The sequence below is a fragment of the Solanum pennellii genome, chromosome 10 (genome assembly GCF_001406875.1).
Source record: "Solanum pennellii chromosome 10, SPENNV200".
In the NCBI taxonomy this organism is placed as follows: Eukaryota; Viridiplantae; Streptophyta; class Magnoliopsida; order Solanales; family Solanaceae; genus Solanum; species Solanum pennellii.
In genome coordinates, this window is record NC_028646.1 from 78,499,024 (window position 1) to 78,642,496 (window position 143,473).

General features: G+C 31.8%; 16 protein-coding genes across 23 annotated transcripts in view; 6 read left to right on the forward strand and 10 right to left on the reverse strand.

Moving 5' to 3' along the window:
* LOC107002336 (DNA-directed RNA polymerase I subunit 1) overlaps positions 1-8,455 on the forward strand; it is a 25,468-nt gene extending 17,013 nt beyond the window's left edge. Inside the window, exons 16-21 of the mRNA XM_015200318.2 lie at positions 1,326-1,528; positions 2,488-2,686; positions 3,533-3,831; positions 6,323-6,463; positions 6,675-7,443; positions 7,771-8,455. Coding sequence (XP_015055804.1) covers positions 1,326-1,528; positions 2,488-2,686; positions 3,533-3,831; positions 6,323-6,463; positions 6,675-7,443; positions 7,771-8,364 — 2,205 coding nt within the window. The 3' untranslated portion in view covers positions 8,365-8,455. The remainder of the gene's footprint in view (positions 1-1,325; positions 1,529-2,487; positions 2,687-3,532; positions 3,832-6,322; positions 6,464-6,674; positions 7,444-7,770) is intronic.
* Positions 8,456-22,485: 14,030 nt separating this feature from the next.
* LOC107002457 (serine/threonine-protein kinase Nek6-like) lies at positions 22,486-30,312 on the reverse strand. 3 transcript variants are annotated; one of them, XM_027912423.1, is made up of 15 exons: positions 30,161-30,312; positions 30,016-30,062; positions 29,428-29,547; positions 28,782-28,848; positions 27,358-27,423; positions 26,070-26,116; positions 25,633-25,678; positions 25,446-25,526; positions 25,323-25,365; positions 25,190-25,239; positions 24,810-24,891; positions 24,676-24,725; positions 24,469-24,542; positions 24,343-24,394; positions 22,486-24,044 (listed from the first exon to the last, which is right to left on the reverse strand). In XM_027912423.1, the coding sequence occupies exons 3-15, from the start codon at positions 29,544-29,546 to the stop codon at positions 22,707-22,709; spliced, it is 2,115 nt and encodes a 704-aa protein (XP_027768224.1). In that variant the 5' UTR covers position 29,547; positions 30,016-30,062; positions 30,161-30,312; the 3' UTR covers positions 22,486-22,706. The 3 variants fall into 3 exon arrangements, with proteins under 3 accessions (XP_027768224.1, XP_015055981.1, XP_015055982.1); XM_015200495.2 differs by having other exon boundaries at positions 29,428-29,553; XM_015200496.2 differs by having other exon boundaries at positions 29,428-29,553; positions 29,923-30,062.
* An 8,728-nt stretch (positions 30,313-39,040) lies between these two features.
* LOC107032183 (protein POLYCHOME) lies at positions 39,041-43,568 on the forward strand. The gene is made up of 3 exons (XM_015233769.2): positions 39,041-39,167; positions 40,666-41,059; positions 42,828-43,568. The coding sequence occupies exons 2-3, from the start codon at positions 40,682-40,684 to the stop codon at positions 43,215-43,217; spliced, it is 768 nt and encodes a 255-aa protein (XP_015089255.1). The 5' UTR covers positions 39,041-39,167; positions 40,666-40,681; the 3' UTR covers positions 43,218-43,568.
* Positions 43,569-44,365: 797 nt separating this feature from the next.
* Positions 44,366-51,090, reverse strand: LOC107032558 (bZIP transcription factor TGA10-like). Of its 2 annotated transcripts, none has more exons than XM_015234164.2 (11): positions 50,745-51,090; positions 50,135-50,244; positions 49,669-49,748; positions 48,891-48,986; positions 48,608-48,676; positions 48,373-48,432; positions 48,162-48,239; positions 47,745-47,823; positions 47,238-47,512; positions 45,495-45,737; positions 44,366-44,606 (listed from the first exon to the last, which is right to left on the reverse strand). In XM_015234164.2, the coding sequence occupies exons 1-11, from the start codon at positions 50,894-50,896 to the stop codon at positions 44,457-44,459; spliced, it is 1,392 nt and encodes a 463-aa protein (XP_015089650.1). In that variant the 5' UTR covers positions 50,897-51,090; the 3' UTR covers positions 44,366-44,456. The 2 variants fall into 2 exon arrangements, with proteins under 2 accessions (XP_015089650.1, XP_015089651.1); XM_015234165.2 differs by lacking the exon at positions 44,366-44,606 and adding an exon at positions 44,847-45,327.
* An 8,483-nt stretch (positions 51,091-59,573) lies between these two features.
* Positions 59,574-62,944, forward strand: LOC107002242 (FT-interacting protein 7-like). The gene is made up of 2 exons (XM_015200182.2): positions 59,574-59,832; positions 60,105-62,944. The coding sequence occupies exon 2, from the start codon at positions 60,335-60,337 to the stop codon at positions 62,660-62,662; it is 2,328 nt and encodes a 775-aa protein (XP_015055668.1). The 5' UTR covers positions 59,574-59,832; positions 60,105-60,334; the 3' UTR covers positions 62,663-62,944.
* A 1,526-nt stretch (positions 62,945-64,470) lies between these two features.
* Positions 64,471-67,659, reverse strand: LOC107032343 (FT-interacting protein 7-like). The gene is made up of 2 exons (XM_015233940.2): positions 67,518-67,659; positions 64,471-67,184 (listed from the first exon to the last, which is right to left on the reverse strand). Exon 2 carries the CDS (start codon positions 67,040-67,042, stop codon positions 64,718-64,720), a length of 2,325 nt encoding a protein of 774 aa, XP_015089426.1. The 5' UTR covers positions 67,043-67,184; positions 67,518-67,659; the 3' UTR covers positions 64,471-64,717.
* A 4,349-nt stretch (positions 67,660-72,008) lies between these two features.
* LOC107002447 (TBCC domain-containing protein 1) lies at positions 72,009-82,896 on the forward strand. Its single transcript, XM_027912387.1, has 10 exons — positions 72,009-72,524; positions 74,187-74,327; positions 74,663-75,043; positions 79,048-79,152; positions 80,228-80,368; positions 81,187-81,390; positions 81,773-81,865; positions 82,031-82,142; positions 82,228-82,314; positions 82,603-82,896. Exons 1-9 carry the CDS (start codon positions 72,036-72,038, stop codon positions 82,269-82,271), a joined length of 1,710 nt encoding a protein of 569 aa, XP_027768188.1. The 5' UTR covers positions 72,009-72,035; the 3' UTR covers positions 82,272-82,314; positions 82,603-82,896.
* Positions 82,897-84,851: 1,955 nt separating this feature from the next.
* LOC107032016 lies at positions 84,852-86,847 on the reverse strand. Of its 2 annotated transcripts, none has more exons than XM_015233569.2 (2): positions 86,450-86,847; positions 84,852-85,674 (listed from the first exon to the last, which is right to left on the reverse strand). In XM_015233569.2, the coding sequence occupies exon 2, from the start codon at positions 85,574-85,576 to the stop codon at positions 85,157-85,159; it is 420 nt and encodes a 139-aa protein (XP_015089055.1). In that variant the 5' UTR covers positions 85,577-85,674; positions 86,450-86,847; the 3' UTR covers positions 84,852-85,156. The 2 variants fall into 2 exon arrangements, with proteins under 2 accessions (XP_015089055.1, XP_015089054.1); XM_015233568.2 differs by having other exon boundaries at positions 84,852-85,607; positions 86,450-86,830.
* Positions 86,848-88,400: 1,553 nt separating this feature from the next.
* LOC107001828 lies at positions 88,401-90,770 on the reverse strand. Its single transcript, XM_015199789.2, has 6 exons — positions 90,033-90,770; positions 89,452-89,638; positions 89,298-89,374; positions 89,128-89,216; positions 88,812-88,881; positions 88,401-88,726 (listed from the first exon to the last, which is right to left on the reverse strand). The coding sequence occupies exons 1-6, from the start codon at positions 90,570-90,572 to the stop codon at positions 88,565-88,567; spliced, it is 1,125 nt and encodes a 374-aa protein (XP_015055275.1). The 5' UTR covers positions 90,573-90,770; the 3' UTR covers positions 88,401-88,564.
* A 3,247-nt stretch (positions 90,771-94,017) lies between these two features.
* Positions 94,018-95,467, reverse strand: LOC107032049. Its single transcript, XM_015233608.2, has one exon. It carries the CDS (start codon positions 95,288-95,290, stop codon positions 94,235-94,237), a length of 1,056 nt encoding a protein of 351 aa, XP_015089094.1. The 5' UTR covers positions 95,291-95,467; the 3' UTR covers positions 94,018-94,234.
* A 1,781-nt stretch (positions 95,468-97,248) lies between these two features.
* LOC107031937 (zinc finger CCCH domain-containing protein 14-like) lies at positions 97,249-101,324 on the forward strand. Its single transcript, XM_015233451.1, has 3 exons — positions 97,249-97,540; positions 98,704-98,764; positions 100,258-101,324. Exons 1-3 carry the CDS (start codon positions 97,468-97,470, stop codon positions 100,991-100,993), a joined length of 870 nt encoding a protein of 289 aa, XP_015088937.1. The 5' UTR covers positions 97,249-97,467; the 3' UTR covers positions 100,994-101,324.
* Positions 101,325-108,956: 7,632 nt separating this feature from the next.
* On the reverse strand, positions 108,957-112,901 carry LOC107031950 (probable plastid-lipid-associated protein 13, chloroplastic). 2 transcript variants are annotated; one of them, XM_015233473.2, is made up of 7 exons: positions 112,578-112,899; positions 111,712-111,833; positions 111,546-111,629; positions 111,253-111,349; positions 109,870-110,086; positions 109,533-109,585; positions 108,957-109,245 (listed from the first exon to the last, which is right to left on the reverse strand). In XM_015233473.2, the coding sequence occupies exons 1-7, from the start codon at positions 112,803-112,805 to the stop codon at positions 109,156-109,158; spliced, it is 891 nt and encodes a 296-aa protein (XP_015088959.1). In that variant the 5' UTR covers positions 112,806-112,899; the 3' UTR covers positions 108,957-109,155. The 2 variants fall into 2 exon arrangements, with proteins under 2 accessions (XP_015088959.1, XP_015088960.1); XM_015233474.2 differs by having other exon boundaries at positions 109,138-109,278; positions 112,578-112,901.
* An 8,148-nt stretch (positions 112,902-121,049) lies between these two features.
* LOC107002272 (actin-66) lies at positions 121,050-124,774 on the forward strand. Its single transcript, XM_015200224.2, has 5 exons — positions 121,050-121,214; positions 122,728-122,799; positions 122,909-123,302; positions 123,521-124,134; positions 124,409-124,774. The coding sequence occupies exons 2-5, from the start codon at positions 122,740-122,742 to the stop codon at positions 124,472-124,474; spliced, it is 1,134 nt and encodes a 377-aa protein (XP_015055710.1). The 5' UTR covers positions 121,050-121,214; positions 122,728-122,739; the 3' UTR covers positions 124,475-124,774.
* Positions 124,775-125,764: 990 nt separating this feature from the next.
* LOC107002271 (probable L-type lectin-domain containing receptor kinase S.5) lies at positions 125,765-128,881 on the reverse strand. Its single transcript, XM_015200223.2, has one exon. The coding sequence runs from the start codon at positions 127,988-127,990 to the stop codon at positions 125,978-125,980; it is 2,013 nt and encodes a 670-aa protein (XP_015055709.1). The 5' UTR covers positions 127,991-128,881; the 3' UTR covers positions 125,765-125,977.
* A 104-nt stretch (positions 128,882-128,985) lies between these two features.
* Positions 128,986-134,962, reverse strand: LOC107002385 (protein NCA1). 2 transcript variants are annotated; one of them, XM_015200386.2, is made up of 9 exons: positions 134,789-134,960; positions 134,520-134,567; positions 131,839-132,378; positions 131,481-131,703; positions 131,170-131,315; positions 130,925-131,012; positions 130,600-130,743; positions 129,482-129,631; positions 128,986-129,385 (listed from the first exon to the last, which is right to left on the reverse strand). In XM_015200386.2, exons 3-9 carry the CDS (start codon positions 132,363-132,365, stop codon positions 129,332-129,334), a joined length of 1,332 nt encoding a protein of 443 aa, XP_015055872.1. In that variant the 5' UTR covers positions 132,366-132,378; positions 134,520-134,567; positions 134,789-134,960; the 3' UTR covers positions 128,986-129,331. The 2 variants fall into 2 exon arrangements, with proteins under 2 accessions (XP_015055872.1, XP_015055871.1); XM_015200385.1 differs by lacking the exon at positions 134,520-134,567 and having other exon boundaries at positions 134,789-134,962.
* A 3,131-nt stretch (positions 134,963-138,093) lies between these two features.
* Positions 138,094-141,768, reverse strand: LOC107002759 (putative uncharacterized protein DDB_G0268338). 2 transcript variants are annotated; one of them, XM_015200921.2, is made up of 5 exons: positions 141,338-141,768; positions 140,992-141,068; positions 140,549-140,622; positions 139,461-139,890; positions 138,094-138,512 (listed from the first exon to the last, which is right to left on the reverse strand). In XM_015200921.2, the coding sequence occupies exons 1-5, from the start codon at positions 141,533-141,535 to the stop codon at positions 138,308-138,310; spliced, it is 984 nt and encodes a 327-aa protein (XP_015056407.1). In that variant the 5' UTR covers positions 141,536-141,768; the 3' UTR covers positions 138,094-138,307. The 2 variants fall into 2 exon arrangements, with proteins under 2 accessions (XP_015056407.1, XP_027768348.1); XM_027912547.1 differs by lacking the exon at positions 138,094-138,512 and having other exon boundaries at positions 139,104-139,890.
* Between the last annotated feature and the right edge of the window lie 1,705 nt (positions 141,769-143,473).

Genomic DNA, 143,473 nt, shown 5'->3' on the forward strand with positions numbered 1-143,473 from the left:
TGTTACTGTCTCATTCATGTGTCTTGGAAGTTTCAGTTAAAAGAAAAGGTTTCAGTAAGTTTTCACTTTACTTCAAGGCACACGGTTTGCTATGACTAATCATAGGTTATAAACCTTGGCATATTTTGCTTCTTCTGAACTTTTTTCTACATTGTATCTGTACATCCTGCTTATGCGTTTGGTAAGTTTGGGAGTGAAAGAGTTTGTACGAGGTTAATAAATTTCATATGTGGTAGTACTTTATAATGAGGTAGAAACTGTTGAAACATGATTTTGTATTGTGCTTCTGTAAGTTTCTGTAATCATCATCTATGGAGCATGATCTTGAACCAAAAACAAATGTTTGGGAAAGTAAAGGCTAACAACCTATTAACATATCTAAAAAGGGTAAAGGTACTATCATATAATAGTTGCTTGTTATGCTTAACTAAGTTATGGCTTTCATAAAATGTTACATTAACATGATCCGTAATCTTGGAAGAAGATTGCGTCTTCGCTGTTGCTGAATTCCTTATTAGATTTAGGAGCTCATGTAAAAAACTGAATGTTTGCCCCTGTTGTGCAATCGAAAAGTTTATAAGGTCACATAAGAAATTGTTAATATCATAGAACTAAGAATGAACTACCCTGCACATTCAAAATTTGAATTTTGATAAAAAATAATTTGAGAAAATCTATTGTTCGTGATCTTCCTGATTGCTTTCCAGTGATAATGTTTGTGAATTACTTGGGTTTACATGTTAATGTACTGTAATGTGTAATGATCTGCATGAGTTCTCTGATACAAGAATAAAAGGCTCTTTTAATAAGGAAAGAGTGGCATGTTAAGCATGACCTACGAAGTTTGTAACAGGAAGCACTCTATTGAAGCTTAAATCAAATGGTTAAAACTATCATTTTTTAAATGCTTTTGTATCTATCTACTTTCATGTAGGTTTTGATGTTATAGTCTTTTTTTTCTACTAAATTTGTTAGCACCGATGATACTTGTTATGTTTTGGGTAAAGTGATATGCTAGACTGTGTGATTGTACATGTGTAAGAGGTGACTCTTATTTTGAGAGAGTTTGTGCAGCATGCCATAGCACAGGAAAGCATGCAGTTATAGATTTTTGGATCCGTGTCTGGTGTACCTTTTAGACGTATATACTTGTTTAGTATTTGTAGAGTTTGTTCTTTGATGATCTGCATGATTTTGCAGGACTTCTCGATTGCTGATCAGAAATTTTTTATTTCCATATCATTTTGCCTACACTTCAGCTTTGTCATAACTGTCATTATTTTGTTGTCTCAGTGCCGACTGATGGGTATGTATCATTTATTTAGGTTAATTTTCAACAAATTTCCTCATATCTGGGCCAACAAGAGTTGGAAGGAAAACGAGTGCCACGAATGGTTTCTGGGAAGACTTTACCCTGTTTTCCAGCATGGGATTGTGCTTCTAGGGCAGGAGGTTATGTCAGTGATCGCTTTCTTTCTGGACTTCGTCCCCAGGAGTACTATTTTCATTGCATGGCTGGTCGTGAAGGGTAAATATATGATTTGTTCTCTCTTCGTTTTGTCATTGTGTCTAATTACTACTCACTTTGATCCGGAAAAATGTAGCTATTTTGAGCTCAGGTTCTCATTTGAGAGAAGCCTATCCTTGGACATGCAATTAAGAAAATGAAGCCAGTCTTTTCTGTACAGATTGCAAGGAGAGTCAGGATGAGGGCCCCACATATCCCTCTGCTAAAACAAGCCACTAAAATCCAACGGGAAGATCCTTCTTTAAAAAAAAAAAACTCAAAATATCAATGGGAAGATCACAATGAAGATCAGCTAAATTAAACTGAAAATAGTGCCTTGTAAACGGACCGTACATAAAATGTGTGAAACTCCGGTATATGGTGACAGTATATGTTTATATATATCTGTACTCACATACAAACATGAAGCGACACTCACACACATGCGTTCTCTCAAAACAAGAGTCCAGCCTTTTCAAAACTGCAAAGTGTTCTTCAAAATCATTTTTAAGCCTTCAACTTTATGATTTATAGTGCTTTTGTTTTTTGTTATGGATTTTGGTCAGGGTTTCTGCCAGATCTAACTTCCACCTTCTGGCCGTCCTCTAGTTTTTTTCTATGAATTTTGGTGGTCTGTGTGCCACATCTTTTGCCATCCTTAGGGTTTGTGCGTTTCAGACTGGAGGTGCAATTCTGTTGAACTAGTTGAGTAGATTATTTTTTATTGAAACAAACTTCAAGGTTTTGTTGAAGCATAAGCTAGCTACTAAAATGGTGGCTTGACTTCTTATTAAATAACACCCATAGTTTAGAATACATCTTCATTACGTTCTCTTTCTGCTGGTGAGGAAAGGGTTGGAGACTACCTATATCTCTTTATCTAGTGTTTGTGAATTATCATTATCATGTACTCCGTCTATCACGTTTTCTGTTGGTCACATTTGCATGTAGTCGCCTGACTTTTGGCCCCTTGTCTACAGATTGGTTGATACTGCTGTCAAAACATCTCGCAGTGGTTATCTGCAAAGGTGCTTGATAAAAAACCTGGAATCTCTTAAAGTCTGTTATGATTATACTGTCCGTGACGCAGATGGTTCGATTATCCAATTTTATTATGGAGAAGATGGTGTTGATGTGCATCGGACTAGTTTTCTCAAAAACTTCAAAGCACTGAAAAATGTAAGAACTGGAATCCGAATTCCTTCATTGATTATGAACTACCTTGATAAAATGCATAGATGATCCAATTTTTTGTCCATTATATAAATTATTAACTTGATTAGAGATGCATCTTACTTTGATTTTGTTGTTGAGTTGATGTAAAAATTCATATCAACTGCTATTTATTATACATCATTTACTAAAAGTCAAATTTGCTCTAGTATATTGACATTATGAGTTCTAATGCTGTTTTCAAGTTAGAATTTTTACTTCATGTTACAGTTGATTTACATATAGAACTGGATGGAAATAAAACTATTTTGAGGAGGGACTTAGAGCCTGTCTGGATTGGCGTTTAGCTTTTGGCTTTTAAGCCGAAAGTCATAAGTTAGAAATTTCTACCTTATGCCCTTTGGCTTATTTTTTTAAAAATCATTTTAGCTTAAAATCAAGTGCTTGTAAGCACTTTTCTTAATTTACCCAAACGCTAACAAAATGCTTATAAGTCATTTTGTCTTAAAAGCACTTCAAATAAGCCGATCCAAGCAGGCTCTACTTCTGTTGCTCTCTTTTATTGAACAAAGTTGGATTTTGTGGATGTTATTTTGTTATTGGTTGTGTAAGGAAATGATATATAACTAAATAATGTGTTTATTATCTTGTAATTTCTTTAATCTTTGTGTTATTAATGAATTGATTGCTTGGCATTTTTCATTTTTTGGTATGAACTGATTGCTTGGCATTTTTCAAATTTTTGGTATTTTTGTAATTACTTCTTTGATGCTCATAAGGATTATTCTTGTACATGTATATAAACTGTATCCTCTGTGCCTTGACTCATTTATCCATTTTTTTAATGTTTAGAATCAAGAAACCATTTGCCAAAAGTTGCGTCACGGACGCAAGCTCAATTCATATATTGAGAAATTGCCTGATGGCCTGGGAGAAAAAGTGAAGCACTTCTGGGAGAGCAAGACAAAAAAGTTAGAGAAGAAATTAGGGAAGCTAGTGAAAAAGGAAGAGATGGTGAAGCAACTGAAAGAGGAGGAGGCGGACTTTCTAGAACTAGTGGGGCAAAAATACTTCTCAAGTCTCGCAGATTCAGGAGAGCCAGTTGGTGTCCTTGCTGGTCAGTCAGTAGGTGAACCTTCAACCCAAATGACGTAAGACAATATACTTCTCGTTTCTTCTCTAAGTATGTCATTTACTCTGTTGTGTTAAGTACTTTTGGACCACATTGAGATGGAAATACAGACGGATTTGTATCTCCTAATGAAAATGCTAATCTGTGATGCCAAAGAAAAAATGAAATTAAGGTCTTCAGATCAAAATGTCATGTTACTGTAACAATCATTCCTTGAGTTTTAAGCATTTTGCTCCAGTATTGTGCTCTTGTAGAAAACAGGTCTATGAAATAAGTAACTATGGCCATACTTCAACTTTGAGTACCTAGAGTGCAAGTTCAGTGACATAGCATGTGAGGCGGTGATGGAAGTGAAGATTGATACACAAGATATACTCGGGAGAAGCAGTTTCAAGTATCTTGGGCCCGTTATTCAAGGTAACGGGGAGAAAGATGAGTATGTCACACACCGTATTAGACCTGTTTTTGTTGCATGGGGTTGAGTATTGGGCAGTCAAGAATACACAGGTTCAGAAGATGAAGGTAGCGGAGATGAGGATGCAGATGGATATGTGGGCATACTAGGAGGGGCTAGGTGGGAGTGACTGCCATGGAGGATAAGATGAGGGAAGTGAGGTTGAGATGGTTCAGGCACGTGACGAGTAGGTATGTGGATGCACCGTGAGGAGGTAGAGGTATGCCAAAGAAAGACAAGGTGGGATGGGAGTAGGTGATTCAGATATGACACACTGTGGACATGACCCTAGATATGAAGGTTGGAGGTGCAGGATTAGGGTAAAAGGCTAATAGGTTGAGGAGCGTTATAGCACATTTATGTGAGAGAGACAAGGGCTAATCTTCTTTTTCCCTTCTCCTTACTAGCAGTATTCCTTGTTTAGTACTTGCATATTATGTTCTACTTTGTCCATTGTTACATGTGTTTTGGCCGTCCTTCTTGCCTCTTTGCTGCCATAATTTCTTTTTAGTTTTTTCCTCTGGTCTGTCTTGGTCTCCTATTTAGTGCTTTTGTATCTTGCTAGTTGTATTGTCATATTTTCTTGAAACATGCTTCGTTTATTCATCCTTTTGAGCCAATGGTCTATTGGAAACAACTTCTCTACCCCACAAAGGTAGAGGTAAGGTCTGCGTACATCCTACCCTCCCGAGATTCCACTTATGGGATTATATGGGTATGTTGTTATTGGTTTACTTCAACTTCGATTTACTGAGATGAAATATGGTGTAGTCCAATCATTAAGCACTCCCATATTCAATGCATCGATGCACAAAAGAAATTGAAAGTAATGAGAAGCAAAAGAGGGAAACCAGGTAGCAGCCTTATAAACCACCAGTACAAATATGTATGTTGCTCGTAGGTCGTAACCTATATGAACTTGAAAATATAGTTGGATTTAACTAAGACAATACCATTTGCTGGCTTTAGTCCTTCCATTGACTTTATAAGCTACAGGATTTTAATGTAAAAAAGTGAATAATTTGTTTTTACTTCTCCAAAAAATAAACTGCAGAGCTGCAGGAATTTATATGGATATGTGGTAGTTCACTGTTACAAGTCTTTTTTTCTTATCCGTATTTCTCCTGAATGTCCAACTTGACTAGCCGTGTAATTGTTATCTTGATGCATGTTAATACCTTGCATGCTCGCTTTGTGTCTATGACTCTGCTTTATCTTACTAATCACAGAAAATGAATGTCTTTGTTATTTTCTCGTTGTTTGGATCTGACACTCTGCAGGAATTTATATGGATATGTGGTAGTTCACTGTTACAAATCTTTTTTTCTTATCCGTATTTCTCCTGAATGTCCAACTTGACTGGCCGTGTAATTGTTATCTTGATGCATGTTAATACCTTGCATGCTCGCTTTGTGTCTATGACTCTGCTTTATCTTACTAATCACAGAAAATGAATGTCTTTGTTATTTTCTCGTGGTTTGGATCTCTGACACTCTGCAGGTCCAATTTTTAAGGTTTTCTGGGACCTTGTCTATGTCAGTTAAATTGATGCATTTCAGATACACTTGCTTGAATTATTGTGGCTTGCTAAGATCCAAGCTAGTCTAATATTAAAATAAATTGTTATGATTGAGGATTTTGTACATCAGTATTGATGCATTTCAGTCTTGAAGCTTACTCGTTCAAAAAGTCTTGAAGCTTGGTCTTTCAACTTTTTGCGAATTCCGCCGAGCCAGCCTAATTCTTTTGCTTACTTGCCAATCACTGTCACAGTAAAAATGTGTTCAAAAGTACTGCTGTTGTTAATGATTTCTGGTGAAAATTAGTTAAAATTGATATTGAAAGGCAAAGCGAGATGGAAAAAAGATACTGAATGCACCGAGTCATAAATGAAACTTCTTGAATATTGTGCTTACAGCTTAAGGAATAATGTATCTTGTTGGAACATGTGTTTTGCCTAAATATTGAAGATCAGGCTAGATTTTTCAGATACACAATGTCTTGAAATCCACTCATTCAAATGCAAACTCAAAGTATTAAATGTTCTCATTTTCAGACTGAACACTTTTCATCTTGCTGGCCGTGGAGAAATGAATGTGACTCTTGGAATTCCACGTCTTCAGGAGATTCTAATGACTGCCTCTGAGGCTATTAAGACTCCCATCATGACGTGCCCCTTCCTCGGCTGGAAATCAAAGTAAGTTGAACTCTCAAACAATCTCTTCATTGTTTCGAGATGGGGAAAGTATTGTTCATTTGAATCTGTTTGAGCTAAAAAGGTCTTTACTCCACATTGACAATATAATGACTTCTTGCTTTTTCTCATGGATAATGGTTCTATCTGGTCTTTCTTAACGACACTTTCTTGAAATCTGTTGCAAAACCTTAAAGTTTCAAATGATCTTCAGGAATGATGCCCAGTCTCTTTTGGCAAAAGTGAAGAAGATCACCGTGGCAGATATGATTGAGAGTATGGAGGTCAAGCTTTTGCCATTATCAATCTACAACCATCAAGTTTCTCAACTATACAAGCTCACGGTGAAGCTCAAGAAGCATGATTTTGTGTCATCAGAAGATTGCGAGTATACCCTAAAATTTGTGTTCTTAAGGGAGTTGGAGGATGCAATAGAAAGTCATTTGTCCTTGCTCTCTAAAATTAATGGCATACAGAACTTCAAGACAAGCTCGGAATCAGTGGATTCAGATGAGACTGAAGAAAATGCTTCTAGCACCAGACGTGAAGAAGAGATGCTGGATGATGATGATGAGGATGAGGATGAAAGAACTGAAGATCTCAGTTCAGACGCACAAAAAAGGAAACAGCAAACCACAGATGAGATGGATTATGATGATGATGAAGATGAAGATGAAGCTGAGGCCACTGCAGAAATTGAAGATGAGAAAAGTGAACAGACAGATGAGATTGATAATGGTGACGAAGAAGACAATGGAGACCGTGGCAATGAAGAGCATACGTCTAAGTTACAGTCTACGGAAGAGGACATATCAAATACCAAAACTAGCAAGTCAAAGACCAAAACAACTGTCAAACAGAAGAAAAAGAAAGAAAGACGTAGCAAAAAGGATTCAGATAGGTGTGTCTTTGTTGATGTGGAGGGACTGCATTTTGAGGTCCACTTTAGATTCGTCAATGAACCTCATATCCTGTTAGCTCAGGTAATCTTCAATCAATTTTGTTCCTCTTCCAGTAATTACCTAAAGAAAGTCGTAGAACTACCCTCCTTTTATGTTCTTACATGCTTTTCTTTATTGAGCACTTCTATGCACTACACACCATTTTAGTTATCCTTCAGCTAGCCTATTTCGAGTAGACTATGAGTTGATCAACTGACTTTATTGTACAATGTTATTATCTTTCTGATCTCTATGCACCACTGGCAAATCGTTTGCTTTGAAATCCGTTGGTCCATAATACTCCTTGTTTTACCAAGTGTTCTACTTGGCACTACCCTGGCATATCATCTAAATGTCTGACTCATGCAGGTTGCCCAAAAGACTGCAAAGAAAGTGTATGTTAAGAACTCTGGTAAAATCGACCAATGCAGAATGGTCAAGTATGAAGTAACTGAAAATACTGTGATGTGGGATGAAAATCAAACAAAGCAGCAAAGCCAAGATTCTGATTCTGCTTATTGGGCCCTGAAAGCAGCTGGAGTGGATTTTGGTACCTTCTGGGAAATGCAAGATGACCTTGATGTTACCCGTATATACACGAATAATATTCGTGCTATGCTGAACACCTATGGAGTCGAAGCTGCCCGGGCATCAATCTTAAGAGAGGTCAAAACTGTTTTTGGTATCTATGGGGTGGAGATTGATTTTCGACATTTGAGTCTAATAGCCGACTTCATGACCCATACGGGTGGATACCAACCAATGAGCAGACATGGAAGCATATCAGAGTCTCTGTCACCGTTCCTTAAGATGTCGTTTGAAACAGCTTCAAAATTCATAGTCGAAGCAGCTGCTCATGGTTTAACTGACAACTTGGAGACACCATCCTCCAGAATTTGCTTAGGGTTGCCAGTAAAGATGGGTACTGGTTGTTTTGACATAATGCAGAAGCTAGATATTTGAATTTATTTTTTTAATGTATAACAACAGTATTAGCATATGATGAGTAGTATTATTTGCAAGTGTCTAATATAATTATTTATTGGTTGATTTATGTTCTCCCATTCTGTTCAATTATGCTGTTATCATTACTATGAAAAAAGATATTTAAGTTCTGCTCCCAGGACTTTGACTTGGATCAGGTCTCACATGTTTGAGTCTTGCGTCATGTGAACTTTACCTCGTAGTTAAGTAGAGAGGGATAAAAGGACGACTCACAGGGGTCTCAGATAGATTTCTCGATTTTTTTTTAAAAAAAAGAGATTAAATTCTCTACTTACAGACAATGCAATGTAGTGAAAATATGCATTGATTAATCAAATAATTAAATGATAGAACTTTGCACCATATGAATAGCTTTCAATTATTTCTTATGGCAGCATAAACCAAGAATCAAATGAACTGTTAATATATTGCCAAGTTTTGTGTTGATTATTTTATACCAAGTATTTAGGGATATATTCTTTTGTTTTCTTTATTATATAAAAAATGTTAGGTACAAAGAATACTGATTTTAGAAAAATGTTAATAAAATAACAATAAAGAAAAAGACAATAATATATATAGTGACACTTCACCTACCAAATAAAAAGAGTAAACAATATCTTACATACTGATATGTATATATACACAAAAATATACTTCATATATTAAGGAGAACCAGAAAGAAAAAAAAAAAATAAAAATCTTTTTCTTTATTTTTATTTTATTAACATTTTTCTAAAATCAGTATTCTTTGTACCTAACATTTTTTATATAAAAAATGTTAGGTACAAAGAATACTGATTTTAGAAAAATGTTAATAAAATAAAAATAAAGAAAAAGATTTTTATTTTTTTTTTTTCTTTCTGGTTCTCCTTAATATATGAAGTATATTTTTGTGTATATATACATATCAGTATGTAAGATATTGTTTACTCTTTTTATTTGGTAGGTGAAGTGTCACTATATATATTATTGTCTTTTTCTTTATTGTTATTTTATTAACATTTTTCTAAAATCAGTATTCTTTGTACCTAACATTTTTTATATAAAAAATGTTAGGTACAAAGAATACTGATTTTAGAAAAATGTTAATAAAATAAAAATAAAGAAAAAGATTTTTATTTTTTTTTTTTCTTTCTGGTTCTCCTTAATATATGAAGTATATTTTTGTGTATATATACATATCAGTATGTAAGATATTGTTTACTCTTTTTATTTGGTAGGTGAAGTGTCACTATATATATTATTGTCTTTTTCTTTATTGTTATTTTATTAACATTTTTCTAAAATCAGTATTCTTTGTACCTAACATTTTTTATATAAAAAATGTTAGGTACAAAGAATACTGATTTTAGAAAAATGTTAATAAAATAAAAATAAAGAAAAAGATTTTTATTTTTTTTTTTTCTTTCTGGTTCTCCTTAATATATGAAGTATATTTTTGTGTATATATACATATCAGTATGTAAGATATTGTTTACTCTTTTTATTTGGTAGGTGAAGTGTCACTATATATATTATTGTCTTTTTCTTTATTGTTATTTTATTAACATTTTTCTAAAATCAGTATTCTTTGTACCTAACATTTTTTATATAAAAAATGTTAGGTACAAAGAATACTGATTTTAGAAAAATGTTAATAAAATAAAAATAAAGAAAAAGATTTTTATTTTTTTTTTTTCTTTCTGGTTCTCCTTAATATATGAAGTATATTTTTGTGTATATATACATATCAGTATGTAAGATATTGTTTACTCTTTTTATTTGGTAGGTGAAGTGTCACTATATATATTATTGTCTTTTTCTTTATTGTTATTTTATTAACATTTTTCTAAAATCAGTATTCTTTGTACCTAACATTTTTTATATAAAAAATGTTAGGTACAAAGAATACTGATTTTAGAAAAATGTTAATAAAATAAAAATAAAGAAAAAGATTTTTATTTTTTTTTTTTCTTTCTGGTTCTCCTTAATATATGAAGTATATTTTTGTGTATATATACATATCAGTATGTAAGATATTGTTTACTCTTTTTATTTGGTAGGTGAAGTGTCACTATATATATTATTGTCTTTTTCTTTATTGTTATTTTATTAACATTTTTCTAAAATCAGTATTCTTTGTACCTAACATTTTTTATATAAAAAATGTTAGGTACAAAGAATACTGATTTTAGAAAAATGTTAATAAAATAAAAATAAAGAAAAAGATTTTTATTTTTTTTTTTTCTTTCTGGTTCTCCTTAATATATGAAGTATATTTTTGTGTATATATACATATCAGTATGTAAGATATTGTTTACTCTTTTTATTTGGTAGGTGAAGTGTCACTATATATATTATTGTCTTTTTCTTTATTGTTATTTTATTAACATTTTTCTAAAATCAGTATTCTTTGTACCTAACATTTTTTATATAAAAAATGTTAGGTACAAAGAATACTGATTTTAGAAAAATGTTAATAAAATAACAATAAAGAAAAAGACAATAATATATATAGTGACACTTCACCTACCAAATAAAAAGAGTAAACAATATCTTACATACTGATATGTATATATACACAAAAATATACTTCATATATTAAGGAGAACCAGAAAGAAAAAAAAAACATACAAATCTTTTTCTTTATTTTTAAATAAAATAAAAATGGAGAAGATTAATGAGAAAGGAATTTTATGTGTAACTGGTGGAACAGGTTATGTAACATCTTGGTTGGTAATGAGGATACCTCAATATGACTATTATGTTGTATATTATGTTTCTTGTTAGTAAATCATCTCTTATTAATTCTTCATTTTAAGTGAGAGAATATTGTGATAATGGTTTAAAAACACTTAAAATAATTATTTTCGTGTGTTTTATATTTTAGCTATTGGTATGTTGTTCTCTTTTTCTACTTAAACTATAATCATCTGTCTCATTTTATGTAACACTTTTTTAGTCTGTTTCAAAAAGAATGTTATCTTACTATTATTAGAAACAATTTAACATTTAAATTCTACTTTTACCCTTAATGAAATTATTCTTAATCACACAAAATCTAAGGATTGTTTTAAGCCATAAACTACAAAAACTTTTTTTTTTTAAACGCCGTATCAAGTCAAAGTGTGTCACACAAAATAAGACAGAGGAAATACCTAGTTGAGTAGATGTAAGATGATGATGGTTCACGTTGGAAAAAGAACATATTGATGATAATTGGCCTAGTCAGCTTTGACGGAGAAAAGTCTCGAACTCACAAAAAAAATTGATAGTTTGAATGTATATTTGACCATTAAATTTTGAATGTCACTTATTTTTTATGAGAATATTTTTCGTCGTACCAAACATGCCTAATTTTCTTCCATGTTATATGAACTAATTGGAACAAGTATTGCTATGCTATCAGAAGTAGCAAGTTTCCTGAAGAAATTAAATTACTAAATGCATCACAAAAACTTAAAATTTTCACAACAAATCATGCATGAAGATCATGAAAGCTTTTATCTAGCAATTGAAGGGTGCAATGGTGTTATTATTGGTTACTCTATCGATTTTGAGGATAAATACAACGAGCCATCATCGCGATTTTAGGCATTTTGAAGGCATTTTTGGATTCGAAAACAATAAAACAAGTTATATACACTTGTAGTGATGGTGCACTTTGTTTTAATGAAGAAAGTCCAGATATAGTTGATGAAAATTGATGGAGTGATACAAATTTTATCAAAAAATTGAAACTTTCATGAGTTTTTTATTGTATAATTAAGACTTTAATAGAAAAAGAAGCACTAAATTTTGCACAAAACATTTATTTGGATCTTGTATGTGTTAATCATGCTTGGGTTTTTGGCCCATTTATTACTCCTCATTGTCCAATACTAGTTCTTCAATACACGCCCATGATTTTTGTATTTACCTACGTTTTTATGTACTAGTCTTCAGAACGTGCGTTGCACGTTTATTTTAAACTATTTAATATAAATTTTGTACTACAATCAATAATTTGTAAATGGTACATATATAGTATTGTACATGTTCTACACCAATAATTTTATAATGTTCAAATAAGTAACATCTATTTAATTATTTAAACATAAACTTCTTTATATAAATAGAGAACATATTTAACTTAAAATGAATAAGAAGAGAAACATTATAAAAGAACATTTAAAACAATTATGAAAATAACTTTCAAAAACTGACATATTAACATACTTTAGTAAGAAGATCAGATGAGATTTATAAGTTAATTTTCATTTTTAGGTGACTTTAAATAGGAAAATTTTAGGTGAGGGGAGATGAAAGGAAAAAATAAAAGAGACCTATTAGTTTTCTAATTAATTTTGTAACCTTTAGTCTTCACCTTTAATTCATTGAACAATATCATTAGAAGTCTTTTTGTCTTCTTGATAATAATTGTTTCTAACAATTTAATATTAATTAACCATCAACATAAATAAATTGTAACCGGAAGAATTTGATAAATTTGATATTGCTTAATGTTTAATCCTCCCTTATAGTAATTAAAATTTACTATTTAATATTTAGTTAACAATTATTAGACGATTAATATTTTTATATGATATAGGGACAAAATGTAATCTAATTTTTGCCTAATATTCCTTCCACGTTTAGTATATTATTATTATTATTATATTATTATTATTATGATGCTTATTATATGATATGACGGAGATTAAATTAAATATACATATAGATAATAAATGATAAATATTATTAAATTAGATATTTTAATTAGAAATTAATCTAAGGAAGTACAAAAGTTATTAATATTTTTATTATTAAAATGAGACAATTTAATATTTAAATTAACTAATTAAATGTTATTAATCAAATTTCAATTTAGTACAAGGTCAAAATGGTAATTCAACTTTTCACTTTAGAGTTAAGCATATTTAATATTTAATTAATTAGATATTTTATTACTTTTTAATTTAGTATAGGGGCAAAATAGTAATTCAACTTTATACTTTAGAGCTTCATGCTTATAATAATATATGATTGTTAGTATGAATAACTTTTGAAATTTGTAATTACTTGGACAAATATCGAATATGATTTTGGATTCATTCCATTCATCCACGTGGATGATGTTGTTGTTAAAGAATGACAAAAGTCCCACATTGGTGGTTAATGAGATGGGTGGACTCTTTATAAGGCTTGGGCAATCCTCCTCCCTTTGAGCTAGCTTTTGGGGCGTGAATTAGGCGTAAGACCTAATTTTATATGGTATCAGAGCATGGCCCATCTCATCTGGGCGTGAGGTAGATGAGCGTGAGGTGGGGTGTTAAAGAATGACAAAAGTCCCACATCTGTGGTTAATGAGATGGATGGACTCCTTATAAGGCTTGGACATTCCTCCTCCCTTTTTGAACTAGCTTTTGGGGTGTGAGTTAGACATAAGACCTAATTTCACAGTTGCTAGAGCTCATATATTTCTTTTGGAATGTTTAAAAGTTAAAAAGGGAGGTAAATTTGTTCTTGGGTCGATCTTACACTAGATGAATTGTCTCAATTTTAAGAGCTAGGCAAATTGAAAGTTAAGCAGTGGGAATTCTACAGCAGGCAAGTCGATCAAACTCAGAACGGGGAGGGAAAGTTTATTTACAGTTATTGCAGTACGACTTTTCATTTCCTGTTTTCCTCTGGAGAACCAAATTTCAGCTTTTGAGTAAGTTTTTGTTCTTTTTTTATCTGTCGTTTAAGATTTTGATACACTTCTAAATTCCAATTACGTTACTATAAGTGTAATATTATTTATAATTATTGTTATATCAATTTAACAATAATAACAATAATAATAATAATAATAATAATAATAATAATAAATATGAATATCTATAAGCTACGATTTATTTAAATAAAAGTAGGAGTTGTTGATGGATAGTAACATGCTCTGAACATGGTGGTGGTTGGCCTATCTATATTATTATTGGTGAAATATCTTTGAACGTTGAATTTGGACAATACATGTGTGCCATGCTGTTTATGAAGAGAGATCTTTTTTTTATGGTCCATTACAAATATATTTTATTAATTATAACATGTGTCTTCTCAAAATTATTGACAAATATAATAACATAAAATAGAATATAAGTAAATAATACATACAAAAATCTTTATAGAATCTTTGTTCAATCTAAATACAAAAAGACTAAAAAACACTATTTTGGAGGTCTCTAACGAACTGATTGAATTATATCTGAGCAAATTAAATTGATCGAGTTCATAAATACCATCATCAATCAATATGTTAAAATCACTTGATTCTTGTAAATTGATCTTTAAAACCTAAATAAACACTTAAATATCTGCTCCCCTACCCATGCAGAGGTTTCGTAAAATTTTCGCAAAGAAATCATTCAGAAATCAATCACTAAATTATTTATGAATTAACGTACAAAAAATTAAAAATATATATATGTAAATTGACCCCTAAATATCTAAAAATGAACGGTGAAAATTGTGAGAGTAAGTGCTGCACTCCACCAATTCCCTATGGAGGGTTCTGTAGAGATTTTATTAAAAAAAAATGTATAGAAATATCATAAAAATATTTATGACTGTAATTCTTATAAATTGACCCCTAAATATCGTAAAATGACTCTACAAATTGTAAAACTATACATGCTTCTTTTTCAACTCGCTACAAAAGGTTTAATAAATGTTTCGCTATCATCAATAGCTCATATATCACAGAAAATATGTAAATTGCGACAAATCGATACGATAGCTTGAGTGAGAATTGTTGTATGGAATAGGATCAACAGATGCAATTAATAAAACTCACATTCATTTGCAAAATTTCTCAACGAAAATTACAAGGAAAGTAGAGATAGTTAATGAATCAATATATAAACACAAATGAATCAATCGAATAATAGCATTTCGATTACAATAAATCCCCAAATCCAATCACACCAAACATAAAATTGAAAGAAAAAAAATCAAAAATCCATAGCCTGTGGAGTTTCAATTCCTCAACAAAGCAAACATAGAGAAAAGCAGAGAGGTTCCGATCAATACACCGGAAACCGCCACAGAGCATCCAGCTCCGGCATCTGGAGACGGAGCTGGAGCTAAACCAACCTCCTGTGCTGAACTCGCAACGGCAAATAGAACAACAACGAGCACAAAAGCCTCAACGATGCTGCTGCTGAATAGCGCCATTTCAATGATTTTTTAATAATTGTGAAATCGAATTTAGCAGAGAGATGGATAGAAAGAAAGAGTGTGAGGTGAGTGATGAATGAAGTGAAAGAGAATGGGTTTATTTATAGTGAAAAAAAAAAGGGTTACAGCTGGCAAAAGAGGAATTGAGCCGTTGAATTTAACAGCTCAGACGGAGACATTATTATTGATGATGAACTGTCGTTTGGTCTGCCGTTAGAGAGACGTTTTGAATATTTTTCCCGTTGGATTCATAATTGTATGGGTCCACCATTTTTGTAGCTTTGCTTTTTGCTCTGTCTTTGCAGTAAATTCAGGAGGAAAAAGAGGGACCAAGGTAAAAGGAAATAATTACTTTATTACATCTCTTTATGTTTACTTTGAAAATAATAGTATATTTTTATTCTCTCTAAATTAGATAAAGTTTTATTGTGTATGTTATTATTCAGTTCGATTTATTTTATATTTAAGTGATATGTATAGATAATATATCAAATATGTTATTATTGTTAATTGAAAATATATATTTTATATTTAAGTGATATGTATAGAGAAATATGTTGTTATTGTTAATTGAAAAAATATCTAAAAAAGACCAATGGTGATATCAATATATTTAGACGTGTAATTATGGTGTGATATCACAGTTGAAAAGTTGTTAAGTTACACTTGAGGTATTAGAATAGTATTAATAGTGTGATAGTTCTTCTAAGTTACACTTGAGGTATTAGAATAGTATTAATAGTGTGATAGTTCTGGAAGATAATAGTTACTCTCTCCGTTTCAAAAAGAATGATCTTATTTCCTTTTTAATCTGTTTTAAAAAGAATGATCTTTTTTTTTTGGTAACAACTTTGTACGTGGTATGTTTAAGACCACAAGATTAAAGGATAATTTTGTACATTTGACATAATTGTTAATTTAGGACCACATGATCAAAAGTCTTCTATATTTTCTTAAATTCCGTGTCAAGTCAAACTAGATATTTTTTATAAAATGAAGTAAATAAAAGTGATTAGTATCATTTTCATTCTAAGCTGGATTAGCTCAACAACTAATATGAAAATTGATGATTTGTTTAGATGAGTATAAACATAACAAAGTAGTTTTAGTGTGAACCAGGTCAAGAAAAGAAGTGTTCAAACAAAAGTGTCCTAAAAGACTGACCCATTCAATACAACCTATTTGGTTGTAGGATTAGAAATATATTTTTTATAACTATTTGAATGCTAATTAGGAGTACCTCTTAGTTGCAAAATTAAACTTGAATATAACACTTCAAATTATCATAAAGTGGAAAATTTAACCAAAAAGAATTAGTAAAAAACAGAACAAAAACTAACTCAAGGTTCATGAGATACGATTAACCATCTAAATTCACAAAATTCAATAATCATTTTATTGATGCTTAAAAATATAATTGAACTCTATGAGATCGAATTTCAAACAATGAAATTGAATCTCAAGAAAGAAACGAGGTGAAAAGATTGGTTGCACATAGTGATCTTCTTCAAACACCGAGTTCGAAGGTAGAACCAGTGGCAGAGCCACCTTACAACCTCTTCGGCAGAAAAGTTATAGATATCAAATACCATTCAGCTATTTCATGTCTATATTTTTAGATTTCGAATATCGTCACTGAAAATTCTGACTCCGCTACAAGGTAGAAAAAGGGAAGGTGCAATCAATGATCAGAAGATTAGAATTACTAACAGTACCATAAGTTGAAACACTAAAATTTCCCAAAAAAACTTAAAGCTTTCACGGAAATGAGCACTAGTTTCATTTTTTGTTCTTCAAGCTCCAATTTCTCGAGTTATTTGTTATGTTTTTAAGCAAAATACACCAGACATTACAATAACACTGTAGAATTTAACAGCAGAAACACCAATGGAAGACGAAAAATGACAACAAGAGAATCAAGCTTTAATATTAATATATAAATTTATTTCTCATATATACCTCAAAAATAATAGTAGTAATAATACATAACAAACCAATAATCATAGCCAAACTTCCTAAATCCTCTATATAATCAAATCTCGAAAAATCAACGAACAGAAATAATCAACAATACATCAAAACTCAGTTCCTGAAGAGAGCAACAGCGGAAACAAGCAGAGAAGAAGCCACCAAAGCACCAGATTGAGCTAGAGAGAATCCAGCTCCGGCATCAGGTGCCGGTGCTGGAGCCAATCCAATCTCCTGAGCGGAACATGTTGCTGAAAAAACAACAACAATCACTGCAACCAAAACCGACTTGATAATGCTGATTTGTGCCATTTCTACTAGATTTGAACAAAGAAATTGAGAGAATTTTTTTTTGCTTTTTTTGCTTTGAGATGCAGAGTGAATTAGGGTTTGATGGAAATTGAAGAGGAGGAAGGGGGTGAATTTATAGGGAGGAGGAACCGCGTGAAGGGACAGCTGGCAAAAAGAGTTTTTTTTATTGGTCTGTTGATTATGGAAATTTCGGTGCGGGAACTAAACGAGGATTGCGATGGTGTGGTAATCGATAAATATTCTTTTATTTTTAGAGCCCGACTATAAGATTTTTTAAATAATATTTGGAAAAAAATTGGTAAATAATGTTTGTCCATATAATTTGTTATTATTTGATAAATATCTCAAATTTTTAAATATTAATTTTTTCTAGTATTTAGGCAAAATCTCATTATTTGGAATCTTTTGAAAATTAAATTTTTACCCCAAACTTTTATCTTTTACAAAAATATCCTCTATAGTAGTTGCTTGCGTTGTATTACATATTTTTTTTACGTGGAACACCAAAATAGTGATGAAATATTTACTGAATATTAAGTAATGATTTGATTGTTGATGAAAATGATAAAAAAACTGGCTCAAAGTCATGCACTTTGTATGCTTCACGATGTATGTAATGATGTTTGTTGCACTCATTCCAAATTATCACATTGCTCTAGTATCATTGACACTATATGTTATTGTCGTAATGAACATTCAAGTGACTTGTAATACAAACCTATAGTTAATTTTGGTAGTTCTAAAACTTATGGGTATAAATCATATTTTCCTAAAAAGGTAAAATACATTTTTCAAATCATATGGCCAAACAGATTGTGAAATTTCACTCAAATGATATTTGCCAAGAATATTTAGAAATCTATGACTAAACACTAGCTTAATCAAGATATTTTGAGTTTGAACCTTTATTAAGAAGCGTTTTATTCTAATACAAAAAATTTTGCTGTATATAAATTTAAAATTAATTAAATTATAATATAAATATCGAACACCGAATATTAAAAAAAAAATATTGGCGCATGTGAAAGGAGGAATTTGGTAGTGGTGGGTTGCGGCGCTGGAAAAAATAAGGTGGACACGTTGCATATATTATATTACTGGAAATGGCTTGCTTAGCGTTGGACTCTTTCTATATGTGAGTTGTCTTTCTTTTGCTTCCAAATTTAAAAAACAATACTACTCCTTTCGCGTTTTTAATTTTGAATATATACAAGTAGATATTTGATTCGTATAAAGTTGAATAATAAGATATATGAATTTTTATCCTATTTGACATAATATATATAGAACTCAAATTATCATGTAGAATGTTGCGTGAGATTTGTGTATTTATTTGTTTAATTTTATATAAGTTTGAGTGTTTATTTATATATATTTATAGCTAGAAAGTATAAAAGTGAATTGAGACCAAATTTAAGGATATATTTATGTGTTGTGTCTTTTATATAAGTTAGTTTGAAAGGCTTAGAGTTTAAGAGAAAGGAAAAAACTTTTGAAATTTGTGGAATAAAATAAGTGATAGAAGTTTGTGTGGATGTAAATAGTTTTATTAAGATACCCTTCGGAGTGGCCCAGTGGTTTGAGTTTGGGACTTTTATGTTGGAGGTCTCAAATTCGAAAACCCTGGCAAGGGGTTTACCTTCTGGGGTCGAATTCGTTGCACCAGGCTTTCCTAGTGCGGGTTACCTCTCCTATGTGATTTGCGAGCTATTGCATAGGAACGAGGTTTTACCTTGATCGCACCCAAAAAGGTAGCGGCTGCGAATTTTCTTTATCGTCAAAAATAAATAATTTTATTAAAATAAAATAGACATTTTAAAATCGACTAAAAAGAAAAGTGAATCATGTAAAATGAGATTAGGAAGAGTACTAGTATCTACATCCTAATTTATATGATACTTTCTTCTTTTGAGTTAACAAAATAGTAAAAAAATTATATTTGAAATATTAGGTTTTCGTGAATTATTAAGTTAAACTATTAGGTATTTGTATTATTTGGTGGTATTTGTATTATTTGGTGGTACATGATGTACACTCTCTTTTTATATTTAAAAATATAGACAAATAAAGAAATAATTAATAGGTATCATTTTTATTTTCGAGTTTGTACTTAAATTATCAGGTATTTATATATTTTGTATGAATTATCATTAGCTATTTGTAAAAACATACCTCGAAATCAATAAATAAACTTGTATGTCGCCAAAATTCTATGGAAAAATTAAGTTATCATATGCATGTTGACGATTGTGTTTAAACACTTGATCTAGTTAATTTCAAAGTGTATCTAAATACTTGATGATAACTCAAATAAAATTACAAACACTGAACAATAATCTGTTTGAATTATAAGGAATTTCAACTTACAACTCTTTTTAACTTATTTTTATTTATTTTGACTTTAAAATAAATAGTTAAAAACACTTTTTATTTAATTCGATTAAAAATACTTTTACAAGTACAAAATAAGTTAATCAAACGGATTCACATTTACTTTGAAATTCTACTGTTTTTTATTACTTTTTACAAATTTACAAACACAAAATTATAAACAAAAACGCCAATCAACTTATTTTTATACATTACATTAATAACACCAATACAAGCAAATATACTACCAAAAATAACACAACAAAATTACACAAAATTATAGTACTCTCTCAACACACACATATATATATATATATATATTCTCACCAACCATAATTCTCCTTCATAGTAATATTATTCACCATTAATTCCCCTCAAAATCTTCTTATTTTTATTTATTTTCAATGAAATAAAACAACCAACATTGAAAAAATAACTGAAAAACAAACCATTGCCTTAGAAACGGGCAACCCGAATCCGTTGTTGCCCGTTTCCATAGGCGGCGTTGGAGCCACTGCGGTGTCTTGAGCCACCGCAGTGGAAGAGAAAAATAAAATAACTATAATCATGGCTATGGCTAGCAAAAACTTACCATTTTGTGCCATTTTTTGCAAACTATGTTTTATATTGCTTTGTAGTTTTTAGAATAGAAAAGGATTAGTGGAATAATTGTTGTTAGAATAGCCACAATTTATACTATTTTTGCCAAAAGTAACCACTTTTATTTCATTTTGTTGTTTTTAAAAAATTTTGATTGGGTGAAATTTAAGGTATAGTCTTTTTACTCACGAAATGTGGGAACCACAAATGTGAAACCTCAGGTGAGCAATAGGCCTCTCATCTTACTAAAAAATAAAGAAAAAGTTTGATATCTGTATTAGAGTCTGATTAATTTAAATTTGTATCCCGTAAAGTTTGTTCCGGAGAAAACTTTCTAACGAATTAGAAAATCATAATCAAAGCTTGAAATTGAGATATATAATTAAAAAAAGAGAAGTCTCGTCCGCGGTTCTATATTATTTATTAGTCTCATAGTATAACAAATTGCACTCTCTTTTATGTATAGAAGTTCAACTTTCTATTGGAACTTGGTGAGAAGTGATTTTCTTGTAGTCCTCATCACAACAATAGAAATTGACATTTGAATTTCTTCCAATGCATCTGTCTAGAAAAATCTACATTATTTCTATTGTTAAAACAATATTTTTTTAAATTTTATTAAATATGAGCGAGTTAAATATTTCATTCTTGTTTATCTAATCCATGGATACACATATTCGATCTCATTCATCCATTTGCCAAACACTAATAGGGATACACACTCTTTTAGGCAGGCGAGAGTGAAAGAAAAATAATATAGTTATAATAACGAGTTGATTTCTCATACTGATCACTTAAGGGATAGTTATTATCTTAAAAAGTCACTCTGCTTGATTCACAGAAAGTGATTTATCTGAAAGGGAAAAGGGTCTATATACCCCTCAACTTTGTCATTTAGAGCTGATATACCCCTTGTTATGAAAGTGGTTCATATATACCCCTACTTGTAAACAAATGGCTCACATATACCCTTTTCCTCTAACGGAAATGAAAAAAAAATTTAATCTAAATTTTTATTTTTTTTTCTAAAAAATATAATCCCATATGAGTAAATTTAATCCTCGTCAAACATATTTTTTTGACTTTTTTTTAATGACTAATTTATAATTATTATTTTGATAATCAAATTTATTTATGTTTCACTAATATTCTTGTAAAACTTATTGTAGATGACCAAATTTTTTCTTCGAATACGAAATTAAATTACAATACACACAAAAAAAATAGTTTAATTTTTTATTCTTTAAACTAAGGAATGAAAGAAAAAAACAAAATAAGAATAAGAAATTCAAATAATTATAATAAAAAAAGTCAAAAAATAATTTATGTATGAAAAAAATTAAAATATACCTTGAACTTTGATAGAAGAATCATATATACCCCTAAATAATTTTAAAAAAAAATTTAGAAGTAATAAATATAAATTTAAAACTAATTTTTTAACTTCCGTTAAATGAAGGGTATATGTGCGCCATTTTGTAACGGCAGGGGTATATGTGAACCGTTTATATAATGGTAAGGGGATATATGAGCTACTTTTATAACGAGGGTATATCAGCTCCAAATGACAAAGTTGAGCGGTATATCAGACTCTTTTCCCTATCTGAAATAATAATTATTAGGTAAGTGACCGTCTAAGAAATCCAACTGCTATAATAACACAATCATGTCTAAGAAGCTGAGGAAATGTGGAAAATATCATAGAGTAGAAATCAACTAAGAAAGTACATTATAATCTTCACAACTTCATCAACTGTCCTACAACAATAGAATCAAAACTAAGGGAAGCTCGACTACGTCGAGCCTCTAGCATAATTTAGTTCAACAACACTTGCTAATTTACGTAAAATAGGAGCTCATTCGATAGGAAAAAAAACATATTTTGTGCAATATCATGACCCCTTGGACAATTTTTGTGCAGTCATGAGACTTTTAGTCAACCAGATTGCTGTCTCTCTAGATGACATTCCATCATCTCCGAATGGTTTCAACACACCAGCAAGCTCATCGATTTTTTCCTGCTTAAGTAGTCGTGCACAGACCTCCAAAAGAGACTCTAAAGCTTCAGCTCTTTGTAAAGTAGGATTCCCCCAATCGTCTTTGTCCTCCTTACTAGCTAACGCGGCTAGTGACTTGAGCTGTGACACCTTATCATCCAGTGCTCGAAGAGCATCTTTCTTGGACTGTTTGCTGTCACAAACCATGGTTGTTTTCTTTTCTAGCTCGTCTTTATGTAGAAGTGAACCATCACTTTCAGATGACATGCAGTCAATAGTAACTTCTATACACTCGCTACCATTTTCAGTTTCAGCAGCATAGCATCTTGGTGCTGCCTCTGTATCTGGTTTTGCTGGCTGTGAATTTGATGAAGTGCTTTCTTCATCATAGCATCGTGTTTTATCGTTGGATCTTCCATTAGACAATGTCATTCTGCTACACTTTTCGGAGATACATTCTACTATATCTGCTTCCTCATTGTCCAGTGGACTGCTCAACACCTCAAGTTCTTTTGTCTTGCTACTCTTCCTATCATCCTCTTCAAATCGTCTAACATGCTCCGGAGAAGCATGCTCTTGTTCCTCGGACCATATTTTTGCCCTTGAACTTGAAGAGCTTGGAGTGATAGTAGTTTCTGCTTGCGAGATGGTCTCCGGTTGATCATATCCATTGCAAACAGCTGCCTCACTCATCTCCCCACTTTTAGAATCCTCACTATCTTGAGAGATCCTAACTGAGTAGCTTGTTGGATCAACTCTCTTAGTCTCAATTTTAGCTCGGAACGTGTTATAATTATCTGACAAGTTTCTTGGCTGGACATTATCACTTTCATCAAAGTAAAGGACAGTTCTTTTCTCTTTTAACTTCAGCTGTCTGTCTCTGCTATCTCTCGGAGTGATGGATTTTCCAGGTGATGGTCGTGTTTTCTCTTTCGTGCTGCTTGGGGACTTCACAGGAAGAAACACAGATGAAGGGTTGTGACACGACAAGAGGTTATCTGATAAGTTTCTTGGCTGGATGTTATCACTTTCATTGAAGTAAAGGACAGTTCTTTTCTCTTTTAGCTTCAGCTGTCTGTCTTTGCTCTCTCTTGGACTGACAGATTTTCCAGGGGATGATCGTGTTTTCTCTTTCGTGCTGCTCGGTGACTTCACAGGAAGGAACACAGATGAAGGGTTGTGACATAAGAGGAGGTATGGTTGCAAATGTTGATGCCTTAACAACTCGGCAGCCTATAAATTGAGGTAAAAATCATATCAAGATGAATCTCAATTTAATACCAATTTGTTTGTAGAGTTTAAGAAAGTAAAAGAAGATTTTTGAATCTTGTGGTCTTAAACTAAAGATATGCAGAATGTACTAAAATGTCATTTTATCTTGTCGTCTTAAACTCGTAATGTGGAAAGTTAGATATAAAAAGTTGACAAAAAAGAAGAGGCATTCCTTTTTAAACGTACTTATAAGGAAAGAAAGAAAAACAAATTGAAAGGGAGGGAATAACACATTTGAACATATACAGCTTGCACTCACTGTAGGTCTGTGTTCTGGATTTTTCCTTAGCATGCTTTTGATTATCTGTTTCCTGCAAGATTAAATCCGCTTTGTCAATCGAATGATTTGTTATACTTGTAGCATGACGAGAAGAAAGGAACTTACAAGGTGGAGGAGTATATAATCGGAATTGGTGAGAACAAACCCCGGTTTATTTTGTTGATAAGTGCAGTCTTGTCCTGTTGGATTTATATCTTGTCAGCAGATCATATAGAAAACATCAGAATAAAGAATGTCTACATTTTTATCATAACAAGGATAACTTTTCGAGGTATTGTTTACAAAGTTCAGATAGCTGAAAATTCAACTTACAGCAGCTCTAAATGGTGGTTGATGTGCAGCAATCTCAAACATGCAGCATCCTAAAATCATGTAAACGTGTTATACCAGTATAGGTGACATTATGTGAAGAGTGGAAATACATTGCTTTATGTCAAATTTCTTACCAAGTGACCATATATCAGATTTGTAGCCATAGGGTATACCAGAAAGGAGCTCAGGGCACATGCCGTTCGGAGTGCCAGGTACCTGTTTGAGCCAACAAAGTTATTGCATGATACAAGTTCCAAAATTAAGGATCAGCTGTACAACTTGTCTTTTTTTCAAATGCGTTAAGCTAGCTGGTGTGGCGGCGGGAGCTTTGTAACATGATGCCTACCACAATTTTTTTTTTTTATGTAATGAAAGATGACTACCACAGCTTTTTGTCCCTACGACCGAAAATAAAAGCAACTTAGGTTTTCTCAGTCTTGGATCAATTGTTTATGTGATAATAGTTGGTTGGGAGTAAGTAAGAGATGCATTTTGCTACTAGAGAAACTCATACCACGGAAGCAAGGCCTTCTGCATCGAGCAATTTTGCTAAGCCAAAATCACCTGTTAAAATCAAGTGAATTTGATTATGGATAATAAAGAAGCAAAGACGCCCCACTCGAGCAATTTTGTCCGGGCATTCTTACCTAACCTGATGTCGTTATCCTTTGTGATGAATATGTTACATAACTGGATTCGAAATAGTTCATGTTAAAAACATTTCATACTAAGAAGGCTTTTCTATTTCACTGATTACAGCATGTTTATACCTTGAGGTCTCTATGCTGAACACGTTTGGAATGCAGATACTCCAAAGCTAACAATAGCTGAGTCAGCCATTTGCAGAGTTTCTACGGATGCAGGAAACAACACAAAACAAAAACACATTATCTTTAAGCTCCAGGAAGGCGCAAAGCAGCTTCGGAGTTATTGAGATTTGAGATTGCATTTAACTACCTCTTCAGGGAAAAATGCTCCTCTAGACTTCTTTATGATCTCTGCCCTGAATACCAGGAAAAAAAATATGCCACTATCCTTAGATAACACCGAAAAGGAATTCTATAATCATCCAATTCATTTCTTATTTTCAACTTCATTACCCTCTCTATTTTTAGTGGTAGTATTACTATTTGGAGAGCAAACAGTTAACTCTTTACTGCAAAAGTTTCGGATATCTTAAAAATAATTTTCACTATAAGAACTCTATATATACTCCCACACAAGTGGGGTCTGGAGAGGGTCGTGTCACGTGTGCACGCAGACCTTACCCTACCTTGTGAAGGTAGAGAGATTGTTTCTGATAGACCCTCGGCTCAAGTAAAGCATATAAGCAGGTTGGAAAAGAAAATATAGTAGTGAAGGGAAATGTTAGCACATCAAGGATAATCACTCACACATTTCCATCTTCGCAATAATCGGCGACGATGCATATACAGCTTTCCTGAAAGAAAAAGAAAGTCAAGATTTTCTCTGGTGCGGCTTATGTATTAGACTAGTCTCCGGGCACGTGCGTTGCACGTGTATCCCAAATAAAAATCAATAAAAAAAATAAATGAAAACGTATATAATAAACTATTAGGAGAATTATGATATTTTTTTCGAGTGTTCTTTCGATATTTTCGATCTACTGCACATTAGATAAGTCTCCAAAGCTTACCCATTTATAAGCAATTAAATATACAGACAGTCATCAACAAGTAAAATTTCCAAGAAAGACACATCAAGTTAAAGAATTAAAAAGGGAAAATGCGACGTTACTTAAAGTCATCTTGTATCCTTAATGTGTGTCGTTACAAATGTAACTACTTCCTTAAAAACTTTCAGATATACCCAGACTTACATTTACAGGCTTACAACTACTATCCATCACTGTTAGAGAAGACTTGGAGTCGCTACATTTGTTGAAGAAAATGTGATATATTTTGCTAGCAAACAGCTGCAATTTCAATTTATTATTAATAGTTTAAAAGTTTAAACATGGTTTCTTTTCTGTGGGAAGCTATGCGTAGAGAGTTTCAAAGAGAGTTGATCATCATTCAGCATCAAACCATATGTGTACAACAACATTCAATTTTTGATATGTGTGATTATACCTTTCAAGCTATTTATTTTACCTATTAAAAAAATTAGAAAGTTATCATTCAAATGAAGTTAGCAAATCAAACGGAAAAATCTAGACTTAATAAGATTGTACCTGAAAATTAGAAGACATTTTTGTACCCACTTAACAATGGAAGCTTGTGTTGAATGACTAATATTGAGTATGTTTATATAGTGTAGTCTTGAAGATTTGTTGATAAAAACTCTTTTACATTCCTCAATTACTTAATTTGATCCCTTTCAACTTCTCATAATTAGCAAAATACGTTTCAACTTCTATATTAATTGAAACTTTATTAGTGTTCATCCTATTTGGTTGTTTCACACATAGTAATTGAATAGACTGCTGAACTTCTCATTTTGCTCCTCTATTATGTAATTTAATAGTAACTATTTAATTAGATATTTAATTTATATTTGGGTAAAGTATTTTATTACTTTTTAATTTAGTATAGGGACAAAGTAGTAATTCAACTTTACACTTTAGAGCTTCATGCTTATAATAATATATGATAATTGCTAATATAAAGGCTACTGATTGCACTTTCAGATCCTGTAAGAAAAATCTGGATGATAGGATACCTTGTCCACCCAAGCATCTTTGTACTCAAACATATATGGATGGTTGAGTTTAGCTATCAAATTCATCTGCAACAGAAAAACAACTGTATACCATCAGATAGAAGATATTTTTCAAGCATATCTTGCCACCAAGTTAAACTTTTCATATAATCAATCATAAGATGAGTTAAGATTTTGTATCTAAATGTGTTTGGGTTCAAAAGCAAGACTGAAGTAACTATTTGGTGACAACTTCTTCCACTCGACATACAAGTGTGTCCATAGTCTACATTATCCGCTTCTACAAACTAGAGTTATTCATAAAAGGGAAGTCTTGGGTGCAAAGTACTAACTGGTCCTTCTTTTCGGTTTTGTTGAGGGCAAAGAAAACTACTTCACTTGTGACTCCCAAAAGAAAGTTATAAATTTTTACTTCTGTTGACTCCTACTTGTCAGCTCATGTCATTTTTTATTGGAACTCGCAAGCTCGTTCCAAAAGCTTTATCCTTAAAACTCAAACTTTGAGTTAATACACTCGGACCTATATTTTTTCCTGTTGAGACAATCTTCTCCAAAACATAAGCTCATTGGGTGCACCTTGGCCTTCACACAGAGAAGATATCGACAATGGTGTTTAATGCCTACTTTACTGATTATAGGTTTCCACCAATAGACCTCATAGAATGCTCCACTTATTTCCTCAATGTATTGGCCAGGACTATCACTCTTTTACATAGTCCAGCAGTTTTATCCCATGATTCAACAATGAAGAGAAACTTCTTCAAGAAATAAGGTTTAGCATGGAAAACACCCCTCCATAATATACAATAACATTAAATCGTGAAAATGTTGATACCAATGAAAGAATGATTTGGTATGAGAGTGATGATCCAGGACGTTTCGACAAATGCACCAATTGAAATAGCAGATTGTCATGCAAATTAAACTGGCAATCTTTGCTTAATTTCACCTTGTGTTAGAAGCAACTGGAGTAGAAAATAAAATTAGCTTAAGGAATCACATTAAGGATGGTTAGAGAGACATTGATGAGGCTGGTTAGGAGAGATGTGAACAACACAGATAACAATCATTGGATTGTTGGCAGGTACCATTAGACCATCAAGAAAATGGGGCAAAAAAAATTATAGAAACAGAATAAGATAAGTACATAAAAATAGGTTTGTAAAAATTTTTATGACGGAACACCTCATACAATGTGGCTCGCTATCGAAACTATGAGGAAAACTATCCAACTAGACAATCTAAAAGACTAGATTGCTGATTTGAAACACAGGAAAAAGTCATAGATCTGGGGACATTTCATAGTTGGCTAAAGCTTGTGATCAGCCAACTCAAAGAATAATGACCTGAATATTATTGGTCTTCAATTAACATTAGTACTAATTATTTCACAGAACAAAATTAAGAGAAGCATTTGAAATGACCTCCTGATGTGCAGTGCGCTTGGACTTTTCTGTTTGTTTTGCTAATGGAATCTTCTTCAGAACATACCTACAAGGAAAAGGAAAATCAGAACTCCACAAAATTGGATTTACATCACTTGTCTATAAGTCAAAGTAGTTGTTTTATTGAAAGAATGATAAGTCAAGATAATCTTTTTCATCATAATTACACAAGTCAACAACTTGGATGTTAATATACAGCAGATTCAGTTCTACTTGTGAGCAACTTTGCATCAGTAAGAAATAGGATCATTTACGGTTTTATTCTCAAGTACACTGCATTTTGAGTTCCTTAGTTTCTGTTCTTTGATGAACACTAACTAACAGAAACAATCAAACTTAAAGTAGAAGAAAGATTATTGGCACAAAACAAGTGTTCCTCTATTTTCTTATCGTAGATCGGACCAGCCTATATATTTGGCTGAAACCATACTTCATGAGACTGAAGTTCAGAAAAGCAGATGCCAAGTTCAACAAATTTGTAGAAATGCTTATCAGAAACCTTAGAGATACAGTAAAAATAGACATCCAGTTCCTACATGAAGCAAAATCCAAACTAAGACATAAAATGGTCTCTCAGAATAAACAAGAAATATAAGGGGGAGGGTTCCAGTACATATGAGCTTACTTCTTCTTCTCAGTTCGATGGAGAACAAGAAATGCAGTTCCAAAAGTTCTTTTTCCCAACTGTTCTAACACTTCATAATCATCAACCTTGTTATCAGTATCACTCTTCTGAGTCTCCATTCTGCCACTAAAACAACAAACATTACACTGTTTAGCCAAATTACAATTAAAGATTCAATATTTCTGTTAATTGAACTGATTCTTGAACTCACCCAACTCAAAACTCAGGCAAACATTACATTTTAGAGTATTTAACAACAAAACTACAGCTAAAGATCCAATCTTTCTTTTAAAAACTGACTCTTGAACTGACCCAACTCAAAACGTAGGCAAACATTACACTTCACAACAAAATTACAGTTAAAGATTCAATCTTTCTGTTAATTGAACTGATACTTGAGCTCACCCAACTCAAAACTTAAGCAAACATTACACTTAACAACAAACTACAGCTAAAGATTCAATCTTTCTTTTAAAAACTGATTCTTGAACTCACCCAACTCAAAATTTAGGCAAACATTACCCTTCACAACAAAATTACAGCTAAAGATTCAATCTTTCTGTCAATTGAACTGATTCTTGAACTCACCCAACTCAAAACTTGAGCAAATCTTTACAGGGTCAACAATGAAATCCCTGCAACAACAACAACAAAAGCAAATCTTCACTACATTCCAGCCAAAAAAAAGGAACTTTTTGAGAGTAAACTAAGCAAAACTGCAACTACTACTTACTGTAAGTGTGTTGTGTGAGAGGAAATGAGAGGGCCCTGAGAAGGAGGATCTGTTGTGTAGGGGCTAAGATTTTAGGAAGGCAACAATACTAATTAAAGCAGCATTGGATTCGCCAATATCTATATATTACTATAGTTTTATAATAGAAAAATTTAATCCATACTGAAAACACATAAAAATGAAACAGAAAAAAAATAAAGTTAATTAATTCAAATGCTGACATTAACATAATGCACTAAATCTATGGTGATTTTGGTAGTACGTACGAAAATAGTGTTGGATAAAAGTATTATTATTAAAATAATTATAATAACAATATATATATATATATATATATAAAATGAAATATCAGGTGTAGTCTGAGAGGTTAGTAGACTTATAAAGAGATTATTTCCCTGAGATATTCGATTCAAATGTAATAAATTTATCTATAATGAAAAAGGAAATATGGAAAAGAGTATAGCAGGTAATAAGATAATACCGCAATTTTATTTTATATGACCGTATTTAATAATATTTAATTTTATTACATTATATTACAATGTTAAATTCAGATAAATAAATTGAAATAAAAAAGGCATTTCAATCGAGACATATAATTATTATAAATTGGCAAAAGGTGTGCATGAGGTAAATTATAATTTTATAATATAAAAAAAAACAAAGAATTTAACTTTTTGGCAAAAATATTAAAAATTCATTTGCCTTTATTTATTTCACAAGGGGAATGGAATATTTTGTTAGGTCATTGTCATAATGTCACCAATCACCATCTTCAACTACTAGTCTATTATACTATTATTTCTTTAAAATATTATTAAAAGTAATAAAATTGGTATTATCTCTTTAATTATTTTTCTTTATTTAGGCTATTAGCAGCCTATATTTGCATCTGATTGACAATTATTATCATTGAACATGTAATATTTCTGGTAATACCTAAATTGCTGTTTTAAGAAGAAGAAAAATTAATGTAAGTCAAATTTCAACCACCAAAATACAAGAAGTCAAATATTTAAACCTAAAAAAAAAAAGGATAAGCATTAATTGTACTATAATTAAGTGATAAATTGATCACGTGTGATTATGTATTAGCTAAATTATTTTGTTTTAATCCAAAGAAGATTATAGATTGGCTACTAATCTTGATTACTTACACCAAAAATCTTATTAAATGTTTTAAACTCGTAAATTATTATAACATTAATTAATTACGTATCGAGAGAGTGGTGTGTATACAATCTTATTTTTTGATGTATATACAGTCTTATTCATAAAATAAAATTATAATTTTCAATAAATCATTGATTAAAAAAAAATATATATATATATATATATATATATTAAAAAATTATTCAACGCTCGACTATCTAATTACTTTCTCCCATTATTGTTCACATTAATTTTGGATTAATTTTGCATCATTTATGTACTTAAAATTTGTCGGTGGAATAAATAAAAGGGCAATTTCCTTTAAAAGGTGACATTGAAATATGAAAATATTGTGATTGGATTTTCTGACCCACCACTTGATGATAATGCTAGAAAAAAGAAATAAATTATTTAAGAAATCAAATGTGGGACATTATTCATAAAAATAAAAGAAAAATGACATAAATAACATTTTTTTTCCATAATAATTTGATTTGAAATTTAATATTCGAATCATTTATATTAATAATTTCATATGATTACAAAGCTTAGTTAATTTTGATTCACGCCTATGTAATACTTATTTTTCAGAGAAGAAATAATTATGAAAATTAAAAAGGTTCGTATAACTAAAATAACATTTGTGTGGTAATAAAATCGTTATGTTATCAAGTCATCTGGTTAATTATTACTTACATGAGGTTATCATTAAAATTAAGATATATAATTTGTTACAAATCATATAAATAGTTCTAAAAAATTACTCTTTAAATACGTGTCAGACTTTTTACTATTTTTATAGCTCATGAGTTAGTCTTTTAAGTTAAGTTTAGTTAGATAGTCTTTTAAGTTAAGTTTAATTAGATTGGAGATTTATTTTTCTTTATCATAATTAACAACTAGATTGTAGACTCTTCTTAACTTTTAATAACTCAATATAAAGTTTTGCATTATATTATTCACGCTTTAATTATCAAACAGGAATGTACAAAATGTTAGATATATATCCACATGATAAAATGGTTTGATGGACCCTTATACTTATATGTGTTTGTGTTGAGAACCAACCTACTTAGTCATTTGTCATCTGAACTCTTAAATTCAATCAAACACAATTTAATAAATCCCTCTGACCATTGACCAGACTTATGTGGCATTAGGATGTCTGACCCACTTTGAATAATTTAAGTAATTTTATATTATCTTACCTTTTATTAAAGAATTTTGATTAACAATTTTTAAAATAATTGTGATATGGCATTGGTATATCTAATGGGTATATGACATGACATTAATATATCTGATGTGTATTTGACATGTCATTTAATTAAAGAAGAGTCAGCTACACACATGGTTGGAGTGGTTTAAAAGACTTATTTTGATTGAGTTCAAGGGTTCAATTGACAAATGATTAAGTAGAATGATTCACAATACAAACACATACGAGTATAAGGGTTCACTAGACAATTTTGCTTATCCACGTAAACCACGTCATAATAGTAAGTATATAAGAGATACTTATTGGTCGCATTGTATTCATAAGCGATCTAGCTACATGTAGTGAATGATGGTTAGTTAAATATTCTTTGTCGAAAAATTATATAATGTATATAGAAAATAATATAAAGTGGGAAAAACTTACCCGCACCGGGGGTTTACACCAAACTAATTCTATTTCCATTATTATGTGATTCAATGAAGTAAAACACATGTTAATTAATTAAATTTAAATAAAATGAACTATAAATTTAAACACATGACATGCACGTATTGAATTGGTGTAAATATCCGGTACAGATAAGTTATATAGATTGAACATTAATTTTCGTACATATATTTCAAATTTCAATCATCCTTCATGAAATTGCCGACTCAACTATTTTTAGGTCGAAGAGTAAGAAAAGCAAAAAAATATGTACACCATTTATGGATCTGATTGCTTACAATAGACACAAACAAATGCATCATACGTAGCCCATTTGAACTTATGTTTGTCCATTGTTTTCTTGTTATTACGATGTCATGATTCATTTGTTCCCTAAAATTTTTTATATCAATAGAGATTTATGACAAGTTCATTTATCCAATTAATTAAGAGTTGCGATAACATGAATAGGTTTCAGACTTTAGAGGCGAATCCACATAAAAAGGTGGAGGTGTACGAGCACAAATATCTTTTATTTGAATATGAAAAATTATATGTTAGAAAGCGTTTTCTATTTTTTGTTTAAGAAATAAGGATGAATAGTTCTAAGTGTATATATACACATGTATATATTGCAAGGATTTAATTATTTTATTTTATTTTCTTCTCTTTTCTTTTCTATTCTTTTCTTTTATTAGAAGAACATTTAATTTTCAAATTGTGGAGGGGTTAAAACGATCGAATATGAAAATAATAATTTATTATATCTTTTAAAAAAAACAAAAGATACAACTAGCAATATTCTGTTCATAATTTTGATATTTCTGAAGTACAAAGGGAGTTATATCATTTCATGGCAGATTGACAAATTATTGGGCCGAGCTGGATTTGAACTAGCGTAGACATATTGCCAACGAAGTTACAGTCCGTTCCCATTAACCGCTCGAGCATCGATCCAGGAAGAATCAATTTTCAACTTATTGATAATTCATGATCAATTTCCTTTCGTAGTACCCTATCCCCAGGGAAATTCGAATCCCCGCTGCCTCCCTGAAAGAGAGATATATAAAATAAATTTATCGTTGATTTATAAAAATCTTAATTTTTAACCATATTAAATAAAAAGTCTGTCCGCCCTACCCCGTTAAATTTACCTATGCCTTGCCCCTCTCGTGCACCCGTCTCAATTGTCATCCCTATATTTATACATATTTATATCAAATATATGATCATTACTCATCACAACTTTGATTTAGTAGTAATAGTACAACAAAGTTGCACCATGGGGTAATTAGTCTGATAGTTAGAATCCATCACATGATGGGTGAGTTAAGCACAACTTTATTGATACAATATTATCACTATCAAATTTATCTAATAATAAAAGTGCGAGTTCATAGTCTAAAGGGTGAAAAATGTTAATAAAATTTTTAAAATGGTATATGAATTTTTATTTTAATCAAAACGATAAAATCGCTTACGAAATAGCGATTTTGTCTGTTGAAAAAAGCAAAATCGCTGCTATAGCAGCAATTTGCAAAATTGAATTTTAAATTATTTTTTTTTTTAAGGAATAAGGCAGCGATTTTCATTTTTTTTTATTGTTTTTTAGGGCTTAATTTTTTAATTTGCTATTTTTTTAAAATTTTTTTTTTAGAAAGTACTAACTAAATTTAAAGAGATTATGGATACAATTACAGATCGATGAAATGTCACGATTACAGCCGTAAAATTATAATGATCAAGTCACAAGTCTTTTTTTAGTTAATAATTTTTTTTTAAAAAAAAACAAATTAAAAAAAATTAAGCCTAAATCGCTGCCAAAGCAGCGACTTACTAAAAAAACAATAAAAAAAAAATACTTTGGAAATCGCTGCCTTGGCAGCGATTCCTTTAAAATAAAATTTTTTTAACAAAAAATCCAATTTTGCAAATCGCTGCTATAGCAGCAATTTTATTTTTTCCAGCGGACAAAATCACTACTCCGTAATCAGTTTTACCATTTTAATTAAAACAAAAATTCATATATTATTTAAAATTTTTGTTAATATTTTTCACCTTTTAAGGTCCGTAACCATAAAAGCGCATGATACGTGGATTAAGCATGTCGTAAGAATGGTCACAGTGGAAAAAACATGACATATAATTTGAAATTACACACGTCATAGATTTAAACCACGCCATATATAAAAGATTAGTGGCGATCCAGCAAAATATTAAAAAACAAATACTCGTTAGAGAAATTTAGTAGTTAGATTAATTAATTAAGGGAAAATAACAGCAATCTTATCTTTAAATTCTTTTATTATCATTATCCCCTATTACTTTTATAAATTTCAAAATTTTTCATTTTTCGCATCAAATTGATGTATCAGCGCATCAGATTAATGTGTCATGTATAAAATATATATCAATTAATATATCATGTATAAAGTGTAATGTATCTTACTTAACGATTAGTGTATCAATGCTTATATTATTATATCAGTTTGAAGAATTTTTGTAATTATAAAGTTATAATGAACAAATGCAATTTTACCTTAAAAGTATGTGATTTTTATCCTCTGCTCATTAATTAATTAATAAATTATGAACTTATGATCAAGAAGATAATTCACAAGAACTAAAGATAATTTTTTTTTGACAAATTCCTTATACATTATTAAAATCCTAGGCCCGGCATAGCCTGCTGTGAGCTGAGCTCCATTCTAAACAATAAAAATATCAAAAATTAACTACGTATACGATGGCGATTCAAGATTTTCACTAATCAAATTTGTAAAAATAAAAACGTAAGCTTGAGTTATGAATTTAAACCGCAAACCTCCTTCAATCACTAACTTAACTTCTAATCTTAAGAAAAAGAACTATAATATAGTTGTAATTTTATACTGAGGGGACCTTCCCTATATCGTAGCCACATATAGCCCAAGGTAGTCAAGCTTACACCTTTTGTTGAAAAATTATATTATATATGTAGAAAATTGTATGTAATATATATATATATCAAAAAATATTTTTCATACATAAATATTAAATCTTAGACATCTTCAACGAAATTTCTGACTTTACTACTGTCTAAATCAACCCATACGTGTGTATGTATATATTGCAAAAGATTCAGCAAGTACTATAAAAAAAGAAAAAAAAAAGCCTATGGCTAAGAGCTTGCCAATTATAGACATACAAGATAGATCAAGTGATAAAAAAAATTAGTGAAATCACTTGAACGTTGGGGTTGTTTTCGACTTGTTAATCATGGCATTTCACCACAACTCTTGTCGGAAATAATGGCGGTTGGCCGGACGTTAATGGAACTTCCGGTGGAAATAAAGGGGTTAAATGTTCATAAAGATAAAAGTTTTGGGTATATTCCGATAAATATGACTAGTTCCATGTTTGAATCTTTAGGGGTTTATGATGCAACTTTATATGAGGATTTAGATTATTTTTCCTCCCAATTCAATCTATCTTCTCATCAAAGGTACGTAGTTTGTATGTTTCGATTTACATGACATTTTTTATTTTTTAAAATTTATGCTACGGGAATTTTAATTGATATTTTTAGATATATGAAAATATCTGTAATTTATAGGAATAGTATTTATCGCATAGTTTTTTTGATATTCAAAGTTTAAAATATTGAATTGATGTGATTTAATTTAACTAAATCGACTCTCAAATGTAAAAGACTACATAAATTGAGGAGGAAGGAGTAATTTCTAAATTCAGTAATATTTCAGTCATTTGAATTTATAGTGTGTTTGGCGAAACTAATTTTTGCTAATTATTTTAAAAGGTGATTTTTCTCATCTCAATGTTTAATTTGTCGAAAAAGTATTTTCAAAGTGTAGCAATTTATATTTGACTAATCAATTTAATTTTTGATAAAGGTTCCAAAAGTATTTTTAATTTTTTTTTAACTTTTTTCAGCTTCAAAATAATAGTTTTTGCTACTAGCAAATATATATTTTTTTCTTTCTAAAATTTGATCAAACGGCTCAACTCTTGATAATAAATATCTTTTATTTGAAGAAAAAAGCAATTATTTGTATCTCCTTGGAAACTTAACCAAATAGGCTATAGACTCATAGATCGAAACTATTGACACTGACATATATTTTATTCTAATTTTATTATTTTAACTACTTATAAGATTAAATTTTTTAATTTAATACAAATATGAAGTCTGATAATATTTAACCCTTTTTAGACCTCACTCATGAGATTACATTAAATACATATTATTATTGTTGTTGACTAACCTTTCATTTTTTTTATTTTTTTTTCGTAGGGAGGTAATGATGAAGTATTCAAAAGATTTTTTACTATTTTATTGGATGATGAATTAGTTAATTGACTTGAAATGTTTGATGACAAAACTAATGAATTTATTCCTGCTAATCCAATTCCAGGATCATTTATTGTTAATGCTGGAGATATTGCTAAGGTTAGCTAAATAATTATTTTACTAATTAATTGTTGCTAGCTAAATAATTGTTTTAACAAAATTATATTCATCTTAAATTGTTCGCGATAATTTTTTTTAATAATCTATTGTTAAATAGAATTTTTGTGAATTTAACGACAGAAGTTGTTTGTCAAAACTAGAATATAGGCAACTATAACTTTACTACGAAGGGAATTGTATGAATATTTTTTAAAATCTTTGAAATTGTTACACTTTTAAATAATTAAAAACAGAAATAATGATCCTTCTCTAACAGTTTAAATGGTTAGATAAGATGATTTTATCTAGTTTGATATGTTATCGGAGTAATAACATCATCATGATTCGAGTCTTGTTAGCTCAAAAATCAAAGCTCACACGTAAATAACGTGTCATGACTCACAAATATAAGAAACAATAGTTTCATTGCTCAAACAACTTAATATTTTAGATAAGTCAATTCACGTTTCGGTGTTTCATATATGTACTTTTATGTTGTGCTAGGCATGGAGCAGTGGAAGAATTTGCAATGTGAAGCATAGAGTACAATGCATTAGCAGGCCTTTATTAATTGTGTTTTATCATGTATTTTTATTTTTATGAATCACACTAAATTAAACGTGCGTTTAAATACGTGAATTGTTTATGAAAATTTTAAAATAATTTTATAAATCTTATGTTTGTCGATATATTTTATAAATATATATATATTCGTCAAATATGAGTTCAAGTTTGGATGAAAAAAAAAGTTCAAGTACGTTTATAAACACATATTCTATCCCAATGCATTTTATAAATTATATTCTATAACCGCTCAAAAATAGCATAATTACACTTCATAGTTATAATTTGCTAATGACAATCCGTAGCTACATGTTATAGGGAGGAGAGTGGCGAGCGAGATTGGGAGACGGAGGAGAGAGGTGAATTGTATATGTATATCGTTAGATAATTGTATACTATACATATGTATTTGTATATTTGGCTAGCTAGATTGGGAGAGGGAGGAGAGAGTCGGGAGAGGGAGGAGAGAGGCAATCGAGAGAGGACAATAACTCGTATAAATCACATCTCGTTTGTATAATTCGCAGACACGTTTGTATAATTCGCGTGTTTTCGTATAATTGAGTAATATAAAGTCTGAAATTATACAAATATGATAAACTCGAGATAACAAATTTGACACAAATATAAAAATATGAACTTTAAACAATTAGACAAAATTACATTGTATAAATTATACTATATAAAATCCGAAAACTGCATATTTACACAAACTTTACAAAGTTATACACAAAAAGATTGGATATATGTAGTGACAAAACTGAAAGAATAAAAAAAACGTCATACTCGAATACAAACCGTACAAAGAATTGTTAGTTACGAATTATACAAATATAATAAATTATAGAAAATTAATATCGCGTAAGAAGCCCATTTGACAATTAAAACGGTTTTCGAAATTGAAAATTTGAATCTAATAACACATCACGTGCTTCCCATTAAATTTGTACGCTTTTTTAAAATTTTAAATTCAAATAATTAATAGACGTCACGTGCTTCACCATTTTCAAATTTTTTCAAAATTTTCAGTTTGTGAAAATTTTCATTTTCATTTTGTTATAAAGAACCGCCCAAATCAAAATTTTAAAATTTGCCAATGTGCCTATCTCTCTCTCTAAGCTTTCTATCTCTTCCATTTTCCACTACTACAGAGCCTCCTCAAGAACCCTAATACAAACCCAGAAGAATTTTTCAAGGTAAGTTTTGATTTGTTTACTTCTATTAGATCGTTGGAAGATTTGTAGTTTACTGTTTGATGTTCAGTTAGCTGCATTTTCCGGCAGAAATGGTGTTATGGGTCATCGGAAATTTTATCTGGTAGTTGTAATTGATGTATTTGTTATCAGCTAGCTATATTTTCCGGTTAAAATGGTGTTATGGGTCATTGGATTTTTTTTTTTTGGGTGTTAGAGATTCAATCTGCTAGTTGTGATTGATGTATTTGTCAGTTGAATACATGTCACGTTGTTGGAAGATTTGCTGTTTACTGTTTTGATGTTCAGTTAGCTGCATTTTCCGGTTGAAATGGTGTTATGGGTCATCGGAAATTTTATTTCTTTTTGTGTTAGAGATTCAATCTGGTAGTTGTAATTGATGTATTTGTTATCAGTTAAGCTATATTTTCCGGTTAAAATGGTGTTATGGGTCATTGGATTTTTTTTTGGGTGTTAGAGATTCAATCTGGTAGTTGTGATTGATGTATTTGTCAGTTGAATACATGTCCCATTGTTGGAAGATTTGCTGTTTACTGTTTTGATGTTCAGTTAGCTGCATTTTCCGGTTGAAATGGTGTTCTGGGTCACCGGATTTTTCGTTGTTGTTGCGTTAGAGATTCAATCTGGTAGTTGTAATTGATGTATTTGCGAGTTGAAGACATGTCCGATCGTCGGAAGATTCGATGTTTTCTGTTTCACGTTCAGTTAGCTACATTTTCCGGTTGAAATGGAGTAACGGGTCATGGGAGTTTTCGTTCTTTTAGATAACAGATTCAATCTGGTGTATGAAATTGATGTATTTGCTATTAGTTGGATACATTTCTGGCTTAATTGGTCTTCTGGTCATCGGATTTTTTTTTTTAGATTAGAGATTCAATCTAGCAGTTGAAATACATCGCAGTTGTCTACATTTCTGGCTAAAATGGTCTTCTGGGTCATCGGTTTTTTTGTACCTTTAGCGAAAGATTCAATAGGGTGGATGAAATTGATGCATTTGGTATCAGTTGTATACATTTCTGGCTCAAATGGTCTTCAGGGTCATCGGATTTTTTGTTTCTTTTGTGAAAGATTCACTAGGGTTGTTGAAATTGATGCATTTGATATCAGTTGTATACATTTTCCAGCTAAATTGATATTCTGGGTCATCGAGATTTTCCTTATGTTGCAAAGAAGATTCATTCTGGTGTTTGATATTGATGATTTTGATATCAGTTGAATACACTTGCCAGCTAAAATGGTCTTCTGGGTCATTGGGATTTTCTTTATTTTGCATAGAAGATTCAATAAGGTTATTGGGATTTGATAACAAATGGGTTTGCATAGAAGATTCAATTAGGTTATTGCTTAGAAATGGGTTTGTAATTAGTCATTTACTTGATGCGAATGAAATAGGTTCAGATCAGAATTCATTCTAGTAAAGGATTAAACGTACTTGATTGAATGGTTTAGATAACATTTCTTTGTTTGCCTTTTGGTTCAGTTGAATATTTTAGAAAATGGCCGAAGGAAGAGACAGATTATCTAGGCAAGAAGACCCAATAGACATATACAGTCGTCGACGGAGGTCAATGGGCAGAGGTGGCATTGAGATCTTCGAGGATGAATCACCAGAAAGCTCTTCCAGAGCTCCTATACAGACTACAGCAGAAGCAGGGAGAATGGCAGGCACCAGCGGTGGCCGTGGTGGTATTGGAAGGATAGGTTTTGGGTCACCAAGAAATAGGCGTGGACGAAACTCGCTTCGAACTCCAGCCAGGGTGATTGGTCGTCAGAACATTTCGCCAGCAGGCCAGGGGAGAAATCGAGGGCGTCACAGTGTCCTTCCAGCTTGGTATCCAAGAACTCCTCTCCGTGATATTACTTCCATTGTCAGGGTAACTACTTTCTTGCCTATTTAGAGATAAAGCTTCTTTGCATTATCTTGATTTGCTATTCATACATATGGTCCAACGAACTACAAGAGTAACTGGTTATAATGAGAGATGGATTTAAAATTTAGAAATAGTGGCTGCACATTTCAATATGCAGCTAAGAGATGGATCTGCATGATGATATTCACATAGACTTGGGTTGCATAATCTTACATTTGTGTTTGTAAGTCACATTTGAATGCCTGATATAGTTTTGATTCATCTAGCATTAATAGTTCTAACAAGAATATCTTTGATCATTTTGGGATTAAAGTAAAGCTCAATTGTTGTCTGCTATCTGACTGTTTGATTGTTTAATGAGTACACAACAACAACAACGATTTAATGAGTGTAATACCACAAGTGAGGTCTGGCCGTCTGGGGAGGTTAGTGTGTATGCGGACGTTACCCCTATCTTGTGAGGTAGATAGTTTGTTTCCAATAGAGCCTCAGCTCAAGCAAATGTTTGGTGAGCATATAAGTGATCAGTAGTTGAGCAAGCTGTTCACATTTCATGCTTTCTCAACTTGTTTGCAATAGCCTATGTGGATTAAGATGTCTAGGCACAATACAGGAAGTTCCACTACCTGCACTCGATTTGAATTAGTGTGCCTACACATTCCTAGAAGAATTTTTATCTCAAAGTACTTTAAACAAGTAGTGCATGTTGTGTGTATTATGCTCAAAGATTTACTTTTTATTCCCTATCTACAATGTTTTATGGTATGGTTTAAGAATTTATAGTAGTCCAGAGATGCATTGATAAATCACTTTGATCATGGTTTAGGAATTCCATTTAGTGAAAGGATGGATTGAGAATAGAGGTGCCATTATCATTGAGTGTGGTTGGCGCAGGGCAAAAGAAGCTACACCAATATAACTATATAACTGTGACATTCAAAGTTTGAAGATAGGTAAAATAAGTTTCCTCCATAACATAGAGTTTAAGCTGACCTTTGAAAAGAGGCAAAAGAAGTTCTCTCCTGAACATATAGAGAAGTGGCAGAATGAGAGGTGCAAAAGAGAGAATCTGATACTTCAGCCACACCAGACTGGAAGAAGATGATTAAGTTGAAAAGAATAGGATAGAGGAAGACAAAAGAAAGAGAGGAAAGCTAACCTGATAGGTTGATACCATTAAATAAATTGAATTTCACGTATGAAGTTTACATTTTTGTACAATGATTAAGTTATGCTCACATATAAGAACCAATCCAATAATTATCAATTACCTTCTAACTGATTTTGTTTCTTTTTTATTTTTCCCTTTTGCAGTTATATGACTTTTTATCTATGCATTTTATTGGCCCAGCATGTCTCTCATTACCTCCACTGTTCAGCTACTAACTTAAGTTAGATAAAATAAATCAATCAATATCAGTTGCTGAATCTCAATTCAAGTTTCTATTATAACTACAATTGGAAACTAGAAAGAGGCGGGAGAAATTCTTTGTTTCTCATAATAAAGGTTTGATATGCTTGTTGTACTGTTACACCAGTTAAGTATCTTAAAATCCCTAACACTGCATATGTGGTATGAGCTCACCTCGAGCTCTCCCAGTCGCAGGAATTACTAAAAGTTAGAAACTGTTTGGAATGCAGTTGCACTCATTGTGTATACATGTCAGAATTTGATATTTTATTACGTCTTAACACAGCTGAATACCATCAAGTTAAGTTTTGCTTTATATAGTTCTGGATGAGCCTAATTGTAATTGGATTTCCTCCATAGGCCATTGAAAGAACAAGAGCTCGCTTGAGAGAAAGTGAAGGTGAACAACTTGAGAGTGTTGTACCCCAGGACCATACTGATCTTGGTCCTTCTGAATCAACATCAGGTGCTCAACTTGAGCACACTGATTCTTTGATCACGCCACGTCCAAAAACCAGAAGCAGCTACCATACCAGATCTGTTGGTAAAGTGCCAAAGATATTGCTTGATATCACCAATCAGAGTACTTCAGAAGACGCTGAATGCCTCACACCACAAAGAAAGCTGCTGAACTCAATTGACACTGTTGAGAAACATGTTATGGAAGAGCTGCATAAATTGAAGAGGACCCCAAGTGCCAGGAAACAAGAGAGGGACAAAAGAGTTAAAACTTTAATGTCGATGCGCTGATTTTCCATTTTGATGTTCAACTCAATCAAGGTTGAGGCTCATATACTCGGCTATTTTGGAGAAAGGAGGTAGAGCTGCTGAACAGGGAGGTAATGTGGATCATCTTCTGATGATCAAGCACTTAGTTGAATTTAGGATATCTTTCGATATCTTTCTGTTCCCTTGTTAGAATGTACCTTTATAGAATTGACTTTTACATCCTGCTGAAGTTTTTGTTTTGGAGATATGCATTTGAAATATGTATTCACCATACATTGTGGAGATATGCACTTGAATATGTACATAGTGTTTGATGCTGGTTTCATACTTGAATTGTGTTTAATAAGGAGATCCAGTTCTATGTTTCAAGCACTTCTTGTTTTACCCTCATAAATTGGATCTGTGAATTGTCAGGTTTCAGATTGATGCTATTCATTTTAAGCCTCATTTGCCACATATCTTTGAGGGTGATGATGAACCCTATTGAGTTCATTATATGAATATCACTCTTCATTGTTGCAAGAGATTGGTTTTACGTCGTGAACGTGTTACTTGATCATAGAAGTTACGATCAATTAATATGAGTATTGCGATAAATGATCATGTCGTTATGCTAAGTCTACATTGGACAAGTAAATATGAACAGAACGAGTAATTAATTTGTATTGTTTGACTTTGTGTTAGGATGTCACATATTATCAATTTAGATCACCTAATCTCTTCTTAATGGTCTCAATTGTCTCCAATTGAGAAAACAATGCCATCTTGAAATGGACAACACAACATTTCTATCCTCAATTCAATTATAAGTTTGACATTTGCATTTTAATTATATTACTTCTAGATGTCTCATAGTTTAATAGAGTCAACTAACTTGAATTTTAGTTGAGAGATATCTATATATAATTTTTTTTTGTATATTCTTTTTTTGGGTAGGTAGGTAAAATAGGGATAGATATTTGTTATCATATCCTATAAATATAAAAACGTAAATTGAAAAAATATAAGAAAATTCTATGTTGAGTGAGTTGATTTATAACCGTACGAATTCTTAAAACTTGTTTTAGATTATATGTTTTCTTTAAGCGTTTTGTTCAATTAAACATCGTTACAAAAGTACTATTTTATCATTTTACCTATGAACTTTTTTTCATCTATATCAACACAAAAAAAAAAAAAAAGTAATAGAAACATTTAAGGAGGAAATATAGGTGATTGAAATTAAGATTACAAAAGGCTAATTATTAACTAGCTAATTAATTATTCGTGACGAGGACGCGCCAGCCAAAGCGAGCTGAGAGCTCGAAGCCGATGGAAATAATCGCCGATTGCTATAAAACACCTCGCGGCTTGACGAGTAGTTAAAATTTGGTGCAGCCGATGAATCGTTTGGTGCCTCAAATTATCGGCCTGAAAAAGAAAAAAATGAATTATTTATTTCTTCATTTGTTAAATAATTTGTATTTCTATATCTTTTTAATTAGAGTCAATAATAACAAATATAAAAAAAAAATATGTAGCATAGTCCATCTAATGGGTTTGAAATTACAAGATTTAAAATTTTATATGTTCAATTAAATTGATATATGTAAATTGAAAGGAGAAAGATGTTAAATGGACGTTTAGTTTAACTTTCACTTCAAAAGAAAGTTTTATAAGAGAAAAAAATTGCTCAAAGTCATATATATAAGAAGTTATGAGATCTTGTCCCGATCTTATGTGAGACATTTTTCTGCAACACTCCTCATGTACAAATACATTTCGGACTAGCACATGCACAACCGTAGATCGAGGTACATACACTCGCGAAAAAAATTCAATGAGTCTGACTTCAATACTAAATTAAATAGATTTTAGGTCTAATTCATACTCTAAAAATTGGTTCAAAGAGAGTATGATTGCCCAGATATGAAAGCCAAAACCCGTTGAGTTTAACATGATTGTGCATGGTCCGGTCCAAAAAGTGACTCAGCGTGAAAGGGGAGTTAAAAGAGAATGTCTCATATTGAGTATGTACTTTTTATATGTCTTGAACAGTCCTTCTTCATGTAAACTAGTTTTTAACGGAAACATACGCCAGGGCGGTTGGGTGGGGAGTCAGATCAGGCCAACGGTCCTGCTCCGCTTTATACTAAGAGAGTTTGGTTGGACAAAGGTTTGTTCCGGATAGCAGACCGACCAATGGGAATCGAGACATCACCGTTTGCGGGAAACAAAAATAGTAACTTTTTGTTAAACAGACCGAAAGAAAATCACACAATCTATCGACGAATAAATTATTAATATAATATAATATACCTGTCTGAGGAAGGCTTCAACAGTGGAGAGTTGGTTAATAGCAAGAGCCATGTAGTTTCCCATATTTTCATTATTATTACCCAATATTAATGCATCTGAGGCAATTATTGTATCTGATAATGACTGATTCAAAGTCTCTAATCCTTGTGACAAAGCATCCTCAGCTTCTTGTGTTGATTTTTGTAATCCACACATTCCCAACAATTGGTTTTCTGTTAATGCCTCTATTTGACACATTATAATCTGTTTAACCAGAGTCAAATCAAGAATTTTCCGTATACGATTAATTTTATATCATAATAAAGGCATACTCAATGTTAACACAAATATAAAATTTTAGTCAAAATTATCGAGTCTAATTTTGTTTATACTAGACTATCATCCAGTGTAATTTTATAAGTGTGATCTAAAGCGTATAGAAAGTACGAGAACCTTACTTCTCATATTGTGGGGTAGATCAGAGGTTGGTTATGCTAGACCATCGTTTCAAAAGGAACAAAATATTAAAAAAATAGCAGAACACAAAGAAAATATAAAGTTATCTATAAAAAAAATAATTATATTTTTTATAATTGTTTCATATTAAGCCAAACAAGTTACCTAGAAAATAAAGTAGACAACTATTTATATAAAATTAAGTCCATTCATAAAATACCAAACAAGGTTAGTTAGCTATCTAGCTAATCCAAATATAAACCTCCACAACAATATCAAAATGACCTAATTAATTAAATTATAAAAGCAAATAGTGTGGTAGTTGGAGATAAAATATAAAGTACAAAGGAGTCCTTTAATTTTGTTTCTTGTTAATTAATTTAGTACTTAATAAGAGTACCAACTAAAGTTATTAATATATAGATCTAGAAGAAATTATGACTGTTTAAAAATAGTATGAAACATATATAGCTTTATGGTTGAGTAGGTAAATATATCTAACAGGGTTCTATAAGGGAAAGTCTTGTGATCCATCTCTCTCATAATTTATCTACACAAAAGTCACACAACATCATGAGAAGTGGATTCCTACGATATATCGAAACAGATTCAAAATTTAAATTTATTTGTGCTCGTCTTACTCTTTAAGTTCTAACTCATCATTCTCTCTTCCTTTTCTCGAAGTATTTTAGTATGTCATCGTGTAAAGAAATGGATCTTGAACTTGTCAAGTTCATATTCGTTTGAGACTCTGATCAATACCCACATTTCATTAAAATAAAAAAAAAAATTTGACTGTGGTGTCCAGGTCAACTTTCGCACACCTCGACTAATTTCATGAGATACTACCAGCCGCCTCCCACCAACAACAAGTACCAGTTAACTTTATCCACCAAGATTAGGACAGATGAAAAATCACCTACTGTTTTTTGTCTCCGCAGAATTTTACGCCACACTATACACCTAAGACTAAACCTCTAGTGTGTGGACAATTTAATAAATATGATGGTCCAATATCGATATATAAATAATAATTGAGATGGATCCTATTCAAATATCATATATAACCCTCGTGAAAACTAGGGTTTGAACCATATCTCTTTTTGTGTTATCGAGTTAATGATACATTAGTTATGTACATACTAATTACTGATTTTTAAAAAAAATATAAATGAAAAGTTTGAATTTAAGTAATTGAAATACGAAGCCACACAAGAATATGTCTCGTGTAAAAAGTAAAACGCTCTTAATCAAGAAAGTATGATAACTCAAGTGACGATAATAACAGATAAATCGTTCATTACTTACTTTGAGAATTTCGGATGGACGAAAATCGCCAATCCACAAGAAGCAACGTTCAGCGGGAGACTTCCACAAGCCAGAAACCAAATGAAACACATCAGATTTTGCAAGCATGCCCTTCAAGTTCATTATATTGTCATAATGTACCACACAATTTTCGACGTAAATACGAAGTTCGTCCTCCTGCAATTGTTCTTCATGTACTGCATTTCTAAGTTCACATATGAGTCGATGATGTTCTTCCAGCCATCTTGCATACTCCAAATCGAATACTGCAGCATCTAAATTCATGCAACAAAAAAAAAATTAACACATATATACATCGATCGTATAAAAAAAATACGAAGAAAGGTATATATCTTATGTATATAGTAGTCCACTTGTTATGATTAATTTCTACGTATATATACTTTTTTAAGTGATCTAATAGTATTGTTCGAATGGACTTTATTATTCTTTTATAATAAAATCGAAAGAATTATATCAGATCGAGAATTGAAATATAAATTGTACCTGAGCTGATATTGGTCCTATTAATAAGTTGAAAGCCTTGGTCTCCTCCTAGAAGAACATTTCCTCCAACATGAAATCCCTTTTAACAAATAAAACCACACATAAATATTGAAGATTATTAATTACAAAAAAATATCTTGCTACTAAAATGTTAAGAATCACTAAAAAAGATTATTATTTTTCTATTGAAATATCCCATTAAAAAATATTCAGTAATTACTTTTATAGATATTTTCATTGAATTCGTTGGAAATTTATTTTATTGAGAATATCTTTTTAATCATATATTTTTCACTGAGTAAGAAAATCATGTCCGATACATAACTTTTTTACTAATTTACGATGAAAAAAACCTTTATTTCTGACCCGTAAATTGAATTAATTGAGAAGAGAATAATAGAAATTAAAGTTAATTACTTGAGATCTGGCTCTTTGTATTTCATGCTCCAATTGAGTGAGCCTTATTCTACTTGTCTCTAGCTGTTGAACATAAGCCTGCATATTTTTTTTTTAAAAAAAAGTTACCATAAAATAAAATAATTCTCAAACATGAATCCATTATTTAATTACACTTAATAGTTAATACTATATAGTAAAATTAAAGAGTTACAATAATTAATTAATGAACCTTTTTCCTAATTCTGCTTTTCCTTGCTGCCTCTCTATTCTGAGCAAGTCTCCTTAATGTCTGCATGCAACAAAAAAAATAAATAAATTAATATTATTAAGTTTTAACTTTAGTATATTTACCATTTTTTACTTTGTTTGATCATATAAAAATATTTAAATGACTCGATACAGAATTTTAAAAAATAAAGAAAATACTTTTGAAATTTGTAATTTTACAGAAAATTAAGTCCCACCTTGGGATCTGATGTTTTGGGTGCGTCTTGCTCAGGACTTGAAGTTGAAACCTTACGACTTCCCTCTCCCTAAAAAAATTGAAGAAACGACGTTATTAATTTTTTTTTAAAAAAATAAAATTAGCGATGAACAATTTTTGTCTGGCAAAATTTTATCGTTAATTTTATTTGATTATGATTTAGTGATGGTTTATCGAGAAATCATATACAAAACTATATATAGTCTGTTTAGTGACAGATTAACGACGAATTTATAATAAACGAAAATGAGAATTAATGATACCTTAGTAACTTTGGGTGGTTCACTTTTGTCCATTGATGGTTGAGATGATTTTTTGGAACCATTTGTAGCTTGAGAAACCATTTCATTATTATTTGCCTACCAAAAAAATTTAAAACACAAATAGTTAATTAACTGCAAAAAATAAAACATTATTAGCTATATATACAATACACATAACATTTATGATTATTTGAGTTAAATACGTTGATATTTGTAAAAGAATATACCATCGATATAATTTAAGCAATGGATACCGTAAGGTATTATTCTAATTTCGAGATTATCATGTTAGATTTGAGAAATTACTTTGTTGTTGATACGTCGGTCAAACTTAACCTGATGATATAACAAAAGTATATATACTTCGATTGTATCGAGAAGTTAACACTCTTACTCGACTAATTATGATCGGTAACATTTAAATTATCTACATTGATAAAATGTAAAAGAATTACATATACATTTGGCTTGCTTATGAAGAATTATATATAGTATTATATATATTTTTGTCGATCAACTTAATCTGATGATGTATATAAGATAAATAGTAATAACAATAAGTGAAGAGAATAAAATGTTTGCAAATCTTATTTTATTTTTTGAGAGATAGAAAGATTGTTTTTAATAGACTCTCGACTCGAGAAAGAAATTATTCAGAAAAGGACTACAACAAAAAGAAAAAGAAATGAGAATAAAATCACAAGATACATGAGAGCGAAATAAAACAATATTCGATAACAGGAAGAATAAGAAACTACGCGATTACTAAATAATATACCTTTGTTGAAGATGGCTCAATATGCATTGGTTGTGATGGAAAAATGTTGAGAGTTGGTGGCCTCATTCCATAATTATTCTCTGCAAAATATATCACAAATAATTTACAGAAAAAAAAAGAAGAAAAAAGACAAATTAATTGAACAGTAAAAGCTAAACTTGAAAAAAAAAAAGAGAGAAGAAACAGAAAATCTTTTAATTTGTACACTTTGGATTAAAATCAAAAATGGAAATTTTTTTTCTTTATTTTCTTGTGAATTGTAAGAGGATCTGGTCAAAGTAAAGTATATAGTACTATATATTCCATCAGATTTTAATTTCTCCAAAAAAAAACATGCTTTTCTCATGACCAAAATTATACTATTCCTCAAAAAGAGAATCACAATTCGAACTTGTGATCTATGAGTTATACGAAGATAATTTTACTGTTGATCGAAAAAAATGAATTAAAAAGAAAATTAACATACGTCTATGATCTTGAATTGATGAAGAAGAAGGATCTTGTCCATCAAGATATAGAAAAAGTGCTTGATCTAGTTCACCTAAATCATAAGCTCCACCATTATTCTCTTTGTTTCTGTTCATACAAAAAAAAATCGAATTAATTACATAAAATAAAAATATTAAAAGTGCATGATTTAGTAATCAATAAAGTAAATCAATCAGAATCATTAGATCTCAGTTTCAAATTTTAATAAAAGCGAAAGTACTTTTGCTCAATTTACACTTTTAATTAATTTCGATCATTCTCAACCCTAATAAATGGACTATGAAGGGGGGTAATCAAGTCGTTGAAGAAGAAGGAAGCTTCAGCTGCGTTGGACCTGTTCCCTTGACATGTTCCAATCGTCAGCTTCCTTCTTCTTCAACACAAGCCACTCGAGTTTTCCTTCCCCCTCATAGTTCGCCTTTGACAACTGTCTTTTCATTTCTTCAAGCTTTAATAAACAAAATTATCGATACTTGTGCTAGTGGGAGCTAACCAAGCTATACATAAACAAACTTGACGGTTACAAAAAAATATAAATAAATTCGACGAAAAATGATCTACGAGAAAAAAAAGAAGAAGAGAACTACATGAAGTTCCCAGGATTAGCTGACGATAATCCAAAAGAAATCTGATGATTCTTATGATTTTCCATTTGTTGTTGTTGCTGTTGTTGTTGACGAGGATCGTGAAAAAACTGGTGTTGATTGATGAAAGAAATTTGATTATTAGACGAATCCATTCGTCTTTTTTTCTCTTCTTTTGAGGTGTAGATAAGGCTTGTGAGAGCTCGTTTACATGATAAATGAGTAGTTTATATAATAAAAATAAAGACAGATAAACCGAGATCGGTGTTGTTATTGATTAAGAAACGGAAGAAGAAGAAGGTATTCAACCAAAAATAAATTGGACTGAGGGAAACCACCCAACGATTTTGCAAAAATCAATAGAAACCGCTTTTGAGCTTACTTGTTACACCATCTTTCTCAGTCTTATGTGAGATTATGAAAATGACTTTTATACCCTTCTATCTTCATCATTATTCCTATTGACATTTTCTTTTTTACATGATGACCATGGTGTCGTTATCGAATAGTTTGTGTGTATTTCGATTATTTCATTGAGTATATATGCTATATTTGTTATAATTATTGACATAGTTTTTGAGTTTGAGTTGTGTTCAATTCTGATATACGGAGTGTTGTTTCGTGTATATCGATGGGATCGAAGTTATACCGTGTATCTCTTTGATTATATGATCTTGGATTTAAAAATAGCTCGGTACGATCAAGAGGTGAGAATTACTCGAGATTATGATATAAAAAGATTGATAATATCAATCATTTCCCTTCGATGTTAGTATCACGTGTTACTCCTTTATACGTTTAAGACTGAATATCTAAACTATGAACAAAATAAGATAAAAATATAATTTAGGCAAATTATGAATTAAGATATGGGTGTCGCTTAAATACACGCAAGTATCATATAACTCTGTCCCTTTCAATTCGATTAAAGTTAAGCAAACAAAAATATGAATTTTCTTTTGATGGTTTTATGTACATTTAATCATGTATGACCTTGTAGGAATTAACAAATAAATAGTTTATAATTTAATTGTTATGAAAAGTAATTTTAATAGATTAAAAAATTCAAGTTAAATGTCCGTTTGGAGAATATTATTATATTTTTAACCTAAAACAATATTTAAAATAGCATTATTGTTTTTTTCTTATACAAGGAATTAAAAACTTGTTTGACTTTTAAGAGTCAAACAATCTCTAGACATTAGACCTAATCAGAGGTTTCAAAATTTAATTAGTTTATTGTTTAATTTGTTTAACACTATTTTTGTCTGTTTTTAAAGAATATGTAAGTCATTTATTTTCATATATTAAAATTATGTATAATTAAAAAGATATAACATTTTTTTTAATATTGAGGTCCAATTAAAATATTTATATATATTCGATATTTATACTAAGCTACTAAAGATAGCAAATAAATCTGTACATACAATATCACAAATAATTGCTTTAAAAAAAACAGAATAATTTTTTCTCACAACATTTAAAAAAAAAAAACGTTTGTTGTTCAAAGTTAAAGGGGAGAATTTGATGTTTAAACTAAAATTAAAAAATATAGCATATATTTAAGACAGTCATTTTCAAAATATTTTTGCTTCTAAAATAATGAAAATCGATTGGGAAGTAGAAGAAGAAAGGAATATTGTTTCTCTTAATTCGTTAAAAAATAAAAGTAGTATCTAAGTTTTCAATTAATATATATATATATTAACTTGTTTAATTTGGATTAGGTATATCAACAAAATCCACAAGGATTATATACTTAATTAATTTACTTTTAAGTCGCTTTTAAGACAAATTAATTAATTAGTTTTATTTCAACCAACTCCTCTAATTGGACAAGTTTAACACTTCCAGGCACAAGATGATCATTTAAAATAATCAAATAATGATATATTTAGTATAATCTCATAAAATATAATTTACAGTGGAAAAAGTATATATAAATTTTTATTTGTATTTATTATCTTAAAAATAGAGATGTTATTTTTGACAAATCCTCGATTAAAAAAATAATCTAAAGTAATATAGGGAGAAATAACAAAAAAGAAGACACTCATAGCAAAATACTACAGACAACCTGACAAATTATTCTAAACAAATTATTCACATTTATCTTTTGCATATATATATTTTTATCACTTAACTATAACTAATGAATTAGGTAATATATATTTTCATGTTATTTATTACTTTAACTATATATAGTAAAGTACATTAATTAAATATCAACACCAAATGTATATAAATTTTTAGTGGACCTTGAAAAACGGAGAAAGGGATAGGAAAATTAGGAATTTGATAATACAGTAATAAAATTTATTTAATTTCTCTTCTTTATGTTTTATTTTCTTCATAAAGAAAATATTAATCGAAATACTAATTGATGAATGATAAAGCCTAGAATTCTCGTAGAAATTTCACTTCATTATATAAATAATATTAACTCTTTTTAATTACTTAATTTTAGCTGCTCATTGAAAATTAGGTCATCCAACCTTGTCAATTTCATCATTTAAAATAATTAAGCATGACTTTTGTTTAAAATGGTGAATATTATGATTTCTGTTGATATAAATTTAAATTAGTCAAATTTTAAAAATGAATACGAAATAAATAATCAAACTTGATCAAAAGAACTTTATGCAAATATAATGATTTGATGAGATAAAAAAACAGTTATATATATAGATAAACATTTCTAAATTGTTAATATATAGTAAATGTATTTAGTAAAAATATAGTGATAATTAATATTTTTACTATTAAAATGATAGTAATGTAAGCATCATGAGATTAAATAAATTTACCGGTGTTATACTGAAAATGACAATCAAAGTAAATTATGTTTCTTTTTAAGTTTTCTATATATATAAATATTAAGACATTATTAGATTCAATGAATCAATAATACTTTACATTATTCATATTGTTTTTCTACCTCATGTTTTGACAATCAACGATAATTTATGATAAAAGTTTTTAATTCTTCTGTTAGACTTATTGAACTTAATTTTTTAAGCCGTGGTGAAATAATAATATTTATTAATACAAAAAAGTAAATTTATATATTAGTGCCCTCTATTGTTAAGTAATTTTTCGAATAATTGACTCTCTATGAACATGAATAGTAAAGTAAAATCTAGTTTGAGTTTAAATTTCATCGAAGAAAAAAATAGTATAAGATAATTTCTTTCTATTTGATTAAGTTTTGATGGATAAAGTGTTAAGTTAATAGAATCGGTTAAGCTGTCAATAAGGATTGTGATGAAGTGATAAGTACTATTTCATTCTTAATCAAAGGTGTCTCGGATTTGAATCCTGCTGTGTATGAAATCGACTTTATAAAAAGTATTTTACTCCTAATATAGAACTTCCCGATAAAAAAAAATCCACCGTATAAGAAAAATTATTAAAAAAGAAAATGAAGTTCATTTTTTCCATTTCAAGTGTCTAATTTTTATTAATTAGGCACCTTTGAGGAAAGTGTAACATGCCGTATACCCTTTACCAACTTGCATTTGATTAAGGTCAACATCATATAATATAACAAATAATTAAATGATTAATTATGATTAGTTCATACATCCATTATTTCATATATTTAAGAAAAAAATGTATATAAAATAGCAAATTAATAATTCAAATTAAATGTTATAATCATACTTTGATTTAATTGTGTTCTTTATTAAACTGTTTGTCAGTCGTCTCTCTCTCAAACTCTCCTTCTCGCTTTTATACGAACACAAATGTATAAAATGCGTTTGTATTTGTATAAAGCGAGAGAAAATTGTATATATACATATATTTTCGTTTTCCTATCTCCCCTCTCCCAGATCTCGCTCGCCACCCTCGCCTCTCTTGCTTATACAAACATAAACGAAATGTATAAATTGTGTTTCAGCTAAAGCGAGAGAAAACTGTACATATACATGCAATTACGTCCTATACACTTATAATTATGCAATACAAATATTCCCCTACCCAATTTTCTTTTGTCTTTCTCTCTTTCTCGTTTTATAAATGCATAAATTATACAATTAATCTCTCGTATACAACTGTTTTCTTTTGTATATGTATAGCGAATTATACAACTGATTTCTTTGTATATGTATAGCGAATTATATAGTTTTTTTTTTGTATATGTATAGCGAAATATATATATTAATGTTTGCTATGGAGCGTAATTATGCAAAGTATAGCTATAGCATACAAATCTAATTTTTATATTTGTTATATGTTAAAGTTACTTTTTATTTAAACATCATTTTGAAAAAAAGCCTCTTTTATATGCTTTAAGAATAATTTTATTCAAACTTTTCATTAAACCGTAATGAGAAAATTTTACACTATCATATATAAAATTACAAATTTCAAAAACATATCTTTTTAATTTAAACTCTGTATCTATTTAAATTTTGACACCTACATTGTAACAGATGGAGTAGAGGAACTAAAAATTCCATAAATAGTAATTTTTCAAGTTCCCAAGTGAGGCAAAATTAGTTATGCTAAACAACTTTAAATATTAATGATAAATATAAAGGGGTTTAGGTAAGTGTAAGACTTTGCTTGTTTGATCGATAAGAATAGTGGTTAAGTAATAAGTATATTTTTATTTTTAATTAGAGACTTTTAAATTGAATTCTGAGTATGAAATCTTTATTAGAAAGTATTTTATTTTTGATATGATATTTTTTACGAATTTAACCTGATATTGATATAAATATCAAATACCAAATAACAAAACAAAATGCTTTGCTTGTGAGGGTTAGAAAACTCAATAATTTTGTCAAGAGTGTTTATTTTTCTTTTGTTTGTTTTTTTATGTTGAATTAGTGGAGGGAGGAGATAAGGTTTTTTAAGGCTAAATATAAAATATATATTTTTTTTACTCTTAAGAGATCTTAAGTTCGAGCTTTATAAATAAAAAGTATTTTATATACATTTTTAACGAGCTTTACGTGATATGACACAAATTTAAATTAATTAAAAATTTAAAATAAATAATATCAATTATCGAAATAAAACAACAAAATAAAGCTAAAGATAGCAATACCTTTCATGGACCCCACTCCCTCGAGAAAAAAACTTTGCATTTGATATTTATATATCAAAGAATATAAATTTACAATAATTAAGTAACAAAATTAGATAATAATAATATATAGTCTTAATTAACTATTATTATCCAATAAAAACATATATAAAATTCATACTTTATATATTTATTAATTTAATATAAGCAAATATATTAAAAAAATTTTAAGAGCCATGAGCAAGAGTCCTCTTTTTCTGCATTCCAAAAATAGAAAAATGGTTATCATGTAGGAAAGACCTAAGTATGAAAAGTTCAATGTCTAAATTTGGTTTCAAGACAAATTATTTGTTCTTGCATTTCATTGTTAAGTCTAACGTTTCACACGGTTGTTTTGTTTTTTTCGTTCAGTTTAATCTTTTATGAATTTTCTTGGTTTTCTTCACGAATATGATGATCATGTAATTTTAACAAGAGGCTAGAAGCAGACACCTGTTCATTGACGTATCTACTTTATGACAAGAATATTTTAGAAATTTCAAACCTCTATATCAACATATTCGTTTCATGAGGTTTTTTGGAATTTCAATATCTACATTTCAAAGGCTCTTTATAGATTTTTTTTTCCATTGATAATTTAGTTTCAGATTAATAAAGTTTTCTTTTTTAATGTCAAATAAGTGAAACTCAATATGGGTAGAATTTGATAACATTATCAACCATTTATACGAAAAAGAAATGTGTCATTTACTGGATGGACTAAAAAATATAGGGAAAATTATATATAATAGCAAACTAATAACCTAAAATAAATGGAGTAGCTAGGGTTTGATTTAATTGTGCTTCATAGCAAACGTTTGTAAAAAATTGTCAGGCGCCTCTCTCCCAAATATCTCGCTCGCCACTCTCCTCCAATCTCTCGCTCGCTTCCTCACTTTTTATACAAACACAAGTGTATAAAAATTGTTTCTAATTGTATAAAGCAGAAAAAATTGTATAAATACATATATTTTTGTTCCCTCTCTCCCCTCTTCCAAATTTCGCTCGCCACCCTCGCCTTTCTCACTTATACAAACAGAAGCGAAATGTATAAATTGCGTTTCTGTTTGTATAAAGCGTGAGAAAATTGTATATACACATGCAAGTACATATATTTTCGTCCTATACACTATAATTATACAATAAAAATACTCCCCTGCCCAGTTTCTTTTGCCTTTCTCTCTTTCTCGTTTTATACAATTTTCAAATTGTATCTAATTTCTCTCTTTCTCGTTTTATACAATTCGATTCAATTGTATATTCCTTGTCAAGTCTCTTTTGTCTTTCTCTCTTTCTCATTTTATACCAATTCAAATTTTATATAATCGTTCTACACACTTATAATAATACAATTCGTTTTTTACACTTCGTTTTTATACAGTTCTCTGCCCAAGTGTCTTTCTCTTTCTTGTTTTATACACTTCGTTTTATACAATTTGCTTCAACTGTATATGTATAGCGAATTATACAGTTTATATGTTTGCTATGGAGCGCAATTATGCAAATTTTGTTATAGTATACAAATATAAATTTTTTTATTTGCTATATATGAAAGTTGCCCAAAAATATATCACATAAATTGAGTTTACGTCAAACCACTTTTTATGTGATTTATTGGGCTCGTGTTGATACGGAAGTTTGCTAGAGTTGTGGACCTCATAGTGTCATCTCTTTGGGCTGAAAAAAAGGCCTTCCACAGTTTTTTGGGCTCAAGCCTTACTGTTTGTAATAGCTAACTATTTAGTAAATGATACATTTTTATTATGTATCTCGTAATATATGAACCTTTTAGATTAATGTTTTAAGGTTTTTTTCGAGAAATAAATATTTTTATGAGAAAACGTTAGAACGTACTAAAACTTTGTAGTTATTACAAATGTTAGACGATAGCCTAAAAAGAGACATTTGCAAAAATTAGCACAAAGTATTTGTGGACCTTAAAGAGTGCTATCTATTTGGACCAAAGAGATTGGGCCTTCTAGGGCTCAAGTCCTTGCTTTCATTTGATAAATATGTCCGCTACGATTAAATTCGAATTGCGTACGGTAGGGCCGATTTTCGGGGCGACGCTTACAAAATAATTTTTTCCGTATTCAGGGTTCGAACCCCAGACCTTATGTTAAGGTAAAACAATTCCACCATTGCACCACAACTGATGTTGAATATTCTTTCTAATTTATTTGTCAATTCACTCCTCAATCTTGTAACATAACAAACATTGACTAATAATCGTGATATGTAGATTAATTTTCATATATCTCAACTAATTTACAAAAATATCTAGTATCTTTTATCAGCAACGATATCAGATAATTATTTATTAAAATTAAGACATATTAGAAAGAAATCACCTAACTAATATGAATGCATGATGAAATAGTTGGAATGTTGAATTTTCTATTGAATCATACAAAAGATCATCATAACATAAAAATTATTATTATTTGGCATTTAATGCATAATATTTATCACTTAAATTTGAAGAAATGTCTTATCTACCTAATGAAACTATTTTTTTTATTACCAACAATTTGAATTTTATTAAATGCAAAGCTGGACTACACATTCTTGCAATATCTCTCAAAATGGTCACATAATTTTTATATAATATAAAATTTGAAGTTTATAAATTGGTACGATAATTTTAAATTAATATTATAATATTAAAGTATATATAATTAAATACTTATAAGGATTTTATTAAATATCATTATTTACATAAAAAGGGATGACAAAGACCCACACGAAAAAAAAAATTATTCGCTTGACGCAATCACATGGATGTATATATCTATGATCTCATAAACGTAGTGATTTAAGCTTGTTATTTCTATTTTTAATTAGAATATTTGAATTTAAATATAGTTTAATTTAATTTTAAATTATATTTCTTTTTTTAAAAAAAAAACTCTAATTTGTATTTGTGATCAAATATAATTTTATTTTTTTAAATATTTTTTTCACTTTTAAAAGTGGATGCGATGACTCTTTCTTTAACTAGAGGCCTCAGATTCAAGCTTTGGGCATGAAAAAGTTCTTAATAGATAGCGTTTCGTTCCTTCCGAATAAGTCCTTACAATTAGCGAGTAGTCAGACTCTAATGTGAAAATCAAATAAATAATCAATTTTTATATATTTTTTTTCAAATTCACAATGAAACCTACCAAACGCCATTACTATTAGAGATTTTTTCGATGTAAATTTCAATTAGTCAAGCCTAAATATAACTATACAGCACGAAAATGCAGTTTATATATCTATATTAGGTTCAGTGTAATATTGGAACACAACACCAATAAAAATTGTAATCCCTCCGTTTCAAAAAGGATGACCCAGTTTGACTTGCAACGGAGTTTAAGAAAAGAAAAAAAACTTTTTTATTTTGTGGTTCTAAATTGAAGTTATGTCAGCCTTAATTTTATGGTCTTAAACATGCTACGTGAAATGTTAAAGTTAAAATGTTGCCAAAAAACGAAAAGAAATATTCTTTTTGAAACAAACTAAAAAGGAAATAGGAACAATCTTTTTAAAACGAAGAAAATAATAGAGTGATAGTAATAAATACCTTTTTATTCTTAATTAAATATTTTTAATTCGAAAACACCTTCAATTAGATGAATATTGCCTTCGATGAAAATCTAATTTTAATACTAATATCAAACCCCGAAAAAAGAAATTTCAGCATATTCATCCCCCACCCTTTCCCCACTATGTCCCCTCCATTGATGAACACAAGAAAACAGAGTACTACTCACCCCCACCACCCTGCTCTGTCTTTTTCAATCCTTTTCTCTCTCTAACTTTACTCTTTTCCTTTTTTTTCTCTCTCTGTTTCTTTACCCTTGTTGTTGTCTCTTCACTTTTTCTATCTAGACCTCACTATACCATTCTCCATCACTTTGAAACCCAAAAGCAACCAAACCCCTTTTGCTTTTTCTCCTCAAAATTCCAATCTTTAGAACCTTATCAGCAAAATTCCCATCTTTCACTGTCATCTCACATGAACCCTTCAAGGTATATTCATTTCTCTTTCTGAATATTTTTTATTTCATGTTGAAAAGTTTAATTAATGTCTTCTTGAAAAATCCAATTTTTTTTTACATTCTTGGTAGGTGTAGCTGTAATATTGTTATAATCTTGATATTAGAAGTTTAAATTATTTTTTTCCCTTTTATATTATGGGTAAGGGAGAAGAGTGTTTTCTTTATTGGAGTTTGTTGAAAGTTTTTTATTATTTTATATGGTTTTTAAGCTTAGTTTTTCATATATAAAAATGGGTTTTGCAGGGTTAAGCATTCAGGTGAACCAGATCTGAGGTTGTGAATGATTTTGGGCGTTTTTGGGGTTGTCCTTCATGAGGTTCTTTTTAAACCTTAAGTTAGAATTAGGGTAAAACAAACTTAGATTGTGTTGTATATGAAGTTTCTTGAGTAGTAGTGTAGTTTTGAGTTGTTTCTGAGAGATATTACTTAGGACATTTGGCTTAATTGTGGTGGAGAAGTAGAAAGGTTTGAAAATGCAGAGACCACCTCAAGAAGATTTTTCATTAAAGGAGACCAAACCCCACCTTGGTGGAGGGAAGGTTACGGGTGATAAGCTTACTAGCACCTATGACTTGGTTGAGCAAATGCAGTATCTTTATGTTCGGGTGGTGAAAGCAAAGGATTTACCAGGGAAGGATGTTACGGGTAGTCTTGATCCTTATGTTGAGGTTAGGCTGGGAAACTATAGGGGTACAACTCGTCATTTCGAGAAGAAATCAAATCCTGAATGGAATCAGGTATTTGCTTTTTCCAAGGAGCGGATTCAGGCTTCTGTACTTGAGGTGAATGTGAAAGATAAGGATTTTATTAAGGATGATTTTGTTGGTCGTGTTATGTTTGATTTGAATGAGATCCCTAAAAGGGTTCCTCCGGACAGTCCTCTTGCTCCACAGTGGTATAGGTTGGAGGATAGACATGGTAACAAAGTGAAAGGAGAGTTGATGTTGGCTGTTTGGATGGGTACTCAAGCTGATGAAGCCTTTCCTGAATCTTGGCATTCGGATGCGGCTACTGTAAGTGGTGCTGATGCTCTTGCAAATATAAGGTCTAAGGTGTACCTCTCACCAAAACTGTGGTACCTTAGAGTTAATGTGATTGAGGCTCAGGACTTGATTCCCAGTGACCGAAGTAGGTTTCCAGAGGTTTACGTGAAGGCCATCCTGGGAAATCAGGCATTGAGAACCAGAGTTTCCATGAGCAAGACTATTAATCCCATGTGGAATGAGGATCTGATGTTTGTAGCAGCAGAACCATTCGAGGAGCCATTAATTTTGAGTGTGGAAGATAGAGTTACTGCAGCAAACAAGGATGAAGTACTTGGAAGATGTGTTATTCCTTTGCAGTATATTGATAGGAGGTTTGACCACAGACCTATTAACAGTAGGTGGTATAATCTTGAAAAGCACATTATTGTTGAGGGAGAAAAGAAGAAAGAAATCAAATTTGCAAGCAGGATTCACATGAGACTTTATTTAGAAGGAGGGTACCATGTACTGGATGAATCAACACACTACAGCAGTGATCTTAGACCAACTGCAAAGCAGCTGTGGAAGTCCAGTATAGGTGTCCTAGAATTGGGTATTCTTAATGCTCAGGGCCTTTCGCCGATGAAAACAAAAGATAATCGGGCAACGACAGATGCCTATTGTGTTGCGAAATATGGGCAGAAGTGGGTTCGAACGAGGACAATTATAGATAGCTTTGCTCCCAAGTGGAACGAGCAATACACTTGGGAAGTATTTGATCCCTGCACTGTCATAACTATTGGTGTATTTGATAATTGTCATCTGCATGGAGGAGATAAACCTGGAGGGTCTAGGGACTCGAGGATTGGAAAGGTCAGAATCCGTCTTTCAACTCTCGAAACAGATCGTGTTTACACACATTCTTATCCACTACTGGTCTTGCATCCTACTGGGGTAAAGAAGATGGGTGAAATTCACTTGGCTGTAAGATTTACTTGCTCATCGTTAATGAATATGATGCATATGTACTCTCAGCCACTGTTACCCAAAATGCACTATATTCATCCTTTAACTGTTACTCAGCTGGACAGCTTGAGGCATCAAGCCACTCAGATTGTCTCTATGAGGCTGAGTCGTGCTGAGCCACCTTTGAGGAAAGAGATAGTGGAGTATATGTTAGATGTTGGTTCTCACATGTGGAGTATGAGGAGAAGCAAAGCTAATTTTTTTAGGATTATGGGTGTTTTAGGTGGATTAATAGCTATTGGAAGATGGTTTGATCAAATATGCAATTGGAAAAATCCCATCACAACTGTTCTTATCCATATATTGTTCTTGATACTGGTTCTATATCCGGAACTTATTCTGCCAACCATTTTCCTATATCTCTTCCTAATTGGAGTTTGGTACTACAGATGGAGGCCTAGGCATCCTCCTCACATGGATACTCGTCTTTCTTGTGCTGATAATGCTCATCCTGATGAACTGGATGAGGAATTTGACACTTTCCCTACTTCACGTCCTCCTGATATTGTTCGTATGAGGTATGACCGTTTGAGAAGTATTGCTGGAAGGATTCAGACTGTGGTTGGTGATTTGGCTACTCAAGGGGAGAGGCTGCAGTCTTTGTTGAGCTGGAGAGACCCTAGAGCAACCGCGCTGTTTGTCATTTTCTGCTTGATTGCTGCCATTGTGCTCTATGTGACACCCTTCCAAGTTGTGGCACTCTTGACAGGATTTTATGTACTGAGACATCCAAGGTTCCGTCACAAGCTACCATCTGCGCCACTTAATTTCTTCAGAAGACTGCCTGCGAGAACAGACTGTATGCTATGAGAACCGTACCTTTGCCTTACGTTGTTTTTATCATTCCTATGTGCTTCTCTCTGTGTCTCAAATTGATGTAAATGAGTCAGGCTCTTTTTGTCCTGCACCTACTGGTGAATGTTAGGTCCTGCTTTTGTGTGTAAGATCTCCTTGAACTGTTTAGATCTAGTAGATTTACTGTTTATTCATTCTAAGTTTGTTGAAAGTTTGCTGCTTTGATTGTGGATGTTTTCATTTTGAAAAACATGCTCCATGATTAATTCATTCAAAGTACTCTCTTTATCCAAGTTACTATATCTATTTTTATTGACTCGATATTGCATGCATCTTCGCTACTGTATTCCCATGCATACCTGCTTTGAAACGCTTTACACTACTTCAGAGTTTATCAGAAACAACTTGTCTATCTTCTCGAAGTTAGGGGCAAGGTATGTGTATACACCACCCTCTTCAGACCTCCCACGAGTGTGATTACATTTGATATGTTGATATCGGAATTGGAGGTGCAAGCATTCAGGATCAATTTCATTTCTTGGTAAGCTGGTTTTTCCTTAAGGATGAAGCAATTTTTGTGTTTTTGGAATGTCTGACAATGATGTTTCTACAAATATTCAATGTAAAGAGAGAATTATTGTACTTAGTATTGTTTGTATATTGCAAGTTGACATTATTTATTTGTTTGCTTATAAAGACAACAATATAAAGATCCTGCAACTATGTTTTTTTATTATTTTTAATGCTGTTGGATCCGGAAAATTAGTGCACCTACACAACCCTATAAATGGGAAGGTTCGTTAAGGCAAAATAAGAAAATACTCTGATAACCGCACAAGTGGAGTCTATACACTTACTTTTTTGTATATCGTGAAGGTATCGGACAAGTGGAGATAGAGAGATTGTTTTCAATAGATCTTTCGTTCAAAAGCCTCAAATAAAGCGACATTTCAAGTTCCAAAGGTTTTGAATTGTATCTTTTGTTCTTTGGATACACTTTGAATATCTCTCTCATTTAAAATTGTTGTATAATGTATATAAATGATAACTCTAGTGGTGCGGATAAATATTAGGCGATTTCTTTCTGACTCGATGAATAATGTAAGTATATGACGGAATAATTAAATACGCAACACAATTATTCTTTAATATGTTAAGTCTATGGTTGCATTCCTAAGGAGTATGATTGTATGCTTTCTATCTTGATGTAACTATCATTGTTGATTACGTAATTTGACCTATAGATTATACAGAGACAAATTTTATCATTGTTTCGAAATTAAAGGTAGATAGATATATAGAAAAATGTATTTTTTTTCCTTTTTACAATAAGTTATTTGCTTTGATAGGTACTACTATTATTATACTAATATTCCAGATCCAACATCATATATAAAGCATATAACAAAAGGTTGTTGGAATCTCTATATTGTTTTGTTATCAAGTTGTATAATATAAATATCACCAACTTGCATTATACTACAATGGTGAAGACAATTGTTCCACATTAAATTAATTATGATACAATAATTAATATGTTACAAATCTAAAACATCAATGTCTTGACATTCTCAACACCAAATCTAGTAAAATAATGAGAACTCATAAAATATCAACATGTCCTTTCACCTACCCTAAGAAATTGAGAAATAAATTTATTAATCTTCACAAAAGAAGCTAGGTACTTAAATGGTATCTAATTAGATTTATAGAAAACAACTTCTTTACCTTCACAATATAAGAGTAAACTCTGCGTACGCACTACTTTCTCCAGATCCCACTTGTGAAATTATACGTGAATGTTTATTATTGTACACCTCACCAAAAAAAACAACAAATTTATTACTAATGAAAAGAGCAATACATTGACTAATCATTGAGAAAGTTCAGAAAAAGAAAACTAGTACAAGTAATATGGAATTGCATCTAACAGCCATCTTTCAATAGAAAATTCACTACATCTAAGCAGTTTCATAGAAGAAAAAACCCAAAGCCTTGCTTATTTCTACATCAATTTCATCAACAAAGAGACACAAAGGGAAAATGGATAACAGCAGCTAACAGTACAGCTCATAGCATACAGTCTGTTCTGGCAGGTAATCTTCTGAAGAAGTTCACTGGAGTAGATGGTAGCTTATGGCGAAATCGCGGATGTCTCAGAACGTAAAATCCAGTCACGAGAGCCACAACTTGGAAGGGCGTGACATACAGCGCAATGGCAGCAATCAAGCAGAAAACAACAAACAGCGCGGTTGCTCTAGGGTCTCTCCAGCTCAACAAAGACTGCAGCCTCTCCCCTTGAGTAGCCATGTCACCAACCACAGTCTGTATCCTTCCAGCAATACTTCTCAAACGGTCATACCTCATCCGAACAATATCAGGAGGACGTGAAGTAGGAAAAGTATCAAACTCCTCGTCTAGTTCATCAGGATGGGCATTATCAGCACAAGAAAGACGTGTGTCCATGTGGGGAGGATGTCTAGGCCTCCATCTGTAGTACCAAACTCCGATTAAGAAGAGATAGAGGAAAATGGTTGGCAGAATAAGCTCCGGATATAGAACTAGTATCAAGAACAGTATATGGATCAGAACAGTCGTAATGGGATTTTTCCAATTGCAAATTTGATCAAACCATTTCCCAATAGCAATTAATCCACCTAAAACACCCATGATTCTAAAAACATTAGCTTTGCTTCTCCTCATACTCCACATGTGAGAACCGACATCTAACATATACTCCACTATCTCTTTCCTCAAAGGCGGCTCAGCACGACTTAGCCTCATAGAGACAATCTGAGTGGCTTGATGCCTCAAGTTGTCAAGCTGACTAACAGTTAAAGGATAAATATAGTGCATTTTGGGTAGCAGTGGCTGAGAGTACATATGCATCATATTCAATAATGATGAGCAAGTAAATCTTACAGCCAAGTGAATTTCACCCATCTTCTTCACCCCGGTAGGATGTAAGACCAGAAGTGGATAAGAATGCGTGTAGACACGACCCGTTTCTAGAGTTGAAAGACGGACCCTGACCTTCCCAATCCTCGAGTCCTTAGCCCCACCAGACTTATCTCCAACTTGCAGATGGCAATTATCAAAAACACCAATAGTTATGACAGTGCAGGGATCAAATACTTCCCAAGTGTATTGCTCGTTCCACTTGGGAGCAAAGCTATCAATAATTGTCCTAGTTCTGACCCACTTCTGCCCATACTTGGCAACACAATAGGCATCTGTTGTAGCCCGTCCATCTTTTGTTTTCATCGGCGAAATGCCGTGAGCATTCAGAATACCCAATTCTAGAACACCAATGCTGGACTTCCACAACTGCTTTGCGGTTGGTCTTAGATCACTGCTGTAGTGTGTTGATTCATCCAGCACATGGTACCCTCCTTCCAAATATAGCCTCATGTGAATCCTGCTTGCGAATTTGATTTCCTTCTTCTTTTCTCCCTCAATGATAATGTGCTTTTCAAGATTATACCACTTACTGTTAATAGGTCTGTGGTCCAACCTCCTTTCAATGTACTGCAAAGGAATAGCACATCTTCCAAGTACTACATCATTATTTGGTGCAACTCTATCTTCGACACTCAAAATTAATGGCTCCTCAAATGGTTCTGCAGCTACAAACATGAGATCCTCATTCCACATGGGATTAATAGTCTTGCTCATGGAAACTCTTGTTCTCAACGCCTGATTTCCGAGGATGGCCTTCACGTAAACCTCTGGAAACCTACTTCTGTCACCGGGAATCAAGTCCTGAGCCTCAATCACATTAACTCTAAGGTACCACAGCTTTGGTGAGAGGTACACCTTAGACCTTATAGTCGCAAGAGCATCGGCACCAGTAACAGCTGCAGAATCTGAATGCCAAGATTCAGGAAAAGCTTCATCAGCTTGAGTACCCATCCAAACAGCCAACATCAACTCTCCTTTGACTTTATTACCATGTCTATCCTCCAACCTATACCACTGTGGAGCAAGAGGACTGTCCGGAGGAACCCTTTTAGGGATCTCATTCAAATCAAACATAACACGACCAACAAAATCATCCTTAATGAAATCCTTATCTTTCACATTCACCTCCAGCACAGAAGCCTGAATCCGATCCTTAGAAAAAGCAAACACCTGACTCCATTCAGGATTCGATTTCTTCTCGAAATGACGAGTTGTACCCCTATAGTTTCCAAGCCTAACCTCAACATAAGGATCAAGACTACCCGTAACATCCTTCCCTGGCAAATCCTTTGCTTTCACCACCCTCACATAAAGATACTGCATTTGCTCAACCAAGTCATAGGTACTAGTAAGCTTATCACCCATGACCTTCCCTCCACCAAGGTGGGGTTTGGTCTCCTTTAGTAAAAAATCTTCTTGTGGTGGTCTCTGCATTTTCAATACTACTTCTCCACTACAGATCAACAAATCTCAGCAGAGACAACTCAAACTATTCTAATGCTAAACAATGTCCCTAATACAACAGTCTTAAGCAAGCCTAAAAGATGAAATCAAGAAAAACCTAAAGCTTTTCACCCTGCATAGCATCAAAAATCAGAAACAAAAAGCTAAGAAACCACACAAATCAAATCAAAGGCAAAATAACAATAGCAACAATACAAACAAAGAAGTTCATACGAAAATGGTCTAACAAACTCAATCAAGAAAGACCCTTTTCACTTCCTTACAAAAAGATAGAATCTTTAATGCAGAAAACTACAACTACATTACAGCTTAACAAACACCATGAAAGTAAAACCAGACAAGCCTTGAACAAAAACCCCCAAAACAGCAATTTTTAAAGGCACATTTGTATCAGACAGAAAAAAACAAAGAAATCATCTTTATATAATAAAATAAATGAATATACCATGTGGGTTCATGGATGCTGACTATGAAAAGATTCTGAAAACTTTAGCTTTGAAGAGAAAAATGAAAAGGGGTTTTGGTTTTCTTTTGGTATAATATGAAAATGATGGAGAATGTACTATATAGTGACTACTAGAGAGGAAAAAAAAGGGAATAGAATAAAAAACTGCAAAAAACTCATCACAGTGTGAGAGAAAAACAGAGCAGGTGGCACAACTGCTTTTTCTGTGTGTTTCAGGGTGGTTGGTGGGGGGTAGCATCTTTTTTTTATTAACCGTCCATATTAAAGTTCGATTAATTTAGATAATTTATTCTACATACATTGTATTTAACTGGATTCACATAACATAAATATACAAGTTTCACTTGCTTCCCTCCTATTTTGGTCGCGAGTGTTATATCTTTCATATGTGGTACATGTGAATCACATTAGATACATGTATATAATGTCTATCTAGTGTATTCACATATATATGTGATATATAGAGAAATCTCGTTTCCACTTTCACATAGTAGTAAAATTATGCGATTAAGAAAATTTATAATATTTAATTACTCATCATAGCTATAGTTTGCTACAATTACCTCTCGCAACTAACATTATACATTAATTACGTGGGCTGACTTTGAGTTTGTATAATTAGTCACGTTTGTATATGTATAATTCGCCAGAATATACAAATACATATGTAGAATATACAATTATATACAAAGACAATTTACCTCTCTACCTCTCTCTCACTCGCCTTTCTCCTCCCAATCCTCTCTCTCTCCCAAAGTTGCTTACCATATATATGCATATGTATAATATACAATTATAAACACATACATACAATTCATCTCTCTCCCACTCTCTGCCCTCTCTCGCTCGCCTCTCTCCTCTTTCTGTCAATTTCGCTCGCCTCTCTCCTCCCTCTCCCAATCTCGCTTATTATCTCCTCTCTCTCCCAATCTATCATATATATATATAAATACATATGTATAATGTACAATTATCTAATCGATATACATATGCAATTCACCTTTTTCCCACTCTTTTTCCCCTCTCTCGTCACTCTCCTCTCTCTCACAGTCTCGCTCGCTTCTCTTCTCCATATAACATGTAGCTACGAATTTACAATTATCAAATTATAACTATAGAGAGTACTTAATCTATTTTTAATTGACAATGTTTGAAAGTTCCTAAAAGAAAATAAAGAATAAAGTTCATTCATACTATATAAAATGATTACCTTCAAAAAAAAAAGTTATTATTAATTTTGTTGACTAGTAAACTATTGTAAAATTATATTTTTTTCTATTTAAAAATTTGTAAATCATTAATATTTACTTATTAACGAGAATATATTGTGATTTGTGATATGAACATGAGTACATGACGAACAAATATTATTTGATATTATATATTAACGAGAATATATTTTGATTTGTGATATGAACATGACGAACAAATATTATTTGATATTATATTCATTTTAAGTCTATCTTGTTAAATTATTTACAAATACAACTTAAATGAGCTATTTTTATCACAATTTAGAAGTGCTCGGTAAAGTTAAACAATAACTTAAAACAGTTTATAGAAAAATTAAAAATCAAAAGTTGACATCTCCTTACTTAAGTCCTTTAAGTTTGATTTATCTTTTATTTTTTGAATTAAAAACTATTTTTTTAAAGCCAATACAAATGGACTCTTAGATTATTTTTTTAAAAAAAGTTTGTCATGAGAATGAATGACGGAACAACAAATAACATCACTAATATGCATACTGAATGAAGTGAGGACATAAAATAAAGTACACTTAGGCCTCATTTGTTTTTATTAGATTAACACGTCTGAATTTGAATGCACTTTTGAGGGCATCTTTAACCCTACATTCTATTTAAAGTATAAAGTTCTCTATTCTTTGAGACGATTAAGGACATCTCCAAATCCACACTCTATTTTACTCTCCAATGTACAGTTCTTTTTTTTTTTCCGAACAACCAAGTTCAACTGAATTCTCTATTTTACTCTCTGAAAAAAATAATTTTTTTCTCTCTCCTTAATATTATATTATTATTTTTATTTCCTTTTTATTTTCTTATTTCATAATATAAATTTTCATCTTTCTTTCTTTTTTTATGAATAGTCATCCTATATAATTTCATCTCATGTAAAAAATTTCATTTTTTAATTTTTAATTTAATATTAAATTATATATTATTTCTAAATTTATAAAGAACTACTACAAATAATTGAAAAAAGAAATCAACAAGCACAACCGCAATCACAATCACAACTTCTTTAAATCATACATTAATTCTTTTTTCGAATATCGTTAAATCTAGAAATGAGTTGCCGGATTACTAAATCATTGTTGTAATTTTTAAAATTATTATGTTATGCATTGTATCTATTGTTATCTTATATTTAAATTATTATGTTATGTATTATATTTTTAAATTAAAAGTTTAGCTTATCATTTAAATTTTGTTCATTCTTCATAGTGGAAATTAACATAACATCAAATTGTATCACAAGTGACAAAAATTAAAAAAATATTTTAAATATTATTAATTCGAGATGAAAATAGTATATATATAAAATAAAATATTTTTAAAAATGTTATATTAAATTTAAAAGGAATTGTAGATAATAGATATTTAACTAAATATAAAAAAATAATATGTTAATTATGAAAAAATAGAAATAATAATATAATATTCAAATAGTGAAACAGAGAGTATGAATAATAGTTCTCCAAGAGTAGAAGGTAAAATAGAGAGTGGTCGGAGAAGACATTTTCTATTTTACTCTCTAAATATAGAAAATGAAAAGTAAAAACGAGTAGGGTTGGAGATCGTGTAACTCCAACCCAATTCTCTATTTATTCTCTAAAAAAGAATTTTTTTCTCTATCCTCAATATTATATTATTATTTTATTTATATTTCATTTTTTTATTTCATAATATAAATCCGTTCCTTTGTTTTTCCAAAATAATCACCCTATATAATTTTCATGTAATATGAAATTATTATTTTTTAATTTTTTATTTAATATAAAATTATATTTTATTCTAAATTTTAAAGAATAACTATGAAAAAATGAAAAAAGAAATCTATAAGCACAATCATAATTACAAACACAACAATTCTCTAGATCGCACACTATTTTTATTTTTATTTTTTGAATATTGTTAAATTTTAAAACGATCTACCAGTTTGCTAAATTATTATTGTGATTCTAAAATCATTATGTTATGTATTGTATTGTTATCTTGTATTTAGATTATTATGTCATGTATTGTATTTTTAAATTAAAATTTTTATTTTATCATTTAAATTTTGTGCATTCTTTAGTGAAAATCAGTAAAAAAATTAAATTATCTCTTTAAGTGATGAATATTGAAAAAAATATTTAAAATATTATTAATTCGGGATGAAAGTAGTATCTATTAATTATTTTGTTTTTAAAAATATTGTATTATATTTTAAAAAAAATTACGAATATTAGAAATTTAATAAATAGTCTTATATGAAAATAATATATGTTAGTTACAAACAATATTAAAATAATAAAAAGGTGAAATAGAGAGGTGAATAGTAATTCTCCAAATTCGGAAAATTACTATTCACCTCTCTATAAATAGAGAATGGAGAGTATTATAGAGAGTGATTGGAGAACAATTCTCTATTTCACTCTCCAAATATAGAAAACGGAGAGAAAAATAGAATGGGGTTGGAAATGATCTGAATAATTTAAATATTATCTCTAAGGTTGGATACTGAATGATTAAGAATGTTTATTTTCAACATCTAATTCTTTATATTAATACTTAATGTATCTAAATTATATCAAGCATTGTATCATTTGTTGTTTTAAACATTTACTTAATATTCCAACAGTTCAATAATACTTGTCCACTGTTGACTTTGCACATATTTTAAGAAACTATAAAAAAGAGTAATTTTACTATATCACACTTTGAATACAATAAATTCAATGTCTTGAAAAATATAATTAAAAATATTTATAATTAATAACAAGGGTAAATTGTGAACTAAGTGTAAAATTCTTCGTTGAAAAGTGGACAAGGATTATTGGATATCCCAAAATTGTATAATGGACAACTATTATTCAACAAATGGATAGTCAAATAAATAACATTGAATGATTTTAAGATTTGAGTTTAGATCTAATCGAATTATACCTCTTTAGACTTATTTATTGGTAATAGAATGCGGTTTGGTCTGAATGATTTAAATTCAAACCTTCATTAACTGCAAACGAGTGAACATTTATCTTTTCAATTAATATAATGATTAAAAAAACAAAAAGTATTTACTTTAATTTGATTAATTTGTTTTATTTTTAATAATAAATATTAGTAGAAGTAAAATTTATGGTCACCAGGCCGGGTCAGGCTGGATCTGGCCCGTAAGTGAACCCGAACCGGGTAAATTATTCCTCTTTCACTGACATTTGATCTCTCCCATTTTCTCAACCTCATTTTCCGTCAATTCACTCACAAAGCCATGCCGGAATCCGACGAACAACCACCGCCATCGACCCCGTCAACGGCGTCCACTCCACCTGTTTACATACATCCGCGAAGAGAACCTTTCGAACACGGACTTCTCCCTATCCCTAAACTTATCTTCACCGATGGAGCCCAAACTCTTACTCAAATTCGTGATAAACTCTTGTCCTTATCATCTGGATCGACACATCGAGTTAATTTTGAAGCAATTGCTGAAGCACTTCAGATCTCCCATGACCATGCTCGTCTCGTCATTGAGACAATCGCATCGGTTCTTCATTCCGATTCTGATCCCAGCGTCACTGCTAAGCCGTCAGAGATCGGTTCCGTTGGTGTAAACGTGTTTGATTTGATGATGTTTTTGTACATTCAGAGTTATAAAAGGTTGCTACCTAAAGGACATAAGGATTCTGCTGCAGTTGCTGATGTTTGGCCTTCTACTTCTGCATTCGATGGTTTCTTGTCGGCTCTTTCACCGTTGCAGGTTAGGAATCTGTTTTTCTGTATATTCGAATGGGGAAGTGAATAGATTTATCATTTGTATTTTAGTGTTTTAGGTGATAATTAGTTATTGGATACTCTTTTATCTTAAAGATGCTTTCTTTATTAAGTAGGTTTTAAACATGCAATCAAGCTGGAATTGAATTGATTTACCAGGTTGAGTCGGAAATTTGAGAATGAAGTTTCTATGCCTGGTGTAAAGTCTAGTTGTATGAGTTTGTGGTCTTTTGACTCTAACTTCCGATGGAGTTCGCTTTATCAGGAGAAGGCATTATATTAGTTCATTATTCCTTGATTTGTGATGGTAATTTTGAAGCTGCGCAAGAATTTATCCTAGTAATTCATTGAATTACCTCCCATGCTCCTCCAGTGTTTTATTTGAGCAGTTTCTGGAGGCACTTTGAATATTGGATTCCAAAGCCTGGTTCATTTGTGTGATAAAATCACTGTTTCTTCTTCAGCTATCTTTAGTACTGATCGACATGGTGCTTAGTGTTAAGGACGAGAATGTTCTAGCAGTTGAATCTTTAGCTTTTAGTTCAAAAGCAGGGACCTGATGAACTTGTCTTACAAAGCCTTTCAACTGCGTTATTTATCTATTATTGAGTCCATTAGATCTCAATAGTGTTAAGTTTTTCTAATCCTACTTTTATTTTTCCTTTTGACAAGCCCCTCTTGTCTCTCTGTTATTGGTTTTTGGACCTTGTCATCTTATTTATCTAATCAAAGTATTACCTTTTCCATGATGCTATCTAGATAACGTTTTATCTTTTTTATTTCTACAAGTGCAGAGTGTGATGAGAATTTAGGTGAAAATAGCTTCTGTATTTTAATCAATTATCGGGAAACTGTAGAATGTAATAATTTATAAGTAGTACTTCTAAAATCTGATGGTATTTTTGGGGCTACAAGATGGTAATTAACTATCTTAATCAATGATTATAAGTAACTATAAGAGTCAAATGTAGGAATACGGGCCTTGGAGCAATGGAGAAGCCCTCAGCATTTAGGGTGACCAGAATTCCAAGGCACCAATCTCTCGAATGAGGACGTAAGGCTGTCTACAAATCCCTTTACCTGAGCCACTCGGATGAGCCTTGTGATCACTCCATTAACAGTTAAAGACATATGAAAGTTGAAAGACTGATTTTTGGTTTTGTTGGACGAAAGAAATGGCAAATTGTTTCAAAATAGTGAGAATGATGTAGAAAGTTATGTTACCTGTTCAAAAAGAAAAGAAAAGAATGATGTAGAAAAGCATTTAAAGATCTTTCATTTGTCTTTTTGGTATAACCTTATTGTGTTGATAGCTGATCTAGCTTGAGCTCGAGGATGACTGGAAACTTTGTACATACTTTTTGAAACCTCTTTTTCCTTTTTTATTTTGGAAAAAAACTGGAACTGTGTGATCAATAAAGTTTTTTCGATCTTACTGGTTCAGCAATTTTTCGCAGGTCATGGTTTGTTGAAATTAAGATTTGTTATGTTGAATCTCAATTAACTATTCATCACTGACAATTAGTTTCAGTTTTAACAATTTCACTGAGCATGTGCTGTTTGTTGCTGGTAATGGATTATAGTTTATTGGTCAATTTCTCATGTTCTTCTGTAATGTATTATCCAAAAGCTTTGTTTTGAAATGCAGCTTGTGCGCAGCAATAGTCGTCGGTCCATGCCATCACAGGCTGATGAAGAGGCTCATCAATTATCCTATTTACAGAAACACTTGGGAAACATTCTGTCTCTTTTGGCAGAGTCAGGGGAAGGAGATGGTGACGAATCACTGGTTTGTGGATTTAATACTGTGCTATACTTCCATTGTTGTTGTTTTATATGTTTAGGATAGTTGCCTACCAAATTTAGTCAAATTTGATTCGTGTGAACTTCTCGAAACATGCTACTCAATATTTATTCTTTTTGCAAATAAAAATTTTACTCATACAAAATGTACTAAGATAGTGCACAAGAAACTGAAACGTGCTAGAACACTTGTGTTGCTTGACGAATGAGGATGCCTAATGACAGACCCTCTATATGCATCCATTTCGTGACGTTGTTTATTTTCATTCAGCTTTGGCTTAAAGGTATGCTGAGAAGCTAATGTAGTTGCTTGACACATAGGTCTTGTCTATGGAGAAATTGGAGCATCTTGGCTTCCTAATCTATTTTGGTGAAAAGGGATCTGAGAGAATCCCATTGAGTCAGAATGCCCCATTTTTTGCCAATTCAGATCCAGAGATGCCTGCTGTTCCTGTTCCTGCAGCTCAAGTACATGACTGGCTTATAGAAAATATAGCCTCTGCTTTGACACGAATAACCGAGAGGGCTTCAGCAAAGGAAAACGGACCAACTAGTGCCTCTGATCAGGATGTGCCAATGGCTGATGTCTCTGCAAGTTCAGTTAAGAGTTCACCAGGTCCTAGAGGTCCAAGTTCCATTGAAGGAATTTCTAAATCATCATATGTAAGGCTGCCAAATGATATTAAAGGCTCCTCTGTAAAGGTAACTTCCAACTTTCTGATGTGTGTTCTTTTTCTGGGAAATGTGAGTTGAATGATTCATTTTAGGATTCTGTGGAGCTTTTGTCAATGGGTCTTTTTTCAAGCCATCCGATCTGATCGGATTAGGAATGTGAAGATCTCTCCTTCAAAAGGAGAGCGGGAATTTGTTATGTATGGATGATGAGATTCCATCAATACAGAGCATCCAATAGACTTATTGGAGGGTTCCATTGGCGTTGTGTGCTAAGCTTTCTTAGTGTTCTACAAGATTTTAATGACATCAGTTTGAAGGGGTCTGCAGGAATGGGCTTATGCTGGTTGTGCTTTAGGTCATTTGACTATAATACGTTTGCTGTAGTCTTTTAATTGTATCAGAATAAACTTGCTCACGGTTTTGGTAGAGTCTGAACAGTGTTCCCCTAAAATAGTTAGCATGCTGTTTCCCACATTGTGAAGTACTGAAGTTATTGGCAACTAGTAACTTGTTATTTGTGATGGACCATCAATAGATACACCATCCTCAGAAGCTACTGCTCTGTAATTTGGAGTGTGCAGTGTAATGAGTAGGCTGAAAGCATAACTTGCTTTTTCTTTTTGTGCGTGTGTGTGGATAAAGCAGAAACTGTAAACTTTTTGAATCCTGAACGTAAGATTTAGTTTATCTTTGTAAAATACCTGAAGCATATTTAACATTTATACAATATTTAGTGGGACAATAAAACATATGTTGCTGGCATGGGATGTTAAAATAGCAATATATCATAAATAACTTCTAAATATGAATATTACTTAAAGTATGCTGGAACTATGTATGGAGAAAACAATGGTTGCTCACTTAAAGCCCCCTATGTGGTAATTCAGATATTTGACATGTGATATATGGGAAACGAATTTAGGATGAGTAGATGTTAATTCTGAAAATATGTACGACAAGTTTAGTCAACATGAGAAGTCTGAAGTTGAGGTGAGACCAGACATGATTGTTGTGCCTAAGTACAAATAATTCAGATATTTAGGCTCGTTGTTCCGCAGAAAAGGGAATGATAGATAAAGATGTTGCTTGTAGAATTATAACTGGATGGATGAAATGAGGTGCTACTGGGGTGTTATGAGATTGATAGATGTCTACCAAAGTGAAAAGCAAGTTTGGTAAAACAGTTATTAGGCCTGAATTGTTATATAGTATGAATGTTGGGCCACTATAGTACACCATGTCACAGGATGAGTGTTGTAGAGATGCAATGCTAAGATGGACGTTTGGTTAAACAATAAAAGATGAGATAAATAATGATCACATTCACCAGAAGGTGCAAGTATTACATATTGAGGATAAAATGAGAGAAGGTCGCCTGAAATGGTTTGATCATATCCTGTGCTGACCTCCCAATGGACTGTTACATAGGTGTGAAACCATGGTGAGTGAAGATGCTAAAAGGGGACGAGGCAGATCTAATATCACATGGAAGGAATTTAGATGTACAATTTCATAAATACAATTAGACTTGGCTATAAATGAGGGGGGGGGGGGTTATAACTTATACCATAAGCAACATACATATAAATTATCTTCACATTTTACATAGTTATATTGCATAGTTGATACTTCTGTCTATTATTTCTTATTCCAGAGAATAAAATTCCCATTCATACAATATGCATAATGCAAACTTCTCTCCTTCATATTTAATACCTTCTCGTGTACGACTTCATCGCATTATGCTATGAAATATTTCGTAGACGTTTGGTATTCACGAATCATGTACAAATTACTCAACCATTATCGACTGAGCAATATGTCATCCTACATTCTCCTATATATGCATTCGGTACTTTTTTTCTGAGAAATCGGCCATGAGATCAACTTGCAGCCCCACAACATGCGAGTTCACAAAGAAATAATAGTATTGTTATCGAAACACCTCCCAGAATTATTTTCATGTTGGTGTAGCCTTACATGTCCTTTGAGCTTAAAATCTGGGAGGTGTTACAATAACAACACTATCATTTCTTTGTGAGCTTGCATGTTGAGCTGATTGTGGATTTCCCGGCAAAAATTTATTGGATGTATATATAGGAGAACATAGGATGGTATTTTGCTCGAACGATAGTGAGTAATTTGTACATGATTTGGTGAATTCCAAATGAGTACGAAATATACCATAGCATAAAGGACAATGAAGTAGTACACGAGAAGGTTTTTAAAATGAAGAAGAAAAGTGTTGCATATTTGAAGTATGAATGACAATTTTTTTCTCTAAAGTACGAAATGTTAGAGAGAAGTACCAACTATGCAATATAATTATGTAAAATATGTAGATAATTTATAGGCTGCGCATGGTATAACCTTCCCCCATCTTAGGTCAAAATTTTGCTCGACACTTCTGATCATTTCTGTTGTGATATTTGAATGATGTCGCTGGAAAGAACATTTGGTTTGGAACATGTAAATTGAAGTTCTAGATGCATGTTTTACCTTTTAAAAAAAGGTTCTAGATGCAGGACATGAGTAATATGACATTGCATGATGACCTATAGCACACCATTTATGGAAGTAGTTGGATATAAATTGACATTTACATGTTGTGTTTAGGCAGTCTTCTTTTATTGTTATGAAACTCACTCCGTGCCAAATTATTTCAGAAGTTGGCAATATGGTCAAACTTCTTTTAATGCCTTTACGCTTTTGGAATGCTAACCATTTTATTGTAGTTTTAACTCAGTTTAATAAGGGCTCATCTAAACTGTGGAAAGTGGTGGGCAAATATCACTACATAATTGTCCCAACTGTTTTTTGAAGTTAACTTTGGTTCTTATGATCGTGTGGAGTTTTATGGTCATAATTTTATATATATAGAAAGGAATGTAATTCAACAAAATTTTGAATGGAGTGTCTTTACATGCAAAACTGTTGATTGTGGAAACTGACTTTCAAACTCAACATAGGTTATTTGTGATCGTGTTGAGGAGTTTTTATGGTCATAATTTTATTTATATAGGAAGGATGCACATCTATGAATGTAGAATGGAGCCTCTTTTTATGCAAAACTGTTATATAATACGATTCAGATGGTTATTGCAGTATTATGTCTGTTCCAACTCACTTAAATCATAGAGTTACTATATTGACATTGGCTATGCTATATAGGTCAAGATAGTAGGACATTTTTTATCAATTAAAGTGTAGTTTCATTAATAATGGGAGTCAAGATGGTAAGATTTCAATTTAACTTTTTTGAATAAGTGGTAACACTTTAAAGTTATTAGCAAGGAGAATTTATAACGTTGCATCATCTTTTGTGAAACCTCGCCTCTTGCAGAATTCGTTAAAGAGGATTTTATGAACTTATTTGGTGTTATTATTGCCTCTGTGTTGTGTCTTTTTAGTCTCTAACCTATTGGTGTGAACAACCAAATCTCTTGAACTCTGACCGTTCTTTTATGTATTTACTGACAGCTTTAAAGCAGAATCAAACATTTGGTCAAGGACTCTAGAAATTTGCTCGTCATAGACTCCATAGTATAGGCAAGTTTTCAAGAGTGTCTGAGACTACGATTAAAGAGTATTCCAGAAGAATCTGAAAATGAAACTAAGCAATATTGGATAAGTGGTCGGAATAAGGTTCTCTATAGTTGTCTAATTGAAAGCTAGTCTTGTCTAGAAGGACATGCCCATTACTTGCAATTGCCTGATCAGTTTGTTTGCACCCTTTCTGTAGCATGCTAAGATGTTTATGTCTTCGAATATCCTAATACTCTCAACTTCCAAGAGCTTTTCAAGTCCTTAAAGTTGGGCGCTTGGAATATTGGATTATGCATGAGATGATTTTGCACTGTTAAGAATTCTTACCTTTCTTTTCGAAGTGGTATTAATGAATGTGATTTCTTCTTTCATTTTATCTTGATTTACCTTGTACCCCGACAATTTATTGGCCGGACAGATTTAAATTTGGTGAAACAAACTTCCTGCAGAATTCTTGATATTGAATCCTTTTTCTTTTTTTGCAGGTTATCAATTGCCATGAATCGGTCATTTATATTTTAGCTCCTTTGAAATATGCTACAGTATATGGATGCTCTGATGCAACTATTGTCCTGGGAGCTGTAGGCAAGGTAGGTACTTACCTTTAGGAAGATTTTGCTTGTTTCTTCTCAAGGGTCTGTTAGTAGTGATATTGTAGAAAGTCTAGTAGGATGTAGATTTAATTCCACATTACCTGTTACTTATTGTACATGTATCATGTACTATATATGAATGAGATGTGTTCTTATTTCTTTGCGAAACAGCCTGCACTGTACCTTAGTATGTGGCTTTGCTGTTTCGCAATTTCAAGGCACAATCTAGTTAAAGGTACATGTTTGGCCAAATGCCATCTTCAAAATGTATATAATCTAGCATTTCCACATTATTCATCTCATGTACTTGGAGATAAAGATATGCAGGCTTCTGAACTTGAAAATCTGAATTGTCGGGAGATGGGGAAACAGTTTCTTTTTTAGGAAAATTATTACTGTTAAAGGTTGAGCTTGTTTGTATCTGAAATTTGGTTTTATCTATAATTTGATCCTGTTGGGGCGGTTTGAAAGTTTCAATTAGGTTGCGCTGGCATCAGCTACAGTTACGTAAGCATTTTGAACTTTGTGATTCTGGATGGTATTTAGATTCTTCATGTTACTTGGCAATATAAAGACAAATTACTTGGTACTAAAACAATGTGGTCCCTGAAAGGAGCTGAATGAATACATAGGATTCATATAGCCAACTCCAATTTATATAGAATTGAGGCATATTTGGTGGGATGATTGATATTGATTTTCTTTCTATAGTTATGGCTTAAATGCTGTTCACAAAAAGGTGACCAATATTTGCATGGACTCCGAAAATGATAAGGAAGAGATTTATGCTTTATGAAACTGATATTTGCTACTTTCTACTGCCACTAGAAAGACTATTTTGATTTCAAAATATAATGGCATAAAAAGTAGAGAGTTACTCGAGCTATTTTTGAAATGGAGTTACTCAAGCAATTATTTTATTTGCATCAGGGTTTACCACATAAAGCATGAACTAAGGGTTGCCACTAGTTATGTATTAATTGATCCATTTTACAAATGGTTTACCATTGTCTGTTTGATCCTCTACACTAATTATCTGGTTTGACCTTTAGTTGTATAATTTCTTTTACAGGCTGTCAGAATTGAGCACTGCGAGCGTGTACAAGTAATTGCAGCAGCTAAACGTATTTGTATTGCCAATTGTCGTGAATGCGTATTCTTCTTGGGAGTTAACCAAACACCACTTCTTGTTGGTGATAACCATAAATTGCAAGTATGTCACTTTTGTGCTGCTGATCAAAATTTTAGCTTACTCCATGGATATCCAAAATCCTTGTTGGACTCATACATGCATGGTTTGCCGTTGTCACTCTGCATCAAATGTCATTGCAATCTCATATGGCTTTAAAAGTGAAATTTTTTCATTCAGTTTTTAACCTTTTCCTTATTTATCTTTTTCAAAGTCCTTCATTGTATACACACAATGAAGATAAGAGGGTGCTAGGTTTATAGGATGGACAATTTTCAGCGCAATTGAGAAGTTTGATATACTAAGTTAACTTTAGTTGGGACTCTTGGTGCAATCGAGTGCTAGATACATAACTTTTGGGTTTTGGGACTCTTGGTATACTTTTTTTCATGTGATAAATGGAATTGTTGGTGTAGTTTATATCACATAATTGACTGGTGGCATATTGTTTTCCAGTGGCTTATATAATTTGTATCCATCATCTAATATATGCTGTGAAATACCTTGTGCTTCTTAAGAAGTAGTGCATTCACTTTGTAGTAATGTTTATGCTGTCAGATTGCTTGCCACTTGGTGGCTTTCTTTTCTTCTTAGAATAGTTTGTCAATTATGAACTAAATGTTTTGCTACGTGGACTAGGGCTTGGTGATACATTTCTTTTATAATGTTAGTCGGATATAAGCAAAGAAGGTGTTCTGCATTTCCTAATAATGTGCATTCTATTTAGTAGTATTTTCTTGATTTTGTCCTGCTGAATAGACGGTATATATCTTGATGTTCGTCTTCTTGTTCTGGGGAAATTTTTGACTTCCCCCCTCCATCTTTTTTTGATGATTTTTCAGGTGGCTCCGTACAATACTTTTTACTCGCTATTGGAGGAACACCTGAAGCAAGTTGGTATTGACCCAACCATCAACAGATGGGATGCACCTGTAGCACTTGGCGTCATTGACCCACACGATTCACTGTCACATCCTGCTGGTGTGTCTGAAGTTCAAACAGAGTCTGCTAGTCCTGTGGACCCTGATCAGTTCACTAACTTTTTGGTATGTCTGCTTAAGTAGGGACAAGGACCTTAGAGTTCTAACTAATCAATCACTTATGATGTGTTCAGTACGGAGGAAATCGATTTCCAGAAAATGTTTCTAAATTATATATAAATACTTTTAGGATAATATGTTTTGCTTACGTACTGAAACAAGGGAATAAGTAAAAACCCACTTATTTTCATAGAGAACATTTTTCTTCATACCAAGCACACCCTTAGTACCCATTCTTTTTCCAAATGTCTTCAGTTCTGGAAAGTGTCTATAGCTTAGCTCTATTATTTGGTAATGGAATATCTGCTCAAATTCTGTTGGTAAAACAATTTGGTTTCCTCGCTGGATTCCTTTTAGATGCTAATATGTACGTTTCTCATGGTTACAGATTCCAAACTGGTTTGAAGGGCAGCAATCTGGGTCCACAAAAGATAATCCATTCCCCTTACCGGAAGCTTATATGGCATCCCAGCAGAGAAATGTGCGTTAAGACTCCAATTTAAACTTGTGTCATTTTACGTCACATTTTGTGCGACATGATTATTGATCTTCCCTTGATGTAGTATATACCATACACGTTTTAATGTTTTTGGTTGAATCATCAAACTTTTGGAAGACCATATTTCATACTTGTTTACCCTTTCAGCTCAAGAACTTGGAGGAGACTAAGAGTAGTTTGAAGGACATCGACCTTGATGAGAGCCGGAAGCGGGAAGTAGCAGCTGCTCTGCATGTGTGCTTTAAAGACTGGTTATATGGTAATGGTGACAGTTTATATATCATTTCTTGATATTTGTGCTTGAACCTTTTGTTCTCAACCCCTGCTCTGCCAATATTTGACAGCTTCAGGAAATATACGTCAACTATACTGTCTTCAAGGCGAATAGTGTTCTGCACGATGTTTCAGCAAATGTAGCAAGGATGGTGTTGGTAATTCTCCCCTTCCGTTGTGGATTTCAGTTTCATCCCCCCACAGGTTCCTCCCTGCCATTTTTGTTGGTGTTGATAGCAGCCGAGAGTTTGATGGTATCGTAATATTTTGCCATGCAGCTTACAGACACGTTACCGTCTAGAACTCTTGTGCAGTTTATAACCAGAATGTCTCATGACTTGAAACCGTGTTACTTTTTTTTTCGAAATTGAACTGTCTTGTACTAATATGGAAGTCAAAATATTTACAGTTTCCAGTTTCCCCTTTTTCTTCGTTTGTCTTGCTAGGTTCCGAACTTCAGCTGACGATTAATCTGTTGTTATTTGCTTTGTCTGGGTTCCTGTATACAAATAAGAGATGCAGAATACCATGCTGGGTAAATTAGTGAACAGTGTTCATAGAATTGTTGATTGGTTTTTGCCTAGCAGCTAAACACTCTTCGACACTGGTTCGATAGAACCCAGTAGCTTTGACTTAAATTTTGTATTTGTGATCTCATGTTAGAATTCAAAACTCATAAATCAAAATTCTAGCTCTGTATTTGTTAACGCGTTGTATGAATCATGTTATTTATATTACTACATTATATAAGAGCCAAAACTTAAAAAGTCAAGGAACATCATTTTGTGGAAAACCATATTACCCCATGGGACAACACCCAACATCTTGTTCCATTTTCTTGTATCAAATTCAATGAAGATTCACATGTTCATAGAAACAAAATAGTGGCGAAGTTAGAAAATTCACTGAGGAACGTTTATTAACTTACACAGGTAGTATAATTGTTCAACTGACCATCCTTCACTATATTACACAATTTCGTAGTCCTTTATGGACAAAAAGAATCAATAGGTTTAGTTCTTTTAACCATCATCCCAACCAAGGAATTATATCCCTGTTTGTAATATTGTTACCTTTTAGACAAACAAGATTGGATGTTTTCACACAAACAAAAGAAAAAACATTTGTTCCTTTGGAATAATCTTAAATTCAATAGTATATGATCCCAATCTTTATTTTATTTTTGCAACTTACAAACCTTCATATTACAACATATTCAGTGAAATTTCACAAAAGAAATTTGAGAAAGGTAGAACATATACAAATTTTATCACTATTGAAAGTAAAGAGATCGTTTTCAAAAGATTGTTTTTCAAAGTTAACAAACAAAAGAATCTTCAATATTGTACAGTTAATGAAAACTTATTTAAACTATTAATTTTGACAATATTATATCTTTGAAGAAACTGTGTCATTAAAAAAACGTGACTTTCTTTTAATGTAAGGTCACATCTACTTAAAGACTAACTTTATTTAAATTTATTTTGTTTCCCACTTTGATGTTCCAGTATTATTAAGCAGCATTAAATTTGTTTCTGCTATTTATACTATACGGATTCAAGCTGTGAAAACAATTATTGATGTGTCTAGTGGACTATCTACATCATATACCCCCTTGATGTACTGTTTCGTGCACCGCGCTACCCCTTTTTCCGTACTTGGTGGCAATACCTACCTACTTTGGACTTCAATTTCATGATTTTTAGTACAAGAATGGTGAAAAAGACATGGTTGTTAATAGTTTGTTCACCAATGTCTTTATTAGTGAGTTTGCAAAAACTTTTTGGTATTAAACCAACTATATGCAATGAGAATGTCTTAATCACCTTGAAAACCTTACCCCTATAGCTACTTCGTGGGGTTTGAGGAAGGTAGGGTGTACGCAGACCTCACCTCTATTTCGTAGAGGCGGAGAGTCTGTTTCCGAAAGACTCAGCACAACTGCAAAAAAATGGTACATGGAGACAACACCCTTTGGCTTCTTCTTAAGTACACAAGGATCAGTTTCCTTCAAAAATTTCTTATTATTCAGAAGAAATCCAAATAGTACTATACTGCATTGAACATGTAAGAATCAAGATGCATTGTATCAACAGACTACCTTTTTCCAATTATGCAAAATCACCACACAGAAAATGAAAGCAATAAGATGATATTACAAGACATATGCAATGAGCTGAGAAACAAAGACGAGCGATTAACACTAAAGAAGGCAAGATGTGAAATGTCTAAATGCAGAAAGGAGCCATATTTCAAAGAGAGTAAGATCAACATGATATCACTTGTCTCACAAATATTCGTCCCCCTAAACGATTTTGAGTGTACATATACTGAGAAGAACTTTAAGTCCACAAGTTCAAGTAGTGCTTCTCATGTGAGGTGTAAACCAAATCAAGAATCCTTAATTGACAGATTTCAGAAGTATAAAGCAACATCCACATTTCATCTTGTTAGGCATTTTCAACACATAATTAGAAGTGTCAAAGGATTAAATCAGTTAAAACAAAGCAAATGTGAGAGTATGATACTTACTCTAACCTCCAACGAGCACGTTCCCTCCATTCAGCTGTGCGACGAGCCTTTATGTAGCTTCACTCACCATCTTAGGCGGTCAGTAGGTTGTTCTGTTGACAGTTGAAGTAACTAGACAAGAGCTAAGTCATGTTTCTAAAGCATTCGTCATTCGATTAATACACCTCAAAAAAAACATAATACAGATTCAAAACCAAAGAAGGGTATCATACATATAAAATCAAAGGCGACAAAGATTAGAGTACACGGGAAAATATTGCTTAGTTTTCCATGACATATGCAAGACAAGGAACCTGCTAAGCGATTAGCAGCAGCAGCAGCACATTGAAATCTACTAGAATTTGAACAAATTCAGTTCTTCTGCAAGTTTTAGCTAAATTTCAAAAAACAAGAAACAATAACAAGGGGCAAAATGAAAAGCATATATAGATCAGTATAGAATCAGTCCTCAATAGCAAAGAGAGCTGTTCATCTGCACTCAACGCCAACTTCAGCAGCTCGCCTAGGCTTGTTTTTCCTTCTACTCCCGTTTTGTCTAAATCCAACCGACTTTATTAACTCATTAGAGTTAGTTTTGTTCCCAACACCATTTTCCCCTTTCGTCGAATCTACTTCCTTGACTTGTGAAGTTCTCTTCCTCTTCTTTCCATTCACAACACCTTGGTTCTTGACATCTTTATTAATGACAGAACCTTTTGTATTCTCACTGTCATCTCCTTCTTCTTTTACTTTCATTGCTTCTTCTTCTTCTTCTTCTTCTTCCCCTATTTCATCCTTTGATGGCTTCAGTGGTCTTCCCCTTCTCCTGATTGGTATCTTCTCTTCTTCACCACTTCCGAGATCCTCACGAACAGATTGCTTCTTTCCCTTTCCTCTTCCTCTACCCATTGTACAAAGCTCGAAATTCTGCTGGTGACAACTTCAATAAATCCAAATCTCAGAAGCCTTAAACCAGTATGTGACACTCCAAAAAATTGAAAAAAATCCTATAAATTATATGAAAACAGCAGATTAGAGTTAGACTGAACCTCACAATTTAAGGATCAAATATCAACATGAACAGTAAAGATAAAAATGTTATCTTTGATTGAAGTTTATCCTTAGAACTTAAACTGATATCAAATAAATACAAATAAAAACTTAAGAACTTTTCTTCACAAACAATCAAAACTATGTCTTCCAACTTGACCATAGTTCATACCAGGACAAGAAATACAGATAACGATTCAAACGAAACACGAATCCATCATAAATTATACAAATACTAGAGCTTAAACAAACTAAATCCAGTGGGCTTTAGAAGATTCAGGACAAAAATATGCAACCACAAAAAAGATTAGTTCAAAACACAACTTCCCCATATCCGACATTCATCAGACAACAATAAACACAGATACTTTCAGCCATATCTATAAAAATCAAATCAAGAACATCAACAACACAAAACAGAAACACACAGTAGCTTTTTACATTCAAACTCAAACAGGATGACAAAAAATCTAATGTAACTTTTCAGTACAACAGAACACAACATATAACCTCAACCATATCCATAAAAACCAAATCAAGAACATCAAGATAAAAACATACAGTACCTTTTTTAACATACAAACTCAAACAGGATGACAAAAAATTTAAAAATGAAACTTTTCAGTACAATAAATCAATAAAGATTCAATCTTTTCAAAACCCCACAAAGAATCTATCATCAAACATTAGTTTAATGATTTTTTTTTGAAATTAAAAGCAAGAGAAACATACCCAAAAAAATCAAACTTTTCAAGAATCATCCACCATTTTGCATCTTTAAGCAAAACCCCATTTCTTCAAATCTCATAAAACCAATCCAAACAAAAGGAAATCTCAAGACTCTGATGGGTTGAAAAGTGATGAAAGTATAGAAGCTAAATATTTATTTTTGTAAGTGATGAATTTTTATTTTTATTTTTTTTTGACAAGAATGAAAAATATAGGGAGAAAACAGATCAAAATGAAAACTTTAACATGTGAATGAAGTTTTGAGAAATATGAATCTTTGCCATTAGAGAGTTGAGAGGTGAGATAATAAGCTAAAGGCAGAGAGGCAAAGCCAAAGAAGACTACACAAATGAAAAAAGAGAAATAGTAGAAGTAGTAGTAGAAGAAAATGTTGAAGAGATAATTTATTTATCTCAATGGGCTATTTTTGGCAAAATTAGGGTAAAAAAATAAAAATAAATAAATAAATAAATATAAATGTTGAAGAAATAATTTCTTTATCTCAATGGGCTATTTTTGGCAAAAATTAGGGTAAAAAATTAAAAACAAAAAAAAATAATTATATATATATATATGTGTGTGTGAAAAAAAAAAGGGAAGTGGAGTGTGGGAATTAAGAGTTCATTGAAAAAGAAAAGAAGAAAAAACATATTTTAAATAGGAATAGATTGAATTTATAGGGGTGAATTGAAGTTTATAAGTTTTGATAAGGACTTCAAATTAATATTATAATAATTACGGGGTTTACAATTAAATATATATAAATATTTAGTGAATTATATACGTATATACATAAAAATTAATGAATTTACGTGAATTTGTAATCAACTTAATAATCGTCCAGAGTTATTTTATATGATCCTCTATCCTTGTGATTTTTAGTGAAATTCTTGATACATAAACTAAATTAATATAGATTGATTAATTATTGTATATAATATTTGTTTAAGAAAAAATAACTTATAATGTATGTGGGATTTTTCGATATAAATTTGAATTTAATAAGAGTTTAGTGTGGACAAGTATACATGAGCGACAAATAAAAAAATTCGTAATATGTATCATATCATGAAAAATACGTAATAAAATACGATTCAAATGAGTTGAATAAGGAGAAAGTATTTCCAACAATAAGGAAAATAATGATTTTTAACCTTATAATAATTTCACTTCTCATGATTATCTTATTAATTTTATTTTTTATTTGTATAAATCATCATGAAATTAGAGAGTACTTTTGTCTTTAAATATTAGCAATAAATAGTCTTTACATATTTGAATCCTTTTAGAACCCAATTAGTATGTAGTATGTATGTACAATGGCTAAATTATTAAATTCGATATGGAAATGACTAAAAAGCCCTTCTCTTTGTTGGGCTGTCTGCTTCACACATGTTCATGGGTCCCACATGTTGAGTTGGTTACTGCTAAGCTTGATGACTTGGTCCTGTCAAAAGGCAGATACTTGAGTAGGTTGGTTGATATGGGCCTATTACTAAGCCCAATTTACTAAATGGGCCTATTAATAGGCCCAACAATAACTTGTGGTTAAATCCGCTCCAGTTTACGCTTGATCCAACTCGTTGATCCGAGATAATAGAGGTGTGCATGCTTTGGTAAATAACAAACTACCACCCGAATAGTCTACTCAACCAAATGTTGTATTCAGATCGGGATAACCTAAACTACAACAAGCGTGTTGTCTTGAGATTAGTGAGTGAGCAGTCTGTAATCATTCACCTCATGAGTTTGATCAAGGTCAAGTTTACGCTTGACCTAACTTGTTGATCCGCGATAATAAGGGTGTGCTTACTTTGGTAAATATTGAACCACCACCAAAATAGTCAACCTTGCATTATTCGACCCAATGTTGTAGTCAGGTCGAGCAACCTAGACTACAACAAGGGTGTTGTCTCGAGGTGAAAGAGCAGTCTGTAATCCTTCACCCCATGAGTCAATTGAATACTTGGGACCTTATATGAATCATTTCATTTCATTACATTTTTACCTATGTAGCCAACATAATCATTGACATATACTAAGTTTGATAATAAACAACCTAATTTTTCAGCATAACTTCAGACTGTATTTTACATTTGTTACAAGTTGCTTGACAAGCTAATTATCAGAGTCTTCTACAACCAGAATTTCTACACCAGGAGATGAAATGTTTGAATTCCGCGTCCCCAACAGAGTCATGTTTGTCTTTCGTTGTTGATCAAGTATCATCTTCAACTTCTTTGCTTGTTCTTCGATCCTCATTTGTAACGTTCGTTGTGTCTATATTGTTACATGAAGAAAGAACATGATTCAGAAAGTTTGGTTGGAAATGTTATTTTGTTATAGCTAAGTACAAATGACATACCTCTAGTTGCTCATGAAGACACCTTTGTACTTCTAGTTGCATTTTCAGTGCTTCCTTGATTTCTCTTCCACTGCAAACAAGTTGGACATCAATTGAAGTGATCGACGAATAGTAGAGTTAACTTCCTCTGTTTCAACTTGATTGTCTGGTTTTGACTTGACACGGAGTTTAAGAAGAAAGAAAAGAGTACTTTTGAATTTTGTGCGTCTTAAACTACACATAGGAACAATTTATGAAAACGTCTTTTAATCTTGTGGTCTAAAACATGTTATGTGAAAAGTTGAAACTGAAACTGAGGGAGTAGTAAATAGTGTACGTTTTGCTCTCGATATCTGTCATAGCATCTGAGCTGTTTCTCTTTTCGGATTTCCCTGCAGATTCTGGATGCTTTGCATTCCGATATTTCTGAAAAAATGCAAACAGTTACACAAGGAGAACATTACATATTAGTGAAACAAACTTATTTGTTTATGGATTACAAAGTACCTGCAAATGACTTTTAACATGATCAAGAGTTAAGCAATCTGAGTCCATCAGATTGAGTATTTGCTTCGGCGTAGCCTCTGAAAGACGAATGTAATGACAGTCAACAGCAAAAACGATCGATTCTATAGAGAGATAGAGTTTGGAATTCACTTACTGTCAGCTCCTCCAAGGCGATTTACACACTCAAGAAATCGATCGTGGAGATCTTCATTCCATCTGATTCTTGTCTTACTAGGCTTATGGAATACTCCAGAAGATGCAGAGTTATGAAAAGTAAGTGAAGGACTCGCGGGTTTTTCCCTCGTATTTGCCAATTGAGAGCAACACAAATCATGAGATAGCTGTGGGACAAATATAAGAAGACTCAGCACAGTACGCAGTCAGACATCTCTGTAACAATCATGTTTTCACACGAACCAATCTTTCATATTATGTTACGACAAACTAAGTGAAAGACTCGTTGATTGTTGCCTCGTATTTGCATATGGAGAGCAACACAAATCAAGAGAGTTTTGTGGGACAAAAATACGAGAATTCATAATGGTATACAGTCAGACATTTCTATAACAATCATTCTCTATAACAACATTTCACTATAAAAAAAACCATGTTTCTGTGGAACTAATCTTATTATATGTTCTTAATAACAATATTTTGCTATAGAAGCCAAAAATATATCAGAAGAAAACAACGTTGTTATAGAGAGATTTGACTAAATATTGAGAAAGTACTCACACAATAATCTTGATTTCCATCAAAAGGCAACGAAGGATGCCTTCGATATGAAGTATCGAATTCTCCCAGCAACTCATTTTTCAGATGCAGCAGACTCTCTTTCTCTGCTTCTGATACATCAGAAAATGGACTAGTTGAGAATTCTGTCCTGATGAATGACGGCATAGAGATCTCGTGTCGAAAATCTGGCTCAGCTTGTACTAATGGATCTTCCAAGATACCATTTTTACATTGTTGAGGATCAAATGATGACATTTGAACGTCACAATTCTTGATCAATTCTGAAGTATCATATTGATTATCATATTGTGTCAACCCGAGGCAAGGTTCTGTAGCGAAAAACGCTGAAGAAGGGGAACCAATACAGTTGATTATGCTACTTGAAGATGAACTAGCAATAGGCAAACAGGTTCCCATATATGATGGATACTGTATTTCTTGATCAACTAAGTTCTGAGCTGAATTTTTCGGTACTTCAAAACTATAATCACTCGAAAAGTACTCATTCCCCTGAGTAATAATAAACCTCTGGATACTCATTATGATCAAGAAACAAATGTGGATTTGCTTGAACTTTTCAAGATTTCAAAGGAGTATTTCAATTGAAATTTTCGTGTCTCAATGAATCCGATAAGGTTAACAGGAGACGCGGAATCAAGAAAACGAGTATGAATATTCAGTAAACTCAAAATGCAGCAGTATTATATTTCAGATTGACAGCTCCTGAATACACATTTTCAAATTTTTATACATCTAGAAGTCTTTAGAAAACAAGATATACAATATGTCAACGACGCGAAAAATGCCAGCTTCATTGATTATTCTATAATGTATAATACTGACAGGGACTAATAAACAATCCCTTTGACAAAACCAAAGCCAGAACATTATAATTTAGTAATAGAAGAAAACAAATGCCAACTTGGTAAACCATAGGTGAAATGTTACTTCAAGCATTCCACAGGTCGAACCTGTGACCTATATATCAAGCATCAGTTGTTGATTCCACAGCTCAAACCTGTGACCCATAGATCAAGCATCAGTTGCTGATTCCACAGCTCGAACCTATGACCTATACATCAAGCATCAGTTGTTGATTCCACAGCTCTAACCAGTGACCTATACATCAAGAATTAGTTGTTGACTTTGCATAGTATGTGGCCTATAGATCAAGCATCAGTTACTTGTTGATTCCACAGCTCGAACCTGTGACCTATACATCAAGAATCATTGTTAATTCCACAGCTCGAACATGTGACCTATAGGTCAAGCATCAGTTGCTTGTTGAATCTACAGCTCGAACCTGTGACCTATAGATCACACATAGATAACGTTATCGTTGGTCCAATGCTTCTAGAGACCTAAAATGACATTTGTTGTACTAATAAACAAATTAAAAATGGGAATCTTGAATGAGCTAGACTATGTTCAAACCTCATTTTATATTTCATCTTTCATGTAAATAAGATCTAGTTTGATTCTCCAATCATATTCCTATTTTTATTGTTTATTTTTCTATCATTAGAAACATTCCCACCTCAATATTCCTTCTTCATATTATATTTTGGACCAGTTATTTTCAGCAAGCACGATAATTAAAATGAATCGGAGAAAATATGTGAATTGTTATAGGTCTACATCAAGCATATATATGCAAAAGTCATATACCATGTATTTGGTATCAAAACAAATTGAGCCTAAAATTAGTTTGAATCTCTTTGTAAAAATCAGCATGTGTAGGTGACAGCAGATTCTTTCACAAAGCTTTTGACATTATTGAATATTCAAATATTTGTTTTTTTAATAAGTAAAATCAAATCAGAATATTATAATATAAGTAATATATTTTATCAAATATTATAAGCATGAAGCCTTTGGAAGTTCCACTAAGTATAACATCTCATTAATCATTATTTATTTGGATATAAGAAAGTGATTTTAGATAAAAGAGTTTGAAAATCGAGGATTATGGTAGGTATTTAGTATTTAGATGAGCGATTTCTCGCTTTTTAATGGTAGAGCTTGGTTTTAGCCTAGAGCACATATTTATTTGATTTCTTATCAGTAGTATTACAGTAATGCTAGCGTTATCTTATTCTTCAATCTTATTACTATTGTTATTTTTTTTACACTGGTTAGCTTTAATATATTTTATGTCAGTATCGTTTTATCTTCAATATTTTCATCATAATTTTTTTTTGCTATGGACTTTTAAGAAACTTTTGTAAACGCCTTTTCTTAAGCCAAGTGTCTATTTGAAACTCTATCTGTCCCCAAAGTTACGTAACAATATGGATATAAAATTTAAAATTTGTATACACCCTATCTCCTTCAAATATCACCTATGAGACTATACTAGATGTGTTATCGTTGTTATATAAAGGATTTATAAAATTTTGAGGATAATTCTTTAATGAAGGTCAATAGGAAATGGTCTAATGTGTGCTTGTGGCCTCCAACTTTATAAATATAAGAATAAATTGTTTAAGATTATAAAAATAGAAATATTAAAGTCAAAATATGATTTACACATATAAAATTGAACGATCTTCAACTTGTTTGATAAAATTTGTCAAATTCCATAAATTATACTCACCAAAAAGGTTTGCATATGTGTGTGCACAAAATAATTTTTAAAATATATAAAATAAATTGTGTTCATTCTGAACGCGCACTTTGAATTATAGATTTTATCTCTTCACGTAAAATGTAAATAAGAAAAAAAAAACAATCAAATATCTTGTATATGTACAATATATACTATTTTTTGCCTTCTAAATTGTTGAAAGGACAATTAAAGTATAAAATATTCAAGTCGTTGGCCAATTTGTATATACTTAAAAAGTCATGTCAAAGCATGCAATTTTATGATATATCCATTTTTTTAAAATCTTTGATTATAAGAAAATTATTTTATTCGGTGTATAATTAGATTTTCAATAGATCTTGTCATTTTCGGTAATATGTATTAATTCAATCATAAATGATGTTTTTCACAATAAAATTTATAAATTCTTATCCAAGATCAATAATGCTTCAAAACGATTATGTGACCTCCCCGAATCAGACAAAGCTTTTGCAACTTTTTGATTAATGTCCATAACTGATAATCCAACTCAATTGATTAATTGGATATACATATTGGGCCTCATTAACGGGCTCCGTTATTCTATGTTTCTCCACTTAAATATCAAGTTTTTAAGATATCTTAGAAATTGTTACTTTTAGTTTAGCCTAACCATAGCATAATTAATAACTAAGAAATCCACGAGGGTCAGTGCTACGATTCAAATTTCAATGAATAATCCTTTACCTAGTCAGAGTTTGAACTCATAATATGCGTATGAGTCAGACCCATATCATTGTTTAACTCGTTTTCGATCAAGTCATATTCATCCAGACCCGTCTAAGGGCCTGTAGTACGATTCATATTTCAATGAATAGCCCTTCACCTTACTAGAGTTTGAACTCATGATACTCATTTGAGTTAGATTTATATCATTGTTTAATTCCATTTTTGATTGACTCATATTTAACTCGATCGACTCGAGCTTCTGTGCTGCAATTCAAGTTTCAACGAATCCTTTACCTAACTAGAGTTTGAACTCATGATATAATTATGAGTCAGATCCATATCATTGTTTAACTCTTTTTCGATCGATTCATATTCGACTCGACCCACTCGTTTGCTACTAGTTCTCTGATCTACACGTATGCGCTTACTAGACTAAAGCCACGAGACAAGGCAGATAAACTTACCATTAGAACAACGCCTCTGACTAATGAAACAATGGATAGGGCATTCCTCAAGCTAGTTACCTAGACATCACGTATTGTGCTTTAACCATCAGAGCAAAACCCCAGACTCCCACTGTAATCTCACAAGTAAAGTCGGGGAGGGTGATGTGTACGCAACTCATGATAAATGAAATTATAATAATTCAACAAGTTATCAAAAAACACCAATTTAACTTGTAAACATAGATTTTAAACCATAATTTTCCCTCCATATATTATACTATAAAAATCTTATCAAAACAAGATGTTTTCTATTATATTACTTCACCTTAAACCCCTCAAAAACCCTTTAAACAAATACAAAGGTATAACCCTATCCACCATAAACAACAACATAATTCGATCGAAATAAGAACGATTCTGAAATAATCGAAACCTTCAAGTACGAAGCAATGTCGACTAGTTTAAGCCTTTTTCGAGTCCTCGTTGACATTAACATCCCCCTCTGTTGATTTCCCATTGCTCCTACGATCACCGGAGTATTTAGCCTTGGTGTTGTTCTCTGCATCTCTGTTACTCCGGCTATTGAATTCATTCGTCGGAAAGTTGAACTTTTTCGAAGCGATTTCAGATCTTAAATCACTCAAAGCATTTCTCAACAATCCATTTTCAGCTTGTATGGTCTCCAGCTGCTGCTTCACATCCAAACAAGCTTGTGTCAGATCAGCATTTCTGGGCAAATTGTTAGCTTTCTTCGAATCATCACTCGATAAATGTTCGATACCGATCTTATTCATCACCAGCAATGGACAATGACGGAACGAAATGGCGGCCGGCGACGGGAAGTTGGTGTTACCCAGGATAGCAGTATCCGGATCCTCCACTGCAGGAACTTTAGGAAACCTGAGACCCCATCGGAAGTTCACCACAGCCCGGTTTCTCACCGGGAACGAAGTCCGGGCACTAACCACCGCGCCGGAGAACAAGTTTTCCACAGCTCCGGCGACGGCAGATTCCTCCGGGAAAACCCCGACTTTGCTGCCGAGAAACGCTGCTTTCTCTTGGAAATAATCGGTTTTCATCACCGGAGTCTCGAAATTGTTTTGAATCGGATCAATCCCATTCGATTTCGAGCTCAAACTCTTCGTAAGAGCCGAAGAGGAGTGCGATTTCTTCACACAAAAATCCCCAAATTGAGGTTTGAAATGAATGAAGAAGTTAGGGTTTTGATTCCCAACCAAATTGAACTCAGCACTCATGGTAAACGGACTAGATACCGGAGACCCAAAATGCCCAATCCCAGTTTTGAACACAAAATTAAACGGATTGAACGAATCATTCGGCCGATAAGCAACTTTGAACGAAGGCCCAGAATCAAACAAAGTTCCTAGACTCAACGATAACTCCTTCGATTCGCCGGCAACGATTCCTGATTGAAACGGAAAGTTCAACACACTCAGAGGAACTTTAGCTCTGATTAATGGCTTTTGTTCATCACGAAACTTGATTGAAGCTTTCATGTTTGTTTCTGTTTGAAAAAGACCCAATTCAGTAAAATGGATTAAGAACAAAACCCAATTCTCCGATTTGGATTTGGATGAGTGATGAACTGAGAAAGTTAGGGTTTATATAGCTGGATCTTGAAGAAGAAAGAGGGTTTAAGGGCTGCAATGGAGCGGAGATTCAGCTGAACTGAGCTGGCAGTGGTGAATGGGTTTTTTGGAGTATTTGGGGAGTCTATTTACTAAATTACCCCTAATCAAATCACCATTAAATATTACTAATTAATTTAAGGAAAAGTATATAATTAGACATAATTCAATCTATACATTTAAATAATTACCTATTATGATTTGGAGTCAGATATATTGAGATATTCGATCCATAAAATGAAGTTTTTGTCACTTAATTATCTTCTTAAGATGAATTTAAAAAAACACTACATTTAATTATAAGTTATCTCATAATTTTATCCCGATCAAACATGAATTTTAATCATCTTAAATTAGTCTCAAAATTAATTATACCTTATCTTTCATATTAAAGAGTCCTTAAGAATTCTAAATTCACTTTTCAATTTGTGTTTATTATTGTCAACCTATTCTATTTTATTGGAAATTTATTTTATGAAATAACTAGTCATGTTTAAACAAAAGGACAAAAAATGTTTGTTGATGGCTTTTTAGGAATTTAACAAATATATGATAATTTGGATTGATATAAGTAGGATTTTAGAGGGAAATGTCATGTTTTATATTTTTGAAATTCAAATTTTGTATTTGTTACAACTAAGGAAATTTGTGGCCACCTATCTGTAACTGATTGAAATTCAAATTTTAAATTATTCCAATCATTTATATTTTGACTTCTTATAAGTTTTTTAATTAGTTTACTAATACTGAAGTTATGTTTGGAAACAAATTTCCAGAATTTCAAATTCGATTTGAAGTTCACACTAAATTTTTGAAATATCTTTATGATTTAAATTACGTTTTCATTTTGTGATTATTTTAAATTCACACGAGAAATTAAACCTGTTTAATGAAAATTTATACATCTTTTAAGGAAAAAATGCATGTTTTTGCATGTATATTCAACCATCTTGACATGATTTTTTATCTTTATCTTTATTTTATTGAACTTCTTACTCAGTCATACCTATGAATATTATTTATACAAATTAAATTTGTCATGATTAATTATAAATTCAAGTAAGAAAATGCATAATTTAACTATTGTAATTCAGACAAGTGTATGTGTTATGTGTTTACTGGATTGGTATGAGATATCAACATTCAAACTGGTTAAACACATACACAAACTCTTTAACTCGTCTTCAAATTTCATTTTGACACTCTAACTCAAATTTATTTCATTTTAACCCTCTATTTCTATTTCTTACACGAGTTGAATTATCAAGTTCTTTACACCCTATTTCGAAGTAGTCTTCAGTTTTTGTCCATATTTCTCATGTAATGAAAATATATGTGCCAATATGCCCTTATATATGATCGATTTTATCTCAGTATAAGTTTGAGAAAACTCTTGCCTTGTTTTGTAATTGTAAAAAAAAAAATATCTGACATAAGTTGTGTAGTATCTAGTTCACTCGACATAAATTATGCTTCTTACGACATAACTCATGGAATATGAAACTTAAAACACACTAAACATCAATTATATAGAAATTAAGTTATGTCTTCTATGTAGTATTTTGTTTAATCTTAAATTGAACTTTATCTCAAATATAAAACTCAAACATTTGTGCAAATTATCCAAAATAGGCACAAAATCTAATTGAACTTGTACTTAATAATGGGCCTATTACTTATTATGGGCTATCAACCAACAAATAAGCCCAAAAAAGGAAAAAAAAAGCCCTAAAAGAGTAAAGTCCAATAACTCACGTGCTTACGCAAATTCTCACATCACAGCACGTGACTTTCCCTTATTTAAGATTTCGCTCAAAAAAAAATTCAGAAAATCCCGCGTGGATTCCAAATTCCCACTCTTAACTAAATTTAAATCCAAATTTTCAAATCCGGAAAAACTAATATACACTCACTCCGCCCCCCTTTCTTCACCAAAAAAAAAAAACCCTAGTTTTGGCCCGGCGATTTTGCTTCTAGCTCTTGATTTTTGTTGTTTTTTGTTAGTGATTTCTGGTTTTGTTGATCTGTGAGGTAAATTTGAAGCTATGGATTACAGAAAAAGGACTAGAAATGATGTTGGCGCTAATGTTAATGGCGGTGTGAAGAAATATAAGCCAGGTAAAAAAATTAAGCTGTTTATATATGGTTATATATTTTTTTAGTGTATTTATAGTAGATGTTGATTCTTTGTGTGTTTAATTTGTTATGTTTTGAGAGAATGGATGAAAATCTTTACTCTGCGACTTTATTACTAGTGTTTAGTTCTTCGGTGATGTTTCTTGTGTTAGTTTTAGGGTGTTTTATTTGCTGTGTCATGTGCGGAGTGTGGATTATGCAGTGTTCATTTGAATTTCTATTGGTATTAAGAAGTTAGTAGATTTAATAGTATTTATGTGGCTTAGAACCCTAAGTTTTCAGGTTCAAAACTTAGTGGAGACAAAAGTTACATGATATCTGTTGTTGGTGGGAGGTGATAGGTATCCTGTGGAATTAGTTGATTTAGGCGAAAGGTTGCCTAGGCACCATGATTATCTGAAAAAATTAATAGGATTTTACTATATAGGGGAAAAGAGAAATCAAATTTCTGTTTATGAGGTGAAAATCCTCTTGCTTTTTTGAATATATAAGAGAGGATGAGTAGCATTTATTAGAGCATTTCTTTTCCACTTCTGTGTACTCAGAAAGATGAAGAGCGGAATTTGAAGTTTATCTCGTTTGTGCCAAAGTAACAGATCAATGAATGTTCTGTTATGGAATAAAAGATTTAAGCACTGTAATATCATGTGCATAGGAGATGTGTAGATGGAACAATTAGGATGTATGAGATGTTTACTGAGGTTGGCTAAGGAGAGAGAAAAGTAGGCATGTTAACATCGTTTCAGCTGAACCCAACAAATCTTAAATATGTGGAGAATCATCAACAAAATTACACACTTGGATGTTTCTGCCATTTCTGTTATGGGTTCAAATGTAATAGTGTAGCATTGACCCCATCAAAATTATAATTTGGATCCGTTTATGCACATCTTACTTATGATGGAAACATTAATATACTGATTTTCTTGATGCAATATAGTTACCATTTTTTCTCTGATGAGATGGACTTGAGAAGATTTGGTGAACCTCTTACAAAATAGTTTCATACTTCCTGGAGTTTCTGCTTCTACCATATTAAGTTGTTTGTGCTGGAAATAAGAAATATGATCTGTCTAATTTTTGTCTAGAATAAATGTAAAAAGAAAGATTTCTAACTGGTATAAATAATTAATTCGGTTCAACAGAAGTGGACTCAATATCAGGTGGTGTAGGCAGCAAATCAAAGCCATGCACGAAGTTCTTCAGGTTCAAATCCTTGTCTACTTAATGAACTTTAATTTAGTATGGAATTTAAGTTATGTCAAGTGCAATATTTACAATTGCTAATATTTTTGTTGTGACACAAGCTGAACAAATGTAGATTTATGCTGGTCAGCTCGTGAGGCTGTTAAATGGTTAAAATGCTGTTGATGTTTAATGATTATGCAATTGTTCGTGAACAATTTTTTGTAGATTAATATTTCCAGCTACAATGCACTTTGGAGAAATGAAAAATGATTTCTAATATACCAACAGTCTTCTTAAATCTCTACCTTTTTTGTACTGTAATGGCATGTGCGTTCCAGTTATACATTTGAAAACAGGTATGCAACCACTTCCTTTTAATTAGATGGACTATGTCTATAATGATGATAAAAGTTATCTCTTATGGCCTAATAGGGATAGTTGTTAACATTTTAATGACTATTACAGTTGATATACTTCTTCTGATACTCAGTCTTGTAGTGAAGTTAATCTTGAAAACCAGTTTAGTTTGTCCTTCAGTAAGTGAATTATTGGTAAAAGTTTTAAGATGCAAAATAATACTCACTGGCACCTGTGAGGTCCAATTCTGCTTCTTTTGTTTGATGTGCTTCTTCAGTGTACCCTGTTTTCTTTTGTAGTTCTGGGAATAACTTTCTTCAATAAATTTTGCCGTCACTTTGGTGCTTGGGTTTATATGATACCGTATTTTCATCTGATTAAAAAACTGATTAGGTTTTATTTGTTGGTTGCTTAGTTGTTCAGTTGACAAGCCAAAATTATTTAAATGATTAATGGAAGCTGAGTTTGGCACTTTAACCAGGTGCAATTACTGTGTCTGAAGGACAGTTCCTTTTATGGATGCTGTGCCTGTGATTTGTTTCTTGATTTTTGTATTCTGAAACAATGTTCCTTCTTTTTTGCATTTTTAGCTGTTAGTATCTTCTGGTTCTTTTATGCATAATCCAGACATTCATTCTCATGAATATTTCTCATCCCCATTGTGCTGAATGGGCAAAAAGATGGGATTCTGTTGGACAGAAATGCTGGTCTTTCTTTTGATAATGATCTTATTTATTCTTAATTTTTCTGTGTTGGTAAGAAAACAACGACAAGAACAACAATACCCAAATGTCATCCTGGAAGTGGATATCTTATTTTGTTTATTACATAGTGTGGAGCAAAGTGAAGAGGTTCTCTTCCTGTTCCTGAAAGTTGGAACCAAGGACTCTGGACTCTAAACACCTACTCTCTTGCTTGTATATATTGTTTTCCTGGAATCATAATTGTCAGACCTGTTCACTTTTCCCTTGCTGTGCAATGCATTTTTGCGTTGTGTTTGGAAAGTACTGCAAATGAAATATCATAATCCAATTGTATGGAACTCTTATCTGCTTTCATCTGCTGTGCCTGCATTTGCCCATTCTGTCTAATTGTGATGGGAAATCTTTGTTTTGGTATGGTTTGAAGTTTATTTTTTATTTTTTGTTTTGCAGCACTGCTGGATGCCCCTTTGGTGAGAGCTGTCATTTCCTTCATTACGTCCCTGGTGGCTATAGTGCAGCGACCCAGATGATGAAATTGACACCAGCTCCATCTTTGAGAAATGCTGCAGCACCGCCTAATTCCAATGGAAATGCTCCTTCTTTGAAAACCAAACTTTGCAACAGATTCAGCACGGCGGAGGGATGCAAATTTGGAGACAAATGCAATTATGCTCATGGGGAGTGGGAACTTGGAAAGCCTACCATTCCTTCACAAGAGGATCCACGTGCAATGGGGTTTGGATCTATGCCAGTTCGTTTTGGTGGTGGGCGGGTGGAACCTGCTGCTAATTTTGGTACATCAGCCACTGCAAAGATCAGTGTAGATGCTTCCCTGGCTGGAGCCATCATTGGGAAGGGTGGAGTGAATTCTAAACAGATTTGTAGGCAGACAGGAGCCAAGCTGGCAATCCGTGATCATGAAACAGATGCAGATCTCCGAAACATTGAGTTAGAGGGCACGTTTGAACAAATTTCCCAGGCGAGTGCCATGGTTAGGGAGTTGATCAACAGCCTTGGTCCTGTAGGTGGCGGTGGAAGAACACATGGAAATTCTGGTGGCCCTGCTCCTCCAATGAACAACCTCAAGACAAAGTTGTGTGAGAATTTTGCTAAAGGATCTTGCACTTTTGGAGACAGGTGCCACTTTGCTCATGGTGCTGCTGAATTGCGGAAAACAGGAGAGTGACTGTAATAGTCCACTTCAATTTTTGTAGTACCTAGCTCTTTAGAACGCCCAGTTGTGTGTCCCATTGTATGATTCTTCTAAATTTTGGGCTCAGGTTATGAAATGCAATTTCATTGAGCTTTATTTTAGTATTCAGGCAGGGTTTTTGACATTTTATAAAATTAGAAATTGTAGCTGCAGTAATGAATGTTTGTCTTAGAAGTTTATTTTCTCTGATTCCCTTTGATCCAGTTGGTGTCTTTTTGAGCTCTGAGCTGTGCCTGTTTGAATATGTTAACTCCTGTTAAGAAAGGCAAAGAATTGGTGTAATGAGGTGCCTCTTAATTTTAAATTTTCTAATGTACTCTACAAATGCAAGAAGAATATAGATCTTTTCTAATGGCTATTGGGCCTTACTATATTGGGATATTCACAAATTCCAATTCTAATATTTATCAAATGTTAAGTTTTTTCAACCTCATATTCTTGCTATCAACATACTTCACCCCCTTAGTTCACAATTGTTTGGCATGTAATGTCCAAGATTATTGTAAATTTATACCATTAAGAAATAATTTTTTTTTCTAGTTTTGCCTTGATAATTATTTCATTTTGTTAAATTGAAAAGTTATGTAGATTTTTGATATTCTTGCTATATTAGGGTTATATTAGTCAAAATACACCATGTATTAAATTTTCTTTGCGGGGAGTGCATGACTTTACCCTGATAAACAATTGTGGACGGAGAGAGTAATTCTCAAGCTAATTTCATGAACATTAAATGGAATGTCCATTTTTAGTCCCTTAAATGAAGAAAAATGTCAGAAACATGTATAGAGATGTTATTTTCGATAGACCATGACTTAAAAAAAAACACATCAATGCAAAGAAACAATGAATAAAAAGAAATCATGACAAAATACTATAAAAACATTTTGAAAAAATAAACAATACTGAATTACGACAAAACAGTATTATAATCAAAATACAAGAAATAATATTGATATAAATCAAAATACAAGAAGTTAAAGAGATAAGTTGGCAAGTCAGGAATACATGATGAATTTTTTCAGGGTGTGTGAACTATTTTTACCACTACAAAAAACAAATAATTAAAAAAAAAAATAACTTTCTACTACCTATTAATCGTCTATTCTAATTCTTATCCAATAGGGCCATTAGAATAGGAGAAAAAAGGTGTGAATAATAATATTCCAGGTAAGCAACAATCGTGCACCCCAACGGCCGGTCATGAATGACACGTCACGAAAATATGGTCCCCACATTAAAAAAAACATTACTCCTTTAGTTTTATTTTATATGTCACTTTTCTGATTTCGAGATTCAAATAAGTTTATCTTTGACAATCCCTCTGTCCTATTTTACATGACATTTCTCTGATTACGACATTCAAACAAGTTCATCTTTCACCATTAACTTTTCACAGATCTTTTAAATATTTTTAAATTACAATTACTGTAACTTCTTACGTAGTCTACAAATACATAAATTTCATTTCAAAACAATATTGAAGTTTCTATGAAAATTTTCAATCAAAATTTGAACTATTTAACACTCGAAAAATAAAAAAATATCACATAAATTAAGACGCTTCCGCGTGGGGAACCCTAATTGACTTGCCACGTGGAGTCTTACCAAACAACATGCGTGTGGGCCGGCACACGAGCCTCGCATTTTCCTGATGGATCCAACATGACGTTACCCAAGATTTTCATGGGCCTCAACATGGGCCCAATAAAAAGATACCCTTGTATATTGCACGTGTAGATCCAACCATTATTATTTTTTTTTTCAATTACGAATTTTTAACTTTATGGATTCTGAACTTTATAATAACGATTACAAGTGATAATAGCATAATAAAGTTAATATTTATATATATTTGATGAATTTTATTAGCATAAATATATTATTTGAAAAAAATTAACTAAGGTTCATTTGAACGTACATATAATTGGAAGTGGTGAATGAAGCAAACTCGATCGACCAAAGAAGCATGCCGGGTTAAATAACTTTAGAAGAAGTCTCTCATAAAGGCAACATAGCTTTTGTTTGTTTCACTTTATAATACCCTATTTCTAGTGAAACTAACTTTCATCGGTCGTGGTGTTGGAGACTGGGAGTGCTGCATTTTAATCAGACGTCTAGGTTTCGACCTATGGATATGGTGAAAATTCTGTTGAGAGCGTCACTCCGGTATGGACCCTACACTGTGCAGTTCAAATTTAATCGAAGCTCTAATATGAATTCCGAGCATCGAATGAAAAAAAATAACTTTCATTTTTGAAAAGGATTGTCGAGTGTTTTTTTCCAAAGAACAAAAAGATCCTTTTATTTCATCTTTCCAATAATAAATCCAAACATCATATAAAGTTCATTTCTTAACTTTTCAAAAGAAACAAATTTATCCACGAAGGATTTGACTGTTTCCAATTAAGTACGTACATAACTCCCCTTCGTTTCAATTTACGTAATATTGTTTAACTGAATAATTGGAGCAACGCTATTATATTAAAAATGCATCTGTATAACCTATAAATCGCGTGTTCAAATTTGTTACTAAGGGTAAATTAAGAATTTTTAATTTTTTTTACAAATTATACTTTTTTAAATAGATTAATAAAAGAAAATACTGATGGATAATATATAATAGGAGGAGTATATATATTAAATAATTGGAGATTATGATAGTTACATTAGGAATTATTATGATATTAGTTAATTAGTGATTATTAATTTCCAACAATGCAATCGGCACTATGGAATTGATCACAAACTGGCAAACACAAAAAAAATATATTAAGTAATTGATTGATTTTTTATTTTTAAAATGGTGAGTTGTAATTGTAAGTATTATATTAACTTTAAGGAGGAAGTATGTTTAACCTGATTCCTGCCTCAACGGGTATGTAGGCGCCACAAGGGTTCGGTCATATCTCTCGTAAGATTTCTATTCCTCTTTACAATAGAAACTGGGACAGAATTTTTGAGAGAGACTCAAAAATTCTCGAGAAGAAGATTTAGTTTCCACCGCCTGTCCAGGGTTGAGCCCTGGGATTTGACGGCGGACTTAAAAAGCCACCTACAGATGCTTTACGCCCAATCATTCCGGATAAGCTCAGATTATAATTATAATATGATTGTACTTATTAGTATACAACTCACCCATTTTTAAAGATAATGTCATTTTCTAACTTTAAAGGATACTTCGTATATTATTTTATATATCTTTAATTTAAGATAAAGAGATTCAAATATTTTGTTTATTTTTTTTATAATTCGTGTCAATTCAAAATTAGATAAACAGATCGCAGATAGCTGAGAGTAATTATTTTATATTTGCACTTTGGAATATTTGTATTAGGTTATTGAAAACATGTTGAGCAATCAGCTGTAGTGATATATTTTAGTATCTTTGGGTTTAAATTATATTATATGAAAAAAAATAAAATAGACATATATTGTTGTACTAAGATATTTGGGGATTATGTGTGAATCTGAGAAATTGGATATGTACTTAAAAAAAGTGCCACTCTATAATTAATGCAGGCCATGACCACTTTTATTTTCTTGTTACAAAATTATGAGAATATTTATGTTATTTAGTGATTGGAATTACCTACTTATACATTTTCTATAATATAATAAATAATAAATATATATACATGTTACTAATAATATATTACTATTTCATTCTAAATAGGGAAAAGAGTCTAATATACCCCTCAACTTTGTCATTTAGAGCTGATATACCTCTTGTTATGAAAGTGACTCATATATACTCCTACTTGTAAACAAATGACTCACATATACCCTTTTCCTCTAACGGAAATGGAAAAAAAATAATTTTAATCTAAATTTTTATTATTTTTTCCTAAAAAATATAATCCCATATGAGTAAATTTAATCCTCGTCAAACTTATTTTTTTGACCTTTTTTTGTTTCAATGACTAATTTATAATTATTATTTTGATAATCAAATTTATTTATGTTTCACTAATATTCTTGTAAAACTTATTGTAGATGACTAAATTTTTTCTTCGAATACGAAATTAAATTACAATACACAAAAAAAAAATAGTTTAAATTTTTTGTCTTTAAACTAAGGAATGAAAGAAAAAAACAAAATAAAAATAAGAAACTCAAATAATTATAATAAAAAAAGTCAAAAAATAATTTATATATGAAAAAAATTAAAATATACCTTGAACTTTGATAGAAGAATCATATATACCCCTAAATAAATTTTTTTAAAAAATTATAAGTAATAAATATAAATTTAAAATTAATTTTTTAACTTCCGTTAAATGAAGGATATATATGAGCCATTTTGTAACGGCAGGGGTATATGTGAGCCGTTAGTATAACGGTAAGGGCATATATGAGCCACTTTTATAACGAGGGGTATATCAGCTCAAATGACAAAGTTGAGGGGTATATCAGACCCTTTCTTCTTGGTGTTTGTGGAGGGTTAGTCATGGTCACTATTTTGTTATTATTGCTATAGATTACTACTCCTCTTGAGTTATCCAGATCGGGTCGATTTAATAATGGTGTACGTAATTATGATTTTCTAATACTTTTTTTTTAATTCTCTCTAAACAAGCAAGGGAATAAATATCACCATTTCTTTCAGTGTTAAACTATATCGTAATATTAGTTTTTGATATATTTTTACTGATTCTCAAATGTATGACAGAGAGGTGTTGTAGATGTGCCTTTTGATGAAAAAGTAACAAATTTTGATAATTTAATAGACGTCTGGTATTCTAGCCTTTAAGATGACATTTTTTGAGTGTGTTTAAAATGACCTAATATATGAGAATCGTTAATTTTTAAACGTAACTACTAGAGTAAGATTATCCAATGAATGTAATTATGTTAAACTTTGTGATATGGATTAAGCATTAATGCTTCTATCTGTTTGTATAAAAACTACTGAAAAAAATAAACCAAAGTTTAAACACCTAATCTTAACTGCTTTTATTTATAATTATATAATATGATTAAAAAAGTCAATTTCCCCAAATTTGGGAGAAAAACAAATTCTTTTTTTAAATACTACATGCATGTGCCAACTACCAATTAGTGGTGGAAGCCATTTCTTGATATTTCAACAAGTTAGCCACTATGTTTTTATACTAATCATACAAAAAATCACATTAATTATAGACATCATATGATAAAATTATATGATCTTAATCAATGAATAGGGTCATTCTTGTAATTCTAAAGTAATGATTTCTCCTTGATAGACATTTTCTTTTACATATAATATATGATCATGTGGTTATAATTTATTAAATTAAGTGATACGTACTTTTCCATTCTAAATTATACAAGTCATGTTTGAATTCTGAATATAAAGTCATTATTAGTGGGGTATGTTTTTACTCCAAAATTCAAGGTGAATGATGTGATTTTTTTTTACGTGAATTCAAATTAGTCTTCCTAAAACAGGTATACCAGACATCGATAAAAAAAATAAAAAAAAATATAATTATCGTGAAATAATAAACACTCGTTTATCCTTAACTAAATGTTTCATATTTAACCATCTTTTCATATAGAACATTTTACCTAGCTCATCAACCCTAACGTAAAATACCGAATATCGAATAAAGAAATCATAAGGGGACCATTGAGTTCAATTATTTATTGACTATCTCTACCTTTGTACTACGTTCATCCAATCCTTGCCTCAAACGTACATCTTTATTTTTTTCTTCTTAAATTTTCTCTATTGTCCAACAAATTTAACATTAAAAATAATAATAATAATAATAAAAAATCCTCTATTTTTTTAAAAAAAATTAATTCCCCTATATATATATATATAACTTCCTTCTATCTCAATCATATTCTATATCTCATTTTCTCCACAAAACTTACACTAAAGAAAATGATGTACAACATAACACAAAAACAAAACCAAATTTCAAGAACAAGTCCATCAACCTCTCTAAATATGTTGAACAAAAATTCACAAAATATATCCAAATTAAAGCCAAAAATTCGAATAATTCATATATTTGCACCTGAGATTATCAAAACAGACGTAGCAAATTTTCGAGAACTTGTTCAAAGACTCACAGGTAAGCCATCAGAGATCAAGAAAAGATCAAGAATTAGTAGTACAAAAAAATTAATTCCAAAAAAATTGGAATTAATTAATTGTAATAATTATCCATCAGAGTTAATTATGAGAGAAAAAATTAAAGGTGAAGAACAAGAAGATATATGGAGAAATGCTAATTATGGTGAAGGATTTTTGGGTGGATTTCAAGAATTTGATGGTTTTATGCAAGATTTTAATCAAATTCCATTACTCCCTTTGGATGCTAATAATCATAATTTGGATGGTTATGGAGAATCTCCCCTAGCTATTTAAGTGATACGTGAATTGCTCAGAAAAGAAATATTTTGATATGACGTGATTGAGATGATTTGTGAGACAGTTCGATTTTCTAGACCTATGATTTATAGCTTGAGAGAGGAATTTAATTTGATTTATTGGTGTTAGGCTAATGAGTAGTATTAATTTGTTTATTTTTTTTTTTTTTTGTTGTTGTTTCATTTGTTTTTTTTTTTTAGAGTTTAACTTAATTAATTAGTCTTATTGGTTAATCCAATTCTTGATCATTATTCATGATCTTCTTTTCTGGCTAATTAAATCATGTTGAAGTATCTTCAATTATGTTAAGATTAAGTGCATATACTCACTACATTTCAGTTTATCTGAAGTATTTTTTTTATCTTATTAGAAAAAAAGAAGATATAACGTTTGGATTTAGATATAATTAATATTATATTCTCATTTTATCTTTAATATAAATCGAGAGTCTATCGAAAATAATTTCTCTATTTGTGTCTTCATAAGATAGAAATAAGACTCCGTATATATCTGCATCATCTTTTTCAAACACCACTTATAAATTTATACCGAATAAATTGTTGTTGTTGTTGTTCCATTTGATACATTTTATTGCTTTTGAATAAATATGTTTTCATTTTCTTTATGTTGTTGTGTTATATGCTTCACTTATGATCACTAGTTTGTTTTGTTTCTTCCATGTGGACCTTTCTTGAATTATATAATATTTATAATATAATATAAAGTCTCATCTTATTAACAAGTATCTGCAATTTGGCAAACCATCAAAATAAACATTTAGAAAATGATATTACTTTTATTATAAGTTTCAAACATTTCTTTTCTTATATAATACTCTAACCTATTCATATAATAATGCGTGTTAATTTAATTGAACATATAATTTAAGAATTTATTTTTAAATTTTATCGTCTTAGATTATGATTGTTTGGATTCTGATAGCTCTATCATAATTAAGTTTCACTTAGTGATAAAATAATAATTAATATTTAATAATCACAACGCAAACGGCAAATAGAATTTCATCGAATACCTTAATTATAAACTGATAAACAAAACAAAACAAAAAAAAAAAGAATCAATTGAGTTTTACTTTTTGTTTGTTTATTTATGACTCATGAAAGCTGAGATTATGTTACCTGGTTGGAATTTTAAAACGACAATTCAGTATACTAAGCTTATGTTATATTTGAAATTCGAGTAAAAACTTAACTACAAAGACTTGTTAATACGTGAGTTTTTATAAGAGGTTGTTTTCAGAGTTTAAATTTGTAACCTTCCAATTTAGGATAATTTTATTTGTTTTATTGCAAGTTGGAATATTAATATTTACGTTATTGATACCACAGTCTTACAAGCAATTTACTTATAAGGGTGTTGTTTGATTTTAAACCTTGTTTTAGTTTATATTATCCAAACAAATAAAGTGTTTAATTGGGTTTAGTGATCAAGTTGACATCAATAATGTATACTAATTCAGTGAACAGCTGAGGATCAGTATTGATATATACTAATACAGTCAAACGTCACTATAACAACTTTTCAGTATTAACAAGTTAACAGCCAAGCTTTTCTCAGAATCGATATTTTATTTCTCTATAACAACAACCATCTTTATAGCATCGCGTTCAATGCTCATCATCTTGACATTCAATCTATACAATACTTAGTGAAAAAGATGTAATAACAACATTATGTAGATGTTTGAATACAGCAGCTGAGGGTGATGAGAGAAATGACCAGGTTTTTTCGGAGAAAGTTGAGCTCCTCAGCTCTCATAATCCGATAATGGTTCAGGATCAAGGACCGGATCCAACCTTGTTAGGACCTCGGGTTCTCCAGCAGTGTTCCTTGCTATCTGTTTTCAGACATGAAACAACCAACACCAGAACTTTTCGGTTCAATGCATTAGCATATCATTTTGGTATACTCGACATATCTTTAGTTTAAGATCACAAGATTCAAAAGTTTGGTTTACTTTCTTAAACTTCGTGTGTAGTCAAAAGCAGACAGACAAATTGAAACGGAGGGACTAGGGAGTATTGATTTTGCAAGACTAATGATTGTGGCTCTGTTTTTGGGATTTATAAAAAGATTGCTGCATTTTCCACTAATAGAAGTTAGAACTAATAAAAAAGGACTTACCAGTATCTCTTCATCAAGGTAGGAAATTATAATAAGTCTTTGAAACGCTTCGCCTGTAGAAAGTAGTACTAACTATTAGATATGACTAGAATAGAAGCATAAATATAAATTTAGGAAAGTTAAGCGCGTCAAATTTGATTGGAAATGCAGCTAGCTGAAAGGGAATGAGCTACCAGGAAGAGAAATGCAGTTAACAGGTTAATGAAGAACTCAAAATTCGAGACGAAGATGGAACAGACAAAGCGAGATGAAGTGGTAATGTTGAAAAGATAATGGCTCAGACTTTGCCCTTAGTTCATAGCAAAGATTATATCCTAAAGATATGTTAAATGCTTACCAAGAGGAATTTTCAAGCCACGGGACACAGTGTTTCTGATGGGAACAGGAAGTTGTTGGAGAGTGTTAACAGCTTGATCCAAAGCACCCTTTAGTTGCTCAGGCACGATATCCTCGTCTACCTTTGGAGTTTCAAATATCCCTTCAACATATTCCTCTTTCATCCGAAAAGCTCCCTCAACAGAAAACTTGCTGGAGAGAACAAACTTATTTTCGATCTGCATTCCACCATCATTGTATTTATTTCCTGCTAAATATACATGTTGGGGTATATGCAACTATCTAATAATGATGAGAAAAACTAAATAAAAATGTACGACACAGCGCCTTGAGGCCTTGACAAGATTGGGCTGAGCTGGACTAACTTGCTTAGACCTAGCAGGATTAGCTATTTCTTCATAATTTTGTAATAGTGTCACGCTTTGAGTGTCAGGCTAACTGAGCAGTGAGCATTAGCGTGTAGGTTCAGGGTTAGTGTGAATCAAACCATACTCAACCCAATTTAAATTTTTCAAACTATAAAAACTTATTTAGTAAGGTAATATGTTCATATGCCCTAGCAGTCAATGGTCTCCCAAGGTCTGCATTTTAGTGCCGCAAAATAGTTAGGTGACTTGTTCTCATCTTCCTATCTATCCTTGGTGGCAGAGTTATCCGCTGCTAGTGAAGTGATGTAAGTGCTCAGTAGAATAGGTAAGCTACGTGCAAACAGAACATGATACCACCCGTTTTAAAGTATTAACTTCATAGACAAATAAAAGACAGCGGCAGTGACCATAAATCCAACATGTGTTTGCCGGGATGCTCCCTATCAACTTTTTCCATGTTCTTCCTTTTATTTTCTGTCGAAAGGTTTTACAAGCAGATATGGCCTTCAGGATGAAGATATGGAATTACAGGATATGCAAATGAAAGTAATTTCAGAACCTAGTTTACCAGTTGTTACATCGGAATTCATAAAGCTGCTTCTTCGTTTCCTAACAGTAAGTCTAAGACATCAGTGTCAAGAGCATCAAATTTTTCTTATGCATAAGTACATTTTTCATTGTCCATCTCAGGAGGGCTAGCATGAGCTTACAACATCACAATTCACATCCATCAAATGTCTAGTACTACTTGAATTGGTCTTTACTCTTTCACTTGTTCCAGCATTACTATTTGCTAGTTCCTAACCAATTCTCTTTGGTATTTCCATGGTGTTAGTTTACACGAAACACCGATTACCAATGATATGTGAAGCAAAGGAAGGGAAAAACTAGAATTCATGCTAGCATCTGCTGGCACTCTCTTCCTTCCACCTTCTAATTAGTAAAGAGAATTTCTTTTTTCTACTTGACTGTAGTATATGTTCTACATATGAAATATAATCACATAGATGAATTACCGTGTTCAATAGTTTCACATGAGCAATAGCAGTCCCATATCCATTTCTGATTAGCAGATCTAATTTTGATAAATTTGCCAATGTCGATGGAATTCTCCTGCAATAGCTCAACATTCGAACATTAAGCTCCATAAAAGATAGCTAAATGCGCTATGTCTGAGTATTTTTCATTCCAATACTAAATAGTTAGTCTTTTAGGGCAAACTTGAGGTTCTGAAACTACGAATTCTCTAAACCTCATGATATTTAACACAAAAGGATGTAATCCAACAAAAACAAAAATAGATACTTGCCCAAATAAAAGCCTGGTAGCCAAGAACACCGGGCTTGCAGTTCCAAACCACTCGAAATTCCATAGACCTTCCAAAAAGGGAGACCTGGATAGCTGAAAATGCAAGTAAATAACTTATCAAGAAGCTTGAACAATGAAATTGCTCAATCAGATTTTGAACGCCTTACGTTGTGGGTCGTGGTGTCGGATTAAGCCTCTCAAGGGCAATGATCCTCTCGTTCACATCAATGCGCTGAACATCTTTCGTCTTCCCAGTGATCACTGCCTCAAAACCTCCAGCATCTTTCAACTATTGCAGAATGAACAACACACACAAGTGCTTAAAGGACTTAAAATTGATTTCATATTCTACTTCCTTTTGTCTCAGACATAGTTTAACTCGACACATAGCTTAGAATATCAATAGTGCGCTTGTATCAAACAATTCGTTTCTGTACAAACAAGAACCTAAATAGGATTATAAAACTAAACTACTTTCTAAAATGACTCAACACATCCACAGCCCATCAACTTGCTAATAAATTTCATTAAGATACTCGAATAATAACACTTAGATACTTCCGTCTCAAATTTTGAAAAAAGCTTTTTTGTTCCCCATATTCTCAAGCACCCATTACATAAATAAGTCAAACACATAGTCCTTTAACTACCTACTTTCACTCAACAAGCGGAGCCACCTTATACTGAGTGGTGTCAAATCGTCAGAAAATTACACTGTTTAGCCAAGTCAAGTTTTTTAACCGATAAAATGTAATTTACTTTTACACTATCGAATTTATGTAAATTATATATGTTATTAATACTATATGTTGACACCTAATACTATATGTTGACACCCCTTATTAGTTAAGTATGATAACAATCTTATTAAAAATTTCTGACTCTGCAACTGAACAAATATCGAATTTTAAAATTTCTACAGCTAAATAGGCTAAATATTGAAACTTTTAAGAACCAAATTCATATTTTTAAGCTAGATGAAAGGAAAAAAAAAACCCCAAAAAAGGGAAATTGAGAAGGTACAGTAACTCACAGCAAGAAGTAGAGATTCTTTAGCTGAAAGTCTTTGAATTTCTTTAACAAAAGGAGAAGAAGGTCCTTCTGCCGGCGTCTGCTCAGTCATAGCTCTGCAAACCCTCAATTTCTTCCGTACATTTCGGTATTTTCCCGGGAAAATTGTGATAGGGAGCAGAAACGACGACGTATAAAGTGAACGCCGGCATGCAAATGGCGGTGCCAAGTTTTGAATTAACATCGCCATTGAAAAGGAACAGAAAATCTCTTCAAATTTTTCTGCTGTTATTTTTTAAAAAAACTGAAATTCTTCAGGGGTTCATCTGCACCACTCACCTCTAATTTTTTTATTTTTTTTTATTTTATTAACCAAAACAAAAAAAAATAGATGCAAATATTATTATATTTTTCCGTTTAATATATTATAAACAAGTTATTCTTCTAATTTTGAGATACTAAATATTAGGATTCATCTATTATTAAAAATATATGAATAAATAATATTGACTTACCGTTTATATAATTAACTTTAATTGTGATGTCTTTCGTCTACATAAATGATTTAATGTGCTTATTGGCGCATGATCTTGAGATCTGAATAATTCAAAGACAAATTAGCATATGTACTCTCCTTTTATTTGAAACGAAATCTCTCTTTAAAAGGATAGATAGGGTGATTCAGGTGAGATTCAACCTTCGATTCTCTTATGAGATCGAGGCGTTTTGAGGGGGGGATCACGGTTCTCTTCTTCTCGAGAATCAATATATTATTTATTATTATATTGCTTACCATTTCTCAAGCATAGATTTAGGTTTAACTTCGATAAAAAAATAAATGAAACACTTAACGATAAGTCCAAAAAAAAGGAAAAGTTATCTGAGCTCGGCTTACATATGACAATTTTATAGCATATATACACTTGTACATGTATCTAAAATTGGAGTCTCGTGCCCACAAACATATTTGGTCGCGCATACATTCCTTTTCTATTTTAAAAACACATACATTATGATACATATACAGTAGACTACATATATATATATATATAATATACGATTCTGATAAATATTTTTCTTTATACCGAACACACTATTAATGTTGTTGGCAAGTGGATTTTCTTGAAGAATTGGTAATAAAAGAGGACTCTCAAATAGTTTTGGGCTTCCTCATCAATCTATAAGAAACAAGCCCAGCTGAGAAGCCCACAACTTGTAATGATTGCCAATATTCAAAAATGATTTTGAAAGAATAATTATAAAAAGGATAATTTAACTAACTAGTCAAAAAAATTAACTTATTTAGTAATAATATTCACACTTTAATAATATTAGTAAATATGTCAAAAATGTCATTATTTTAAAAATAAATAAATATTTTGATATTATTAATATTTTCTCTCGCATTATTTACACCCTCTCTCTCTCATAAATTACACATTTTCCTATATTTATGTAATTGGATAGATATTAATATCATTTTAGTTTTTCTCTCTCTTTTCTTACACTTATCAATTTCTCTCTCTAACTTTCTTCCTAATTAAATCCCCAGATTTCTTCTTTCTCTTTTCTTATGCTTCTTTTCAATTTCTCTCTCTAACATTCTTCCAAATCAATTCCACAGATTTCCGATTCAATATTAATATTTTCTATTATTCTCATTTAATTTTGTTGCAAGATTTGATTTGAAGATTAGCATTGATTTGGGTATTATGTTTTTCATATTCCTTATTTAATTACTTACTAATTTTAGTGTTTTTTTTAAATTTTTTTTATTTTGTTGTTGTTCTTAAAACATTTTTTAGGGTTTAAGAATACATAATTCTCTCTTCAATGGACACTTTCAAGAGAGTTACTAGAGATAGTGGACAAAATAATCAAAGTTATTCCTATTTCCCATCATTTAATTTTTTTTCACTCAAGAATTAAACAACAATATATGTTCCGCTTCTAAATCTAAAGAGGATATACGACGGGGAAAAATGCATGAATTCGTCGATGTGCAAAATTCCACACAAATTCATAACCATGAAGTTGAAGAAGACCAATTTGTTGGAGAAAAGGTATTTTTTTTGGAAAATTTTTAAAAATGTCATTATTTTAATATTTAATAGGATATAGTGTCAACACTTTCAATATATAGTGATACTGTCAAAATTTTACCTTATTATGTATTTTAATTATATTTTAATTATTTTATTTAATTAAAACGAATACATAATTTAAATAACAAACAAGAGCTATTTAGGGGAGAGAAAAATTATAAAAAGTAACAGATGCTTAAAACTCTTAACACCAGTTACAACTTATTGAAAAGCTGAACAATATATCTGTCCATTATTCATGATGTTCATCAAAAAAAAAAAAAACTTGCGAGGTTTATGTTTTGGAGAATAAACTGGGTAAAAGATTTTTGAAAAATAAACACAATAGAAAAGTCGAAAGTCAGGTATGTTTTAGTTAATTAATCCTTATATTTTTATATTTGATTGTGATTTGATGCGATTTTATTTGTATAATAATTATTCATACGTATTTGCGTTTTGAATTATTATGTATTTTAATCAATGCAATTATCTTTATTTTTTCTGGGTTTGTTGACATTGTTTTTTTTTAATCCAGATGTACTGATATATTGTTAATATAAAAGTATTCTGATTTGAATTTGTTTTTGTAACTTTTGTATAAAAAATTATATATCCAACAGAATACATATGTGATGCATCAAAAGTTTAGACAAGAAATAATGTTCGAATCGTATATTTGAATTACTATTGTAACTTTATTATTTTGTATTCTTGATACAAATTAATGGTAATGTCATTATTTTCGTATCTAGTATTGACTATGTGATTTTTTTTAATACAAAGCATTTATGGGGAGCATTAGTTTTATAATAAAGCATTCTGGACATTGGACTGAAACCTTCATTGAAGGTGGAGGTGGGTTGACAAAATTATCATCTAAATTCTGTCCAGAAAGTGCTTGTTCATCAATATCATGATGTGGCTCTGTTTGAACACCTTCATTTGATTTTTCAACATCTTCAGAAGGCAATTGTAGAACAGCAATTTCCATCAGAGAAGGGACACCATTCTTCCATTTTATCTGAACACGATATTAAACACAATAATTAACATAATAAAAGATATACATCGAATTAATACAATTACGAAGGTACAATTTCTTTAAATATACACAATACCTCTCTATTACCATCATTTAATGTGTCTTTCATCAACATGGTAATAGAGAGGTATTGTGTATAATTAAAGAAATAGTACCCTCGTAATTGTATTAATTCGATGTATATCTTTTATTATGTTAATTATTGTGTTTAGTATCGTGTTCAGATTAAATGGAAGAATGTTGTCCCTTCTCTGATGGAAATTGTTGTTCTACAATTGCCTCATGAAAATGTTGAAAAATCAAATGAAGGTGTTCAAATAGAGCCACATCATGATGTTGATGAACAAGCACTTTTTGGACAAAATTTAGATGATGATTTTGTCAATCCACCTTTATCTTCAATGAAGGTTTCAGTTCAATGTCCAGAATGCTTTATTATAACACTAATGCTCCCCATATATGCTTTGTATTAAAAAAAAATCACATAGTCAATACTAGATACGAAAATAATGACATTACCATTGATTTGTATCAAGAATACAAAATAATAAAGTTATAATAGTAATTCAAATATATGATTCAAACATTATTCCTTGTCTAAACTTTTGATGCATCACATACGTAATTTGTTGGATATATGATTTTTTATACAAAAGTTACAAAAACAAATTCAAATCAGAATACTCTTTATTTTAACAATATATCTGTACATTTGGATTCGAAAAAAAAACAATATCAACAAACCCAGAAAAAATAAAGATAATTGCATTGATTAAAATACATAATAATTCAAAACGCAAATACGTATGAATAATTATTATATAAACAAAATCGCATCAAATCACAATCAAATACAAAAAATATAAGGATTAATTAACTAAAACATACCTGACTTTTGACTTTTCTATTGTGTTTATTTTTCAAAAATCTTTTACCCAGTTTATTCTCCAAAACATAAACCTCGCAAGATTTTTTTTTTGATGAACATCATAAATAATGGACAGATATATCGTTCGACTTTTCAATAATTTGTAACTGATGTTGAGATTTTTAAGCATCTGTTACTTTTTATAATTTTTCTCTCCCCTAAATAGCTCCTGTTTGTTATTTAAATTATGTATTCTTTTTAATTAAACAAAATAATTAAAATATAATTAAAATACATAATAAGGTAAAATTTTGACAGTATCACTAAATAGTGAAAGTGTTGACACTATACCCTATTAAATACTAAAATAATGACATTTTAAAAAATTTCCCTAAAAAAACAATATGAAATGAAAAGGTAATCAGAAATCTTAAGTTTGAGCCGTTGAATAAAATCGTTTTTTGTTTGGTAGGACGTGTTGTATCCTCTTCCCTAGTGAGACTTTCCTAATAGAGTGCATGTTTTGGTGTACACAAAAGTTATCGTACAAAAAATGATTTTTCGCATTTTGATAGTCGATGAAGTTTATTAAAAAATATAAAATTTTTTGAATACGATACGAAGATTTTTAATTACATATTCATATATTCATATATAATTATAAATAATAAGTTGATTGAAAGTATAATTTAATTTAATATCTAGAAGGCTTAAAATTTATTATTATTATACTAATAACTACTAACTATTAAAAGACTCGTTTTCAGTCAACAATAGATAATTTTCATTTATTTCAAACATGAAAGAATTTCCACCACTATCAAAGTCATGATTCTCCGTTATATATCAATCGAATTCGGATAACTTGTTATTATCAACTTATCATATCACACAAATCATAATCAAACTTAAAAAATACTGACTCATATCAAAATAATTTGATATATGATTATTTATTTTTTAAAAATAAATAAATTAACAAATCAAAATTTTTTCAACTTTTTCTCATTTTTTCCAAAGTATTTTTTGCAAAGAAAGAACATGAGCTCTTTGCTAAATTTCTACGTCAAATTAACAGTAGGAACTTCACTTCTAAGAAAAGGATTCGTCTATGTGTATAAAAAAAATAACCTCCACTATAACTAACAACATTATAATTGTCCAAAGATTTAATCAACAATAAAAAAAAATTACTATCAAAACAAATTTATTATTATTATAAAAATTAATATAATTCAATTAAATCATGTTATGCATGATTTATTATATATTATATATATGTAGTGAATAAAATTCAGTGATCAGATGCATGAGTATAATTAATCTATAGGCGTGGAAAAAAATAAATTAATTAACAACATTTCAATTATTTATTTATTTATAGAGAAAAATTAATTAAGAACTAATAGATTCAATTTAATCATCATTCTTTGACACTTGAATTGACAGTCAACATAAAATTTACACCATATAAACTTTATAATAATGACCACTTTGAAATTATTACAAGAAACAATTTTGGAATTTAATGTGTATATATATACTAAATTGATTCACTCTTTCATGATTATTTCTAACCACTTAACAAAAAGATCAAAGTGAATAATTCCTTCGAAAAAAATAAATTCAAAATTTAAATTCTATTCAGTATTAATCTTTGAATATATAGGATTTGAGAAATGGATCGATAAGTAAGGCTTTAGGATCCGACCCTATATCACTATAACATTTATATAAAGGGTATTAGTATGGATGGTAAGGAAAAATTCGATAGAATTCAATAATTCCAATCTAAATCTATATATTATTAGAAAAAGTTATTGAATATACATATAATTTTAAATTCTGAATTCGTATCGATTGGATCAATAAAAAGAAAGTTTGTTATCAAAAAGTGGAAAGGGGTGGTTACATATATGTTGTATCAAAAGTGTTGTTTAAAGGGCTAATTTGATAGTGACAATCATATAGCTATGCACGTCTTAAGATTCATTTTCTCACATGAATTGTCTATTACTTTTTTCAAGAACAAATAAATAAATAAAATAATAATAATATCAATAATAATTATTATTATTCCCCACAAACATATAACTAGATGGTATATTTTTTATTTTCTTCAAGGATTATATTATATTATATGCTTTGAAATCCAGCTTTCAACATTATTTCTCAATAAAGGATTGCCATTTTCTTTAATTTTTTCTATCATATCATAATTAAATATGCCAGATCATAAAAAGATGTAACCCTTTTATATTTTTTCTTCTGTTATAAGCAAGTTTTGTTGGCTTTGGTCTTTAAATAATTTATACAGATATAAAAAAAAAAAATTAAAATGTATACATACATATATATATATATATATATATATATATATATGTATATATGATCTACTGATTCTAGATTCTGAATTCGTCTTGATCAAAAATCAAAATTATTGGATAAGTTTGAAATTCTGTTGATCGATCAATAATGTATATGTTTTTTTTCCAAATCGACCTAGATATATCAGCGTAAGTACCCTAGCTAGCTACTCATAAGTGATGATCGCGACTTGATTGTGAGTTTTACTATAATAACATCCGCACATTACGATAGATTTTGCTAAACAAACTTATCAGTATCAAATTTAATTCATGAAAATATATCGTGTCTTATCGTATCGATTGAGGTATATATAAAATAGTAGTATACAATAATTTGTCAATATAATGTGAGTGGACATCCACCCCCACACGTGAGGGAAAGAGGCCAACATGATCTCTTGAAGGTGGTAGGGGCCATAATTCTTTGCTGGCAAGGGTCCACCTACCAATTCTTAGGAGGATATTTTTTTTTCGAGGATCAGAATCAGAATTTAAAATTTATGAATCGTGTATTTCTTTCATGTTATGCTATAGTCTAGGTACTTTCGCTACTGTCACCCCTATTATTTATGAAAGTTCGGTCATTTGAAGGTGATTGTCCAACAAAGACTCCGAATTCAGTAACTATAGTTTCTCTTACGAGCACATGAAATGACCTCATAGAAAAAAGGAACATGTTGAGAGGTTTGCTATTATCGAAATAAAACGCCTATGAAATCTCGAATTTTTGCAAATGAATTTATTAATTTTACATATATACCATTCTTACGAATTTTTTATTTGAATTTATCAAATATTTATCGTAAACTTAGATATAAATATCTATACTTATTATACTATATGACAATTATGATCATAACGCTGTCTAATATAATATATCTTATAAAAATAACCGATCAGACCGTCCCATTTATCGATCCTTAGTGGTAGGAGGCATCCCTACATTCTTTTTCCTAATAGTCCCCCACAACGTGTCATTATTACCCTCACCTACCCCACGATGCTATTGACAGTTAAAATCACTAGAGCTTTAAAAATATACATATATTAAAGTATATATTATAAAATAAAAAAAAAAGTTGGGGTCACCCTTCACATGTCAAATTTGCCCTTTTGCCTACACTACTTTGGACAATTATGTCCCATGCATTTTCTTAATTTTGAACACCAATTATTTAATTAAACTATTTTTTAAAATTTATGATCTTAAATATAATAAAAAGGTTCATGTAATTATAGTTCTTTTATAAACTAGTGATTCGCTATTTAAAAAAAAGAGAGTGTAAAATAGAAATATAAGAATATATCGTACTTTTTATAAATGAGGTAATAATAAAATAAGAGTAAATCTTAGGGATAACAAACATAAAATTGTATTAGCGTCATGTAGCCATAACTTTTCTATTTGTGTTCCACGGCCAAATTATGTTTGTTATGGAAAAATGTAAATTGTATAAATCGCGACAGTTTGTATAAAAATTGTGTTAGGCTAGAGTGACGAGCGAGATTGGGAGAGAGCTGAGCCAGAGAGGGCAGAGAGTGTAGATATGTGAATTGGATATGTATATCAGTTGGATAACATTAGAAGATTTAATAGTCTTTTTTACTTTCTTATATGAACAAATGACAGAAATCACATACTTTTAAGACAAAATTATTATTTGTCTTTATAAGTTTTTAATTACAGAAATTCCTCAATCTGGTACAATAATATAAGCGTTGATACATTAATTTAATGCGCGATATACATTAATCTTTAAGTAAGATAAATTATATTTTATACATGATACACTTATCTGATGTACATTTTATACATGATACACTTAATGCGCGAGATATATTAATTTTGATGCGCTGATACTGAAAATAAGGGATTTTGATGATTTGTAAAAACTAATAGGGGATAATAGTAATGAAAAAACTTAAAGGTGAGCTTTTTTCCGTCATTTTTTTAATATTTCGTCCATATCAAGTTAAAGTCCGATAAGCAAATTGAAACGGAGATGACACGATTTACAAGATTGGTAGGGGTAAATGTGTCATAACATGAAATAAATCAAGGCAAAAGTCAGACAGCGTATATCCACCATGAATATGAACCTGTCATGAGGTCCACTCACTTGCTGATATAATGATAACCAACGAACGAACAAATTCCTCAACAGAAATTGGAATTTGAGCCTCATTTTAAGCTCAATTTTCATTTGTTATTAACATATACTTTTCCCCCTTTCGATAAAAACAAGAAACAAAGGAGCAACAAATACTATTTTTTGTGAAAATTTCATTAAAGGTACAATCTTTACTATTGAATCTTGATCTTTTTCTTATGCACAGTACATGTTTGTGGATATTCCTCTATAAAGATTGATTCTTTGGTGAAAGAATTTTGTGGGTGTCATTTTTTTTGGATTGATCTTTTGATTTGGTGGTCTATGTGAGTTTAAGATCTTTCTTATTGTCAATCAATGTTTGTGGATGTTGTTTTTTAAATAAAGATTGATACTTTGGAGGAAGAATATTTTGGGTGTCATTTCTTTGATCTTTTGATTTGGTGGTGTGTGTGATTTTAAATATCTTATAGTCAATCAATGTTTGTGAATGTTTGATAATTTGGAGAAATAATTTTGTGGTTCTCGAACCTATGTTGCTCGGATTCTTTAAAAATGTTGAAGGGTGTGTTTAGATCCTCCAAAACTACACTAGTTTTGGAGGATCCAACATTGAGGGACAACATTTTTGCAGAGTCCAACATTTTCCTCTTTTTGGATTGATCATTTAGTTTGGTGGTGTATGTGATTTTATAATCATTCTTATTCTCAATCAATTTTTGTGGTTATTTGCTAATAAAGATTGATAATTTGGAAAAATAATTGTGGTTTACGGATCCATGTTGCTCGGATTCTTCAAAAATTGTTGAAGTGTGTTTATCGAATCCTCCAAAACTAGTGTATTTTTTGAGGATCCAACACGAGTGCGGCAACATTTTAGGAGAGTACAAGCAACCATTTTTCTCTTTTTGGATTGATTATTGATTTGGTAATGTATGTGATTTTAAATCTCTCTCATTCTCAATAATGGTGGTGAATATTTCTTAATAAAGATTGTTAATTTGGAGAAAGAATCTTATGATTTCCTCCTACGTTGCTTGGACTCTTCAAAAATGTTGAAGGGTGTGTGTCGATCCTCCAAAAGTAGTGTATTTTTGGAGGATCCAACACAGGCACGACAACATTTCTGGAGAGTCCAAGCACCTTTTTCCTTTTCTTTGGATTGATCATTGATTTGGTTAGTGTATGTGGTAATTTTCATCCTTCTTGTTTGTTGATCTATTTTGCTTGAAAAGGATAATAGTTTGAGTATTGAAGGTGGATTGTTCGATCTGAAAATGGGTATCTTCCATTTGAGTGAAATGTCAAAAGCTAGAAATCATTTTATTTAATTGCTTTTGGTTTGTTTTTTCTTTTCCTATTCTTTTTGGTAGACCTATTTTCTTTCAATCTGTTCTTTCAAAGATATACTATTGATTAAGCTTGCACCTCAATTGGCATTTCCGTTATTTCTTATTTTTGAAATGAAATTTTTTCACATAAATATGATGTAATCCAATCAAATTGCACGAGATCTTTACATGTTACAGAACCATTTTTCTGTTGGAGATAAATGAAAGAGTTTAGCTCTGTTTATTGCTATTGTTCTGTGGATTAGGATTTTCTCACTTATTATGGTGTTTGATCTTCGATTTACATGAAATCTATGTACGTTTTTGGTTTTAGTGACATGAATGTATTGTTATCTAATTCCAGAACACATAAAAGATGGCAGAAGGTGAGGATATTCAGCCTCTTGTCTGTGACAATGGAACAGGAATGGTTAAGGTAACTATGATATTTCACTGGATTCTCCTGAACTTTTGGTTTCATTAAAGATGGCATTGGCCTTATTTGTTCTGAATACTGACTGTGAATCTTGTCTTGAAATTGTTAGGCTGGATTTGCTGGAGATGATGCTCCAAGGGCTGTCTTCCCTAGTATTGTGGGACGTCCTCGTCACACTGGTGTGATGGTTGGCATGGGCCAGAAAGATGCCTATGTTGGTGACGAGGCTCAATCCAAAAGGGGTATTTTGACTTTGAAGTATCCGATTGAACATGGTATTGTTAGCAATTGGGATGACATGGAGAAGATTTGGCATCATACCTTTTATAATGAACTTCGTGTGGCTCCAGAGGAGCACCCAGTTCTCCTCACAGAAGCTCCTCTTAATCCAAAAGCCAATCGAGAGAAGATGACTCAGATCATGTTTGAAACCTTCAACACCCCTGCCATGTATGTTGCCATCCAGGCTGTTCTTTCCCTCTACGCCAGTGGACGTACAACTGGTAAGCTCTGTCTTCGCTCAACCACTTGCTAATATTTTCGTCGAATGCTCGAAACCAGCGTTTCCACTGAAGTATAAGGTTGATTTTTTGTTGAAACATTGTGTTGAGTCCTGTTTATTAGGTAAAACAGCACTAGTGAAAACATATTACTTATTAAGTTATTTTGGGTTCTTCAATATAAAATCATTTGTCTGACTGTTTTTTTTTTCTTATGCCAGGTATTGTGCTGGACTCTGGAGATGGTGTCAGCCACACAGTTCCCATCTATGAAGGTTATGCCCTCCCACACGCCATCCTGCGTCTTGATCTTGCAGGGCGTGATCTCACAGATCACCTCATGAAGATCCTCACAGAACGAGGCTACTCTTTCACCACCACAGCCGAGCGGGAAATTGTTAGGGATGTGAAGGAGAAATTGTCTTACATTGCTCTTGACTATGAACAAGAAATTGAAACAGCAAAGACCAGCTCATCTGTTGAGAAGAGCTATGAGCTTCCTGATGGACAGGTTATCACCATTGGTGCTGAGCGATTCCGCTGTCCAGAAGTGCTGTTCCAACCATCAATGATCGGAATGGAAGCTGCTGGTATTCATGAAACCACATACAATTCCATCATGAAGTGTGACGTTGATATCAGGAAGGATCTGTATGGAAACATCGTCCTCAGTGGTGGTACCACAATGTTCCCTGGTATTGCTGATAGGATGAGCAAGGAAATTACTGCATTAGCTCCTAGTAGCATGAAGATCAAGGTTGTCGCCCCACCTGAGAGGAAGTACAGTGTCTGGATCGGAGGATCTATTTTGGCCTCCCTCAGCACATTCCAGCAGGTACGTAAAATCTATCAACTTTTTGTGGTCTGATGCATTTCAAAGTTGCACATCTTAAAGCTTATTCACTATCTTCATAAGCAGTAGATTGCTTTAACATAAAAACCAATTTGCTTCTATGACTTTACTATGTTTGAGAAATTCGAATTATCTGAGAGCAAATGCTAACCAACCCTTCCATGCTAAATGCTGAACTCTTTCAAAGGAATGTGATGAACAGTTGTCAAGGACGCGTAAGATATTTACTTACGAGATTTCTTTTTTCATGATACAGATGTGGATAGCTAAGGCAGAGTATGATGAATCTGGACCTTCAATCGTTCACAGGAAATGCTTCTAAATACAGCACGTCGAGTAAGAGATAAGTGAAGAAATATACAAACTTGCATTTCCAGAGCAGCTCCCTGTCGATTGGTTGCATATAATATGCTTCTCATTTGTATTTCCTTTTGATTTATTTTTGTTTCAATCTCAAATATTTGGTCATTGGTATGATTAAAAAAAAAAGAAAGTCAATTTACCATTAATATTTTTATGTAGAAGAGTTGTATTTCAAAAATGTTGTGATTTGGATTATGGATAAAAAGCTTTGTTGATTCATTTTATGTATACTTTTGGTCTCAATTTTTATGTACTCAAACTAAGAAACATTTTTCATTTCCCCTTCTCTATTAAGTTATTACGCTCTATCGGAATCAAACGTTATGTAGGGTCGAGTCTGATACATCAACCGTCTACTCAATATCCTTGTACGAGTCGGAATTTGCAACACAACATAAGTAGAAGCATGCTATGCTAGCATAGAATAGTTGTACCGAGTGAAAACTTCTTTTCTTAGGATGAACAGTAAAGATATTATATATGAGCCTAATTTAATCTCAAAATCCAACTCATGAGGATAGGATTGCCAAGTCCATATAAGCCGACTTCTCCAACGAATGTGAGACTTTTAACTACTCTAACACCCCATTCAAGCTCAGGCCTAACTGGAATGTAGACTGGAAGCGCAAATGGGATGAAATTGGCTCTGATACTATGCAAAGATATCATATGGACTTATGCAATCGTTCCCATGAGCTAGTTTTGAGGTTGAGTTCGGCCTATGTGCCATATCTTTAGATTTTTAGCTCGGAATTTTCGTGAAGTAAGACTAAGCTTGATTAAAATTAGTAGAGGAGAATTCAATACCTCTAGATTGTTGACAGAAGGATAGGAAAAATTGGTTAAGTGTCAGTTTAAGTTCTAATGAACAACAAAGGCAAAAATTAAAGGCATCATATTTGAGCACAAAAATGTTAGTTTCTTTTAATACTATTTGCTGGCTTATCATTTGGTATGATTGCTTTAAACTTATTTGATTTTAGGTGTTGCACTAGCACACTGCCAGTCAGATCATGTACTAAACAATGGACGTAGCAGACATGAACAATCCAGAGAAACTGTTCTCGATGGAGTACGAAAGAGTTTCCTCGAGATAGAACATGAAGATGATGATGGATCTTCTAGTGATTGATAGTGAAATTTTCATTTTCATAACTTCTTGTGGTTTTGGTACAACATTCATGTTCTGTAGGAGTAACATATAGCTAAGATGCCTTTGTTGCAATGCTTGTTGCATCTGTTTTCAGTTTTTACTTGTAAAGTTGATTATGAAAATTGTCTAAATAGAAAACTATTTACACTGCAGAAAAACGAATACTCGGAAGAAGGAATCTCCCACCCCACCACATACACAGAAAGAAAAAAAGAAAGTACATTCATGCCTTTACATATGTGAATTTACAGGTATCTTTTGCCTCCTAAAGAGTTACCTAACCTTGTTAAGGTTCCTCATACTCTGCAGTCATCTGCCACTGAGTACTGTAATCGGTGTAAGTTGGCCTTCCTGGAGAGAATCACTAGAAGCTTCGTTGGACGATGGAGCTTTGGCTGGCCATACAAATGCAGGTTTCTCAGTTGGGATGTCTGGTAGAACTAATTCCCCTGTAAGAATCTGTAAAGCAGTTTTCATGCTTGGCCTTTCGTAAGGATTTGGATGGCAACAAGCCAATCCTAATATTAACACACATTCGGCTTGTTCTTCATTGAAGTCTCTATCCAATCTGACATCTATGGCATCAATGATCCTCCCAATCTTGTACAGGTCCCATACATATTCAATGACTCTGTTGGTATAATGATTCTCCTCATATCGTCGATTTCCAGGTTTTCGACCACAAGCAACTTCAAGAACTAGCACTCCAAATGCAAAGACGTCTGTTTCAACTGTGGCTCGACCTATATGGAAACTCTCAGGTGCCATATAGCCTATAGTACCAGCAATCTCTTTTGTTGAATGGTGAGTCTTTCCATTCACTTGAACTGTCCTAGCTAATCCGAAATCTCCTAGACGAGCATTGAGTTCTGAGTCAAGCATGATGTTGCTGGCTTTTATGTCTCTGTGAAGTACTCTTTTTTGACATCCATTGTGCAGATAATCAAGTGCTTGAGCAATCCCACAGATAACACCATACCTTATTTCCCAATTCAGACTCAAACTTTTTCCGTTTTCTTCGCAAAATATCAACTTGTCTAAGCTCCCATTTGGCATGAACTCATAGACCACAAGGAGTTCATTGCTCTCATAGCACCATCCTATCAATTTGACAAGGTTTTTATGATGGAGATTGCCTATAGTTGTGACTTCTGCTATGAGATCTTTTGCCCCTTGACTTGAATCATTAAAGAATCTCTTCACAGCCACCTCTTTTTGATCTAACATCCCTTTGAGGACTACTCCACATCCTCCTCTTCCAAGAATATTCTTCGGATCAAAGTTCCCCGTTGCTCGTTTCAAGTCCTTCAGCTGGAATCTCTGAGGTGCAGTAGCTGAATTCTGAATCTGAATCTCTATATTCTCAGACTGATCTAACACTTGCATCCTATTCTTTTTTCTCCACCAGCTGAAATATACGAAAACCCCACCAAGGAACACAACCAGAACCGATATTACTGGTATCAAGATCCACAACCATAACAAGCTAACTTCATTACTGTTCCCCATATCTGTGCTTGTAAAATTCCATGCCTTTATGCAGTTAAGCTGATTATATATCCCAGTTGAAGCTGAAAATCCCACGAAAACATCCTCGGGGAGATAGCTAGAAAGATCAAGAGGCATGGAAATGATGGGATTTCTTTCATTGACTCCAGTTTCATTACTCATGAATGTATAGACCTTCAAGATGTTGGATTCTCCATCATACTGGACACTTGCTATAACATCAACAGCTCGTGAAAGGTTAACACCACGATCAATCAACGCGACTTGATTGACAGAGTTGATGCTGTTTATGTCAATGCCAACATGATTGTCATCAAGATCATCAAGGTAACTTTTCCTTGTATCGAATTCAACAGCAAATATGTTGTTTAAAGAAGATCCATTAGTAGTTTCATTCACAATCCCAAGCCATTGTCCATAACTTTCATCTGGGATTGAGTCATAACCACTTTCTTTAGTCAATATGAAAGCCAATCCTTCACCCCATGGATCACTCTCAGGTTTGATATTGATCACAAACGTTGAATTAAACGAGGCTGTTCTGTTTTTCCTTCTGTTCCATAGATTCATAGGCTGTGAATACCATATCCTTCCAGACAAATTACTGATGGAAGTACCACGAGCATCGCCAGTTACTTGGATAGCTCCAAATTCTATGTAGGAATGCTCAGTAGTTATGAAATCATTTTCGTTTTGCTTGGTGAAATTTTGGTAACTGAAACTCAGACAATCCACTCTAAGAACCAAAAATATGAATATGATCAAAAGATGAACAAAGTTAGTTAAATAACTAATCTTGCCTAGATAATACATATCAACATATAACAAAAAACTATGCTTTTTTTTCTCTTTTTTGCCTCAAGATGAAAAATGTGGTAGATTTGTAGTGAAAATTTGTTTCTCCATTTTATGGTGAAAGTTTCTAAGTGATTTGATCAAATTGTTTGACTTGGATTAAGAAGAAACTTCCTTGGTGTTTACACTAATTTTTTTCTTCTTAATATTTCTTATTATAAGCTTGTTGTTGGGCTGCATGTTTTTTTTTTTCTCATATTGTTATGTTTGTCAAGTGTACAATCTTCCAAAGAGAGAGAAGTTGGTTATTAACAATATAATGACAATGACAGATGAAGCTTCTTCTTTTTTTTCGTATTTCGTTAATTCATGAACATGATCTATACATATATTTTTTTAATTTAACGGTCAACGTTTATATTTCAGTGATATTACTGGAAGTCTTCCACGCTATTAAGTTTAATTCTCATTATCCAGTCCTCCTTTGCTCTTCACCAATTCAAAAACTCTTTTTTAATCGATTGATTTAATGTAGGCGTCGAGTGCAAGTAAGTATTCTCCAACAAAACAAAAAAGGGTTGACTAATTCTCAAGATATTAAATTGTGATAATTGAGATTTTGGCTGGAGAAATTCCTAACCTAATGATTTCATCATATATCTTATGTCAATTCTGAGATAAGGCTCCAGGTTTATCTGGTAATTTTACTTTTAAGAATCATTACTAGGTCCGGAAAGGGTAGAGCGTTCACGAGGTGCAACCTTACCCTTACCTCGTAAATATAAAAGATATTATTTCTAAAAGATCCTCAACACGAAAAGATCTAAGAGAAAAGGTCAAGTTGAATATTGTGCTCCTTAATTCTATTTTATTTGGGTAAATCTTATTCTTATATAGAGTAAGGCAATAATCTCCTTTTGTCATGATACTGACATACATTCCTTTTCAACTGTGGAATTAGTTGCCAATAGCTAAAAATTAAAGGATTTAAAAAATAATCTTAAGAGTCATAGTTCGAGAACCATACATTATACTTTTATAACATTGTCAGAAACCTCCAATAACTTTAATAATATTGTCAACTTGTGGTAAAGATACTGAAATTGTAGAGATACTTAAAAAAGTACTAAAGAGGTACATACACAAGATAACTGAGATTTTGGAACATAGGACTATATTGATTTTGCCACAGGCATATTACTTTTAAAAATCTCACTTATTCTACGGCGATTACACCGAAGTTTATCTCAGGTTGCCTCTGAACCGAGCATCTAGTGTTTACACCAAACTATACGAGAACACACATTGTTCTTATTCGTCCTTAACTATGTAGGAAAGGACTTCATTCGGGCAGCTGAGTTAAGTTTCGTTCTTTTCAAGTTGGCTGTTGAGGAACTCGAGCACTGATTGCCGCTGCAAGAAGACACAGGACCAAATCAGGTTTGCTGGATAAGAAAATACAACAGTGAAGTATAAGATGAGTTAAAAGGAGGACAGATGAGGAATTACCCGTTGTTCAAGGCTAACTTCTTCGGGTTTTAGTTCAAGGGATTGCAGTAACTTTATGCCTTCTTGAAATCCTTCAACTGCAGTATCCTCATCCCCGAGATTTCGATCAATATCAGCAACTTTGGCTAAGGAAATGGCCACATCGACTATCTGGAGTAACGGAAGAGAATTATATGAAGCAGGACAGGCCAATGCTTTGAGTTTCAATGAAAGAAAAATGGGACGTGCTGAACAAAAAAGGGCAGCCCAGTGCACAAAGCATCCCCATTAGTAGGGTCCGGGGAAGAACTACACCGCAAGAGGTGTTATGTAGGACAAAAGAACATAAAAATCAGCATGCATGTATAAGTTGCTTAAAGTTAGCTGTACTCTCTTGTTTTGAGCATAGAAAATGTATTAAGTTGTTCAGCTTTAATTTAATTTGGAAAAAGAAATGTCTTCCCCATAAGATCCAAAACATAAACAGCAGAGCAAGTATCCTCTGTATGAGGGGCATGCCAGCATTAGGTGTATGGACTCTGGTCCAACATCCAAAAATAGCAATTTCAAAACTTTCTTCCAGCATACAGATCAAGTGTTAAGGATTTTAAGGAAAAAAAGAAAATTTTGTTTTATAACCAAAACGTCCCCAGAGGGCTGGCCAGTTTGTTTTCTAACCAAAATATCCCCGGAGGACCGCCCAGTTGCGCATGGATAATAGCAAGCTACTCTTCCCTTCTCCAATTAAACACTAGGTTTCTGTTTGTTCGGACCTATGACGTCAGCCCAAGCCACACACAGCTTTAGGCAAAAGTAGAGATGACAAAGGGTAATCGGGGGTAAATTGTTGATCCACCACCCCTCAGCACCGGAGACCATCAGCAACATCTTATCGATACACAAATGTTGAAATAAATGAGGGTAAAATGTGGGAATCATCAGCATTTAAACACAAGATGAAAAATAATGAAAAATTCCCAAGTGCCAAGGATGCCACAACATTCAGGGTAAGGGAATGATTCTTTTAGATATCAAGATGCCTCAGGTTCTTTGACAGGACCGTTGCCATATATTTATGAACTTCCAACAAATAGCAATGCCAATAGTGATGTTCATCAGATTAGGAAAGGTACACAAACCTGAGATGGCACAGACTGTTGCTTGATGGCATTGCGGCGAACATCCAACGCCCGAAAATAATGAGATCTGGCAGCTTGCAAATCACCGGCATAGTATTTAAGATCTCCAATTTTGTTTAGTGAAACAGAAAGTGTATGTGTGATCTGCAAATATTTTTTAAGGAATTACAGAAAGCACACTCAGATGAAAAGATATGCATTATATCATCATAGCTTATGGCAAAATCAAATTAGGTGTACTGCTTAGTGGACAAAAACATATTTAGATACATACATATGTAAATATAATACATGTGTGTGTGTGTAAAACATCATTAACAGTTACCTCTACATCATCTTTGGGTACTTTCAAAAGGAAATTGACACTCTCTTCAAAGTAAGCGACTGCAGATACAGCATCTCCTGTAGCTCGACTACAGTATAGCTCAAGTTATTTCTTTTAACAAACTAAATGTCCAAAACTTCTGTAATCACTTATAAAATTAATACTTAATATCATTGATAACACTTGTAAATGACTTAGGGAATGACATATTTTTCATTCAAGAAGAGACTTTGATAGAGACATACCTGCAGTCACCAAGCATACCAAGAACTGCTCCGAGCTGTGAGCATAACTCTGATGTATTCCCCATTCTCTGAAGCTGTTCTCTGATGTCATCTGCACACATAGTAAATCTTGATTTTGCACTATCAATATTATTGGCACGAAAAGCCTGCAAAAGTTAAGCCAAAAGTTAGTGTAAACCCTGAAATGTTATTCACTAGCTAGTCTCAGATTATACAAGAAAGAGCGATGACAATATGAATCAGCTAAGTCAGTCTGAGAAACTGCGGACAATTTCTGCACCAGAGACTAGTGAGATTTATGGTAAACATACCCGCATGGCTTGTTGAACCAGGAAAGCTCCACGCTCCAAAGATGCATCCTCGTATATAACAGTTTTCTTTTCCACTATATCTTCTTGCTCATTATTAGACCTCTTAATCCTTGCATGCCCTTCAATAAAGCGATCGACAACATTCTGAAGATTCATATCGGCCTCAATCTTTTCAATATCAGCACCACATAATGGACAGTCCTTAAAGCGGGAGAGACATGCCCTGTTTACCAAAAAGATGTTCTACTGAAAAATGTCCAGAAGAATCTTCTTTTTACCTTTATTCTTGCTTTTAAAACAGGGAAGTGGCGCATGTGGGAGTAGAAAGACCATAAAAGAGTTATTAATTTACACTTACTTGCAGAATACATGTGAACAGGGCACACATCTGCTGCTCTCGTAAAGAAGTGCTTGACATATCATGCAGCTAAAAGGACCCAGTTTAAATGCTTGAGAATCATAACCAAAGGGGCACTTAGGTGACATTGTCGCAGATTCTCCAGAGTCTTGTTTAGGCTTGCTCTTCTGGCCATCATATCCGAAGGGGCACTTAGGTGACACGGTTGCAGATTCTCCAGAGTCTTGTTTAGGCTTGCTCTCCTGGCCATCATATCCAAAGGGGCACTTAGGTGACACAGTTGCAGATTCTCCAGAGTCTTGTTTAGGCTTGCTCTCCTGGCCATCCTGTTGTTTATTTTGGTCGTCACAAGGTTTCTTAAGAGTTGAATCATATCCAAAGGGGCATTTAGGTGACACCGTAGCAGCTTCTCCAGATTCTTTTTTAGGCTTGCTCTCTTGAGCCTGTTGTTTATTTTCGTCATATGGTTTATTAAGAGTTGCATCATCGGGTCTGGAAGCTCCAGCAAAAGGGCAAACTGGGATCATCTTGATAAATTCCCTGTAAATGCTACAAGTTATTCATATCTTTTGAGGAAAAAAAACCCGCAGATCAGACAACTACTAAAAAGACACAATCCAGCAGTTCAACAAAGAAAGTGCAAATGCTTTGTCAACAAAACTTTGCAGGTAACAGGTGAGGTGATGACTTAAGAGCAGAATTCTGACCAAGAACTAGCTATTGCTTTTTATTCTATTTCAGTCTACATAATGTAGTTAAGAAGCTTCTTCTACCTTAAGTGTGCCATCTGGCTTCAAATACTGCAGACTCAATACCTTAGTAAAAACATCCGAAGGTGAGTGCCACCTCACATGGACATTTCTAATTTAATCCTCAATAGTGATTGAGGAATCTCTACCCTCATTCACCTATAACTCTCATAGTACTTAAAATATCCTTCTTTCTCCTTTCAAAAAGAATTATCTATTTTACTTTGCTACTTCAACTCGTCACCGAGGAAAAACGGCTCTACTTTGTGACAGCGAAATAATTCAAATTGCAAATCAAGTTTGAAGAAATATAGGATGTTAAATAAATTGTATTTATTAACTTACACAACATACAGTACCAAATATCCTAAAATTTCACAGAAAATGGATCATCCATCACTGTCTCTGCAATAAACAAACTCAGGAACTTTATCACTCACTATTGTGCTGCTTAAAATGTTAAGGCCAGAATTAAAAGAAAAAGAAAAATCAGTTCTCACTTTAAAATCCAATAAGCATCAAATCAAAATGTCAATTGAATCTATCAACAACATTGCCCAGTGGTAGTCTGAAACTAAAACTAGTATAAACAAACCACAACAACAACAACAGCACCCCTAGTATATTCCCACAAGTGGAGTCTAGGGAGAGCGGGTGTCACAGACTTTACCCCTACCTTTGTGAGGTTGAGAAGCTATTTCCGATAAACTCTAAGTTCAAGAAATCATTTGGAGAAAAATGTGAGAGTAAAAGCACTGACATTACAAGTACTAAAGATAACCAAGGTAAAAGAAACAACAACGCTAAATAAAATCAAAGCATAAGATAATGCTAGCATAATAGTAATAATACTAATAAAAGGAACAAATAGATGCTCCACACTAGAACCCTACTCTTGCCACTATGAAGAGAGAAAACACTCTACTACCTATTAATCATCTACCCTAATCTTCGACCTCCGCACTCTCCTATCTAGAATTATATCCTTGGTAAGCTAGACATATCACGCCCTATCTAATTACCTCTCCTCAATCTACCTCTACCTGTCTTCAAACCTATCTAACTACACCTACCCTAATCTTCAACCATCATACTCACCTATCTAGAATCCTATCCTCGGTGTAAGCTAAACAAATCATGTCCGGTCTAATTACCTTTCCTCAATCTACCTCGACCTCTCTTTGAACCTATCTAACTACACCTGCCCTACTCTTCAACCATCATACTCTCCTATCTAAAATCATATCCTCGGTCTAAGCTAAACATATCACCTCCTGTCTAATTACCTCTCCTCAATCTACCTCGACCTCTCTTCAAACCTATCTAATTACACTTACCCTAATCTTCAACCATCATACTCTCCTATCTAGAATCATATCCTCGGTAAGCTAAACATATCATGCCGTGTCGAATTACCTGTCCTCAATTTACCTCGACCTCTCTTCAAACCTATCTAACTACACCTACCCTAATCTTCGACCATCATACTCTCCTATCTAGAAGCATATCCTCGGTAAGCTAAACATATCACGTCCTGTCTAATTACCTGTCCTAAATCTACTTAGACCTCTCTTCAAACCTATTTAACTACACCTACCCTAATCTTTTACCATCACGCTAACCTATCTAGAATCATACCCTCGATAAGCTAAACATATTACGTCCTGCCTAATTACCTCTCCTCAATTTACCTCGACCTCTCTTCAAACCTATCTAACTCTACCCTAATCTTCTACCATCATACTCCCCTATCTAGAATCATATTCTCGGTAAGCTAAACGTATCACTTCCTGTCTAATTACCTCTCCTCAATCTACCTCAACCTCTCTTTGAACCTATCTAACCACACCTACCCTAATCTTCTACCATCATACTCTCCTGTCTAGAATCATATCCTCGGTAAGCTAAACATATCACGACCTGTCTAATTACCTCTCCCCAATTCTTCCTCGATCTTCCTCGACCTCTTACAACACCTACCTATATGCAGATAACAAACCCAAATAAGTAAAAATAGTCAAAAAAATCTGTGCACACCCACAAATGTCGGTGTTTTTCTGGGTTGTTCATAAACGGGTCATTTTCAGCTCAAAATGGATCTTAGGGCAAATAAAAACAAGCAATATCGGAAAAACAAGAATTAAAATTGAAATTTTGAAGGAATCGAATGACAATTGAAACAAACATCAGATTTTTTTTACCTCTAGGGTTTTGCGTTGATCGAAGGAGACTTTGATTTATGTGCCCCAAAATTATTGGTGAAATTAGATTTCAATTCCGATATTGTGAAAATTTTTCTGATCAACAAAAAGATAAATCTTTTTTCTTTATTATTTTTTCCCCTTTTCAAATAATGGAAACCAGGATATATTATATTCAATTTTTTTTATTTTATATAAATATATATAGTAATTTCGAGAGAATCACAACTCAGATATAGAGGTGCAATTAATAGTATTTCGTCAATCTTTTTTTTTATTTTTTTATTTTCGAGTGTTTATATTAGGACTTAAAAGTATAATATATAATAGAGAAAATGGTTTAAAATATCTTTAAACTATAGGAAAAGATTTAAAAATACGCTTCATTCATTTTTAGCCAAAAAGGTGAATGAAAGGATATTTTTAGATCAAAACATGAATGAAGGATATTTTTAGACCCTTTTCCGTATATAATATACCTAAATAGTATGTATTTATTATATGTAAGAATGATCGAGTTAGTTAAGCAAGTGATTTTTCAAATGAAAGATTTTAAATTTAATTCAAATGAAGCACATGTTTCGATAGAATTTATAGATAAATATAAATTTATGTTACGTGTATTAAAAAAATAACCATCGCAGATTTTCGTGTAATAAGAAAAAGTAACAATTAGTTTTATAATTAATTATGTATTCCCTCTCAGGATTACAATCACTAAACACATATTTATTCCACTTTTTCTCTATTGGATTTCTTAGAAATTTTCCTTACTTGGAAGTAGGAACCAAAACAATATAGTATTTTTTGATGAGGGGATGATTGTCACCTTAATTATAATCAGCGGTGAAGTTAAAATTTTAATCTTATGGCTTTTAAAGTTAAAAAATCGATCAACTTCTAGTGCGAATAATTGGATTTTTCAAACTTCTTAATTTAAATGCATTATTCATGCAGGAGTAGCTGAATTTTACTTGAACGTCTAACTTCACACCTGCCTGTTTGTAAATTTCCTTTCTTGTTTTCTTATGGATTAATTATTTTACTTGTCAGGATTATTAAAAAAATTTAATCCAAAATATTTATCATTTCAAATTAAATTAAAATATAATCAAATCATATTATATTTATTTCACCATCTAGTTAGCATGTGAATGAATGGGTGGGTGGGTAGGGGATATGAAAGGCCAACAAAAATAAAGGTCCCATTTTGGAAAACAATTTTTTTTCTCACATATGTGATAAGTCATCAATTCATGCAAGCTAAGCTTATCTCATAGTTATATTGTGACCCCATTATTTTACCACTTTTTTGTTTGTTTTGAATTTTGATACTTTTAATATATATATATATATATGGGGGAGGGGGGGTTCCCTATTGTGAAACTTCCAATAGATTTATAGATCCTTCCTTGTATTGTAGTTGGAATCCTATTGGATGCCATCATCTTAGCTACTATCCACAAAGCAAATTATATAAATTTGGTTGCTTTGCAGCATGAAAACAGCTAGCTAGACATTTTAACTTTATTTATATATATGTTTAGGAACTTAGTAAAAAAAAAAGTTTGTAATTTTTTTTTTTTGTATTTTATAAGAGCTATAAGATGGACAATTAATGTTATATGATAGTGAATGTCGATCGTTGTGTGGTTCAAGTACTCCAATATATTTACGAGATGATGAGTATTGTACGTAAAGCTGAGATATGAATATGTGTATAGTTATGAATATATTACGATCGCACCTAGGAGAGTGTAGATGACAAGTTAAATGATCTAATTTCACTAAGTAGCTTAAATTTGTGTGCCCCTTACACCCCAGTACGTACAATTTAGCTACTAAGCTTCGAAATAACTCGTAGGCTTACTTCGAAGCGGGAAAATGACCATATTTGGCTATTTGCTAGAAGATGCAAGTAGTTACAAACACTATATTATATGTGAAACTACAAAGGATCGATAAAAATAGGGATTAAGAATATGATGCTAACTTTATAGTTACAAATTTTATTATTTTCTCTCTTTAATTTTAGTAGTTGTCCCATGCATCTGTTTGTCCTTTTAATCTTTGATAAGTCACTTTTCAAACCAACAATAACCATATATTTTAGTGTAATTTTTCAAAATATCTACTTAATAGTGTATATACTATTCTTTTAATGTGGCTTGTATATTTAAATATAGTTGAACTAGCTAGGTATATATATATAGAGTGCTTTCGTTTATCTATTTAACCATGCTCTCCTATCGTATATATAGTCTTTAATTTTTCTTTAGTCATATCTAGTTTCAGTTCTGCTTCAAACTATCGATGGGAGAAGGCTTGAATGTATAGCAAAACTATATTCTTAATATCGATATAAATCGATTTAACGATTACGATTCTAAAAACTCAAAAATGTTTGACTAAGCTTGAATATGTCATTTGCCATTAGCCATAGTAGCTAGGTCATTACAAAAAGAGATACTAATATATTGTTTAAAATAAGATGAAAACTCTCATCTTCATTATTTCCTTCCAAGGCAGGTGGAGACAAAAAAAAAAAGTGTGTTAAGTTTTTAAATTGAGAAAACACATGCACAATTTTTTTTTATAAAATGATGACAAATATCCTGGAAAAAAACAAATGTTTTTAGTTGTCCATGTGGAGGTCAAATTAATTTTTTTTAATAAATATATCTGAATTATTATTTATTTGCGAGTTTTATATTTTAACTATCAGTTGTGTTATTCTTCTACTTGAACCAGCACCATCTAGATAGACTGTAATAGCTCATATAGAAAAAGAAAATAAAACAGATAATTAAAATGTGAAACTCGAAAAAAAAATTTAATAGTTTGTATTTTTTAACCATCACCTCTTACTTGTTCGAGATTCATATGATCCATCATTGAATTTAAAGTATCAAAAGAATTAACTTTGAATATTAGAATATAATTTGTCCACAAATCAAATTGACCATAGTATAAAAAATATTTATCACATGTGAGCAACTAACTATCTGCACATTTCTTTAATTTCCTTTATTGATGATAAAATAAAACAAAGTTGTTATTATTATGTGTTAAGATTAATTAGCATTTTATTTTTTAATAATAATAAGGAATCACAAATGTGGTGGCTAACTTGTTGCCAGCATAAAGCTGAACTCAAGAATAGCTCCAAAAAGAGTAGAGAAAGTAAATAAATTAAAAAGTGAGCAAATAAAATAAAATAAAAGCAAATGAACAAAATTCATGCAATTAAAAAATATATAGATATTATATGAGCAAACTGTCTTAGCTACATCTTGGACAAAAAATCAAACCAAAAAAAAAACTAATTCCAATTAGCTATATTAATTACTTGAGTTCTTCAATGATAACATAATTGTCACATGCACACATGCATGTTGAACCCTTAACATAGTTGCATAAGCATAACATTACATTTTTTTGAATGATCTGATACGAGCACTAATTATAACATCTAAGTACATAAAATAATACCTGATCGTCATTTTCATAATTTGCTAGCTACCCGTTATTATTATCGTTATTATCAACTATCATCATAGCAACTGAATTATCTGTTTGACCGAGTAGACTACTCAGAGATCTAGCTTTCACCATTCCAAGCTTCTTCACCTTCTTCTTCTTCGTCTTTTTCTTGTCATCTTCATCGTCATTATCATCATCGACATCATAATATTCATGATCATTTGACAACGCGTACGATTCCNTTCTGTGATAAACAAATGACTTCAAACCTCAGGGCATCCAAAAGAGGTGAACCTGAGAAGAGCAATAAGAGTAAGCGTTTTGTTTTATTTTATCATCAATAAAGGAAATTAAAGAAATGTGCAGATAGTTAGTTGCTCACATCTGATAAATATTTTTTAAACTATGGTCAATTTGATTTGTGACAAATTATATTCCAATATTCAAAGTTAATTATTTTGATACTTTAAATTCAATGATGGATCATATGAATCTCGAACAAGTAAGAGGTGATGGTTAAAAATACAAATTATTATGTGTTAGCATTAATTAGCATTTTATTTTTTAATAACAATAAGGAATCACAAATGTGGCGGCTAACTTGTTGCCAGCATAAAGCTGAACTCAAGAATAGCTCCAAAAAGAGTAGAGAAAGTAAATAAATTAAAAAGTTAGCAAATAAAATAAAACTAAAGCAAATGAACAAAATTCATGCAATTAAAAAAAATATATTATATGAGCAAACTGTCTTAGCTACATCTTGGACAAAAAATCAAACCAAAAAAAAAAACTAATTCCAATTAGCTATATTAATTACTTGAATCCTTCAATAATAACATAATTGTCACATGCACACATCCATGTTGAACCCTTAACATAGTTGCACAAGCACAACATTACGTATTGAATGATCTGACACGAGTACTAATTATAATATCTGAGTACATAAAATAATATCTGATCGTCATCTTCATAATTGGCTAGCTGCCCGTTATTATTATCGTTATTATCAACTATCATCATAGCAACTGAATTGTCTGTTTGACCGAGTAGACTACTCAGAGATCTAGCTTTCACCATTCCAAGCTTCTTCACCTTCTTCTTCTTCGTCTTTTTCTTGTCATCTTCATCATCATTATCATCATTAACATCATAATATTCATGATCATTTGGCAACGCGTATGATTCCTTATCTTTTTCTTCTCCTTTCTTCTTCTTTTTCTTATTATTCATCGAGTTTCGAACTGTAGTACTATTCATGCTTCTAAGTCTTCCTTTACCCAAATGATGTTCACACAATGAATATCCCACAAGGGTTTGTTGACAACATCTCCATCCTCTTCCATTAACACGACTACACCTTGATCCCTCTAATATAACACTTCCTCTTTTGTTCTTTTTGTTTACGTGTTCAACTTTTTGATCACTGTTAATTCGTTGATAATGTTCCTCGTGTTCTTGCTCATCCTCGTTACCATTTTCTTGTGGACATTTCTTGTTTGTCTTCGATTTCATTGTGTTAATATTACTTGTGTCGTGGTGATGGTGATGGTGATAGTTGTCTCTTGATCTCTTTTTCAATGGAATTACCTTATGATCTTCTTTACACCATCTACCATCTATTATATATGTGCATGTAAACGTCCAATATCATAGCATATATGATAAAAAAGAATGATAAAATTAAAAATATACTACATATGAATCTCAATTTTGTTTACGCTGCTAGACTCTCCAAAAATATTGTTATAATTCCTTTGAAAAATTACAATCTCATATCATTTATGAATAACTCTTCCGAGTAGAAGCCCGAATATCTTAACATCTTAGTAGTACTTTTGGAGGGCTCAATCATACATTGACAATATTTTGAAGAGTCAACTAAGCAACATACAATTATGGGATATATGAATTGATTTTAGCTATGTAACTGAAATCTTAAAAAATATCATTGCAACCATATCAAAGACCTTTAAAAAGAAAAATAGTAGTATTTTGAAGGACCTTAACACATTATTTTTTAAAGAGTCAGAGCAACGTCATTGAATATTGAGATATATGAGTCTTGATTTTAGCTATGTTGCTAGAATCTTCGAAACTATTATTACACCTATGTCGAAAACTTTAAAAAATATACTATTTAAGAAGGACCAACACGTAATATACTTTGAAGCGTCAATCTTCAGAAATATTGTTGCACCAGCGTAACCATCAAACATAATTTTTTTCTAAAACACCCAACATGCAATATGTTTTTGAAGAATCGAAGCAACTCACCTAGATCAGAAGAAGATGATGGTTGATGAAGCAAAGAACCTATTTGTGTTGTACTCAAAAAACTTAATTCTTTCCTGAAGAAGCAACAACAACAAGAACAAGAACAAAAACAAAGACAAAAAAAATAGTTTGTTAATTAATTCCCAAACTATATAATATAAAAAAAAAAGAAAAAGGTGCACAGTGTAACATTCAGAATTTTCCCGTGTGATATGTTTTAAAATATAAATGGGGACCATTATAAATTAAAAAAAAATAAAAATAAGATTAAGATGAGATGAGGAATTAAATCATTGGATGTGAATAAAAACCTAAACAGTATTTTTATTATTTCTTGTTTAATTTCTTCTATTATAAAAAAAAATAATCATTCACCTTTTTTTTCATGAAAAAAATAAGAATTAAATAGAACAATTCTTTTTATGCATTAATATTATTCTTACTTGTTATCATTGTCAATATTACTATCAATACTCTCTTTTTTCTCTCTCCATAATTTTCCATCTTCATATTCCACATCCTACAAAATCAAATTAAATCACAAAAATTAGCACCAAAAAATTATAAAATCTTTTTGTATACTAACATACATCATTAGTGCAAAACAATACATATTTTTTTTTTCTAGTCGAGAGTCTGTTAGAAACAATTCTATTACATTAATAAAAATAGAAATAAAATCGCGTACAGACTCTACTTATAAAATTACACTGAATATATTATTATTGTAGTCGTCGTATCATGGATGCAAACAAAAAGTATGTTAATAATAATTAAATTTAAACTAACCTTTTGCTCTATTTTTGGTGGATTATTGTTGTTGCCACCAAAGAGAACCCAGCTGGTGGTTGTTTTAGCTCCGGTGACGGTTGCCGGTTGATCAGACGGCTGTGGAAGACTTAGATTTGGAAGATCAGACGGTAGAGATTCATTTTTGGTGTTTAGTTGGGGATCTGACGGAGGAGGAAAACGTTTCCTTATCCTCATTATTTCAAACAAAAAAAAAAGAAAAAAAAGGGAAAAATTAACTAAATAATTTTCTACTATGTATATATATATTTTTTGGGGTATAAATACCAGAAAATATATATTTATATTTCAAAAAATGATCTTGAAAGAAAAATTTGTGTTTGAGAATTTGTTTCTCTCTCTTAAAGTTGGGTTTTTTCTCTCACTAACTTTTATTTGTTGCACCACACAAACATTATAAGAGAGGACTATATGAGACCACTAGGATATAAAGAAAAGAAAAAAAAGATAGAGAGATATGGTATGAGAAGTGGCACGTGCGAGTAGCGTGGCGTGTTCAGATATAGTAAAAAATGGTCAGTTAAACATCTTTTGTAAACTAATAAGGGTTGTAGTAGAGTTATAAGTACTCTTTCATTATTAATTAGATGTGTCGAGAGTCGTTTTTTTTAGGAAGGGTGGGAATTGAACACCGAATGTAAAAACAAAAACAAATATCTTTTGTCGAGAAACCTATGAACTAGAGCCATCAATATAGGCTAGACATGTATGGCCGACCTGGCCTAACCCGGAATTTAATGGGGCTGGGCTACAATTTTTGGACCCCATTTGAGAAAAGGGCTTTTTAGCCCGGCCTAAATAAGTCTGTTAATTTGTTGGGCTTGAGAAATATCGGTAGGGCCGGCCCGTGGGCCAATAAAAAATAATTAAAAATATAGTATAACATTAAAATTTAAAATTAAAGAGAGTACAAACTCAAAACAATTAGGTTAATATTTCTATTTAGATATATATACTTTTACTTGAAAAGAAAAACTCAATAAATATTACAAAGATAATTTTATTTGTGGATTTCATTAAAAAGTAATAATATTAACATCATGTAATATTGTTTTGTCCATATTTATGATAATATTTTTAAATTATAATTTATAATTTAATTTAATAAATCTAAATATAATATAATTTTTAAATAAAGTGGGTTGGCCGGGCAAGCCTGTAGCCCACGACCTTGTAGGTTAGGCCAGCCGTTTTCTGGCCCCCACAAAAAATGGGCTAACCCGGTCTGACCCGTAAAATGTCGAAGTCAGTATGGGTTAACCCAGATGGGGTGTGCTAGCCCATATTGACAGCTCTACTATGAACTATACATGTAAAAAATTATAATTATTTTCATATGTATGTATTAGAATCTTAAATATTTTAAACGAAATTTCTGACCTTATTATTGTGTGTGAGGTTATTAGTATAATGGCACGTGTGAAGGAGTGAGAGGGAAATGAGGGTAAAAAAATAATGGGAGGGTTTTTGGGGGTTGTTTTTATGGTTTTTTGTATACATTTTTGTTTTAGGGGAAATAGAGAAAATAAAGAAATGTGTAGGTCCTATTTATCACCAATATGTCAATATGCTTTGCTCATGAAAAATAACCAATTAGATTATTTTCTTCTTTCCATTTAAATATACTATTTTGATTTATCGAAAATAGTCTTTCTATCTTCGTATCAGACGTGTTGGATTCAAATTTAATTATTAGAGAGTTCATATGTTGGGCGACTCTCTTAACAAGTTTTTTTTTCATTTCTCGAGTTTGAACTGGATAACTCTTTTAAAGATGAAGAGATCTCAATCATTCTATCATAATTTACATCGATATCTGTAATAGTCTTTAACAATTGATTTGTTTAAATTAAGTGGTGATATTAATTTATACCTAGGACTCAAAATCGAGATATTTGAAGTAGAGTGACGAACGAAAGGAGATGACATAATGCATTAAGAAAATGGAGGCAGATGACATATTAGATTGCCAATTTCTTCTTTAAATAAATATCAATTCTAGTGAAATTAAACTAGCAATCATGCATATTATATACATCATATATTGATGAGCTAATTAAAATTATAAATTGTGGTATATGGCTGGTTTCCATTTGTTTAAGCTCTAGCAACTTT

Bases quoted from the DNA above. Each gene is read 5' to 3' on its own strand.
- LOC107031950 (XM_015233473.2), bottom strand. From the start codon at position 112,805: ATGGCGATGTTAATTCAAAACTTGGCACCGCCATTTGCATGCCGGCGT. The intron at 111,350-111,545 runs GCAAGTATCTAT...GAGCTATTGCAG, and splicing joins GCTACCAGGCTTTTATTTGG to GAGAATTCCATCGACATTGG. The intron at 110,087-111,252 runs GTAATTCATCTA...GGTGGAATGCAG, and splicing joins ATGTGAAACTATTGAACACG to ATCGAAAATAAGTTTGTTCT.
- LOC107001828 (XM_015199789.2), bottom strand. From the start codon at position 90,572: ATGAGTATCCAGAGGTTTATTATTACTCAGGGGAATGAGTACTTTTCG. The intron at 89,639-90,032 runs GTGAGTACTTTC...TTTGTCCCACAG, and splicing joins ATGGAAATCAAGATTATTGT to CTATCTCATGATTTGTGTTG. The intron at 89,217-89,297 runs GTACTTTGTAAT...GCATTTTTTCAG, and splicing joins ATGTTAAAAGTCATTTGCAG to AAATATCGGAATGCAAAGCA.
- LOC107032016 (XM_015233568.2), bottom strand. From the start codon at position 86,478: ATGATTCTTGAAAAGTTTGATTTTTTTGG. The intron at 85,608-86,449 runs GTATGTTTCTCT...GATTTATTGAAG, and splicing joins GAAAAGTTTGATTTTTTTGG to TTGTCACCAGCAGAATTTCG.
- LOC107002242 (XM_015200182.2), top strand. From the start codon at position 60,335: ATGCAGAGACCACCTCAAGAAGATTTTTCATTAAAGGAGACCAAACCC.
- LOC107032183 (XM_015233769.2), top strand. From the start codon at position 40,682: ATGGCCGAAGGAAGAGACAGATTATCTAGGCAAGAAGACCCAATAGAC. The intron at 41,060-42,827 runs GTAACTACTTTC...TTTCCTCCATAG, and splicing joins ATATTACTTCCATTGTCAGG to GCCATTGAAAGAACAAGAGC.
- LOC107002272 (XM_015200224.2), top strand. From the start codon at position 122,740: ATGGCAGAAGGTGAGGATATTCAGCCTCTTGTCTGTGACAATGGAACA. The intron at 122,800-122,908 runs GTAACTATGATA...TGAAATTGTTAG, and splicing joins ATGGAACAGGAATGGTTAAG to GCTGGATTTGCTGGAGATGA. The intron at 123,303-123,520 runs GTAAGCTCTGTC...TTCTTATGCCAG, and splicing joins CGCCAGTGGACGTACAACTG to GTATTGTGCTGGACTCTGGA.
- LOC107002447 (XM_027912387.1), top strand. From the start codon at position 72,036: ATGCCGGAATCCGACGAACAACCACCGCCATCGACCCCGTCAACGGCG. The intron at 80,369-81,186 runs GTATGTCACTTT...ATGATTTTTCAG, and splicing joins GTGATAACCATAAATTGCAA to GTGGCTCCGTACAATACTTT. The intron at 81,866-82,030 runs GTGCGTTAAGAC...TTACCCTTTCAG, and splicing joins TGGCATCCCAGCAGAGAAAT to CTCAAGAACTTGGAGGAGAC.
- LOC107031937 (XM_015233451.1), top strand. From the start codon at position 97,468: ATGGATTACAGAAAAAGGACTAGAAATGATGTTGGCGCTAATGTTAAT. The intron at 97,541-98,703 runs GTAAAAAAATTA...TCGGTTCAACAG, and splicing joins TGTGAAGAAATATAAGCCAG to AAGTGGACTCAATATCAGGT. The intron at 98,765-100,257 runs GTTCAAATCCTT...TTTGTTTTGCAG, and splicing joins CCATGCACGAAGTTCTTCAG to CACTGCTGGATGCCCCTTTG.
- LOC107002271 (XM_015200223.2), bottom strand. From the start codon at position 127,990: ATGTATTATCTAGGCAAGATTAGTTATTTAACTAACTTTGTTCATCTT.
- LOC107032343 (XM_015233940.2), bottom strand. From the start codon at position 67,042: ATGCAGAGACCACCACAAGAAGATTTTTTACTAAAGGAGACCAAACCC.
- LOC107032558 (XM_015234164.2), bottom strand. From the start codon at position 50,896: ATGGATTCGTCTAATAATCAAATTTCTTTCATCAATCAACACCAGTTT. The intron at 50,245-50,744 runs GTAGTTCTCTTC...TTGTATGAACAG, and splicing joins GCTAATCCTGGGAACTTCAT to AAACAAAGAGAATAATGGTG. The intron at 48,240-48,372 runs GTTCATTAATTA...AAAAATATGCAG, and splicing joins AAAGCAGAATTAGGAAAAAG to GCTTATGTTCAACAGCTAGA.
- LOC107032049 (XM_015233608.2), bottom strand. From the start codon at position 95,290: ATGAAAGCTTCAATCAAGTTTCGTGATGAACAAAAGCCATTAATCAGA.
- LOC107002759 (XM_027912547.1), bottom strand. From the start codon at position 141,535: ATGAGGATAAGGAAACGTTTTCCTCCTCCGTCAGATCCCCAACTAAAC. The intron at 141,069-141,337 runs GTTAGTTTAAAT...TTGATTTTGTAG, and splicing joins CACCAAAAATAGAGCAAAAG to GATGTGGAATATGAAGATGG. The intron at 140,623-140,991 runs GTAAGAATAATA...TTGCTTCTTCAG, and splicing joins AATATTGACAATGATAACAA to GAAAGAATTAAGTTTTTTGA.
- LOC107002457 (XM_027912423.1), bottom strand. From the start codon at position 29,546: ATGGAGACTCAGAAGAGTGATACTGATAACAAGGTTGATGATTATGAA. The intron at 25,679-26,069 runs GTGAGTGATTAT...CCTGGTATTCAG, and splicing joins TATTGCGAAGATGGAAATGT to GGCAGAGATCATAAAGAAGT. The intron at 24,892-25,189 runs GTATGAGTTTCT...TGGCTCAAACAG, and splicing joins CAGAAGGCCTTGCTTCCGTG to GTACCTGGCACTCCGAACGG.
- LOC107002385 (XM_015200385.1), bottom strand. From the start codon at position 132,365: ATGATCCCAGTTTGCCCTTTTGCTGGAGCTTCCAGACCCGATGATGCA. The intron at 131,316-131,480 runs GTATGTTTACCA...TAACTTTTGCAG, and splicing joins TGGTTCAACAAGCCATGCGG to GCTTTTCGTGCCAATAATAT. The intron at 130,744-130,924 runs GTAACTGTTAAT...AAATATTTGCAG, and splicing joins TACCCAAAGATGATGTAGAG to ATCACACATACACTTTCTGT.